Genomic DNA, 120,053 nt, shown 5'->3' with positions numbered 1-120,053 from the left:
CGGCTCTGTACTACAGCCACTCAAACGTTGCGGCTGACCCAGGATCAGTAGCTGCGCGCAGCCAAACATAACAGCACGCTACCCCATGCCGTGTTTTAAACTGCTAACGGTCACGTCTGTGTCGGGGGCATAGATAGCTCCCGACATCAACTGCCAGCCGCGGCAGTTGATGTCGGGAGCAACAGGAGGAGAAACATTGTTCGCTCTGTTCAGAGCCCGCGAGGACACAAACGTCTGCAGTTTTCAGAGGTGTGTGTGAGTAGACACAGATGAACAGTCCCCTAGGACGTGTTCGCGCGCGCGCGCTCACACACACACACACACACACACACACACACACACACACACACAGTAATCAAGTTGTATTCAAGAATGCACAACCTATAGATTCACCAAATAAATGCCATTATATAGCCTATATTTACCCAAAGACATAATAAAGAGACAGACCAATTGAATTATGGTGTGGTAGGTATATATTTTTGTTTGATTTAAATTTATTTTCAGTATTAAAACCATCATTTGGATTTTCAATTAATAAAAATTCTAATTTTAAACGTACATCCACCTTCTGTCCTTTATCTTTCCGTTCGTACAACAATATACAGAGAAAATTCGTATTTTTCGGGCATATTTCGAATGGTAAAATTAATCGTGATTAATCGTGATTAATCCACAGAATCCTGTGATTAATCTGATTAAAAATTTTAATCGTTTGACAGCCCTAGAATAAATATATCGGGGGGGGGGGGGAGACTAGTTGCGTAGCGTTGGGCGCGTTGAACAATTTTTTGACACAAAATGACCAAGCGCCAGATCAGGGGCCTCATTTATAAAGCTTGCGGCGCACAAAAACCTTGCGTAGACGGGAAGAAATTTGCGGGAAAATGTGCGGTGGCAAACGTTGGTATTTATAAAGACATTATTTGCGGAGAAGTGTGCGTATTCCTACGCCAACCTTCGACCATGCGTAGAGCTACCGCAAGGTTTTCCTGACTCGGGGAATCAGCGACACTCAATGGCAACACCACGAAATAAAGCTCAGTCATCAGAAAAACACAGACAAATTATGCTTGGCACCCAATATATTTAGTCAATAAAATATATAAGCTTACCTATAGTTGTGAATATATGGCTACTGTAGTCTATGGCATGCAGTTGTGATGTAGGTTGAATTACTTATCAAGTAGCCTAGGTCTACATGCTTTGGTTATATTTTATAAGTTGAATCTTATAGCGCTACTTTATAATAATATCCTATACGTCGGGAGGTGTTTCCGTGAGTGGCCAGCGGGAGAGCAAATTTTAAGAGGTGTGTAGAAAGTAGTTTTGTACAAAGTTAAGCCCAACAGATATTAATTAAAACTGTAATTTCGTTAGATAAAATCATGTTATGAATTTAGCAAATCATTACACACATCTCTTTCCCATAACAATTCACCCTGGAAGATATAGGCTAACTATAATCTGACGTTGTTGGAAATGTGTGGATCTCACGAGAGATAAACAATTCTCTCGAATTGACTATAGGCATTATTTCACTTGTCACACCATATTTTATATAGGCCTACATATAGGACTACAGGTAGGCCTACGCTAATACGTGATATTTCATACAGTACAAAGTTGGGCGAAACTGCTTTACAAAGACTACAACGACTGTGCCAATCATGATATGTGATAAGCGTGCGGGTGTGTATGTGTGTGTGCCAGTTTCTGCAGCACATGCACGACGTCACAGGCTTTCTTCCTTCACAGTCGCTTTCTTTGCGGCCGCGTTGCCTCCCTTTTTTCCTCATGTCAGTCAAAATTCCGTGCTTATTAAGTGCGTCATCATATTCAGGAGCTATTTAGCATTCGCCATGTATGGTAGATTGTGGGATGAAACTGGGAGGTGAAGTGGGAGGACACGGGGTGGAGATCGTCTGCGCACAATTCACCGCAGGTGGGTATTTATAAAGGGAAGATTGCGTGCAACTGTGCGCCGCACAGTTTTATAAATCTGATTTTTTTTTTTGCGCAGCACATTCTTGGCTTTCTGCGGACGCAATGTTTTAGGATGGTTTCTACGCACACCGTTATAAATGAGGCCCCAGGTGCGTTGGGCGCGATGGCCACCGCACCCAACGCGTTTGGTGTGTTCGCACCTTAAAGCTATTTTTTTAGCGCGTGCCGGCCGTGCGAGTGTCAAATGTTTAGGACGCAGTATAGTGCATGTCCGTGTGTTGAAAGTGTGAGGGCACAGACTCTTTTCGGCTCCGTGAGAGTGGTTAGTGACACTGCATCAACTAATGCCAGTCAGTGCCACACACACCTGATTGCAATGAGTTGATGCAGTATCACCTAACTACTCTCACGAGCTGAAAGATTCTGTGTCCCCACAGAAAGCGAATGAACGAGAGACGGCAGTATGGATAACGATGAGGTAACGTGTTTATGTTGTTGTAAATAATGACTATTTCAGATGAATAATGTTCATCTGATGATGATGAAGCAAAGTAAACTTTGTTTTAGTAGGCTACCCTTCATTCACTTAGGAGTAAACACTGCATGACTAGTTAACTCCTGTTAAATTGTGTACACGTTGCTTGGCAACGCCCTCCTTCCGCCCCTCTATCACTCTCCCTTTTAGCTTTTCTTTATTGAATTTTCTTTTTTTCTTTGATGGTTCAGCCCCGTTATCTGTCATTTTGACGACAAATAACTGTCTCAAACAAGGCTCCCGCTCCCCTTCCCTCACCTGGAGGGATAGGCTACTCAAATTGCTTTGCTGCGCTACACTGAAATCTGCGACCAATACGAATATGTAACCATAGAACCTGCATGCGCAAGCCGAAAATCGGACTGGGTGTGCGACCAGACCAAATGCATTTATTAAAAACAATATAAAAACGGCTTTCTTTGCACTGATGGTCTCGTTTGCTGTTAAAGGTAATTTATGATTATCAGAGGAAAAATTAGGCTGTTTAAAAGATATTTAAAAGTTACTCGTAGCCGCTTTAAGTAATTTCACGGTCTATCACTTAACAAGTGATTATGTGAAACTTACTGTGTAACTTTCCATTACTTACCTAGTAAGTAAGTGCAAGTACCACTAACTTACCAAGTCATTTCATAGAACTTACTACGGTACCATCCGTCACTTACCAAGTCATTTTCCAGAACTTATGGTGCAGCTCTCTCGTATAAATTGGTGGGCAACATATGTAGGCTATGAAGTGCAATAATTTATGCATGTGTGATCCAGACTTAAGGAATTCATGCTTATGTATTTTGCTTCATTTAATGCATTTATGAAAATGCTTCGTTGAAGATTAGCTCTTCACCACCACTTCGGCAGCTCACAGCAGGTCAATTTACCTCTCTCAGGTGCACAGCTATGGATGGCCAATAATTTCATCTGAGGGTGACAATATAACACTTGCATACATGTTTAGCAGTGTGACCTATATTTCTCCCATATAACTGTTTCAGCCATTCACCTTACATTTATCTGCTTTGTCACTGCCCAGTATGTCATTTCCTCACTAAGTATAGTCACTTTCCATATAAGGGAAACCCCAATTGTTAGTAATTTTAATTGCCAATTACAGCTACACTTTCAATTCTGAGCACGACATGAGCCAATACTACTGTTGCTTTACCTGCCGACACAAAACTAAATCCCTGGGATTCAGCTGACAGAGAGGAGTCAAAAACTGTTCAAGCCTGTTCAAGTTACTTTATTTGTACCCGTAGGAGAACTTGTTTTGCAGTTTAAAAGTTGGCTTCCGTTACACAGTTTCAGACATCACATACACACACAAATGGGACAGTCACATAGGTAAAACATTGGGAGTGTGCCTATGTTCCCACAGTCCTATATTCCCACAGCCCTATGTTCCCACATTTCTAAGATTTTTTTCAAAATTAGGACCTATGTTCCCACAGTAGCGTGTCTATCTTCCCACAGCCTGATGGTCCCACATTTCAAGTAATCTAACTATATAATAGAGAAAAGTATATCTGTGTCTATCAGTATCACTGCTATTCCAACCTCTCCCCTCACCCTAACCCTAACCACCCAGCTGTGATGCCTGAACCTAATCGCCATTTTCAGGACCATCGAGCTGTGGGAACATAGGGCCTGATTTTCAAAATGTTCAGTGGGAAAAAAAATCCTTAGAAATGTGGGCTGTAGGACAGAGAAATATGATTAGGGGGCCCCTCTCCAATGTTAGGCAAGGCAAGGCAAGGCAAGTTTATTTATATAGCACAATTCAGACACAAGGCCACTCAAAGTGCTTTACAAGGGCAAGATTAGAATACATAAAACACATTATAAAACATTTAAAAGCAAATAAAAGAAGCAAATAAAATGAAAATTGCAGGTTAAAATGGAAACAAAAAAGTCTTCAGACTCGATTTAAAAGAACTGAGAGTTGCAGCAGACCTCAGGTTCTCTGGGAGTTTGTTCCAGATTGTTGGTGCATAATAACTAAAAGCTGCTTCTCCTCATTTAGTCTTAACTCTAGGGACTGTAAGTAGACCTGTCCCAGACGACCTAAGGGCTCTGGACGGTTCATAACGTATCAGCATATCAGTAATGTATTTTGGCCCTAAACCATTTAGTGCTTTATAAACCAACATCAGTATTTTGAAATCAATTCTTTGAGTGACTGGAAGCCAGTTGTCAATGTGATCTACTTTTTTGGTCCTAGTGAGGACTCGAGCAGCAGCGTTCTGAATTAGCTGAAGCTGTCTGATAGATTTTTTTGGAAGGCCAGCAAGGACGCTGTTACAGTAGTCAAGTCTACTAAAGATAAATGCATGGACAAGTTTTTCTAAATCTTGCTGAGACATAAGCCCTTTAATTCTTGATATGTTTTTTTAGGTGGTAGTAGGCTGATTTATTAATTGATTTTATGTCTTTCTTGAAATTCAAGTCGGAGTCTACAACAACACCAAGATTTCTGGCTTGGGGTGTAGTTTCTAACATAATGGATGTAAGCTGTGCGCTGACTTTTAATTGTTCATCTTTGGCACCAAAGACAATTACTTCAGTTTTATCGTTGTTTAATTGAAGGAAATTTTGGCACATCCAATCATTGATTTGTTCAATGCACTTACTCAGTTCCTGTATCGGACTGTAGTCTCCTGGTGATATGGTTATGTAGATTTGTGTGTCGTCTGCATAATTATGGTAGCATAATTAGTTTTTATTCATAATCTGAGCTAGTGGGAGCATGTAGATGTTAAATAGAAGAGGGCCAAGAATGGAACCTTGGGTGACCCCGCATTCAATATTTGTCCGCTCAGATGTGAAATTGCCTATTGACACATAGTAGTCTCTATCCTTTAAGTAGGATTCAAACCAGTTTAGTACAGTTCCAGAGAGTCCAACCCAGTTTGTTAGTCGATCTAGTAATATGCTGTGGTCAACTGTGTCAAAAGCGGCACTGAGATCCATGTATGTATATGGATATACATACATGGATTTTCCATAAAAATATTAATATAAAATAAAATATTATGGAGGGTCCTCTGGGTTGTGCTTGGAGCTCTTTTTCTTTTACGGGACATATTTCTCTGTAATATAGTGAATGCATTTAAATGCAGTGTGAGGAACTAAGCAGAAGAACTCTGTTGTCCAGCATATGCTGTGGTCAACTGTGTCAAAAGCGGCACTGAGATCCAGTAAAACTAAGACAGAACTTTTGCCTCTGTCTGTGTTTAAATGGATGTCATTGAGGACCTTAACCAGAGCACTCTCAGTGCTGTGGTGTTGTCGAAATCCTGACTGGAAGACATCAAAGCAGTTATTCATTGCTAAGTAGTTATTTAGCTGTTGATAAACAGCTTTTTCAATTATTTTACTTAAAAATGGTAGGTTAGATATGGGCCTATAATTTTTCATGAGTGATGTATCTAGATTGTTCTTTTTTAGGAGTGGCTTGATGACTGCTGTTTTCAGGGCCTGTGGGAATACACCTGTCTGAAGGGACATGTTGACAATTTGTAGAACATCTGAGGCCATACAGCTAAAAACAGTTTTAAAGAAGCCTGTGGGCAGAATGTCAAGGCAACAGGATGAGGAGTTCAGGTGTTGTATAATGTCCTCCAGGTTTTTGTGGTTTATAAGATAAAATTCTGTCATTGCATTTGAATTGATTTTAAGAGGGAATACATATGTTGAACTTGGTATTGATGCAGTGACAGCTTGTCTAATTTTGTGAATTTTCTCAGTAAAGAAGGAGGCAAATTCATTGCAGACCCTCGTGGAAAGATGCTCAGATGCTACTGGCACAGGAGGGTTTGTTAATCTGTCGACAGTAGCAAACAGGGCACGTGCATTGTTGTTGTTTTTGGTGATGATGTCAGAAAAGAAAGAATGCCTTGCATTTCTCAGTTCTGAGTTAAACGTGCACAGTTTCTCTTTGAAGATGTCATAATGAACCTGGAGATTTGTTTTTCGCCACCTGCATTCTGCTTTACGGCACTCTCTTCTTTCTATTCTGACCTGCGGAGCATTTCTCCAAGGAGATCTTTTCTTACTAGAGACAACCTTCATCTTAGTGGGCGCAATAGCATCTATAACACTTGTAAGTTTGCCGTTAAAGTTGTCTAAAAGCTCCATAACTGAGTTACAGGGGTGGTATTAAAGAAAATGCTTGAATAAATGTTTCACTGGTATTTTCTGTGATATACCGCTTTTTTATTACTTTTGATTGATAAATTGTGTGCACAGACATTTTACTCTCAAAAAATAAACAGGAATGGTCCGTGAGGGGACCCATATCTGCCACTGTTATGTCTGAAATGTTCATTCCTCTGGAAATGATAAGGTCCAGCGTGTGCCCTTTGTTATGAGTTGGTTTGTCAACATGCTGATTTAGTCCAAAGTTGTCAAGGACACAGCACAGTTCTTTCGCACATCTATCCTCAGGTTTGTCAGTATGAATATTGAAATCTCCGACGATTAATACACGGTCAAACTCAGTACAGATTTCAGACAGCAGTTCAGCAAAGTCATCAAAAAAGCTTGCATTGTATTGTGGTGGCCTGTAAATACTAATGAAAATAGCTCTAGAGGCTGAATTTAACTTGAGAGACACATATTCAAATTAATCAAAATTTCCATAAGATTGTAGAGATTCTTTAAACAGAATAGCAACCCCCCCTCCTTTTTTATGCACTCTGGATTCACTCACAAAATTGTAATTTGCGGGGGCGGACTCTATGAGAACAGCTGAGCTGTTATCTTGGTCTAACCAAGTTTCAGTTAAAAACATGAAATCAAGATTGTGCCTAGTAATAAGATCATTAATTAAAAATGTTTTACCTGCCAAGGATCTGATGTTTAATAAAGCTAAATTTAGTGTGTTCGAAACATGGTCACCCCGATTTATTTCAGCACACTGTGGCTGAAGAGGAATGCTTATCAGATTTGATACATTTGCAGGATTTAAGAGTTTCGTGTTTCTTGAGATAAACCTTGAGAAACAGGGCCCCGGCTTATCCTGTGAGTCAAAGGCGGTAACTGTGTAGCCGCGGCCCGGTTCGGTAACTAACAAGTGCTTTTATTCCGTAAACAAGCAGGCTCATCAGGCTGGGACGGCTGCCGATGACGTCGCAGTGGGATCAGAGGGGGTGTGCGTGGAGGGGTGACGAGCCGGGCACTTAGCCCTGTTAGCGCTGCTGAAACTATAGAACTTTGTTAAATATCATTCACACACCCAGTGTTTTCCGCTAGTGCCTCCACTGTGCAGCTGTGCGAAAATATTAGACAGCCGAGATTCAGACCCTCCTATGGGGGTCTGGGGGTATGCCCCCCCGGGAGATTTTTTTAACCTTTTTAAAGTGAAATGCATGAATCTGGTGCACTTTGAGAGGAAAATTAAGAGGCTAAATCTGAGAAATTTTGTGTGAACAAATAATTTGGAGACACTGGGTCAGATGAATTAGAAGCTATTGAAGAATATGGATATACATACATGGATTTTCCATAAAAATATTAATATAAAATAAAATATTATGGAGGGTCCTCTGGGTTGTGCTTGGAGCTCTTTTTCTTTTACGGGACATATTTCTCTGTAATATAGTGAATGCATTTAAATGCAGTGTGAGGAACTAAGCAGAAGAACTCTGTTGTCCAGCTACTGTATCTATTTTTCCACAGACAAGGCTGACATAGGCTATAAACTATACACAGTGCATGGGCAACTGAGGGCAGCCCCATTTCCAATTGTTTTTAAATAAACTCAATACACACTGTGCATGGATGTGAACGTGACATGATCAGATAATTTCGGATCTCCTCCCAGATGAACTGATTACATTTTTAGGCTATTAATTATCTAGACCAAAACATTTTATTCCTTTTTTTGTATGATAACTCACATTTGCATAATATGATGTTAATCAATTTTTTTTGGGAGGGGGCCCCCCAGGCAGTCGGGGGCCCTAAGCGGCCGCTTAGTTCGCTTATGCCTCGGGCCGGCTCTGTAGGAACATATGGCCCCAAAACAATTAAAGTGCTCCAGTGCTAATACGAATTAGGACACTTTAAACTGACCAGCATAATTTAGATATAGTAAAAAGTGTCCCACCACTTTGAAACCATATAAAACATGAATGTGTTGAAGAAAAACAGTTTTAATGATATATTATTTAGTGTTGCTTTTGAATTTTTAATAGGTTTTATTGCATATGAAATATTGAAACCTTCTTTGAGGACACACTGTTTTGGACGTCGTGAGAAGATAACAAGTGTCATATATTTTACATAATAATGAAAAAATGTAATTTAAGGGAATAATTGTGCTCCAGACATTCTATTCTTAATCCCTAATCCCATCAACAATTTTAAATATTTTTATTTTTAAAGATAACAGCAGTTACATATGAAAGACGGCCTTTTGTCCCGGTTCTCAAGAATCACTGTTAGATATGTTTAATTGAAGATGTGACTCTTCACACCACTTCACAAAATCCTCTATTATCGGGCCATGACTAGTCTCATTTTTCTGGAGGAGATTTACAAGAGAGTCATCCACATACTTAATTATGGTCCTGTTTTCATATTTACTTTGACACATGTTGGTGTACACTAGTCTGTGAGGGGATTTTGGGTCTTTAGTTGTAATATTAATGGGAAAGATTAATAGGCCGTATATGCCTATCTTGTGTGTCTGTCTCACAGACTCTAGGTCAGCCTTGGAGCCTGTTAGGAGACACTTAGGTCAGTTGTATAGATAAAGTCTCATCTCCTTAAGGTGCCAACACACTGCACACCGCGGCGCGGCGGCTGGCCGCGCGAATCGCAGGTTCCGCGCCGCGTGATCATTTTGGCTCATTTGTGTCCGCCGCCGCCCGATGACTCATTGAATGTGCACGCCCAGTTTCTTCCCGCTATTTACATCACTACCTCCACCTCCCCCAGAGGTGAGACCTACCTATTACAATAACGCATAGGGAGGCCATTGTGAAACAGAATCAGACCATACAAAGTTAATTCAAGCAGCTACAATTAAACTTTCTTCTTCCCCTGTTGAAGACCCACTAATGCCAGTAGAAATAAATGGGTCCACAGTGTCTATTTTGGTTGATAGTGGAGCTACGATTTTTATTGTAAAAGATAGTGAAAATGTTTGCCTACCTAGAAACAGTCATATCACCACCGTAGGAGTTTCAGGTGTTCCTATGAGGGAGCCAGTGTCGCGCAAAACAAACATTTCCTTTAAAAGGGTCAGAGGTACAACATTCTTTCCTAATATCAGAGAACAGTCCTGTAAGATGGGCCGAGATTTGTTTTGTAAACTTAACGCCACTATCCATTGCACTCCTGAGGGTTTGTTCCTCACATTGCCAGATCATAAAGCTATACAAGCTGCCCAGTTTTTGGAGTCAGTAAATGAAAGTTTGTATGGTTAGGTATGGCTGGTTTTACCAAATTTTAATGTTACACGTTTGATGTGCGAAGCATTCAGAATGTTGCTAAAGAATCCCCACCATGTGCAATTGTTATTGTACAGCTAACCATGCTGTTTGATGTTGAAATTGAACACTCTTATTTGCAGTGATAATATAAGACAGCTGTGAGATATGACTAGCAAGATGTTACCACCAGAGTCAGAATTGATTATCTTTGTTGAATGTTGACTATAGTTTTAGTTTTTGTAAATCCAAAAGTTAAAAAGTAAAGTGCCGAAAGAAATTGTTGTGCAAATTAGCTGTAATGTTGAGATCTATTACATTTTCTTGTTCCTGCTGCCTATGCAGTGGCTCATAGACAGAGATTCTGTAAAGAGAGCTGTTGCTGAGGAACAAATTATGAGATACAGAGAAGCATTTACATACATTACAGTGCCTAATATTATGAGAGGAGATTGACCCTTGGACTCCTTCTGGAATGTATCCTAAAACTATTTACGTTGCTAAGTAAGTTGCAGATCTTGAGATATTATCAATGTTGGTTTCCTTCATTTCAACTTGGTTGTAATCAGTGGTGGGCCGTCAGGGCCAGCAGGGCCTTCTCTGCTGGCCCTGTCAAAATCCAAATAATTTTTTTTATTTTTTTGTTTAAAATTATATTAATTTGTGTTTAAATGTGTATGAATTTAATAAAAAAAACAGTACGTTACAATAATAATTAAATTTTTTTTGGAACATAGTTATTTTTTGTGAGGCTGAGCTGGATTTCCCAGGCATATCCTCATCTAAACGCATCACAGCTATGTGGAGCAGCGGGACCTGCACTAGAAATATTGCTAGCCTTTCATTGAAGCTGCCGTCTCCTATTGGATGATAACTTTGACTGGCATGTCTCATCAGCCAATCAGATTCTGATGTGTAGTGACAGCCCGCCCCCAGGTCCCAGCGATATCTCAGCCGCTAGTCCCCCGTGATGTCATCAGCGAAGTTTGAAACTTCGGCGGGGCTATTAGCATTGTGATGTGAGTGAACTACTATGGCCATCGCTTTCACACAACCTACTCATCCCGTTGCCGATCTAGCGTGGCTATTTAAAGGTGATCGTTTAACATAGTTTAGATATAGTTTCGACAGGAATGCTACACATAAGCTGGATGGGCTGACAACGTTTTTTTGCGGCACTTCACTGACTGTACCTACGACACTATGACTGGCTAACAGTTAGCACCGAGCGGAACAAGTTACCGGTATGTTGCTGGCCGTGTCTGCTTTTTAAACCTGTGAAGGAACATGGCACATCACAGATTTTAACAGCCTTGATGGCTTATACGATCTGAGGATGGATTTCCTCTACAAGTGATGGGTGCGTGTTACTTTTGGCTGTCTATCTGTGAAGAGATAACGTTTTTTGTGGGGTTTTAAAACCATTTTGTTTGTTTGTTATGGTCGTTGTAGCCTATATTGCTGGGACTTGGGCAGTAGGTGATGCGGTTTTTCATTGTTGATGCCGCTTTCTAAGCATAATATGGGAACCAACTCTCAACTACACTTCTTCTTAATATGCTGGTTGGATTGGCTGTTGTAAAATATTTGGCATTTAAGACCCTTCTTGCATGTTTCATTTTTGTTATTGAAGCGAATGCGGCGCACTGGTAATATTGTCGCTATACTAAATTGAATCCGTTGAAGTTGCGCTAGCATCCGACCCTATTACAATAACTGGATGCTTGTTTTGTAACGTGTTATGCGTTTGCAAACAGTTGTCGAGTGACATGAAATATCTGATGGTGATGGTGAAGTAGTCTATCTGGTGTGGGATAAACAACAGTGGTGTGCGCTGCTCTGTGGTTATTGAAGATCAACAAGCGCTTCATGTTATGCATTAGTGTGTAGGCTATACTGTGATTTTAGCCTATATTTTATATGTGGCTGTGTTGGCTGTATCGGCACCTGACGTGTGCGTTTCTCAGTGGGGGGGGGGGGGAGGCGGGGGGGTTGGAGTTCGCTACTGAAGGCCCTGACTGAAACCCCACGGTACGCTACTGGTTGTAATAAACGTTTCCTTTTGACTCAGATAATTAGCCTATTGACTATTACACATTTAAATGCACATGATTAGTGAAAGAAGCAAGGAACTTTTACTTTATGATTCTACAATGTGTGCTTTATCAATTAAATAGTCTCACACACAGGAGAGAGTAACTAATTCTAAGGTTTTTTTTCTACATGCAGTCACAGACGGCAGTGATTAAAGACAATAGATAAGGTGGCAGACCTTGAGAGCTGCCATAGAAGCCACTCAAACAGACAAGCACACAAGCTACATCTGAGTAAACAAATTTTGCCACATAATATATTTATATCAAAGAAGCTACCTTTTCAAGTTCACTTTGGATTATTTTCAGAAATTTCTTAAGTCCAGCCATTTAATGGACTTAGCAAATATCTGTTCGATTTTGTTAAATTCTCCCCTGCGTCACAGAATGAAGCTAATGCTCGTTTCATAAATAGATTCCTTGCACCACAAAGTCATGGTTTAGGTTCACAGTGTTGTCTTTTTCATTTACATCCAGACAGCCTGTATCTGTTTGCATTTACAGCTAAATGTAAACAAAATAAGCATAGACATGCCTGGTTCAAAGTTTTTGGTGAGAGTTGTGCAGTGTGCATGGCAGCGGTGATCGATCATCTTGAATATCTGAATCCTCCTTCAGAAAGCTTATGAACTTATAAGATCATCTATATTAACAAAAGCTTGTCATTCTGTCTTCCAAAGACTGGCTGTGTGCAGTCACAGAACTTCTAGTGGCTAAGCTGCAGTTATGTCTGCCTAAAGGGACAGACTTGGGACATGTTCTGTGAACTGGACAACATCGTGTGACATGCCTGAAGGTGAAATTCCTGACCAGCTTGCTCAAATTGACTGAGAGAGAGACACACGCTCTTTGGTGAATGATACAGAGACTGGATCTATATGCAATGAATGGATGCTATGCACAATGTCTTAAATGTGCGCACTCAATTATGACCTAGCCGTGGGTCTGTTGGACTATCATCAGCGTTTCAATCTCCATGTTCATGATAAAGATGGATTTGACTACTCATCCTGATGCAGAGACAGTGAAAATGTGGCCGACATGGTGTATTATTGTCTTGACTCTCACCATTAGTCCTTGATATGCTAGGCTGTCTAAGAACAGGGGCCGTAGTTGCCATTTTTATTGGATAATCTTCTTTTATCAGACTGGCTCATGACTTTGTTGTGTATGTTCCTAATTCGGTGCTACACATATTGACCACATCTAATTAACATCATATAGTTGCTCGTCACTCAAGCTACGAGGCCATTATACTTTTCTGTTTCCTAATATATGTGTGCCAAGCTCACCCTACCTGAATCTAGTTACTCTCCTTCCTTTGAGTGACACCGTAAATGGTTAAAAAGGCTAGTTCAAGTATCGTTTTGAATTACTTAGACTTGCTGCAGATACCAACACAAAATTCATTCAATTTTATCTACACTGATGGTCCTGCCTGGGGATCATCCCAAAACATACATCTATTGATAATGTTATAGGCTAACGAATTATTAGAATGCAGTACAAGGTGTTTATTGTAAGACTACTGATGGTAGAGAGAACAGGTAGTCAGGAAGAGAGCAATTCTAGGTTACCTGGCCTTTTAGCTCAAAGCTGGTCAGAAAAATAAAATAAAAATAATAAAAAGATTATCTCCATGTCTTAGCCCAGGTAGCGAATAGCCCAAACAGGTAGAAAAAGGAGGGATGAATGAGATAATCAGGTCACAAATGTTGAATGCAGGTATTACACACCCTTGTTGAGAGGCAAGGCAAGTGTATTTATATAAGCACAATTCAGACACAAGGCCATTCAAAGTGCTCTACAGGGGCAAGATTAAAATACATAACACACATTAGAAAAGCGAATAAATAGAAATAAAACATTTAAAAGTGAATGAATAGAAATAGAATGTGTATATAAAAATAAGACTAAGATTTAACCAAGACTTGAGTTAAAAGAGCTGAGAGTTGTAGCAGACCTAAAGGTTTCTGTGAGTTTGTTCCAGATATGTAGAGCATAAAAAAAAGAAAAAAAAAAGCTGCTTCTCCATGTTTAGTCCTGGGGACTGTAAGTAAACCTGTTCCAGACGACCAAAGGGCTCTGGACAGTTCATAATGTGTCAGCAGATCAGTAATGGCCCTAACCTGGCCCTAAACTATTTAGGGTTTTATAAACCAGTATCAATATTTTAAAATCAATTATTTGAATAACAGGAAGCCAGTCGAAAGACCTCAGAATTGGGGTGATGTGACCCTTTAGTTTGGTCCTAGTGAGGACTCGAGCAGCAGCGTTCTGAATTAGCTGAAACAGTCTAATAGACTTTTTGGAAGGCCTTCAAGGACACTGTTACAGTATTCAAGTCTACTAAAGATTAATGCGTGACAAGTTTTTTCTAAATCTTGCTGAGACATAAGCCCTTTAATTCTTGATATGTTTTTAAGATGGTAGTAGGCAGACTTGTTAATTGATTTAATGTGTTTCTTGAGTTCAGGTCTGGGTCTATGACAACGCCAGGGTTTCCGGCTTGGTGTGTAGTTTCTAACATAACAGATTTAAGCTGTGCACTGACTTTTAATTGTTTATCTTTGGCACCAAAGACAATTACTTCAGTTTTGTCGTTGTTTAATTGAAGAATATTTTGGCACATCCAATCATTGATATGGTCATGTAAATTTGTGTGTCGTCTGTAAAATTATAGTAGCATAATTTGTTCTTATTCATAGTCTGAGATAGTGGGAGCATGTCGATGTTAAACAGAAGAGGCCCAAGAATGGAACCTTGGGGGACCCCGCATTCAATATGTGTCCACTCAGATGTGAAATTGCCTATTGACACATGGTAGTCTCTGTCCTTTAAGTGGGATTCAAGCCAGTTTAGTACAGTTCCAGAAAGTCCAACAAGATCAAATTGTGTCATTGCATTTGAATTGATTTATTGATGATGATAGATGAATGACATGCCGGGAAACCAGGTACAGACCAGTTATAACATGACCACCTAGTGCCCTTATAGGGCTGTTTGTAAAACGTACAAATTGGCTTTGTGTATGTTCCCTTGTTAGGGTTTAAAATATTAACTTGTGATGACCAGTCACCAAGTGGGTGGAGGCATACGCTACATGAAAGAAGATGCTAGGACGGTTGTTAAGTGTTTATTAAAAGGAGTTGATGCCCAGGTTTGGGGTATTTCAAGGGATAAACAGTGAGTGAGGTCCAGCGTTTGTGGCTGAAGTCACTCTTAGCAAATCATCCATAGTAGGTTTTGGGAGGCAGTTGCATGTACCGATCCACCCACAGAGCTCAGGTCAGGTTTAGAGAATTAACTACTTAAATCATAGAGAAACTGACCAAACAATGATGATAACTGGGCTACAATGGCCAGTTGCATTACATATTGAGTTATACACAACTTGTGGAACACCAAGTGCTACATTAGGACTAAGTCCTCATGAAGTTCTTATGGGGAGCCCCTTGCCCACAGGGATAAGCCCACATTTTACTCCTCATAACACTCCTCTGCTCTGGACTGATGGGTTTATGATGTGATTTGTTAAAATGCCTAACAGTTTTATTTGCAGGTGTCTCAAGTAATTGTTCTGTTTAATGAAATCTCTGTGGAGGTCTCTTTGTCTTTGTGGTTTTTCCTTTTTCTAGCTGGAGTGGAGGTGCAAAACATCTGAGAGGATGAAACTGACAAGCACAATCATGCTTTGCATCTGTGTAAGATCAACAAGCACACACATACAGGTTGAAGGGGCACCCCCCTAAACTGTTCTTAAAGGAACCAACAGGAGGCCTAATATGGTGATATGCATTCTCCACATGAGAGAGTCTGCAAAGGTTACTTTTCCTAGATACAGGGTTTTTCCTGCATTCAAAAAATTTTGGCGCCCGCCAAAGGAATTTTAGCGCCCGCCAAAGGAAAATCCTCAGCGCCAAAGTGTTTTTTTTTATATATATATAGATAAATAAATAAAAATCTACTTAAAACGGCTCCAAATGTGTTTCCATTTCCGCGCCATTCCAGTCATATTACTTGCAATCTCAGTTGTAAAAAAATAAATCAGGTCGGGGATAATCGTTATTAAACTATCATTGTTCCGCTCGCCGGGGCATGCAGGCTTATAAATGCAGCGCACCCTTTCAGCCGTGAGCTCCGCTCGGCCCCTCCCTTACCTGAGTTTAGCTATCGGCTCGTCCAGAGTAGGAGGGAGATGTTGCGCATTGCCGGGTGTTTTGAAAAACTTCTAGATGACGAGAATAAAGGTAAAACTAATTGTGTTGTCTGAAAACACTTCAGACTCACAACAGACTAAAATAATGTGCAAGATTTGTCACACGCGAGTAACGTGACATACGCGACCGAGAGAGAGAGACAGAGAGAGAGAAAGAAAAGTGATATAGACCTGATCTGCACCTCTAAACATACCGACCAATTTGTTTATTCACTTTAAGTCGAATCATAGTGGTCTATGACCAAGCAATCAATGAATAAAAACACAGGCAGTTTAAAGCTCCTTGACTCCTGCCACCACAACTGTCAACACTACAATGCAACTGCCTATCCAGCCAGCTCCATGACATAAATAAATCATGCCCTTACATTCAATGCTAGCAAAAGACGTGCCCTATCAACACCATTTACAACTGGTTATTTTTATTTTGACATATTTTTTTTTAATTATTAAAAATATGTTTCACTTATTTAGCCTATTTCTATTCTCCCTGTTTTCAGTTCAATTAGGCCTTTGTTTAAAGTCCAAAGTCATGGTGTTATTAGAAAAAAACCTTGTTAAAAGTAAAATAAATGCATAATGTTCTTAAATCAATGATTAACTGTCTTTAATAATCGTGATAACACAATGTGATTACTCAAAATAATCATGATTATGATTTTTTCATAATCGAGCAGCCCTACCTTCTTCCATGGTTTAGATCAATTAGAAACAATTAAAGTATTAGGCCTAAATAGGTAGGCCTAGTCATTATTAGTATTTTGACTTCATATATAGGTTGTTTATTGTGATTTCATAAGCGTCAGTGAGCTCCATGGTAACACAGTGATTGACAGGTTGACTGAAATGCTCTTGAGCTGGACAGAAACTCCCCTCTCCCAACCCAACACCCCTCTTAAAATACACAAACCGTTTGCCTTTACTGTCGCGACCCCAAAAAAAGTCGGTCGCGTACTGACCCCCCAAAGGCCCATTCTGAGCCAGGAAAAACCCTGAGATATGTTAACCTACTGATAATTCTCAACTACTTTTGATTTTAGGTTGATTCCTACAATGTGTTCACTTTATGGTTTCATGGGTTTGCAATGGTACAATAACATGATCATTTTAGTAGGTTTAATCATTTAATTTTCATTTTATGGTGTTCTTCTTTTGGTCATGGAGTGTGGTATTCTCATTACGGTTTTATGTTTTCATGATGAAATTAGTCTCAATAAAGGTAGCGTGGTCAAACTGTGTCAAATTATTTCTCTTGTCCCTGGTATGAATTTTAACATGTGAAGGTCCATACTTATATGATGCATTTTTGAAGGTTTGATTTTCGTGTTTTTGGAAGGGGATTATGTGGAGGGTATGATGTTTTGACTGCACCCTGTACGGATTGTAGAATAACATTTCTTTGTTTTGTTTAACATGTGCTATGTGTATTAAAACATTGATTTGATATGACTGTTTAAAATGTTGCAAGGCAATATAGCCTCAAATACCTTGTGCTCATGATCATGTCAAGCCTGACGCTGGATGGATTACAAACGAAAACAACTCGCGGCCTGCAGTCAGTCGTTTTTATACTGGCTCAGGTGAAGACTTGCGTTTTTGGATTACAAAGACAATAACGGCATCGGCCTATAAAAAAATAACTTTCATTCTTTAATGTGTTATTCTGTTGTATTAGTTTTATTGTTTGTATTGTTTTTACATATTAGTTTTATTGTTTACCTGTCAATGATTGATTATTGATTAATGTGTGGTTGCAATCTCTTTTCTGACAGATGTCCTGGAGCTTCTAAATTGGAGTAATCACTAGGGGTGGGTAATTTGTGTTGATCTCTTGATCAAAAAGGAGGGATCTGTGAGGGAATTTTGGGTCTTTAGTTGTAATATTAATGGGAAAGATTAATAGGCCATATATGCCTGTCTTGTGTGTCTGTCTCACAGACTCTAGGTCAGCCTTGGAGCCTGTTAGGAGACACTTAGGTCAGTTGTATAGATAAAGTCTCATCTCCTTAGACTCCAGAATGTTATGGTTCACTGTGTTCAGCTCTGAACCAAAACATTGGTACGCTTGGTGCCCGAGCCGGGGAGGTGGTAGAGATAGCGCGAGGTTAAAACACAGCTCTAAGCATGAGTTTGGCAGAATTGAAGTGCAAGTCACGAGAGTTGCAGTCCGGTTCTCCTTGGCCAAGTCTGTAATAAATATTGCATCATAATTCATCCAAGTCTCCTGAAATATTCTTCCATCTGAGTTGACCTCCAACCTTAACAGAACTTCCATCACATAGTCTATGTGATATGCAGGTATAGGCCGTATACCCACTCAGAAAAGCTCCAGCATTTCTGTATGACCACTTAGAAATGCGCAACAACACGTAACAATTCAGATAGTGACAGTTGAACTCAACTGTCATACTTTCATTCATAAATTCAACCTGTGCACTGTGTCCCTGTGGAAGTCGCAATGGACTTATAATAGCCATACACACGCCCTAAAAATGGGCCCAGTGTGGGGATGGGGTGTGAAGTAGCAGCAGGTAATACGTCCATAGTACAGAGATGAGCGGGACCTGGCATTACCCCACGGCCCGTTTGACTGCAGACTGTTCGGGTTCGGTTAAAGAAAGTGTGATGTCCAGCCCGAAAATACTGGCAGCGCGACGCAATATTCAGCTCAGTAATCCCCTCACAAGACGGGCACAGTGCTGTCTGTCTGTTTGATAGCAGCACAGGGATCTAGTGAAGATGAAAAGTCAGTCAAAATACCTACAGATTTTAGTCTTATATTAGTAGTTAGTTTTGTTTGTTCAATTGTAGCAGCCCATCTGCTGTATTGTATCCTTGCTTGGTCAACAGCGCCATTGACATCACGGACAGTCAATAAAGAAAGCAAAATCCACAGTGTGGCCAAGTAAAGGACATCCATCTTAAATGAGCAGCATATGGGGCAGACAAATTACATTTAAAAACAAGTTTAAAACACAAAACACGGACGCCGCACTCACTGCCGGTCGCTCCGTTCCATCTCCTGGACTCCGAATGGTCTGTTCTTGCTCCATTAGGGGAACAGACCAAAGGTCTCCTCTGATTGGATCTGTTTCTTTCAGGGAGAACACGTCTTTTTCAGGGAGCATGTACAATATTTTTCAGGGAGAGCAGGCCTTATGCTTATTTTATGTGAGATTATCTTTTGTGAAAAACCACGGTCATGTTATTGACATTAATAAAATATATACATGTTTTGTATTACAGTCGACTAAATCCATTGTAGATTTTAAAAAAAGACGCGCCCATATGTGGCGCTACAGCAAAGAAAAGGAGTTAGGGGCTATAACTCCCGCACTGAACATCCAACATTCAAAAACATGATATCCACGGATTCACTGTGAAGTCTGTTGCAACTGTTGGGAATTCATAAGGGGTAGATTTGGTCAAAGTCAAGAATATTATTAATTTCATGGAAATTATAATATTAAGAAAAATTGTTAATTAATGATCAATTAAATTAGTCCAGCTAATCAAATTACTTATTAATACCTACGGAGCACCACCCTTTGTAAAAGGGAACTTTGTATCAAATCAGAAAACAGTCTCATAATGTTAAAGGGATTTATCTTGAAAATGTCAAAGTTGGTTACAATGTACATTTAAGATAATGAAGGAGTGAATATTCGAGCATAAACCTTATTTACCAGCCATTAGTGAAATACAAGACAAATATCACAGACACTGCTTCTTAAAATCAAAATGTAAGGGTTTATTTACTTAGGCAAGTTGATTAAAACGATACACATAAGTCAATAACCATGAACTAATCTAATTTAAGAAAGCAGACATAGCACAAGCAATAATAAGAACAGTTTAGATTATAAAGCCATGTATTTCTATCTATGTGTGGGTGAGTGCACACGTGTAGTGTGTGTGTGTGTGTGTGTGTGTGTGTGTATGTGTGTGTGTGTGTGTGTGGTGTGTGTGTGTGACAGAGGAACGTCACTCTAGGAATTAGATGAATTCAGATGGCAGACGCGAGACCTTGACGTCACGCGAGAGTTTGAAGTGGCTTTTAAGCCACGGGTAGATCAATTGCTAATAGCAATGTGTACAACTTCTAAAAGTTGAATATTCTACCTTTAATCAGTAGGGGAAGTAGCATGCAAAGCATGTATGTAACCTACTGCTTCAATCAAACACATAAGAATTATAAAGGATGATGCTGGGAGACTTTGGGTTTGTCTTCACGCAATCTTAACTTTAAAATTACAGAAACTCAACACTCATGTATTCATGAAGAATACTTGAGGGGGAAATCACGAGTGTCAGTGTGTGTGTGTGTGTGTGTGTGTGTGATGTACGTAGTTAGAAATGAGAAGGAGAGGAAACAAAAGACAGTAGCCGCAGCTCCAGCGCGTAGTGAACTGTTTCCTCCAATCACACAGTGGCTGCAAATGCGCATTTGCGTATACTGAGTTGAATTGATAAAGAGGAAATAACTCACTGGCTTTAAGAGTGACAGCAACAACACATCAATACATTCCCGGTTAACGGGAGAAAAACACTGTGAGCGAAAAACACTTATGTAACATAAGTGAGTCAGAATTACTTTAAATCAGGAAATAGTGAGCTCGTCAGCTCTTACGTTTACTTCAAGTTAATGAACAACATAAAATAACTATCTTAGCCCAGACAATAGCCTCACGTGAATCGCTTGGTCCAGCGATGATTGGTTGAAGGCAGCTGGCGGAGATAGGAGGAGAAAAAGGCCGCTTGCCGGGCCTTGTGCGCTGATGGAGCGCGTCTTGTGGAAGACAGTGGTGTGGAACCAGCTCAGCTGATAAGGGCAGCGTGCCTCACCATGCCAAGGGAAGGAAAGCAGGGGATCAGCAGCTCTTCTTGGCAATAGCGGGCTGTCTGCGGTCCGATGGGCAGCATAGGCAAGGAGGAGAGGAGGAAGCGGAGAACTCCCTCGGCGTCGGGCCTTGCTCTCTGCTGGCGCTGCGTTTGGGGCAGCGTAGGAACGGCCCAGATGATAGCCTAAGTGATAGGCGGCTTCACTTCTCGGCGGGTCCGCTGGCTGGCTCCGGTCCGTAGAACGGGCAGTGCAGGCGTCTTGATGAAGGGATCCTGCGTCTTTGCTCACGCTTTACGCGTGTGGGGGTCCTGTTTTGAGGAGAGGTTGAGGTGTGCTTCAGCTCTGGTGAAGCGGTTTTCTGTAGGAAAACTCTCTCGAATCCGGGAAAACAGAAGAAGATGTTCCAAGCAGTCCATCAACTCGTCCAGCGAGTATAAAGACTGGGACTTGGAGTTGCTTAATCCTAGGCCTCAGGGTTAAGCATGTCGTACCTTCTATCACGGCTAGAAGCCGGAGGCGAATGGCAAAGATGAGAGTCTTGCATCCTGTATTAAAACAGTCCAAATGCATTCTCATCCAATCAGAAGTTAGTTGTCTAATCAGCAAGCAGTGTTTACATTCGAACCAGCCAATACAATGCTCTTCCTTCCTTAGGAAAAGAAAGCTTTGAAGCTTGTGTCTCACAGTTGAGATAAGGTAAACACAGCAGGGTGCCTGGGCCCTGCCATGTCTGGTTTGAACTTTATGGTAGCTTCCAAATAGAGTTTCATCCTGTGGTTTGGGGACCGGAGTCAGCTCAGAAGCTGGAGAGTTCTGAGGAGACGGATGGCACTCCAAACTCCACACCCCAACTCTAATAGTCCGCGAGGCAGGAGGAGGCTGGTAGCTGGAATGCTGGGGCTCTTGTGGTTGGTTGGGCGCCTTCTGGAGCTGGTAGCTAGCATGCTGGGGCTGGTAGCTAACATGCTGGGGCTGGTAGCTAACATGCTGGGGCACCTTCTGGGGCAGGTAGCTAGCATGCTGGGGCACCTGCGGTTGGTTGGACGCCTTCTGAAGCTGGTAGCTAGCGTGCTGGGGCTGGTGGCTAGCGTGCTGGTTGCTGGGGCCCGGGACCTGAAGCTTGTTGCTGGAAGCCTGGGGCTGGAGCTTGTTGCTGGAAGCCTGGGGCTGGAGCTTGCTGCTGGAAGCCTGGGACTGGAGCTTGCTGCTGGAAGCCTGGGACTGGAGCTTGCTGCTGGAAGCCTGGGGCTGGAGCTTGCTGCTGGAAGCCGGTGACTGGAACTTGCTGCTGGAAGCCGGAGACTGGAACTTGCTGCTGGAAGCCGGAGACTGGAACTTGCTGCTGGAGGCTGGAGGCTGGAGCTTGTTGCTGGAAGCTGGAGCTTGTTGCTGGAAGCAGGACACCGGAGCTTGTTGCAGGGGCCCGATGACTGGAGCTTGTTGCTGGAAGCAGGACACCGGAGCTTGTTACTGGGGGCCGGTGACTGGAGCTTGTTGCTGGAAGCAGGACACTGGAGCTTGTTGCTGGAAGCAGGACACCGGAGCTTGTTACTGGGGGCCGGTGACTGGAGCTTGTTGCTGGAAGCAGGACACTGGAGCTTGTTGCTGGAAGCAGGACACCGGAGCTTGTTGCTGGAGGCCGGTGGCTGGAGCTTGCTGCTGGAGGCCGGAGACTGGAACTGGAGCTTGTTGCTGGAGGTTTGGGATGGTGTGCTAATAAATTCCTCTAGCAGCAATTTACGCAGCCAAGGTCTAGAACCAACCTCCTTGCGGGCTGACGAAAGGACCTCCGCTCTCTCCACACAGTCCACCGCATACTTAAAGTCATTTTTCAGGCAGGTGAGAATATACGTCACCTCCCTCAACTCCAGTGCAAAGTGTGTGTCTGCTGGGTTCATTTTTGGCCCGATTGTACTGTCAAGGTTTCAGGGAAAGACAGACAAGAACCCAATTGCAGGACACAGGAAACAGTTCAGATTCAAAAATAGATAGACAGCGTGGCAAACAAGTCCAGTTGGGGCAGGCAAAAGGGAAAGTCCAAAGACAGGTCGAAACACGAACAGGCAAGCAGGATCGGAACACAGGATGAAATCCGAATGCTGGAAAGCTGGGTGAACACACTAGGACTTCAGACAATCTGGCAACTGACTGAGGGAACTGAACAAAGATATGTACTGGGGCTGATTAACTGATGAGGAGCAGGTGAGTGTGGGGCAGACCAGGTGAATGTAATTAACAGGGAGTGCAGAGCAGGAGGGAGTGGTGGAGGCAGAGCTGTTCGTTGGATTTGACAATTGTTTGTTTCACTTTGTTTTGAAGTGGAATTTGGGAGCGACTTCGGGAAATTTGGTGGTTGGCATAAACTGGTTTGTGACTGGTGTGAATGGCAACCCAGGGGGGAGTTGAGGACGAGGAAGAGCAGGATGAGGACATGGAGTTTGCTGACTGGACTCCAGGGTCTAGAGCAGCAAGGAAGGGAGGTACAAGCCGAGCCGGGCTAAGTCAGAGTAGTAAAAGGGATTTGGAAGGGAACAGTTCAGAAGACGACAGAGTTGTAAGGAAGAAGGTTGTGAGGGAGGAATTTAAGGTTATTCTTAAATTCAGAAAGGAAGACGAGGAGGTAAATCTAAGCCCGATAGCAATATCAAGGGAGATAAAAGAGAGGTTAGGGGAGGTGGAAAATGCGAAAATATTGAGAGGGGGAGACCTGTTAATAATTTGTAGAACAGAGGATCAGAAAAATAAGGCGTTAAAAATCAAAAGTATCTGCAGGAAAATTGTCATGGAAAGAAGGATTATTGGTGAGAATAGTGTGACAAAGGGAGTCATAACAGGTATACCAGTGGAGGAAGATCTGGATAAACTAAAACGTGGAATTATCGGGGGAACGGTGAGTGGAGCTAAGAGGCTGATGAGGACAGTGGATGGGAGGAGGGAGGAGAGTTTGTCTGTGCTCCTGGAATTTCAGGGTGCTGCAATCCCAGACAAAATAAGAATTGGATGCATGAGCTTTCCTGTAAGGGCTTATGTCCCTCCACCGCTCCGTTGTTATAAATGCCAGCGGTATGGACATATAGCAGCCGTGTGTAAAGGGAAACAGAAATGCCCAAATTGTGGAGGAGACCACCGTTTTGAGGAGTGCAGAGAGAGTAATCAGGACAAATGTTGCAATTGTGGAGGGCAGCACAGGGTAACATATGGGGGGTGTGAAGTAAGGAAGAGGGCGGTGGAGATCCAGCAGGTAAAAACAACAAGTAACTTAAGCTATTCTGAGGCAGTAAGGAAGGTGCAGGGGCAAAGGGAAAGAGAGGTGAGTAATGGCAAAGAGCGGCAGCAGGGGGCAAGAGGAGAGGAAAGGCAAGCAGCTAAAAATCAAACAGAACAACTGACAGCTGAACAGGTTATTGTTTTTATTGCATATGTAATCAACTGCACGGATCAGGTCAAACAAAAAACCGAAAAAATTAAAATCATTGTGAAGGGAGCCGAGAAGTTTTTGGGACTAAGAGATGTGTCATGGGAGAGTATCAGCAGGAAGCTTGAGGCAGAGGGAAGGCAGGGAGGGTCGGGTGACAACAAGACAACTTGATTGTCTTGCAATGGAACGCGAGAAGCTTGATAGCGAATGGGCAGGAGTTTAAAGGATTTTTAAGAGATTGGAAGAACAAACCAGAAGTGATTTGCATTCAGGAAACATGGCATAAATCAAACTTAGATTTTGTTATTAAAGAGTATGTGAGTATACGTAGAGATAGGGGGGAGGGTAGTGGAGGGGGGTGTGTGATATTTATAAAGCAAGGGTTACAGTATAGGCTGTTGGGGAAAGGTAAAGATTTAGAAGTCTTAGTAGTTGAAGTGTGGACAAAAGAAGGTAAGGTTAAAATAGTTAACTATTATAATCCGTGTAAAAAACTTTCTATAGAGGGTATGAATGAACTTGTAGGGTATTTAGGAGGGAAAGTTATATGTTGTGGAGATTTTAATGCGCATAGCACATTGTGGGATGAGTATAATGATGCTAATGGGCTGGTGATAGAAGAGTTAATGGAGAGTTGTAACCTTGTGTGTCTTAATGATGGAAGTGGGACAAGATTTAACATCAGGACGGGGTCGGAATCAGCCATTGACCTGTCACTAGTGTCAGATTCATTGGCAGGTGTATGTGAATGGGAAGTAATTAAAGATACAACGGTAGGAAGTGACCATTATCCGGTAGTAATAAAAGTAGGAGTAAGTATAGAGGACAATAACACAGAGGGAGTGCAGAGATGGTCGTTTAGTGGAGCTAATTGGGGGAAATTTAAAATGGTTAGTGATCAAAGTATGGGGAAAATTATAGGGGATGAAGATATAGATAAATTTAATCGTTCTGTTTGTGACTCTATTTTAGAGGCAGCAAAGGAATCCATTAAGAAGAAGGGAGGTAAGCACAACAAGAGAAGTGTTCCATGGTGGACTAAGGATTGTGATAAAGTAATTAAGACTCGAAATAAAGCATTTAAAATGTTGAAAAGAAATCACAGTTTTCAGAATCTTATTGAATACAAAAAGATGCAAGCAAGTGTAAGAAGAGTAATTAAAAATGCAAAAAGGGAATATTGGAGGTCATTTTGTAACTCGGTGGGAAGGGAGACCAAAATAGGTAAAGTTTGGGGAATGATTAGGAAAATGAATGGCATTAAAAGAGAATATGGATATCCAATCTTATCGAATGGGGAAATAACAGCAGTCAAAGATGAAGAGAAAGCAGAAATGTTAGCAAAAACTTTTGTTAAAATTCACAGTTCAGATAATATTAGTGAAAAAGGAAGGACAGGAAGGGAAAATACAATTGCAGAGAATGAAGAGTTATTAGAACAGGAGGAAGAAATTAATGATTTACTTAATAAACCATTTACAAAGATAGAATTGAACCGAGCTCTTAATAAAACCAAGTTGTCAGCGCCAGGTAAAGATCAAATATGTTACATAATGTTAAAGCATTTAAGCGAAGCAGCTAAAGAGATTGTTTTGAAATTATTTAATAAAGTATGGGAGGGTGGAAAACTACCGCTAAGCTGGAAGGAGGCAGTAGTAATTCCAATAGGGAAACCAGGGAAGGACTTGACAAATCCAGGGAATTATAGACCCATTGCTCTAACATCCAACATGTGTAAAGTAATGGAAAAAATGGTTAATGAAAGGTTAACGTATTATGTAGAAAGCAAAGGATATTTATGTAAGTACCAGAGTGGTTTTAGGAAGGGTAGAAACACAATGGATCCAGCAGTATGTTTAGAACATGATATAAGGAAGGCACAAATAAACAGAGAAAGTGTAGTGGCGGTGTTTTTCGATATTGAGAAAGCGTATGACATGATGTGGGGAGAAGGACTGTTAGTAAAGCTTGGTAAATTGGGTATTAAAGGTCGAATGTATAAATGGATTAAGGATTTTTTATGTGGGAGTGTAATACAGATACGAGTCGGGAATCAATTCTCAGGAAAATTTGGTATTGAAAATGGAACACCTCAAGGGAGTATTATAAGTCCTCTATTATTCTCTTTAATGATAAATGATGTATATGAAGAGATAGTGAATGAGATGGGAGTTTCACTTTTTGCAGATGATGGGGCAATATGGAAAAGTGGAAGGAATGTGAGCTTCATAGTGCAGAGATTGCAGAGGGCTATAACAAAGGTAGAAGAGTGGTCATATAAATGGGGTTTCAAATTTTCTGTGGAAAAGACAAAGATAATGTTTTTTACTAGGAAGAAAATTGGGAGCGAGGTTACATTAAAAATATATAAACAGGAGTTGGAGAGAGTAAAGCAATTTAAATTCTTAGGTATATGGTTTGACGAGAGGATTACATGGGCTGTACATATTAAGAAGGTTGTGGACAGATGCAAAAAAATACTTAATGTAATGAGGTGTTTAGTTGGGTATGAGTGGGGGGCAGACAGAGTAGCGTTAAAGGCTATATACACTGGGTTAGTCAGATCGGTGTTAGACTATGGGTGTGTAGTGTATGGGTCAGCTGCAAATACATCTCTTAAAAAAATAGATAACATACAGTATCAGGCTTTGAGGGTATGTACAGGTGCAATTAAAACAACACCAATAGCAGCACTACAGGTAGAAATGGGGGAGATGCCTCTAGAGTTGAGAAGAGAACAGCTGGCCTTGAACTACTGGGTTAACCTTCGGGGCCATAGTCAGGATCATCCAGCACAAAGCACTTTAAAACCGTGTTGGGAAAAGGAGAAAAGGGAAACAAAAAGTTTTGGTTGGACAGCGAACCAGAGAGCTGTACAATTTAGAATAGATAAATTAAATATAGTTCATACAGTACCAATGCCTGTAATTCCGTCGTGGATTATGCCGGATGCTACAGTTGATGTGTCATTATTAGAAAACAAAAGCAGAAATAAACAAATAATACAGGAGTACATAGACAAATTTTATAACTATGTTCAAATTTATACAGATGCGTCGAAGGACTCAGGTAGTAAAGTAGGGGTAGCTTTTAGTGTACCGGAATTTCAAGTGAAAATAGGGAAGAGGGTTAATAATGAGGTTTCAGTATATACAGGGGAACTGCTGGCAGTACTGTTGGCAGTACAGTGGGTGGAGGACAACAGGCCATTAAGGTCAGTGATTTGCTCAGACTCCAGTTCAGCATTAAAAAGCCTACAATACAACTGCTCCGAAAGCAGACCAGATATTCTGATTGAGGTTCAACAAACGTTATACAGAATACAAATGATGGGGCTTATAGTGGTTTTTTTATGGGTTCCAGCGCACATTGGGATAAGAGGAAATGAAATGGCAGATAAGCTGGCAAAAGATGCTACCAGAAAAAGCACAATTGATATAAGTATTAATTAGAGGTGGGCATAGATTAATTTTTTTAATCTAGATTAATCTAGATTAATTTTGAAATTAATCTAGATTAATCTAGATTAAAATGGCTAATTTGAATTCATTCATAATATGCGTGTGCTCCTAAATAATGACTCAAAGTAAGTCTTTGAGAACGTGTTTCTCAAGCCAGGTGGCGCATCAGACCAGGGGCTCATCTCCTGTTTCCAACATGCATCACAAACTGCTTGAGGAAGCTGTTCTACTATGATAATTGGTGATGAAAATAAATAATGTTCAACAAGATGTACTTGTGTTTACAAACTGTTTATTCAGTTAAACATGAACTTTGAACTGTAGGCCATAAGAGGTAACGATGAATTGTTTAGGGCTGCAACTAACGATTATTTCAATAATCGATTAATCGGTCGATTATTTTTTCGATTAATCGATGAATCGGATAAAAAAAATAAACATTTGTAAATGCTGCATCTTTATTCAAAAACTGAACATTACTTCAAATTCACAGTGCACACTGAAGTGTCAAAACACCAGGTTATTGCTCCAACGTCCCGGAACTATTAAAAGTAATATTAAATGATAAAAAATTAATAATAAACTTAACTGGGATAACACAAAAAAAAACATACAATGTATGATATACATTTATACAGTATAAGGGATGTCCATGGTAAACCAGTCAACCGATAATATTTTTAACCGGTAAATACTAACGGTTAAAAAAATTAAATCATCTTAATTTCTCTCAGATGACAGGAGAGTTAATTTGTATTGATATTGATACCATTTGAGACTCCTTAACGATCCAAGTCTTTATTGATATCACAATTGATAATTTTCTATTATTTTGTTGAAATAGAACTTGTATTATTGCTTTAATTGCTGATATGATCATAGCTCTAGATAGGACATTAAACAGGTCATAATTCCATTCCATCTTTACTATCTATTTTATCTTGCTGGGAAAACAAGTTTCGCCAAAATCTCAAATTTCTTTTTTTTTGTGTTGCATTTGAACACATCAATCATATTACTGAGCCGGCCTGAACACATCACAGTTGACATGTTTGCTACTTTTTTTAAGCTAACTAGCTTTATATCCTTCCGATTTTAACATGGATTTAAAATCTGGATCACTATTAACTGACGGGACTTTCTACACCGTTCGGTTGTATGATTACTGCCGCTGCATTGAATGACTGTTGATGCGCCGATGCCGATTCTCCGAGCACGTCTGCACACCGTCTGCAGCAGCAGCTGACAGAGTTTTTTTGGACTAGACGGATACTGAGTTGATGGAGTTTTTTTTAACCCAAAGAAAGCAAAGGTACAACACTTTTATATAGGCCTGCAGTCCAGTGTTAGATATGACCAAAATACAAGCTGTGGCCGCTCACACTATAGCTTTCCCGCACGTGAAGCGAGCCTTCACGTGCGGAAGGGGGTTCACCCCGACGGCGAACAGCATCTCCCCTGAGCCGAACAGGAGGTGGAATTAAGAGATTAACGGCGATATTTTTTTTATGGCCCGATAAGAGTTTGGCGTTAACGCAGCCGTTAACGCCGTTATCGGCCCACCACTAGTATTAATATAGGTAAAACTGAAATTAAAGGCATTATTAAGCAAGTACTGATTAGGAAATGGCAAAAGCAGTGGGAGGAAGAGCGGAAAGGAAGATGGTTTTATAGAATCCAAAGGCAAGTGGGAGAAATGAGTTGTGGAGGGAAGAACAGAAGAGAGGAGTCGGTCCTATCACGACTGAGGTTTGGGCACACTGGTCTGAACAGTACACTGTTTTTAATAGGAAAGCACGAGACAGGCAGGTGTGAATGTGGGCAAGAAGAGACAGTAGAGCATGTAGTAATGCAGTGTGTGAGGTATGAGGAAGACAGAAGGCAGATGAGGGAAAAATTCAGAAAAGAAAAAGTAAGTTTTGATTTAATAGATATTTTACAAAAGAAGTCCAAAAAATGTCATCAAGTTCTATTTCATTTTCTTAGGGTTACCAATTTGTTTGTGAAAATATAGCTTCTTATTTGAAGTAGTATTATTATTTTTTATTTTATTTTTTATTTTATTTTATTTTATTTTTTTGAAGCGAGGTTGTCAATTATACCACACTCCTTACCAGTAGATGGCGGTAATGCATCTAAAAGTTGTTTGCCAACCGCCAAAAAACATTATACAAGAAGAAGAAGAAGAGGAGGGAGTGGCCGGGTCTGAAATGACATGAGAGTTAGAAAGGAAACCAGGGAAACAGACATATGAAAACAAACTAAATACTGGCTGAAGTTGTGACAATTATAGTTTTTTCGCTAAATCGCAAAACACTGCAAAACTGACTTTAATTTGGGCTCCCACATTTTTTGCACAATAGACAACAAACTTTAACCCAAACATCTACAGATGCGCACAACAAACAATTATTTTTAATAATTTAGCTAGGACCATCGATGACAAAACGGTAGCGCTTTGAATATTTGCATATTAGCTACGTTTTACGTAAATGCGCATAAATCCGAAACTATAAATCATATCCAAACTTTAGAGATATGTTTGTGCTATCCTTAGTAGCGTTCTCCAAAAGTTTCGATAAATGTATCCATAAAGGGGCGCCAAAACCACAAAGTTTATATCTCGTAATTGGCTGCATGACATTTCTTCAAACTCACGTATACCATACCTGAGTCTCCATATAAAATACATCACTCTTTACAAAGAGTCTCTTTACAGTGGAAAGGCTGACGATCTGTTTGAAAAAACTAGAAATACACTTGTTCTGTAAATTGAGCCAAAAATGACACATATGTTCATCCTATGGTTCTTAGGTTGGTACTACAGGTTTGTTAAATTCTCTGTGATTTTTTGCCTTTTGGTCTATAACTTCCAAACTGAACATCCCACATTCAGCCCAAAGGGGCAGGATTGCAACTTGATAATGTAGGGGAATTCATAAGGGTTAGATTTGGTCAAAGTCAAGAATATTATTAATTTCAATAAAATAATAATAGGGGAGAGTGGCCTAAGTTGTGGAACTTTTCACTCAAAGTGACTTTAAAGTAAGGCCTTGACAGTAAAGTCTCCAACTCAAATATGTACATATATTTCAGGGTGTTGTGCATCCCTGGCAATAAAAACTTTGGATCTGGAATAAACTGTTGAAGAAATATAGCTTTCGGAAAAAAAGTTATCTTGATGCACAACTTGCCCCCGGTGTGGTGTAAGTTGTGCGGTTGGAGAGAATACCATGGGGTGAATTGTGCCATTGATATATATCTCATAAACTGTAATGCAAGACAAATCCATTAGACAATCACTTATTTAAGGTGTATTTAAAGTAAATAGTTGACAAAGATTGAAGGACAATTTTCTTAAACAAGGCCTAGCAGATCTAATGGTTTTACCTGCAAAGCTCACAATGACAAAGTCACCATCATCATCTTTCTGGCCATCTGAACTCTCATCAGTGGTGTCGTTAAGTGGAATTGAGATCTTCTGAGCTACTGTAGACAATCACTTTCTTTTGGTGACCAGCGTATACAGCCATGCCACTGGCACAACTCTCAGAAATGTACTTTGCACTAGTTGCTCCGTGCTTGTGGAACCAACTGCCACCTGACATGTGATTCCCCTACATTTCTGCCTTTAAATCAAGGCTCAAAATCAGCATCTCCATAAAGCTTGTCAGCAGACGGAAGCATGAAGTGCACTGAAATCTCCTGATAGTTGGCTGTGTCGACTTGATAACACAGTGGACCAACACCAGCAGATGACATGGTGCCCCAAATCATCACTGACTGTTGAAATTTGACAGTGGTCTTCAAGCTACTTGGATTTTGTGCCTCTCCAGTCTTCCTCTAGTCTAGACAGTGGGACCTTTATTTCCAAATGAAACACAACATTTCATTAGGATCATTGATGATTTGGGGTGCCATGTCATCTGCTAGTGTTGGTTCAATGTGTTAACAAGTCGAAAGTCACCACAGCCATCTACCAGAATATTTTAGAGCACTTCATGCTTCTGTCTGTTGACAAGCTTTATGGAGATGACAATTTTCTTTTCCAGCAATACTTGACACCTGCCCACAGTGCCAGAAACCACTAGTAACTGGTTAGCTGACCATGGTATGACTGTGCTGGATTGGCCTAACAACTCTGCTGACCGTAACTCCATAGATAATCTATGGATTGTCAAGAGGCAGATGAGACACACCAGACCCAACAATACAGACGAGCTGAAGGCCACTATCAAAGCAACCTGGGCTTTCATAACACCTCAGCAGTGCCACAGAATGATCGTCAACATGCCATGCCGCATTAATGCAATAATTCATGCTAAATAAGATCCCAGACCAAGTATATAGTAGATGAATGAAAATACTCATAAAAAGTGCGACATTTCTGTATTATAATTTTTTTTGATTGGCCTTATGGAATATTCACATATTTTTAGATGGATTTTGGATTTTCATGAGCTGTAAGCCGAAATCCTGAAAAGTTAAACAAAAGAAATGCCTGAAATATCTCACTGTATGTCTAATACACCTAGAATATATGGAACTTTCACTTTTTTAATTAAAGCTCACATATTATACATTTTTCTGTCAATATCATATGGTCTTAGAGGTCCCTAATACGTTTTTCTTTAGTTGTTTGCTGAAAAAACCGTTCAGATCATTTATTGTAGTATGCCTCTATACCCTGATGTTCAGCTAATCTCACGATGGCCTATTTTTGAAACAGAGCTGCAGCTCCCCTCGTAAATATACAATCTATGAGCTTCCCCCGCCCCTCTCTGGAAGCGACGGGTCCATAGCCTGAAGTAGTAGCCTGTCCACAGTGCCTGTACTGGATGTTAACACGGATGCTAACGGCTAAAAATATCACGAAAATCAGTGAAAAAATTAGCTTCAAAGTTAGACTTAAGCTCTATTACCTTCCTATGCTTTGTCTGGCTAAAAACGAGGCATTTTTAGACTGCTGTGGAGAATATAAAGAGCTTTTTATGGGCAATATATCAATGCTTTTCCCGAAGCTAGCTCGGAAGCTAATGGCTAAAAATATCACGAAAATCAGTGAAAAAATGTGCTTCAAAGCTAGACTTCGACTCTATTACCTTCCTATGCTTTGTCTTGCTAAAAACGAGGCTTTGTCAGACTGCTGTGGGGAATATAAACAGCGTGTTATGAGCAAAAGCTGGTTGCTTGTCCCAAAGCTAATAGCTATACACCAGGCAGGCAAAAATACCAATAAAAACAATTATTTTAGTTTCACCGTTTAAAAAAAGCACAAGTAGCTTCCTATCCATTGTGTTATTAAAAACGAGGCATTAATAGACTGCTGTGGTTTTTCCATCGGATCTCGGGGCCGTGGACCAATAAGAAATGGGGGGGTGGGGGAGGGGGTGGGGTTATCATAGAATACTGCACAGTGGAAGTTTCTGGTTACTAATGTGGGGGGGAAGCATGGACATATAAAGAAAATATGGGGATGTGGCTGTGCCGACTGTGACGTAATAGTCGGCGAGAATTCTGACTCAAGTATATTGGGGGGAGGGGTGGGGGTTTCAGAAAGGGGGAGAGTGAGAAAAGGAGAGATTGTTATTTTTTTAATATTTTGGCAGTCTCTAGGCACACCGTGGACCCATGGATATGTTAGAACACATTTAAAAAGTGCATTTAGCATAATATGTGACCTTTAAATTAGATTTAAAAAAAGAGCTTTTCCATGATATTCTAATTTATTGAGCAGCACCTGTATACTGTAGCGACAATCACAACAATCAAACAATTCTCCAGGAAAGCAGGAGGAAAAACACAGTGAGCAGTTTGGCAAAATATGAAATGAATGCTGTCAGAATCACATTTAAAACAAGGAAAATCGACTCGTCAGTCGGTACCTTAACCTTAAGTTAATGTATGCCTAAAATAGATATCTATAACCTACTATATAGCCCAGACAAATGCCTACTTGAACCGTCTCCAACGATGATGAGCGAGGGAGGGGGAAAGTGCGATCGTGCTCCAAACGGCAGGTTAGAGGGAGGTCCTGCTTTTTGTGCCGGGGGAGCGATCTTGCTTCTTGGGAAAGACGGGGTTTGTCGCGGTCCGCTGGCTTGCTCCGGTGGTGGCACGGGCATCTTGGCGGAGGCTTCCGTGAAGGGAAGGCAGTTTACTGTCTGTTGCGCGCTGGAGCGCTCGGCTACTTCTCCGGCTGGGAAGGAGGCTGAGTTTCTGCAACCGTCAGGATAAAGTTGCAAACTTCCTTCGGATCCGGGAAGATAAAGACTGCACGCAAGCAATCTGTGACTCGTCCAGCGAGTGTGAAAGAAACCGGTAAAGCTCAGTTTTAAGTTTGCAAACACCCCCTTCGTGGATGGCTCCACTGCAAAAGGCAAGGATGTTGGGGTGTCAACTGGTTTTATCAGAGCAGGGTCACATGGTTGACTCGAAGATTTCAGCCAATGGTAGTTCCAAACCTTATCAGAATTGATGAAACAAGGCCTGGTTTCCTTTGTTGTATGACCTTTTGTTCTGGGGGGTTTGGCTCCAGAAAAACTCAAATCAAGGACTTAACAAGGGGACGTAGGCTTCTATTTTACTTTGTTGCATAGCGGTAGGCACAACAATAACGACCCAAAACACACCTTCAAACTGCCACTGCCTTGCTAAAGAAGTTGAGGGGAGAAAGGTGATGGACTGGCAAAGCATGTCTCCAGACCTAAACCCTATTGAGCATCTTTGTGGCATCCTCAAACGGAAGGGGGAGGAGCGCAAGGTCTCTAATATCCACCAGCTCCTTGATGTCATCATGAATGAGTGGAAGAAGATCCCAGTGGCAACCTGTGAAGCTCTGGTGAACTCCATGCCCAAGAGGGTTAAGGCAGTGCTGGAAAATAATGGTGGCAACACAAAATATTGACACTTTGGGCCCAATTTGGACATTTTCACTCAGGGGTTTTCTCACTTTTGTTGCCAGCAGTTTAGACATTAATGGCTGTGTGTTGAGTTATTTTGAGGGAACAGTAAATTTACACTGTTATACAAGCTGTACACTGACTACTTTACATTGTATCAAAGTGTCATTTATTCAGTGTTGTCCCATGAAAAGATATAATGAAATATTTTAAGAAATTTGAGGGGTGTAGGTGAGACCGACGCTAGTAGGCACACATTTTACTCTAGTGAGAATTGCTCATCACCTAAACATCTTTCAATAGTCATTCCTACATTAAATTGAAGCTTAATGTGTTGGCTTGAAATGTGTACCCCTCACTTTTTCTAACTTATTGTAATAAAGAATAAATTAATCATCAAAGACACCCTTACACATTGTGACAACCAACCCCATCAAGGGGTCGGTTGTCACAATGTTATCTTAATGGGAATACTCTTAAAAAGAAGGCGAGAAAGCAGAACTAAATTTGAAAGTGTAGTGTATAACATCATAACACATTGTAATGTTTATTGTTTAGCTAAGAAATGCCATTGAAATTAAATGCCAAAACTTCTGCTTTAACATAACTAAGACCGCCTGGCTCTTTCCCAAGCAAGACTGGTGTAAGCGTGTGTGTTGGGCTGCTGACAGGATGTAGGCCCTGTCGATCCTTGCATGTTCCATAGGATGTGCTGTGCATAACAGGATGAGCTGTATAGGCGCACAGGACATGCCAAAGATAGTGTGAAGCACAAAACAATAGCTTACACAAATAGTGTACACGTTTTAGATTCCTTATGTGTGTTATTCTACACGTGAGACAAGGTCCAGGGAAAGTACGTGGACCAATCAGACCAGCTCATTTTTGAGGTACAAGACACCCATTTTGGGGGAAAGAGTCAGTGGTTCTTGGGAGCATCGTTTAGACTTCAGCATTCCTCTCTGTTCTTTTAATTAGACTCTAAGTTCATTTTTAAAGTGATTGGCACGGTTTTTAGCTACAACCCATTCTCTGACTGCAGACTTGAGACTTGTTTTCAATAAAGAAAGTGTTTCCCTACCCTCCTCAATTTCTGCCTCGAGCTGATTTTTTCCATCACCTTAAACTACAACTTTTGATCAACCCCGAAATAAACCACAAAAGTTTAATTGACAAATAACTTAGGCCTACATAACTTAGGTTGCGTTCCGAATCGCATACTTTCTACTATATAGTATGTAGGAAATAGATTTAGGATTTTCCGATTCTTGTGGCCAGATTTAGGATGGTTAAAAGTACCCGGATGTCCTACTTCATGCGGCCAAGATTGTTAGTGTTGAAAACTGCATCCTATTTGGTCGATTCTGACCCACAATCCATTGCGCACGTGAAGTGACGTCACATCGACGAAGCCTCCTTATGAAAACAAACGGGGATGAGACGGATATAAGAGCAAGAGGCAAGATCAAGGCGCAATATTATGATGAAATAAGAGAGTAAAAGTATGTCCCAATAGTATGCCTACTGCATCCTAACTAGATTATTTTTATCATCGGATGTAGTATGTAGAATAGAAAAAAGAAAGAGTATGCGATTCGGAACGCAACCTTACTGTTTCTTCTTCTCCAGGGGTGGAGTGGACTGGGGTGCAGTAGCCTTGGCAGCTGGTCTAGTTCAGGATGCACTGGGTTGTTGTGATTTTGTTGCCCTTTTTTCTTTTGCATGCTAGCTGCCTTGTCCTGCTCTATTCTTTCCTTCTCTGGGGTGTCAGTGAGGATACAGCTTGACAATTTATTTCGTTATTGGTTTCCTTTTCTGGCTGCAGCCTTTGGCTAACATGTGACAACCAACCCCCCAAAAAATGTGACGACCAACCTCAACTTGAATTTCTTGCTAGCATCAAGGCCAACAACCATCTGACAATTAATTAGCTTGCTAACAACAATCTAAACATAGCTTGACCTTCACACTTTTTTAGGGTAACAAGTGTTTTGTTATAAACCCATTGTGTAAAAGCCTAGAAGAAAAATACTGAGGAGCTAAATATTTTCAATTTGACAGGAAAAACACAAACAGTCCTCCCACCTCAAATTCAGCAGTCTAACTCCAAGGGAGACTATGTAGGTGACCTCTGATCCCAATTCTGGATTTTTACATACCAAAATTTCACAGACAGCGCCTTCTGGTTTCCGAGATATGATTGCGACAACCAACCCGTATGACATATAACCCCGTTCTCCCCTACTCACTTTTGTGAGATACTGTATATATTATAATTCTCTTGAGGAAATTAAGGGCAGGGGCTTATACCCCCGTCTGTGTGCCGGTGCCAGATGTCAGCGATCTTATGACTGCTGAAAGTGCACCCTCCTCTGCTGCAGCTACTGTATACATTATTGAAGAATATTTTGGTTCAAACCTCAAAGGGGTCTGGGTTTAACTTGCTAGAATGACAAGGGTTTAAATTTCTTACTGTGAATGCAGTAATTGATGTTGATTTGTCTCATAATATGTTAAAGGCATAATATTGCAGGTGATTCCTAAAAAAATCACAATAAAAAACTATCACACCAAAATTATCCGTCCCAATTATCACTTATGCCCTACTAAAATAGTTTTGGTTTATCTGCTGACTGTATTTTGCATCACTAGCATTAGTTGGTTGTGTTTTGCTCCACCTAGTGGAGGTCCTGGGAAAGTTTTGTATTCGCTTCATTTAGCGGAAAATATCTCAACTGTTATAGACTAATATGACCCCATTGAACAACATGGGATGTGTGACAAAATCTGTATCCGGGGCGAAAGTCCTGAAAATGACCACAACAGGTTACACTAGTATCACATTATGTGGTTAATGGGACTTTTTCCCCCCTTTATAGACATCCTCATACTTTTTTACCAGATTAATCTTCATATTATGAGAAATATTTTTTGTATTAGGCTTAGTCTAAAACATTTAATAAAATATGCAAATTAGGCAATATCTCATTCAATATGGGTATACAGTACGTAATAGGTTGACAGTTTTTTTTTGCCATTTTCATTACATATCAAATCAGAATGTTTACACTCATCATCAATCATTGTCTCTGTGAACATTGTGATCCCCTCAGAAAATCTGTAACTTCAAGGGTTTATATGTACGCATATTTAATGAGATATTGGCTAATTGCAGATTTTATTACATTTTCTAAGACAAAGTGTAATACAAAAAGTATTTCTCTTAATATGAAGATTAATCTTGTAGAGATGTATGAGGATATCTATAAAGGAAAAGTCCCATTCACCACGTAGTGTGACACTAGTGTAACCTGTTGTGGTCATTTTCAGGACTTTCGTCCCGGGTAGAGATTTTGGCACACATCACGTTATTCAATGGGGTCATATTAGTCTATACCAGTTGAGATATTCTCCGCTTAATGAAGCGCATACAAATCGTATCCAGGACATCTACTAAAGGGTTATAGGCTACGCATATTTAATGAGATATTGCCTCATTTGCATATTGTATTTAATTTTTTAGACAAAGTGTAATTATAAAAGTATTTCTCTTAATAACAGGATTCATCTTGTAAAAAAGTATGAGGATATCTATATAGGAAGAACAAAAAGTCCCATTCACCACGTAGTGTGATACTAGTGTAACCTGTTGTGGCCATTTTCAGGACTTTCGTCCCGGTTAGAGATTTTGGCACACATCACATGTTGTTCAAGGGGGTCATATTAGTCGAGATATTCTTTGCTCAAAGAAGTGCATACAAATTGTATCTAGGACCTCTACTAAAGGGTTTATATAGGCTATGCATATTTAATGAGATATTGCCTCATTTGCATATTTTATTACATTTTTTAGACAAATTGTAATACAAAAAGTATCCCTCTTAATATGAAGATTAATCTGGTAAAAAAGTATGAGGATATCTATAAAGAAATAAAAAAAAGTCCCATTCAACACATAGTGTGATACTAGTGTAACCTGTTGTGGTCATTTTCAGGATTTTCGCCCCGGACAGAGATTTTGTCACACATCCCATGTTGTTTAATGGGGTCATATTAGTCTATAACAGTTGAGATATTCTCCACTAAATGAAGCGCATACAAATCTTACCCAGGACCGAGACTAACCTCCCCTGCTCCTCCCGATACCACTTTTTTTGTGTGACCCTATACTTTGTTCTTTTTAAGGAATATCCTGCATATTATGCCTGGAAGAAAACAACAGCAACAGGCTTAATTTTGTCAGAGACTGTGAAAGAAATGCTGAATAAGATATTTTATTGAATCACAGAAGCCAGTGGAACAGAAGCTAGCATTGGATGTGACTTCAGGACTTCAACAAGTCTACTGAAGTCATTAATTTAAATGGAACAGCTTTGAAGAATATGTAATAATCTTGGTGACAAAAAGGAACATATGCATTGCTGGAGCAGCTTTTATTCAGGGAGAGGTACAGAAAAACACAATTAGGCAAAGAAAAATATTTAGAGGTGTTCAAATGAACAGATGTGGATCTAATACTTCAATTCACACTTTTAATTATGTTTTGACATAGTGGTGTACTATAACACAACCAACAGGCTCTCACTCCAAAGAGCCAGGACCAGACTCAGCTTGTCCTCCTGTGTGGGCAACTGGAGCTGCTCCACAGCCAGCTGCTCCACCTGATGGAGCTGCCGCAGGGCATGGAGGTGGGATAGTGGGAACTGCAATCCCTGCAGGGAAAAATACACATGGCAATGGGTTTTGACAACATAACAGTCAATACACGGGCTGTAGATACATCAAGGACTGTGCAATGCTAGTACACTACCTTGGTGCAAAAACAGTGCTTCAGGGGATAATGTTGTCCCTTTCACACAGACACAAAATCGGAGCTAGTTCGGAGCTAGAGCCAGTTTTTTGGTTTCACATCGCCAGAGCCGGCTCCGGGCTGGAAAAACTGGTGCCAGCCCAGCTCCAAAAATGTGGACCGCCTACGTCAGGGGCCGGGGAATGAATTATCCTGACCAACCAGACCAACTCAAACCTCATGCCCGCCATATTTAAAAACACAGCTACTACGAAATGTAAACACAACATAATTACCGAACGTAGCGATCAAATCGACCGGCGAAAATACGCTGTATGGCTCCTGTTAGGTTAACAAAGCAAAGCAAGAGGCAACACGTGTAAAATAAGACGTATCCGCCGCTGTTGTTGTGCTTAAAGCTAGCCACGAGAGCAGCGACGTACACAGACGACGTATACAGTAACGTCATGATGTTGCTCTCTTGCCGGCTCCATGGCTGGCTCTGGTCGGTGTGAAACCAACTGGTTCATAACTGGTATTAGGCTGTAACCAGTTTTGAACTGGCCCCAGCACTAGCCCGGAGCTTGCTGTTGGTTCCTGTTGGTGTGAAAGGGGTGTGTGTGTCCACTGCAATTATTTAGCAAAAGTAAAATCAATATTTCTTATTAGTTAATTATAAAACTGGTCATTGTAGTTTTTATAAAGTCACTCAAACAATAGTTAAGTTGTTGGGGACTATTAGAACTAGTTCCAGGAACTAGGAACCTTTACTCGAAGTAAGCGTGTTTCCACCGCAGTACCGAGGGTCTAAACTGTAGTTCCTGGAACCTTTCTTACCCCAGAAAAAGATCCTGCTCGGGGGGTAGGACTTTAAAAAGGTTCAGGAACCTTTGGGGCGGGGCTGCAATGCTTAAGATGTTTGTTCGGTCGAGTTGCCTACTCGCAGTTTTTTACCTACGATGTTTAAATCTCCTGGTTTGAATTTAATCAATTTGCTATCATTTGCAATGTAATAAGAAGCGATTAACAACAGCACAACATGAGTGTCCTCCGTACTATCGCCCGGGCCACACATCATACATCTGCTGCGATCTGTTTGCCTTTTTTACGGCGAACGTGTTACCAATATAGCAGCCGTTTGTACAGTCTATGGTGCAGCCGCACAGCAACACTTCAGCTCAGTAGTCTCGCCTTTTAAAATAAACTGACTATTTCCCATTTCACCCCACTATTGTAAATGAAATTGAATGTGTCTTGTTCTTGTGTTTTTTATTATTGTTGATTTTGTTTTTAACTCTGCCTGTAAGGTGACCTTGGGTGCTATGAAAGGGACCCTCAAATAAAACGAATTATTATTATTATTATTATTATTAATAAACTACAGTGCATGAATGTTTATGGTAATGAAGTAAACTGTCAACCAGTTCAAAGGTGGGGCTCAGTTAATGTTTTTTTTGTTGCAGTAACAATCTCAGGCTTTGATAACACACACTACTTGTTAATAGGACACTTATATTGTTGTTTAGGTTTCTTTCATGTGAATTATTGACATAAGAAAAAAGATAAAAAATTACCAGTCCTATGTATGTCCATGTACAAACACACATCACGATTACGAGTAGATTAATTGTACAGCACAAAAAAACGGTCAGTCTGTACTCTGTAGACAAGGTGGGGGACTGGCATTGTATAGGCGGCCACCTAAGCCATAAACCCTGGAGTGATATTAATATAGCCTATCGCTTTCTACATATCCACGTTTATGCAGGTTGAACAGGTGTATAGAAAGAGTTTGGGCATTTACTTTTGAAGATTTAAGGTAAGGTTTAAATTTGTTCATGAAATATGGTCTGGATGTTGAGTATATGTCAGTTAGGGACTTAATGAGTAAAAGTCAATAATAAAGCTGTATAAAGAAAATTGTACGTAGGGATGGGAATTGATAAGAATTTAACGATTCTGATTCTGCTTATCGATCCGATTCCTTATCGATTCTCTTATCGATTCTCATTGTGTGAGAAAATACAGTCATATGAAAAAGTTTGGGAACCCCTCTCAGCCGGCATTATAATTGACTCTGCTTTCACACAAAAAATATAAAAGTGGTATGTCTTTAATTTACCAGGAACAGCTAAGTACTGGGATGTTTTCCAAACAAAGATTTTTTGAAAAGCAGTATTTGGTTGTATGAAATAAAATAAAATGTGAAAAACTGGCTGTGCAAAAATATAGGAACCCTTGTGGTTTTGTTGATTTTAATGCCTGTAACAGCATGTAAAACTGATGACTTTAAACACAAAGTTGGTTGGATTATGTTGTTAAGCCTTGAACCTCATAGAAATGTATGTTTAATCATGAGAAAATGTATTTTAGGTGCCTAAATGCAAGTTGCACTTCTCTTTGACTCTCTGCTGAAGTGAGACAGAATGGGATCATCAAAACAGCTCCCAAAAGATCTGAAAAACAAAGATTGTTCATTGTCATGGTTTAGGGGAAGGCTGCAAGAAGCTTTCCCAAAGGTTTCAATTGTCAATTTCGACTGTAGGGAACGTTGTCAGGAAATGGAAGGACACAGGCATAGTGGCAGTTAAACCCAGGCATGGCAGACCAAGAAAAAAACAGGAGCGGCATAGGTGGAGGATTGTGAGAATGGTTGCACACAACCCACAGATCACCTCCAAAGACCTGCAAGAACATCTGGCTGCAGATTGTGTATCTGTACATCGTTCAACAATTCAGCGCAATTTGCACCAAAACATTTGCTTTTTATAAAGACCAAATAACTTAATTTTTGTCTCATCAGTCCAAAGCATTTTCTTCCAATATGAAGCTGGCTTGTCTAAATGAGCTTTTGCATACTCCATGCAACTGTATCTGTGGCGTGGGCGCAGAAAGGGCTTCCTTCTCATCACCCGGCCATACAGATGTTTTGGTGCAAATTGCACTGAATTGTAGAACCATGCACAGATACACAATCTGCAGCCAGATGTTCTTGCAGGTCTTTGGAGGTGATCTTTGGGTTGTGTGCAACCATTCTCACAATCCGCCGCATATGCCGCTCTTGTACTTTTCTTGGTCTGCTAGACCTGGGTTTAACTGCAACTGTGCCTGTGTCCTTCCATTCCCTGACAACGTTCCTTACAGTAGAAATTGACAATTGAAACCTTTGGGAAAGCTTCTTGTAGCCTTCCCCTAAACCATGACAATGAATAATCTTTGTTTTTAAGATCTTTTGGGAGCTGTTTTGATGATCGCATTCTGTCTCACTTCTGCAGAGAATCAAAGAGAAGTAGAACTTGCATTTAGGCACCTAAAATACCTTTTATCATGATTAAACAGACCTTTATATGAGGTTCAAGGCTTAACAACATAATCCAACCAATTTTGTGTTTAAAGTCCTCAGTTTTACATGCTGTTACATGCATTAAAATCAGCAAGACCACAAAGGTTCCCATATTTTTGCACAGCCAGTTTTTCACATTTTATTTAATTTCATAAAACTAAATACTGCTTTTCAAAAAATCTTTGTTTGGAAAACATCCCAGTACTTAGCTGTTCCTGGTAAATGAAAGACATACCACTTTTATCTTTTTTGTGTGAAAGCAGAGTCAATTATAATGCCGGCTGAGAGGGGTTCCCAAACTTTTTCATATGACTGTAAGTACAAATTTGTTTATTTGTATTAACCTGCTTAAATATCTGATCAGAAGTGTGTCTAGTGTGTGCAAAGATTATCAAGAGTAGCCTACTTTAGGATTAGGAAATTGTCAATTTTCACATTAATTGGTCCGGACAAAAAAAAAAGTTTGCCTTTTTAAGCCCAAATGCCATTATGTTCCCTAAAAACACAGACTGAAAACAGTCAAGGAAGAGCTTGTGCCTTTTGGAATATTAACTGTGCTCATTTGCATTCAACTTGAAACAAAATTCAACTGACATAAAAAAAAAATACAAAGAAGTATTCTGTAAAGATAAGACCAACTATCAACTTTGGCAAATTAACCATTTGTTTGCATAAAAAATATCATGTATGCCCTCTCAGGAAGGATACAAGATCTTTTATGTAGGCCTACATGCTGTTCTAATGTGCAGCACGCTGTTTATTATTAATATAACGGCCCGTCATCAGACACATTTGCACATCAAGTTAACCAAGTCTTTTTTTTTGTATGGGCAGAGATCATTATTTTAAGAGTGTAGTTACAAAGTTTCTTGTTTAACTTTAGTGTAGGCTACCGTTTTCTTTATCACCGGACCGCCGTGTTCCGCTGTGTGTTGTTTTGGGTTCGTCTCAACCACCGTGCGTGAAGGGTGCATTAGCTGACGGTAGGAAAAAGAAAAAGGCTCTCGCCTTTTAATCTCTCTTCCTTTTTTTATAAGCCCGCCCGCTGTTTATTATTAATATAACGGTCCGTCATCAGACACATGTGCCGGATGGTTTTTGCACATCGATTGCTCCATCAAGTTATCCAAGTCAGTGCTTTTTGTATGGGCAGAGATCGTTATTTCAAGTGTGTCTTTATGAAGTTTATTGTTAAACTTAAGTGTAGACTATTATTTCCTTATCACCGGACCGCCGAGTTCCGCTGTTTGTTGTTTTGGGTTCGTCTCCACCCGCCGTGCGTAAAGGCAGCATTATAACAGCTGACGGGAGGAAAAAGAAACAAACCAGCTGACGAACGTGGGTAGCCTAAACACTGCGGGGCTTAAGGCAGCGGTCAAGGTATGTCACTTTCCCAACCCCTTTCTTTAAAAAGAGTGAATAAGAATAAACACTCCATGGAAAACAGCAAACAGCTTACCCTGGAGATCATCTCTTCTTCTTCTTCATCGCAACTTTCACCCATCATGTGACTGCTCCGCTTGTTCTTTAGAGAATGTAAGACAAAGACTACAAGCTCTGTGGCTGTATCCTGCAACACACACACATGCACACGTTTGACTCGCTGTGTCAGGATGCTAGGAAACCAAACACTGAGCTTCCTACAGAATTAAAGCCTTAATAGACTTACGGTTCTCTCTTGGCTGGGCTCCACTGTTATGACCATGTGGTCCTTAAACCTCAAACACACCTTATCCGTCAAGGCAGGAATTTTCCCAGCTGTGAGACACAGCCACACATACACAAGTTTACTATGCATTGCATATATAGGCAAAACAGAGAATAAATTATATTAATATGTAGTATAAAGTCCCCTGTACATATTAGAACATATACAAATACAAATAACCATAAACAAACTCACATGGTAAACACAGCTGCTGCTGGCTGTACGGTGGCAGCCTGTTCATGATGAAATCTCTCTTCATGTGAGTGGATCGAACTTCCTGCATCCCTGTTTCCATTTCATTAGCTAGGGATCTGAGTCCAGCGGCCAGCCGCATTCTGGTGTCCACACCTTCACTGCTACCCTAAACAGAAAAATAAGACCAAAAAACTCAGACAGAATCAGTGTGAAAACTAAAACAATTTCCAAGTTTAAAACATTTTTTTGAGTTCCTAGTCTTAAAATAGTTATGAGCATTTGATTAATATCCTGAATATTTTTCTGGAGAGAGAGACTCCTCTTTCTCGCTTGAATTGGAGTGAAAGGGAAATATATTTCTGGTTCCAGGACTTGCATTTCCAAACTTGGCTGCTAAACCCTTGTTGCATGCAACAGCTTGCTCTGATCTTGGGGGCCTGTTATATACAGAAAAAAATACAGACAACCCAAAAACATACATTCAATTTCAAATTCAAACATTGCATTGAGGTAAATGTTTTTTACATTGTGATGCCCCCGATGGGTTGGGCTCATAGATAGTATATAATATGGATGTATCATCCGCGCTGACCTCAGTTATTCACACAGCATCCAATAATCCTGGTTTATGCGCGTCGCCATCTTATGAGATTTTTACTCCGCCTCACGTCGGGGGGAGGGAGATACGCCCATCTAGCTTACGTATACCTCCGAGGCAAAGTGAGGGACAACGGGCGGCGAGCTGTCACTCAAGAGATTGCGCCAATACATTTTAACCTCCAAAAGAATAAAAACTAGCCTGCTAGAAAAAAATTCACCCCCCTCAGTGTTGTCATTGAGATATGACCTAAACATACAGACTAGAATGGTTTTGTGGACCGCGTCCGTTTAATAACGTGCATAAATTATAGCTTATTACAGCGATCCGGAAACTCCATGCACTTACTCACAAGGGCGATGCAAACAAACTCAGGGAAAGCACGTCTCAACCGTGAAATGATACTGCGGCAACTTGCACGCTCACACAACAGAGAGAGAAAGAAAAGGAAACTTCACTTAACAGACGCTCCGGCTGACTGACGTCATCCACACTGAATAAAACATCTTAAAACACTATAAGAAATAACAAACACTGTAACCTATAAAAACGAAACCCACCCGGTCTCCTCACTAGCAGTTTGGGTATGGAGCCAGGGGTGCCTTCGGATTACACAGTTTATTCAATCAATTCATAGTAATGCACCGCATTTAACGTTCAGTAACGATAACGGCGTTGTAACGACGGAAAAAGTAATTCGTTAGATTACCCCGTTACTGGAAAAATAACTGCATTACCTAACGCCGTTATTTTAAACGGCGTTATTCCCAACACTGCTAACAAGTGAGTCAAATAAAAATTGCTCAGTCTTGGTTCCACCCCCAGTGGCCACCGGTTCCACCCCCAGTGGCCACCGGAAGGTACTACAATTTTGGTCACTTCCTTATTGGATGCTGGTAAAAATCGCTGAGGTTGGGGCTTGGTTGGGCTCAAAGTCTTTGGTCAATGAGTAATGGGGACTAGCTACTTAGCCCCGCCCCTGCAAATACATTTTTGTTGGTGTTTTTCAACTGATCCTGGTCATTTATAATAGAAATACATATCTCAGTCTACCAAATTTAGTGTTAATAGATTTAAAATCCAAAAAGTAGTATTTATCAGATTATACAAATTAGCAGAATATCCTTCATGGCACATGTTAACAGAATTTTATTTCCCTAATGATTGTATAATATTTTAATGCTTCAACATCCATGCTATTTGCTGTAAACCCTATCCCAGTAACTGTATCCTTGAGCGTCAAGGTTTTGGCCTTGCACAGCTATGCAACGTGCTCATTTTCACAAGGACATTGTATGAAGGATTAACACCTGCTTTGATAACGCACAAACCAGATGTAACGCATACACATCTTGGGGATATAAAGCTTCTGATATTTTGTTCATTCTTTGTCTCAATCATGTAGTCCCAACCATGTAACACTTGATGCATGTTGATTCCCTTGCTTTGCTCGCAAGTAAAAATCTACCAGACTTTGAAGATGCCTGACTCAGATTCCTTATTGAAACACTTGGGTTTTAATACATGAGCTATCAGAATTCTACTGACAGCACACTTTTATGGTCCAAGAGGCTTTAATGTAAGGCACATTAAGTTGGACTTGTGTGATAAGTCTCATTGTAAGAGCCATTGACCCTCTTTCTTGTTTGTTTGTATTGTTTGTAAATGCACTACTTGATCGCCAGGTGGCGGGACTGTACCGGATGCATAGGTTACTAATTAGGCGTAGCAGACGCCAGCCGTGCTTGCATGCCGGGAGGCAAAATTGTAATGACTTGGCGTGGGGGGAGGGGGGTTTGGGGCACAGGTGCGGACCCAGGGGTGTCTTAAAGTTATCCCCGGAGGGATAACCACAAAATCGCACAAGCGACTACAGGGGAGGGGGGAGAAAACAAAAAGCACAAGGCTACCTTTTAATAACCAAACTAAAGTCAGAACCAAACCACTGCTGCCAAGCAGCTGAACGAAAGACAAAAACTTGAACAATTCCTTTTTCTAACTCAGAGGGCACTCAGAGTGAACCTCTCACCATCGCATAGAGCAAACAATGAGCAGCACAGAGCACTGGGGTCTCAGGGCAGATATAACCTCTTCACACCTGGGCTCAATCAGCCAATCAGTGCACACACACCTGATTGCAGTCAGTGAATCAGTCACCGTTCTCACGGAGGCGAAACACTCCGTCTCCTCACAGGATCCCCCCTCTAAGGAACGGCACCTGACGTTCCCACAGGATCCCCAGGCTGGAGGCGGCGAAAGTCCCGGATCAGAGTTGGGTCCAAAATGTCCCTAGCTGGGACCCAGGCACGCTCCTCAGGCCCATATCCCTCCCAGTCCACCAGGTACTGAATCCCACGTCCCACACGACGACTGTTCAATATCCGCCGAACCGTGTACGCTGGTTGACCCCCAACCAGCCTGGGTGGAGGCGGAGGCCTCTCTGGAGGTGCCAGTGGACTGGAGCCGACCGGCTTAAGGCGGGAAACATGAAACGAGGGGTGGATTCTCATTGACCGGGGAAGCAGAAGGCGAAAAGTGACAGGGTTAATCCTTCGAATGATCTTGAAGGGACCAACGAAACGTGGCGCCAATTTGCGAGACTCAACCCGCAGTGGGAGGTCCTTTGTGGAGAGCCACACCCTTTGACCAACCCGATAGTTCGGGGCTGGGCGGCGATGCTGGTCAGCATAGTGCTTCTGCCGTGCCACAGCCTGTTGAAGAGAAGCACGAACACGCCTCCAGGTAGCACGACACCGCTGGACAAACTGAGCCGCCGAAGGCACCCCTACCTCCCTCTCCTGTTCTAGGAACAACGGTGGCTGATATCCATACTGACACTCAAAAGGAGAGAGACCAGTGGATGCATTCTTTAAAGTGTTATAAGAATACTCAGCCCACACCAGTTGTTCGCTCCACGTGGTAGGATTGGAGGACACCAGGCAACGAAGTGTTCTCTCGAGTGTCTGATTGGTGCGCTCAGTCTGACCGTTGGTCTCGGGGTGAAACCCTGACGAGAGACTAGCCGAAGCACCCACAAGGGAACAAAATGCCTTCCAGAAACGGGAAGCAAACTGGGGACCTCGGTCAGACACAATGTCCTGGGGGAGGCCGTGGTAGCAAAAGACATGCTTGACTACAAGTCGGGCGGTCTCTAGGGCAGAAGGAAGCTTAGGGAGCGGGATGAAATGGGCTGCCTTAGAGAACCGATCTACTACGACCATAATGACAGTGAACCCTTTCGATGAGAGTAGTCCTGTAATAAAATGCAGGGCCACATGAGACCAAGGGCGTTTCGGGATAGGTAAGGACTGGAGCAGACCGGCAGGCGGCTGTTGTGACGTCTTGTTTTGGGCGCAAATGGTGCAAGCCGCCACAAACTCGCTCACATCTACCGCCATCCGGGGCCACCAGAATCTCTGTTTGAGAAAAGCAATAGTGCGACGAACACCAGGGTGATTGGTGAGGCGTGAAGAGTGACCCCACTGAAGAACCTGTGGTCGCACTCCTGCTGGAACATACTGACAGCCTGGGGGCCCCCCACCTGGGTCGGGCTCCTGCTGTTGAGCCCCCTGAACCACTGTGTCAATCTCCCAGGTGATTGGGGCAAGGATGCGAGTGAGGGGCACAATGGGCTCTGGAGAACTGTCACGACCTGAACACTCATATCGTCGAGATAGGGCATCCGGCTTCAGATTCTTCGAACCTGGACGGTATGAAAGATTGAAATCAAACCTGTTGAAAAACAGGGCCCAGCGAGCTTGGCGAGGATTTAAGCGTTTGGCCTGCTGGATATATGCCAGATTCTTATGGTCTGTCCAGACCTGAAACGGATGCTTGGAACCTTCAAGCCAATGGCGCCACTCCTCCAGGGCCAACTGCACGGCCAGCAGCTCCTTGTTACCCACATCGTAATTTCTCTCGGCTGGTAGAAGACGCCGAGAGAAGAATGCGCAAGGGTGGAGCTTTTTGTCCTTTGGAGAACTTTGGGACAAAACCGCCCCCACTCCCACATCTGAGGCATCCACCTCGACGACAAATGGTATGGAGGGGTCTGGGTGAATCAGGACCGGTGCGGTGGTAAACTTTCTCTTAAGTTCCGTAAATGCCTTCTCCGCCCCTGGGGACCAATGAAATCGTGAAGGCGGGCCCTTTACCAGTGCTGAAATAGGGGCAGCAATCGAGCTAAAGCCCCTAATGAAGCGTCGATAAAAATTAGCGAACCCCAAAAAGCGCTGAACGTGTCTGACAGAGTCAGGTTGAGGCCACTCTTGCACCGCTTTGACCTTGCTTGGGTCCATTCTGACACTGCCCTGCTCCACAATGTACCCCAGAAACTTGACTGTGGGGGCATGGAAGACACATTTCTCCGCCTTGACAAAGAGTTGGTGCGCCAACAACCTCTGGAGAACCCTCTTAACATGAGACACATGCTCCAGATAGGACTTTGAAAAAATCAAAATGTCATCCAAATACACATAGACAAAATGTTCAAGCATCTCCCTGAGGACATCATTGACCAACGCCTGGAAAACTGCGGGAGCATTCGAAAGTCCAAAGGGCATGACCAGATATTCATAGTGCCCCCGTGAAGTGTTGAACGCCGTTTTCCACTCATCTCCCTCTCGTATGCGCACCAGATTATAGGCGTTCCTAAGGTCCAACTTGGTAAAAAACAATACACTCTGAAGTTGTTCAAATGCCGTGGACATGAGAGGGAGTGGGTAGCGATTTTTAACGGTGATGCTATTTAGGCCCCTGTAATCAATGCAGGGTCTAAGCCCCCCATCTTTCTTCCCCACAAAGAAAAACCCGGCTCCAGCTGGAGATGTAGAGGGGCGAATGAAACCTGCAGCTAAAGCCTCATCAATATTTATTTATTTATTATTCTTTCGGACAATTCCACACAATACACAATTTTCTCTTGCAAATATTCATACATCATACTTTGTGTTGTCCGAAGGGAGACGGAAGAAGCCAAAGGCTTATCAGGTCCCGCCCCCATTATAGCCCGCCATAGCTGATGTTTCAGGTTGTGATAACGAATACAGGCGGCCCCTGGGGGGCGTAGTGCCTGGGAGGAGATCGATGGAACAATCATACGGCCTATGCGGAGGAAGGGTGGAAGCCTTCTGTTTACTGAAGACCTCACTAAGTTCAACATACTCTGCCGGAACCCCACTGGGAAGATTAGACACAGAAGACGAAGAGTCGGAAGGAGTCACGGGCTCAAGAGCCCCAAGAGTCAGGGGAACACTGGGGGTAGCACAGGTGAGGCCTAATGAACTGGGAGTCTTTGAGGCAGAGGAGGTGGTAGCAGCAGGAGGCCCCAGGCCCAAAGGTTGGAGTCGCACCAAGTCTGAGTCCCTCATGTGAGAAGCACAGTCTGGGCCCCAGCTCAGCACCTGCCCCGCCCTCCAATTGATGTGGGGGTTGTGTTCCTTGAGCCATGGGTGTCCCAGAATGAGGGGTAACTGAGATGTATCAATAAGAAAAAACTTAATCGCTTCCGTGTGATTGTCAATGCGAATGCAAATCGGGCAGGTGACCTTCTCAACCCTACCCTTACCCAACGGTCGCCCATCCACTGCGGTGATTGCAAGTGGACAAGGAAGATCAAAAATTGGTAGTTTGAGATTACGGGCCAGGGTTGAGTCCATAAAACTACCTGCTGCTCCTGAATCAACAAATGCCGAAAAAGTGCGCCAGTCTCCATCCCAAAATAACTCAAAGGGCAAGTAAGTGTGATTATCCACACAAGGGGAAATATTAAGACTCGGCGAGGCCTCCCCACGGTCTGCAGAGTCTACTCGTTTCCCTGCATACCGGGTTTTTGCATTGAGGGGCACTGGCGAATGAAGTGACCTCCCCTGCCACAGTATAGACAAGCTCCACTGCTCATACGTTTCTGTCTCTCCGCAGAGGTAAGCCGTGTGCGTCCTATCTGCATGGGTTCATGATCATCATTTCTAAGGGGCCCCTTAGGCAAGTTAGTTGTTTCACAAGAGTTGCTGGACTCCTCAGACATAGGGCGGGGGTACCCCTGTTTTCTCTCCCTGTTGCGCTCACAAATTCTGTTGTCAATTCTAATGGCCAATGAGATTAAATCCTCAAGTGAATCCGGAACCTCACGGGATGCTAGCTCATCCTTAACCCTCTCAGATAAGGCATTACCAAAAGTGGTCACTAGAGCCTCCCTGTTCCAACCTAACTCCGTAGCTAAAGTTCGGAACGGAATTGAAAATTCTGCAACGCTTGAAGAGCCCTGACGTAACCTAAGGAGGCGTTTGGCAGCTTCGTGGCCACTTACATCATGGTCGAACACCTGCCTCATCTCTGCCATGAAGAGAGCAGAGTCAGCGCAGACCGGTGTCTGTTTATCCCACAAGGCTGTAGCCCATGCAAGGGCCTTGTCTGAAAGAAGGGATATTATATATGCGACCCGGGCTCGGTCTGTGCTAAACATAGAGGGTCGTAACTCAAACACTAAATTGCATTGGGTTATAAATCCCTTACACCTCCCTGGATGCCCGACATAGCGGGCTGGGGTTGCCAGCTTGGTCTCCTGGACTACAAAAGGGTCATGGGGTGGAACTGGAGGTGCTGGGGCGGGGGTTGGCCCAGGTGGCTGTAAACGGGCCAGTATCTCCCGCAGCATGCAGTCCTGCGAGGCCTGTTGCTCCACAATGGCACGTAGCGTTTGATCGTGTGAGCCCAATAGGGCTCCTTGAGCCGAAATTGCCTGTCTATGGACCTCTAAACTGTCCCCAGCAGCACTAGTGGGGCCCGCTGTGCCCTCCATTGGGCTGCTCATTCTGTAATGACTTGGCGTGGGGGGAGGGGGGTTTGGGGCACAGGTGCGGACCCAGGGGTGTCTTAAAGTTATCCCCGGAGGGATAACCACAAAATCGCACTAGCGACTACAGGGGAGGGGAGAGAAAACAAAAAGCACAAGGCTACCTTTTAATAACCAAACTAAAGTCAGAACCAAACCACTGCTGCCAAGCAGCTGAACGAAAGACAAAAACTTGAACAATTCCTTTTTCTAACTCAGAGGGCACTCAGAGTGAACCTCTCACCATCGCATAGAGCAAACAATGAGCAGCACAGAGCACTGGGGTCTCAGGGCGGATATAACCTCTTCACACCTGGGCTCAATCAGCCAATCAGTGCACACACACCTGATTGCAGTCAGTGAATCAGTCACCGTTCTCACGGAGGCGAAACACTCCGTCTCCTCACACAAAATAGTTTTCGACCGTGCTAAGGGAGCTAACAGGTCAACAGTGTATTAAGTCGAATGTTCAAGTTGTACTTTAAGTATATGTAAACCATGCATTATGAATTACTGGAACTAGTGGACATTTCGTACGTTAACCAAACTGTTAACTAGAGGCTATAGGCATGCGTCAGAACAACAACCGACATGCAAAGTAGTGGCTTACTGGAAAGCCGCTACACTCATGTTAATCGGACTTAGGGTGTGGCCTTTCACACATTTTCTCTTTGAGGCTTACAAGAGTAATAGCACACAATTCACACAATCAGTTAATGAGCTGCCTTTCATCAGAAACATGAAATAATGAATATTTCAAAACTGCAATAACGCTGAACAAAACAGACAGTTTTACCAGTAAGATTCTTCTGGGCATGCCCTCTCTCAAGCTGACTTCAGTGTTGCTGATGTCACACAGCAAGCTTGGAAATACGTCCAACATCAAATCTCCCCATGACCTGAGGTAAGGACAGGTAGAGAACAGGTGAGAGTATCAGAAAAAAATACACTCTGTATGAGCTCACTGTTCATTGTAGAAGGACAACTACTAATTAACACGACTACAATAACAATTTTTTTCACACCTATTGGTCACATGCCTGAAAAGTCCAAGCAGTTTCTTGTCATTTTATTGAGGGTCAGACAATAATATAAGAAAATTTAGATAGCACTCCTAGAGACATGAATACATTAAGACCATTTAAGACATCAACAAACAGACATTCCTAAATAAATAAGTGACTCGGTAATTAATAGTAAACTAAAAACAATGAATAAAAACTATTTAAGGCACATGTGTTAAAAAGTATTGCACGGGTCATACTTTTGCACAATGAAACAGTTCAGGTTTGAAGTTTTATGTAATATTATAATATTTGGAGATGCTGGAGTTGAAAGCCATAATCAATAAATGTTAAGAAAAAAAGGCCTGAAATAGTTCCCTTTATGAGTAATGAATCTAGAATTTATAAAAGTTTCACTTTTGAATTTTTTTTATTTTTCCATGATATTCTCATATGAGATACACCTGTATATTTGGCATGAGGTCAAAAAATATACAGGGGAGGGGACGCAAGGGGCCTGCAAACATAATATGCATGCACGGCTGTTTAAGTTGTGTTCTGCAGTAGGGATGTAACGATATCAAATTTTGAGTACGATACGATACGATATTGCGATTGATATCACAATATCACGGTACGATATTAAGTGCAAATTCATTTCTACCCCCTCAAATTAAATGGTGTAACGCTGATTTAAATAAAACATAAACACAAGAATAATTGTTTTTATATATCTTATTATGAAGAAGAGATTTCTGAGAGATTTAAACAACTTATCACCAAAACAAAGACACTGCTTCTCTATTGCTGTTTTTTAAAGAAGCTTTACACCTATATTTTTCAAACTGAAATAGGAATTTTAAATCTAAACTTAATTTAGTCACTTGTCTGTAACTGTAAAAGTATGTATAAAATAAAAATTATTTAAATAGTGTGATAATTTCCCCATTTATTTATGTTTTATTTGCTTATCAACTCTATTTTTACAAGCCATGTTTTTACCTTAATAGGCCTACATTATGACAGGCACAATGAACTCTGTAAAATATTAATTTATGATTTTTATTTGTTATTAACTTAAATTGCAGTCTCAAAATCAATGTTTTTGCAGTGCACTCCTCTCCCCCCTCCCTTCCTCACACTTTCGCAACGTCACCTACATTTTACCAAAGTAGTGTCACTTAAATTTGACATAGTAGGGATTCCATAGTATTGCGCAACATGCTGGTATAGCTTTTATATACTGTGTATGCTGAGTTCACGTGAAGTTGTGATGAACATATCAAGGATCTTTGGACTTATTTCCTTCATCTGCCTTTCACGGAAGTTCGCTGACTTTACCGGGGATTTAACGCGTGGTCGCGGTGGATTGTATTGTATTCTTTTTTTTTTTTTTATAATCTCATTTCCTCACGTTCGTCTGGATTCATAATGATATAATTGACCCGCGAGCAACTTTCTCTACAGTCCGGTAAGCTACTCTGTCGATCTTTTTCTCTATCTCTCCCTTTTCTCTTTCTCCCTCTTCTGCTTTGCTGCTGCGTGACTCAATGTGGCGAAGCTGCACGCGTTGCTCTGCATAGTGTAAACAACGCCCCACGTGAGACGTGACTGTTCAGTTTAAAGTTAGAAGTCATGTTTCAGTGATAAGATGTTGTGTCAATGTGTTATTGTTTGATTTCCAATGTTGGTGTGGCCCATACAGTGTTAGATTGAGTGCTACGTTGCTCACAAGACTCTCCAAAATTACGGAGCGCATTTACCATGCAAGCTCGCCTGTAATACCGTGACGCGGTATTACAAGAAAAAACATACGGTTGACATTCGTGGCCTTTTCATATCGTGAATGACCGTTTTGCGGTATATTGTTACATCCCTATTCTGCAGTGATGTATAATTTAGTGAAGATCTGACTGAATTCTTAAATTAGTTTTTCCATTAACAATGATCCAGTCATGTTCTATATTTTATGTGTCTGTATGCTTTGTGTATTGACAATGCTAGTCATGGAAGTCTTCTCTGTGTTTTTGAGCTGAGTTGTCGGATTCAAAGCAGACATCCCTTCATAGTAAACTTAAAGCAAAGGCTAGGAAGAGAGCTCTTGTACGTTTTCTGGTAGGTGCTGAGAGTCAAGTGGGTGGAGTGGTCCACCCCTGCTGGAGTGCTGGCTTGATGAATGGTTCCTCTGGGAAAGTACAGCAGATCTCCTGCCTATGGAGAGAGTAGATGACTCAGTCATACAGAACACACATTACTGACCAAAAAGTGATGTCCAACAAGATATTTAGTTCTATTTTGTTAACTTATAATTAATCAAAATTAAAAAGCAAAAGGTTCATATTTTTAAAGTCTGTTTTAAAACAGTAAAATCAGGGCTCTAGACTGACTTTTTCACTAGGAGCAATGGTGCGACCTACTTTCACAGACGGTCGCACCATCACATGATTCGGGACCCTTCCGTTGGGGTACCAAGCCGTCTGAAGGGGTCCCGTAAGGATGGAGCAACACACTGCAGTCCGTTGATGTTCGACAGAATCACCATTTCCGTGCAACGGGGATAAAAAACAAACCCAATAGCCGCAAAGTATATAGGATGAAGAGTTACGTTCAGGGTATCTGCAGGTTTCAGCATGTAAAATTTAAGACTTTTTAAGACCTTTTTAATACCACCTTGAATGAAATTTAAGACCTAAAACACAAAACATATTAGGCAATATTTCCAGCTGTATTACAACCCAAGCATAGCTTGTGTGTCACTCAATGAGACTCATTCAAGTTTACTTTTTGTCTGTTTATTGAACATAAAGTGATACTCATTTATATCAGAAGCTAGGAAGAAAGTAGCCTCTCTCAGGGTATCTGCACATGTTAAGACCTCTAATGAACATCAATATCTTGGCAACATAAATCTACAAACTACACTACAGTATATGCTCTGTAAAGAGTTTTATTAAGTTTTAATATCAAATATTCAATGCACTATAGCTAAACACCGCTGTCTAATTACAGAAAATAAAAAATGTTCAGCAGTCTGAATGAAGACAATGTCCCCCTGCATTTACCATCAAATAAATACACTCAACAAAAATATAAACGCAACACTTTTGTTTTTGCTCCCATTTTTCACGAGATGGACTTAAAGATCCAAAATTCATTCCAGATACACAATTGTACCATTTCTCTCAAACATTGTTCACAAATCTGTCTAAATGTGTGATAGTGAGCACTTCTGCTTTGCTGAGATAATCCATCCCACCTCACAGGTCTGCCACATCAAGATGCTGATCTGACATCATGATTAGTGCACAGGTGTGCCTTAGACTGTCCACAATAAAAGGCCACCCTGAAATGTGCAGTTTTGTCTCACAGCAAAATGCCACAGATGCCACAAGCATTGAGGGAGCGTGCAATTGGCATCCTGACAGCAGGAATGTCAGCCAGATCTGTTGCTCGTGCATTGAATGTTTATTTCTCCACCATAAGCCGTCTCCAGCAACTTCGCACAGCCATTGAAGAGGAGTGGACCAACATTCCACAGGCCACAATTGACAATCTGATAAACTCTATGCGAAGAAGATGTGTTGCACTGCATGAGGCAAATGGTGGTCACACCAGATACTGACTGGTTCTGAGTCCCCAGACCCCGAAGGGTCTCACCCTCTCCCTCTCTCTCAGAATACTAATTTCACTTGTATTCTGGATGTAGCATAAGAGATTGGAGTCTTCTCCCATTCTGTGACCTACATTATCCTATGATGTCACAGCCAGGTGCAGAGGTCTCCATAGTTACTGACAGCTAATCAGTGTCAATTGTAAACAGCTGGTACTGTACACACGTACAGACACTTCTCTTCCGAACAGGATCACACAGACAGAGGTTTTAAATGAACGCATAAGCCCAAACTGCTGCTCTTATCTCGCAAACCGTTTGTCTGACAGAAAAAAGTGATCATACCGTGAGAACCAGAAGATTCCAATTAATATTCAGTAAAAACTTTCGAGTTGAGAGCAATTTTCGTTTAGATTTTCTGTCGTGAAATGTAGAATCTCATTTAAACAGAGAGTGGGTGAGGCAGGAGGCATCGTTCGGTTAGACTTTTTTCCGCTTAGAAGCTCACAGCTCCCAATATGTATGTCCATTTGGCTCCAAAGAAACATTTCTGCGACCGTAACAATAATATCTACAGTTAGAGACCAAAATCATCCACGAGGAGTTAGATTTTTGTGAGTTGTCGCAATCTTAAAAATGTCTGGTGTTCTTTTTTATTCCCTCTTCTCCACTCTGGCAGTTGATGTGCACACTCAAATTGATGTTTCATGCGTCAAACATGGCTGATTAATTTGAAAACTATGCATTTCTTTTAAAAGGTTGAATTTTAACAATGAAAGAAGAAAGATAGCTGAACAGTTTGTCGAAGGAATGAACTTTGTAGGATGAATTATCAGTGAGCTTGAAGTGTTTGAAATCAGTGCAAAACGCTTTGCGTTTTGCCTATTTCCTCATTCATTCTGGATGAGGATTTTTGGTGTAATAAACCTTTAATTATCTCTGAAGTTGTGCATTTTATGAAAAAATAATGAATTAAGGAAATGTGCTCCTGTGCAAGACGAACATGAAAAACTTTGAACAAGTAGGAGGAATCATAACTTTGTATGAAATATTAATTTCATAAAAAGTTGATTTTCTTTGAAGTTATGGATTTTATGAAAAAACTGTTCGCGAATAATTGTTGTCTGGAATGAGCTGAACATTTAGACGTTAGAATGGAGTTTCTAGGATTTTCAGGGAGAAGATGAGATTTTAAACATTTAATAATTTTGGTTTAATTAATTATTAATTATGAAGTTATGAATTTTTTTGAAAATTTTGAATGAAAGCAAGAATGTGAAAAATGGGATGAATATGAGGATAGTTGAAGGAAGTTTGTGGAATGAAGCATGTTAAAGATATGGCCCAGCGTGAAACGCGGCGGAATAATAATAATAACTAGAAATGCAATTCCTGAAGAAATTGCGGTGTGAATGCCACACACACACCACAGTGAGACACACTCACACACACACACGCACGCACGCACACACACACACACACACCCTACACATATCACAGAGACACACACACAACAGACACACAGACACAGACACACACACACACACACAAAATTCAAGTTGCGTTTACTCAGTCAGTTTTCATCCGATAAACTTCATACCACATTCTACATGTTCAGCTCCTTCAGGACATTACATGGTAGTATCCTGATTGAGCTGAACACAGGGTTGGGGGTTCAATTCCCCGTTCCAACACCAAATTTTAGACTTCACCGGATTTTCTTAAAATTTTGCACAGATGTTGATTATGACTCAGAGATGACATCACAAGAGTTTAGAGGTCAAAGGTTAAATTTCAAGGTCACTGTGACATTGCCTTTTGTGACTGCATTATCTCATGAACGCTTCGACGGTTTTTCTTCAAATTTTGTACAAATGTTGATTCTGACTCAAAGATGAACTGATTACATTTTGGATGTCATAGTTCAAGGTCATAATTCATTCCTCAATTCAGCTAGAAAGTCCATTCAAACTTCCAAATATTCCACATTTCTCAAACATTCTATTTTTCAACCATTCTGTTCATTCAGATATATTCATTCTTCGTTCTTCATCAACATTCAGCAGTGAAGTTTATTCAGCATCAACTTCAGTTCAGCAGCGCAGCATTCACACCGCAATATCTTCAGGAATTGGATTTCTAGTTTTAAATAGTCCTCTAATTGGCAGCCATCGGTGTTATAGCAGCAATGTGTAAACTGCAATACATTGACTGGATTGTTCATATGGAAATAGGATAGCCTAATTGAGGTGTTTTGGAATATATTTATATATATATATATATATATTTGTCCTGCGGGTGGCTGCGATGTCCATAAAAGCATACAGTCTACCGGAAAATAAAAGGAGAAGAAGAAGAAGACGAACTGCAATGCACTGTGGGTGATATCCACCTCGGAGTGACCATGGATGTTCACTTGATCACTCAGCCCTCCGAGGATCTATATCACAAAGTTCACTTCAGTTTCCAGACAATTGGAACGACACTTAAGATGGCGGCGGGGATTCCCTGGGGCAAGTGAACGAGGGCATGTTGAACGGGTATTGGAACGCAGGGAGAGAGAAGTAGAGACTCGCGTCTCACTCAACTCAGCTCACGGCAACATGACCCGAATGACCGTCTAATGAGAAGCTATTAATTAATAAATATAGATAAATAAAATGTTGTTTCTGTGTGATTTGCGTTTGGGTCAGAAGCCTACCTACATCGGCTGCGGGCGGGTGGTTGCGCACCTACAAGTAGTGGCAGTGTGTGGTCGCGGGGTGAATAAAGCCAGCCATGATATTTATCGTCCACCCTCCACCTCTCACTGAATTTATAATAGCTGGGCATGCATTTCGCTGGGTCGTGCTCCCCTTGCTTGCTTTCCCGCGACCGACTTCAAATTTGGAGGCAGGGGACACACATTCTTCATCTACGTTTAAATGCCGATCACAGCCACACACGGCCGTACTGCCTCTAGCGTAGTGTCGGACTTTTATATGAGCAGTTAGTTAGAAAGTAGCCTCTCTACATCTCCTTCTCGGAAAGTCGCGGAAGAAAAAAAGATATAACATTGAATAGTCCTGCCCCGACAAATTTAAGACCTTTGAGTAATGGATTTAAGACCAGCATATCACATTTTTAATGAATTTAAGACTTTTTAAGGCCTTAATTTTAGATACATGAATTTAAGACTTTTTAAGGATCCGCGGACACCCTGACTTTCTTTTTTTTTGCAATCATATTTTTATTTTAAAAATACAAATTAACAGGCAAAAATGCAACATATTTTGTTGTTAAATAATAATATACAGAAAAATACACTATCTAGTACATACATTCTTAAAAAAACAGATACAGAGAAGTGTATAGAAGGAAAAAAAAGACAAGAAATAAAAAAAACTGAATATAATAAAATAGAAATTAGAATATTGGACAGCTAGGGAAATTTTCCAAAAGGTACAAGCACCCAGCCAGCGCAAACAACATCATAATACATCCCTAACATCAAAACAAACACCCAAACACATAGACCCCCACACACACAGGAGATTCTGTGAGTTTACTTTAGCAAAATTACGGGAAAGGGGTCACTTTAAAAATTATTTCAGAGAATTAGCTGCAGAGCGCCAGTTGTTTAAATTGGTCTCAGTAGCCTTATTAATCCGAGCAGTCAAAAGTTCAAGATAAATAACATCCAAAAAGGTGAGGACCCAGTGTCTGATGATAAGGGAGTGGGGAGGCTTCCATCGCACCGCAACCATCTGGCAGCTGTCAAGCCTGCCAGTGCTATGCGTATTTTGAGCTTGGTGATATTGAGCTTCGCCAAATCTTTTAACAACAGGACAGACACAGACATTATGGATGCCACTTTAGCCCAGAATCGTGACACTGGTGGACAATCCTACATCATGTGAAGGAAAGTGCCAGGAGTTTTCATGTGCATCAACTACACGAGGGATCACTTATCGCCTTCCTACAGTGGAGCTTGCGCGGCGTTAGATATGTTCTATGAACATAATTCAAGTGAATTTGTTGATGGTCAGGATTACGAGAAGCCTCCTTTATGTTTTACCACACCTCTCTCCAATCAAAATCTGGGTCCATATCTGGGCAGTCACTTCTCCACACTGTCTAGAGCAGGGGTCACCAACCTTTTTGAACCTGAGGGCTACTTCATGGGTACTGAGTCATACGAAGGGCACCCAGTTTGATACACTCTTCTGAAATAACAAATGTGCTCAGTTTGCCTTTAGTTATATATTATTATTAATGATTAATGATATTCATCTATGTGAAGACACTGATCATGTTAATGATTTCTCACAATAATTATCAACAATGACTTAAAAAAGGTGGGAAACAGATTATTATGCTATTTTTAGAACAGGCCTGCGGGCGCCTCATATGGTCTTTGAAGGCTACCTGGTGCCCGCGGGCACTGTGTTGGTGACCCCTGGTCTAGAGGTAGATCAACATATGAGGCCTCCAAAAAAAATGTATACAGTGTGGACACCATACCCCTGTTTTTACTTTAAGAGCTGATCTGAGGAACCAGGCAGGTTAAATGCGTCACAAATATCTTGAAAGGAGCATAAACCCATGTCATCATAAATGTCATTTAAATGGCGAATGTTAGTGCCACTCCAATAAGATGGTGCGATAGGTCCCCCTCCAATTAACAGGCCCTTGTTATTATATACAGGTGTCAGTGAATGCCACTTACAGGAGATCTTACATCCCCGTTTAGCTGTGCGCCAAGTCCGGATGAGATGGTAAACAATTGGGCCAAAGCGTAACTGACATTGCTTGTCTAAAATATTGGCAAAGAGGACATCCTGCAAATTCCATGGTCTTACAATATTTTCTTCAATATTACGCCAGGAGACAAAGGCATTAGGGTCACACCAAACCATTCTCGGTCGTGTAAATTACCAAAATAAGAATTTAAAATTTGGCACGCAAGACCGCCATCTTCCCTGAGAGGGGGATCAGAGCTCACAAAATTAATTCTTGGGAGAATATTAATTTTCACTATTGAGATACGGGCATTAAGAGAATTGGGGAGGCAAATCCACCTGTTCAGGTCTGCTTTAATTCTGTTCCATGCTTCTGAGTAATTGTGTGTCACCATGCGGTTTATAGATGGAAAAATATCTATCCCAAGATACTTAAAGTGCTATACAACAGGAACATTAGCTGGAACTGGCAGTGTTTTAGCTGGTTCATTACATGGTAAAAGGGCAGATTTGGACCAATTTATTTTTAATCCTGAAAGACCACCAAACTCCTCACAAATGGACAGCAGATAAGGTAAAGAAAGTGTTGGGTTTTTCACGAAAGCTAAAACATCATCAGCATAATGCTACATGGTGTTGAGTGTCATAGACAGAGATTGGCTGTAGGATAGAAGATTGACGAATCATTTGAGCTAAAGGTTCAAGGGAAAGTGCAAAGAGTGCAGACTTAAAGGCTAACCCTGGCGGGAAGATCTAGTAATGGGAAACAGCGTTGAAGATAATTGCCCAGTGAGCACAAGAGCCGAGGGGTTAGAATCAGGGCTGGACTGGGACCAAAAATTGGCCCTGGCATTTTGGACCCAGAACGGCCCACCACAATTGATTGACCACCCACCAGAACACATTTATCACGGTCCCTTAAAGATGACTGTTCCATTGAATTAAATTAAAATGTTGGTTTATTTTGAACAAGTGTACAGACATATAATACAATAATATTTACAAAGTTTTATAGTAGCTATAGTATTCTGTTGTAGCCTGGCTCCGCCCGCCTACCTACTTCCCCCCAAATTTCATTTTCCCTTCAGTAGTCAGTCTGGGGCTGCGGTGAATTCACGTGTTTGAGCTCAGGAAAATGTTCGGCCGTCCAATCAGCGAACAGAGCGAGTGGCTGAGAACGATGACGTCGAAGTCGCGCTCCAGTTTCAGTTGAATGCTGCGACCAAACGTTATGCGATTGGTGGCTGATCCAGAGTGGCACTGGGCAGATCCAATAGTTTTAAACTTCAACAGACACCAGCCTCTAAGTGAGTGAACATTTGCCAAATAGAGCAGTTCCAGACCTTCTGTACAAATGAAATTAGGTATGATGGTCTGGTAGGACCAGGCTAATTCTGTTGTGGGTGGTGCTCAAAAAATGCCTCTAACATGGTAGGCTCAGGAAGGACAAAGTAATCAAGCTCCTGCTCCTTGCTCTCTCTCTCGACAGACTCCTCCTCTGTGGATGGTGGCTCAACCTGTTTCATAAATGAGGAGAGACACACAATTGATTGAGGTTTTAAGGATGTATCAGTTAAAGAGGTGGAAAGATGCATTACAATAGATTTATATAGGCAAAATGCACAAATTGTTGTTTTACTAAGTAAACCAATGTGAAAAAAGTGTACGAAAATAATGGTCTAATGTGTATTATTCTAAAGTACATGATGGACTAAAAAGCAGGTCTAGTAAAATAAACTCAACAGCTTGTAAAAAGTAAGTAGGCTACAATTCTGTGGTGGTCTAATTTTCTGAATGTTTCTCTGAATGTATTTTTAAATTGCATTTAAATTATATATAAAATAAATAAAATTCAAGTATGTTTAACCATGTCAACAATCAGTACAGAAAAGTATATTTAAGTAAAACATTAAATCCACTATACTGAATAAGTAGGCTACAGCAAGAAGCAAAAACTGACAGCTTCCTCACTTTAATGACATGTTGATCAGCTAGCAAAGTAATGATACTCTTTCCAACAACAGAGCTATTTAACTCCTCCTAAAAACCCCAAGAGAGCTAGCAAATGTTTAGTAGGTTAATAGCTAAAATAGCCACTTTGACCTGGCTCTATAAATGGCTCTATCCATGATGTTAACGCAAGCAGCTAGCTGTTGGCAAACTGTACACATGCTGTGTTGGTTAAAATTCAGCAAGCTACACAAATAATTGTTCTCAACATAACTTTATTTTCAACTTCTTACCACTAGTCCAGCAACTGTCTCCTTTCCGTTTCTTCTCCGTTTTTCTCGAGTTGTTTTTCTGTCTGTTAGTGATGTGACTTGATTGAGTGATTGACAGCCGAGGCCCAAGGGGCGGGACCTCGGCCCTCCGCTGTGTGTGTGATTGGTCCAGGCCCGGTCCAGAACCAATCATAATGAATGGGCCAATATTTCATTGGCCTTTCAGGTTAAGTTGACAGTCTGCGCGGCCAAGAGGGAAGGGACCTCGGCCCACGGCTGTGTGACATGGGCCGGGCTGGCCATGGATGGGATGGGCCAGGCCCAGATTTTTTAATTGAACCTCGTCGGCCCGGGTCGGCCCAAAAGGCCGCCGGCCCACCGGGCATTTTCCCGGTATGCCAGATGGTCAGTCCAGCCATGGTTAGAATACAGTACGACCATGTATAAAACCTTTACCAAAACCCATTTTTTCCAGGACAGACCACACAAAGGCCCATTCAAGTCTGGCAAATGCTTTTATAGCATCAAGGTACAGCACTGCTGCAGGTTTTGTTTTGACACTTGCAGCCTCTATTACATTGAGAAGACGTCTTACATTATCTGTGGCTAGCATTGATTTTATAAATCCTGTCTGATCAGTTAACTAGTTCTGGTAAATAGTCCTGAATGAGTCGGGCAAGCACCTTAGCGTACATTTTAAGGTCGGAATTTAACAAACTGAGACGCCTATAATTTTGACATTCGGTTTGATCCTTGTCTTTCTTTAATAGAAATGAAATCAGAGCTGTATTTACATCTCTTGAGAAGCTACCTTTATCTTTAGAGGCTTTAATCATGTCTAAGAGTAATGGACCTCGTTTGTTCCAGAATGTAACAGAACACAGGTGATATCCCATCCAGACCAGGGGCCTCATTTATAACAGTGTGCGTAGAAACCATCCTAAAACATTGCGTCCGCAGAAAGCCAAAAATTTGCTGCGCAAAAAAAAAAAATCAGATTTATAAAACTGTGCGGCGCACAGTTGCACACAATCTTCTCTTTATAAATACCCACCTGCGGTGAATTGTGCGCAGACGATCTCCACCCCGTGTCCTCCCACTTCACCTCCCAATTTCATCCCACAATCTACCATACATGGCGAATGCTAAATAGCTCCTGATGACGCACTTAATAAGCACGGAATTTTGACTGACATGAGGAAAAAAGGGAGGCAACCGGCCGCAAAGAAAGCGACACTGGCACACACACACACACACACAAACACACCCGCGCGCTTATCACATATCATGATTGGCACAGTCGTTGTAGTCTTTGTAAAGCAGTTTCGCCCAACTTTGTACTGTATGCAATATCACGTATTAGCGTAGGCCTACCTGTAGTACTATATGTAGGCCTATATAAAATATGGTGTGACAAGTGAAATAATGCCTATAGTCTATTCGAGAGAATTGTTTATCTCCCGTGAGATCCACACATATCCAACAACGTCAGATTATAATTTAATCTTCCAGGGTGAATTGTTATGGGAAAGAGATGCGTGTAATGATTTGCTAAATTCATAACATGATTTTATCTAACGAAATATACAATTTAATTAATATCTGTTGGGCTTAACTTTGTACCAAACTACTTTTAACTCACCTCTTAAAATTTGCTCTCCCGCTGGCCACTCACAGAAACACCTCCCGACGTATAAGATATTATTATAGAGTAGCGCTATAAGATTCAATTTATAAAATAACCAAAACATGTAGACCTAGGCTACTTGATAAGTAATTCAACCTATACATCACAACTGCATGCCATAGACTAGGCCTACAGTAGCCATATATTCGCAACTATAGGTATAGTCCAGGCAAAATAGCGTTTTTCGATAGACAAATTGCAAAAAAAAAATTTTCAGCTCAGATAATTTCTATGAGGTGTCCAGAACAACATACTAAAAGTCCTAAGAAATCCTAGTTGAGGAAATATGTTTAATTCTCATCAATCCGAGATGTGTGCCAATAAGGCGAAACACCAATAAATCCCAATAGGGCTATTTTTTTCCTTTAGTCCTATCAAAATGAAACTTTACACAATGAAAGTATCCATGATAATTAAATTGTTTTGTATTGCAAGTTTCTTTGAAAATTAATTGTAATATGCAAATGAGCTATACACTAATCGTACACGCCCAAAATAAACCCAAATAGGCTTAATTTTTTCCTTTACTCCTACCACAATAAAACTTTACATAGTAAAAGTATACTAGAAAAGTCACTTTTTTTGTATTACAAGTTGCTTTTTAAATGCATTTGAATATGCACATGAGCTCCACACTTATTGAATATCCAATCATCCTACTGCCAATGGGTGATGGCGATGCTGTTTTTAGACTGGCCTCTAACCTGAAAAACTGCCTGGCTTACCTGCCAGGGGTATAACAGGTGCCTCTCATGAATTAGATTAACCCCTCCCTTAGCTAGTGTAATTTTTTACTTTTTTCAGTGCCATTCCCTTTCCTATGCCAAATAGACGAGACTGAAATGGCATGGATAGAGGAGATTGTCACACACCTTGGGACCAAGTAACTCCTTTGTCTACTTTATGCACCATACAGTGCTGCTTGAAAGTATGTGAACCCCTTGAGCTTTATGAATTTTATTTATCAATACCAGTACTTTTTATATGAAATAACAGATTTTTGTTTATCAATTAAACATTTTTCTTTTCCAGAAATCAATTGTTAAAACAGATTTAAAAAAATGATTTGCCAACTTTTGTATGTGAAAAAGTTTGTGAACCCTGAGCTGCATTGGTAATCAGGTGGGCCAAATTTGTGATGAAATGGACCAATGTTATAAAGAAATTGGGTGGCACTAGATAAAACAGAGATCAAACCAGGTCAGTGTAGGCCCACCAAAGTGAACCCATACAGATCAGACTTGCCAAAAGGGAAAGACAATCTCAGAGGATCTCAGGAAGAGAGATGTGATGTTGCACATTTGTCTGGGGACAGCTATCAATTAATTTATTTGGTTCTTGTGCCATAAACAGCTTGTGTGCATTAAGATCAGCATGATGAAACAAGAGTACTAGCAAGTCTGTGTCATCACCTACTGAGACTGTGTCTTTTGTTCTGGCAGAGGCAATGGCAGTTTGGACAATGAGCACATCTGCATCATGCTTTGTATGGTTTGTGATACACCATTTTTTGTCTTACAAGTTTCTTTGAAAATGAATTTTAATATGCAAATGAGCTATACACTTATCAAATATAGGCTACCCAAATTATATCCGCATAGGCTTAATTTGAACCTTTACTCCTACCACATTAAAACTTTACACAATGAAAGTCTACATGAAAAGTAAAACATTTGTATTAGAAGTTAACTTATAATGGTCAAGGCTTTCCAGAAGGGGTTGGTCGAACGTCAGAACAGGGGTCACATCATACTGCAGAGCTTGAGTTGCCACAAACCTCAATGTTGAGTATATGCAGGATTCATCACTGGGATCAAGATCAATCATTGGAAGGAATGTTACTGAAGCTTTCCCAGGGTGTTCATCTAGAAGATGCAGGATCTGCATCATACCAGACCATGATGGCCTTTGAGAGTGAAGGAGGAGGGTTGTCTTCCACAAAACATCCAGCTGTGATGTTTTGTTATCTGCTGGCAACAGAGCCAGTGGCTGATACACAATAGGCTCACGTATAGGAGGAATCATAAAGTACTGAATGTGTATGCGACCAACTGCAGCAATATCTGCAGCAGTCACTTGGATCTTTAAAAGAAAAAATGAAGCCTATGCGAATATATTTTGGGTAGCCTATATTTGATTAGAGTATAGCTAATTTGCATATTAAAATCAATTTTCAAAGATAAAAATGGAATATCACAAACCATGCAAAGCACGATGCAGATGTGCTCATTGTCCAAACTGCTATTGCCTCTGCCAGAACAAAAGACACAGTCTCAGTAGGTGATGACACAGACTTGTCAGAACTCTTGTTGCATCATGCTGATCTGAATGCACAGGAGCCGTTTATGGCACAAGAACCAAAGAAAGCAACAAAAACAAGACGGATATGGTGCATAAAGTAGACAAAGGAGTTACTTGGTCCCAAGGTGTGTGACAATCTCTTCTTTCTCCATGCCATTTCAGGCTGTGATTCTACGTCTCGTCTATTTGGCATAGGAAAGGGAATGGCACTAGCCTGGAAATCCAGACCTGCCACTAGGCGCTGGCAAGTTAAATGTGCTGCGCCTGTTGGTCTGGGCACTCTCCATTGAAGCTCATTAAATATGTCAAGAAATCCTGAGCTACATTTCAATTGGTTCTATCTGATATGGGCGGGCCAGAGCCCTATGTATGGTGCTCTGGGGCGGACGTAAACGGATGACGACAGTGCGCCGTCGAAGCCGTGATAGTAAACATCAAAGATAGCTGCGGATATGTTGTTTGAGTTTGAGACGGCTTTGGCCTCGACCCTTTACAATTTGGAAGACGGCACTCAATCTTTCATTAGCAAGTAAGAGGAATATTCTGTTTTGCAGACGACCACGGCAAAAGTTAAATTTAACAGTTAATCCCGCTGTTCGCTAAATGAACGGGGCTTAATACGGCACATTGTTCATTGCTCTGATTGGTTGTAGTGCTATCAAATTGCGTGCAGTGGCATTTGAAGAGACAAATCTAATTCATGAGAGGCACCCCTGGCAGGTAAGCCAGGCAGTTTTTCAGGTTTGAGGCCAGTCTAAAAGCAGCATTGCCATCACCCATTGGCAGTAGGATGATTGGATATTCAATAAGTGTGGAGCTCATGTGCATATTCAAATTCATTTAAAAAGAAACTTGTAATACAAAAAAAGTGACTTTTCAAGTATACTTTTACTATGTAAAGTTTTATTGTGGTAGGAGTAAAGGAAAAAATTAAGCCTATTTGGGTTTATTTTGGGCATGTACGATTAGTGTATAGCTCATTTGCATATTCAAATTCATTTTCAAAGAAACTTGTAATACAATTTTTTTTTATTTTCATGGATACTTTCATTGTGTAAAGTTTCATTTTGATAGGACTAAGGGAAAAAAATAGCCCTATTGGGATTTATTGGTGTTTCGCCTTATTGGCACACATCTCGGATTGATGAGAATTAAACATATTTCCTCAACTAGGATTTCTTAGGACTTTTAGTATGTTGTTCTGGACACCTCATAGAAATTATCTGAGCTGAAAAAAATTCTTTTACAATTTGTCTGTTTTTTGGCCCAAAAATGGGTTACTTTGCCTGGCCTAGTAAGCTTATATATTTTATTGACTAAATATATTGGGTGCCAAGCATTTCAGTCATTTGTCTGTGTTTTTCTGATGACTGAGCTTTATTTCGTGGTGTTGCCATTGAGTGTCGCTGATTCCCCGAGTCAGGAAAACCTTGCGGTAGCTCTACGCATGGTCGAAAGTTGGCGTAGGAATACGCACATTTCTCCACAAAGAATGTTTTTATAAATACCAACGTTTGCCACTGCACATTTTACCGCACATTTCTTTCCTTCTACGCAAGGTTTTTGTGCGCCGCAAACTTTATAAATGAGGCCCCATGGGCCTCATTTATCAACGCTGCGTACGCACATTAGAGGGCGTACGCCACCCAGTACGAAACCTTTGTGATCTATCAAATGCAAACTTGACGGGAAGATTTGCGGTCCTCCACGCAAACTCTGACCCATGCAGAAATGTGAACATTAACGTCTCTCAAGTTATTTTAATAGAGCACTTTACTAATGTTTAATGCTAAATTTAATTGTGTTTTAATCTGAAATGTATAACTACAGCTGTGTGTATTGACTCATGGTACCTATTTATTGTATTATTCACTGTATCTCTATCACTGCATTTATTGTATTTAGTATCTTTGATTGTATTTTAAAGCCTGACCCAGGGACAAAGACTGCAAATTAGCTGAAGCTAGACGTCTTATATGCATCACATCTTCCCATTTTTTTGTGGCAATGTTGTATGTATTGTACCTGTCAAATAAACATTAAAAAAATGTGCTTGTGTAAAAAGAATCCAGATAAGCCTATTATAAGCCATTGGGAGTTCCTTTGCAAAACGGATTAAGCAATTCTTACAACTGATAAACAAATGCCTCCACATATTTTTCAATGGAGTGATACCAAAAAAAAAAAAAAATTATTAGGATCTCAAATAGCCTACAAATGGAGATATGAGTGCAAAAAAAAACAAAAAAACAACAACGTTCGAATATGCTCTGCATGAATAACCTATCTGCATGTTATTGAATTCATTCTGATTATATTGAGGTGGAATACATAGCCTATTACTTTAACACTGACACTGTTCTCGATGCCTCAGTCAGGCAGACAGGAGCGCACAGTTTCATACATTAATCATCTACATTTATCTGTGTTTTTATCTGTGCCCATTTCTGCTTTAAAGCAGCTACGAGTAACATTTAAATATCTTTAAAACAGCCTCATGTTTCCTCTGATAGTCATAAATTACCTTTAACAGCAAACGAGACCATCAGTGCAAAGAAAGAAATAAGTTTTTACAGTCATATGAAAAAGTTTGGGACCCCCTTCTAATTTTGGGGATTTTTGTTCTGGCCGGGATTTCAAAGAAGCAAATTCCTTTTCATATATGACATACTTTAGGGAAACAGAAGCAATTCAGCAGTGTCATTTTGTTTATTGGAACAATAGAAACTATGCAATAGGCGTCATTACAAAATTTGACTGGTGCATAAATTTGGGCACCCCAAAAGAAAAATTACATCAGTACTTAGTTGAGCCACCTTTTGCAAAAATAACAGCCTCTAGACGCCTTCGGTAGCCTGTGATGAGTGTCTGGATCCTGGATGTAGGTATTTTGAACATTCTTCCATACTAAAGCGATCCAGTTCAGTTAAATGTGATGGCTGCCGAGCATGGAAAGCCCGCTTCAAATCATCCCATAGATTTTCGATGATATTCAAGTCATTGGACTGCGACGGCCATATCAGAACATTGTACTTTTCCCTCTGCAGGAATTTGAACTGTGTTAAGGGTCATTGTCTTGTTGGAATATCCAACCCCTGGGCAACTTCAACTTCGTGATTGATGCTTGAACATTATCCTGAATAATCTGTTGAAACTGGGTTGAATTCATCCGATTATCGACTTTAACCAGGGCCCCAGTCCCTGAAGTGGCCACAGCATGATGGAACCTCCACCAAATTTGACAGTAGGTAGCAGGTGTTTTTCTTGGAATGCAGTTTTCTTCTTTCGCCATGCAAAGCACTTTTTATAAAGACCAAATAACTTCATTTTTGTCATCAGCCCAAAGCATTTTCTTCCAATATGAATCTGGCTTGTATAAATGAGCTTTTGCATACTCCATGCCACTGTATCTGTGGCGTGGGCGCAGAAAGGGCTTCCTTCTCATCACCCGGCCATACAGATGTTTTGGTGCAAAATGCGCTGAATTGTTGAACGATGTACAGATAGACAATCTGCAGCCAGATGTTCTTGCAGGTCTTTGGAGGTGATCTGTGGGTTGTGTTAGGGCTGGGCGATTAATTGAATTTCGATTTCGGTTACAATTTTGGCTTCCCTCGATCATGAAAACAAGATAATCGCAATAAAACGGTTATTGTGCGGCACGCCGGGTCATGTGTAGTAAATGCAGCGCACCCTTCTGTCTCCACCTGCGCTCCGCCCCGCCCCCGCCCGAACACTGTCAGCGATTCCAGTGCAAATGTTTATTCAGCATGAAGTTAAAACGCTCGTCCAGGATGTTACACCGAAACACAAAAGCCTTGCGTGATTGAAGCAGCGTTTCACTCGGTGAAACATGGTGTGAGTGAGACACTGTGATGGCGGTGGGTAACGGTGTCATTCACTGTGAGAACTTGTCGGTGTGAGCCGCTGCGCAGAAAAGCTCTGTGGCTTTACGGGTAAAATGATAGTCGGGGATTCCTGCACGTTAACGTTGTTGAGGGGAAAGGCTTCCGCTTTCTGATTGCATTTCTCGAGCCTGAATATATAGTGCCATGTCGGCAAACGATCTGCGCGACAAGAGCAAATATACAGTGAGCCGCACCCCCTCAGTTAGTTTCAGTCTACAGACGAAAAGTTACAACCAGCACCTAAGCATGGTCTTCGTTTAAATAAAGCGTCTAATTTTTATGATCAGCGCTCTGATGCAAATTCTGAAGTCTGAACATTACGGTGTCAGCTGTGGTGTAGTTCTTTTTACAGCAACTCAACGTGCACTGCAAAAAAAAAGGCAATAAGTACTGATTATTTATTTTGTGTGGCTTTTTAGTTGTAGGCTATGTTTGAGGAGCAGAATTGGGAGTTTTGTTTATGTAATGTTGAAAGAATTGGCTGAATTTTCATTTTGGGGCATCCCTACAATGAATAATCGTCTTTAATAACCGTGATTACAATATCAATCAAAATAATCGTGATTATAATTTTTGCCATAATCGAGCAGCCCTAGGTTGTGTGCAACCATTCTCACAATCCTCCACCGATGCTGCTCCTGTTTTTCTTGGTCTGCCATGCCTGGGTTTAACTGCCACTGTGCCTGTGTCCTTCCATTTCCTGACAACGTTCCCTACAGTCGAAATTGACAATTGAAACCTTTGGGAAAGTTTCTTGTAGCCTTCCCCTAAACCATGACAATGAATAATCTTTGTTTTTCAGATCTTTTGGGAGCTGTTTTGATGATCCCATTCTGTCTCACTTCAGCAGAGTCAAAGAGAAGAGCAACTTGCATTTAGGCACCTAAAATACCTTTTATCATGATTAAAACATCATGAGGTTCAAGGCTTAACAACATAATCCAACCAATTTTGTGTTTAAAGTCTTAAAGGTTTACATGCATTAAAATCAACAAAACCACAAGGGTTCCTATATTTTTGCACAGCCAGTTTTTAACATTTAATTTTATTTCATACAACTAAATACTGCTTTTCAAAAAATCTTTGTTTGGAAAACATCCCAGTACTTAGCTGTTCCTGGTAAATGAAAGACATACCACTTTTATATTTTTTTTTGTGAAAGCAGAGTCAATTATAATGCCGGCTGAGAGGGGTTCCCAAACTTTTTCATATGACTGTATATAGTTTTTATTACTGGATTTGATCTGGTCGCACACCCAGTCCGATTTTCGGTTCGCGCATGCAGGCTCTATGGCCACATATTCTTATTGGTCGCAGATTTCAGTGTGGCGCAGCAACGCGATTTGAGAAGATTTGAGGGAAGGGAAGCGGGAGCCTTGTTTGAGACAGTTATTTGTCGTCATAATGACTGATAACGGGGCTGAACCATCAAAGAAAAAAAAAGAGAATGCAATGAAGAAAAGCTAAACGGGAGAGTGATATACGTGCGGGAGGAGGACGTTGCCAACGTATACACAATTTTACGGGAGCGAAATAGACTGCAGTGTTTAGGCTACTCCTAAATGAATGAGCGGTACTAACACAAAGTTTACTTTGCTTCACCATCATCAGATTACCATTATTCATCTGAAATAGTCATTATTTACAACAACACATTACCTCATCGTGATCCATACTAACTGCCGTATCTCGTTCATTCGCTTTCTGTGAGGACAGAGTCTTTCGGCTCTGTGAGAGTGGTTAGGTGACACTGCATCAACTCATTGCAATCAGGTGTGTGTGGCAGTTACTGGCGTTAGTTGATGCAGTCACTAACCACTCTCACGGAGCCGAAAAGAGTCCGTGCCCTCACACTTTCAACACACATGCACTATATTGCGACCTAACCATTTGATACTCGCACGCCCGGCACAAGCTAGAAATCAGCTTTACGACAGCGGGCGTCGTAAAAATACTAAACGCTTTTGTCCAAAGGGGCCGCCAAGGGACAAAGCTTTAACTGAGCCAATACTCCTAGTTAGTGCTACCAAGTCTGTTTGGATAGCTTTTAATTTTTCCTCTGTGCCCTTTCCCATAGATTGAAGTTGGTCAAAGCGTGACTCAAGGTAGACACGTTGCTTCTCTAGCACCTCGTGCGCCAGGTCCTCCATTTCAGATTTCCCTCTCGTTAATGGGGCTTCTTTAATTTAAATCGGCTATTGCTTCTTTCAGACAGCTTAACAACGTTAAATTACCAATAAAAAAAGTTGTCTCAACGGTATAAAATAAAGAAATTGCCAATACTGGGTTGCGCTAAGGAATCTATGCTGCCATCTTGTCCAGCTGGTCATCAACTTCAAGAGTTACGTTTCTTGAGGAAAATGTCAGCACGCAAAAGTTTGCCTTGGACAAATCAGGAGGTGCAGACGTTCCTCTGCATCATTGGTGAGGAAGAAGTGAAGAGAGAGCTGGATGGAGCAGTAAGGAACGAGAAGGCCTACCAGCTGGTCTCCCAGAAAATGGTGGCTGCGGGATTTGACAACATTACCGAAAATTGGCGAACTAAATGACACTAAGGAAATATGTTTTTAAAAGAGCTGCGCGCTTGTAAACCAGCAAATGGCAGTAAAGAGAGACGTAACCGTGTAGGCCTATGCGAGTCCACGTCTCTTTGTGAGCGCGCAGCAGGAGCAGTTTGGTGCGTGCATGAAAATGTCAGAGTCCAGTGTGGGAGCATTTTTTCAAACTGGATGAAACACGGCGCAGACAGTGCAATGCTTTATGCAGCATAAAGTTAAAACACTCGTCCAAGACTGATGTTTAATCACCTTAGAAACACAAAAGCCTTGCGTAAGCGAAGCAGCGATTCACCCGGTGAAACTCTGTGACAGTGTGACAGTTGGTAACGGTGTCATTCACAGCGACACCTCGCCGGTGAGGGCCGCCGCGCAAAAAAACCTTTAGTTTGACAGCTAAAATGATAACCGGAGATATCCTGTCCGTTAGCGCTGTTGGGGGAAAAGGCTCCTACGATCTGATTGCATTTCTCGAACCTGAATACACAGAGCCATGTTGGCAAACTGACAGCGTGACTAAATATATGTCCAGCGAGCCGCCTCACCCCGTTAGTTTCAGTCTACTGACGAAAAAGTTACTATCAACTCCTAAGCATGGACACCGTTTAATGCCTCTCATTGTTATGATCAGGGCTTAGAAGCAAATTCTGAAGTCTGAACATTACGGTGGGAGCTGTGGTGCAGTTTTTTTTAGAGCAACTCAACCTGCACTGCACCGCAAAAAATTAAAAAAGGCAATAAATCTATCTTTTTGTAGATTCATCCTCATATAAGTCAAGGTAAAAATCAGTGAGTGGTTCACAAATTAATTCCTAGTAAAATGTTAATTTTACTCTTAGATTTGAAGGTTTTACTGTTTATTTATTTATTTAGGGTTGCTTTTTAGTTGTAGGTTATGTTTGAGGAGAACATTTGGGAGTTCATGTATGCAATGTTGAAATAATTGACTAAATAATAAACAAAACTGCAAAAGCCTCTTTCGGTATTCGGTTTCGGCCAACTGTTTAATTTTATTCGGTTTCGGCCAAGAATTTGCATTTCGGTGCATCCCTAACCAAAATAGTTCCGGTTATGATTTTTGCCAAAGTCGAGCAGCCCTAGCCTCCATTCAGCCCCGTTATCAGTCATTATGACGACAAACAACTGTCTCAAACAAGGCTCCCGCTCCCCTTCCCTCACCAGGAGGGATAGGCTTCTCAATTCACGTTCCTGCGCCACACTGAAATCTGTGACCAATACGGATATGTGACCATAGAGCATGCACGCGTGAACCGAAAATCGGACTGGGTGTACGACCAGATCAAATGCAGCAATAAAAACTATATAAAAACGTCTTTCTTTGCACTGATGGTCTCGTTTGCTGTTAAAGGTCATTTATGATTATGAGAGGAAACATGAGGCTGTTTAAAAGATATTTAAATGTTACTCGTAGCCGCTTTAAGTCAAAGTGCTATACCTTCAGTATAATATCATGGGTTGGACTGCCGATCCTCTCTTCTGACTCCACGCTGTACTCTGTTGCCAGTGGAACAGTAGGATTATAGAGAAGCCAATGTTTCTGTCCCTCTAGTTGCAGAATAAACACCTGGACAAAGACATGGGGAAAAACGGATGATCTTAGAAAAAAAAAATTTAGTCAAAGTACACACCAGACTTTTGTTCATTGACCTTTAATAAAATACTGGTATACTTTTAATTATACTTCTTTTTAAACTTGTAATACAGTCATTTACACTGTGGTATTGCTTGTTTTACACAAGTAAATTCATGTAATACTAATTTGCTGACCAAATTAGAAGGTAGACTGCCATTAGTGAATCATTTTAAGAAAGCTTGTGATTTGCTGATAGTGAATCATAAATATTTTGTGGAATATGCGGGTGCATAAATATGAAGTGGATTTGACTGTTGAATGATTCCAGTCATGGATTCATTGTTTTACCTCAACATCATCGTAGTGAGCTGGAAGGCCCTGGGACTCTGTTGGTGTGATGTAGATGTTAGAGCCCACCAATGCTCCAAAGAAACACTCCAGCTTCTCCTGGATCTTCCATAACTCATCCTAACAACAAGCACAAGACAAACTACATGAAAGCTGCTCCCGACTTCACTTAACTCTCAAAGCAGAAATGTATGAAGAAAAAAGCTTTGGAAAAAAGCCTCTCATACGTTATGCTTTTCAGCACTTTATCTATTACATTTATGAGTGTAATGTAATGTGATTTTAAATAGGATACCAGCAGTGGGAGATATTGTATATACCAATTCATATTTAATTTATTTCATAAAGTCTGGATCCAAAACTACAACAATTCTCTCATATTATTAGTAGACTACTATCATGGCCTACCTATTGACATTATTGCCAAATTAATCATGACTTCTTTAGAAGACCACATAACTTTTCTATCAGGGCTCTAGACTGCGGCCAAAACAGTTGCAAATGCAACTTTTTTTTGGGAGTGTGCAAGTATTTTTTTTTTACCCAGTCCCATTGGTGCGATTGCATGATCAATACCGTTTTGGTATGTAACACGGGAATAGAATGGGGTAAAGGTAGCCTAGTCCTTGTTTTTTCACTGGCACTCCAATTGTCAACAATCCCAGTAAACCACTGAGTAAGCGACATGTGCATCTACAGTGCTGCTTGAAAGTATGTGAACCCCTTGAGCCTATTCGAATTTTATTGAGTTTAACCATTATTAATTCATTTGATCAATACCAGTATTTTTTATATTTAAAAACAGAGGTTTCTTTATCAATTCCACATTTTTCTTTTCCGGAAATCAATTGTTAAAAATAATAAAACAAATTATTTGCCAACTTTTGTATGTGCAAAAGTGTGTTTAGCCTGAGCTGCATTGCTTAAATCATGCAGGTATACATAATCAAGTGGGCCAAATTGAGTGATGAAATGGACCAATGTAATGAGAGTTCTTTAGGGAAGAAATTGGGCGGCACTAGATAAAACAGAGATAAAACCAGGTCAGTTTAGGCCCACCAAAGTGAACCCATACAGGTCAGACATGCCAAGAGGAAAGGAAAGTTTGAGCTCCATCGGTCCACCGTGAGGCAAATCATCTACAAATGGAGAGCTCTAATTTGCAGACCATTTGCCACCACCATTCTGCACTTGGGAGAAGGTTCTTTTGGTGGTAGGGAGTAGGGATGTGAATTGACTCATTATTTGAGTGTCGACGTGTCGGAGGCATGAATCGACAAATCGATCGATTTACTGTTCCATTCCAAAAAATTAAAATAAAATCAGGGTGCCTTTTTTTTGCGGCAGCAGCACACAGTTGTGGTACTTATAAAAATGAGCAACTGCGCTTTCCTTTAAACAACACTGCTGCAGCCCGCTGTGTGCGTTTAGACTTCAGAGTTTGCACGCCACGCCTGTAGCGTGAACAGACTCTTGTACCCTAGGCCCAGGATGCCTTATTTCAAATCTGACATAACATAAAAATACTAATGCAATCAAACCAATTGTTGCTAATCTTTGACAAATACAAGACCCTAATCACCACCAAAGCTGAACCCCCTACTATTAATTATACGTAAAATAATAAATTTGTGTTTTCTTGTAATAAATATATTGAAATAATATTTCAAATAATTAAACTGGCATTTAAAGGGTTAAACTCCTGAAAATGATTGAATGTTTGGCAGTTTTGGGCCCGTCATCTGTCGGCTTGTTTGTTTATTTTACATCTTTTATTTTTTATAAAAGTAGTAGTTGAATTTTGTTTCTTTCTTTTTTAGTAAACCAAGCAAATTAGTCTTAAATAGTAATAATAAATTAGCCTGTTGCCTTTCAACGGTTTAACTTGTAGCAGTGTTTTTTGTTACTTTTTATTTTGTTCCATAGGCCTTGTGTTTTGCTTAGCCTATTTAATTGTAGCCCATTCGTTTGTTATTCATTTGGTTACATAGTGTTTGATTTTGTTATCTTGTTTTACCCTGTGTGTTTTTTTTTTTTTAATAGTTGTGGCAATTGGGCTTGTGGCACAAGACGAGCATACAAGTCGCCGTCATCATTTGTTTAAAAAAAAAGGTTCTGCAGTTTGTCTTTGCACTGTTTTATTGTTGATGTGTTTTTTCATTAAAAAAAAAATATACAAACCTTCAAAGCATTCGTTTTGTTCAAAAAGTAAGGCGGATCTACAGAAACATTAAAGAGGAAAGCCGTACTACAGAGCCTACGCGTGTCTTTTCTTGAAATGTGCGGTGTCGCCTTTTACGTTTTTTTTCCGTTGCAATGTAGCCTACAGTTGGTGTACTCGAAACATTGTCCGCTCTGTTCAGAGCCCGCGAAGACACAAACGTCTGCAGTTTTCAGAGGTGTGTGTGCAGGGTTTTTCCTGCATTCAAAAAATTTTGGCGCCCGCCAAAGGAATTTTAGCGCCCGCCAAAGGAAAATCCTCAGCGCCAAAGTGTTTTTTTTTTATATATATAGATAAATAAATAAAAATCTACTTAAAACGGCTCCAAATGTGTTTCCATTTCCGCGCCATTCCAGTCATATTACTTGCAATCTCAGTTGTAAAAAAATAAATCAGATCGGGGATAATCGTTATTAAACTATCATTGTTCCGCTCGCCGGGGCATGCAGGCTTATAAATGCAGCGCACCCTTTCAGCCGTGAGCTCCGCTCGGCCCCTCCCTCACCTGAGTTTAGCTATCGGCTCGTCCAGAGTAGGAGGGAGATGTTGCGCATTGCCGGGTGTTTTGAAAAACTTCTAGATGACGAGAATAAAGGTAAAACTAATTGTGTTGTCTGAAAACACTTCAGACTCACAACAGACTAAAAAAATGTGCAAGATTTGTCACACGCGAGTAACGTGACATACGCGACCGAGAGAGAGAGACAGAGAGAGAGAGAGAAAGAAAAGTGATATAGCCTACGACCTGATCTGCACCTCTAAACATCCCGACCAATTTGTTTATTCACTTTAAGTCGAGTCATAGTGGTCTATGACCAAGCAATCAATGAACAAATGCACAAATGAACAGTCCCCTAGGACGTGTTTGCGCATAATCAAGTTGTATTCAAGAATGCACAACCAATAGATTCACCAAATAAATGCCATTATATAGCCTATATTTGCCCAAAGACATAGTAAAGAGACAGACCAATTGAATTATGGTGTGGTAGGTATATATTTTAGTTTGATTTAAATTTATTTTCAGTATTAAGACCATCATTTGGATTTTCAATTAATAAAAATTCAAATTTTAAATGTACATCCACCTTCTGTCCTTTATCTTTCCGTTCGTACAACAATATACAGAGAAAATTCGAATTTTTCGGGCATATTTCGAATGGTAAAATTAATCGTGATTAATCGTGATTAATCCACAGAATCCTGTGATTAATCTAATTAAAAATTTTAATCGTTTGACAGCCCTAATTTGAACACATCAATCATATTACTGAGCCGGCCTGAACACATCACATTTGACATTTTTGCTACTTTTTAAACTAACTAGCTCTATATCCTTCCGATTTTAACATGGATTTAAAATCTGGATTACTATTTTTAACTGACTTTCTACACCGTTCGGTTGTGTGATTACTACCGCTGCTTTGAATGACTGTTGATGCGCCGATGCCGACTCTCCAAGCCCGTCTGCACACCGTCTTCAGCAGCAGCTGACAGAGTTTTTTTGGACTAGACGGATACTGAATTGAAGGAGTTTTTATAACCCAAAGACAGCAAAGGTACAACACTTTTATATAGGCCTACAGTCCAGTGTTAGATATAGGGTTGCAAAATTCCGGGAATTTTCAAAGTTGGAAACTTTTCATGGGAATTAACGGGAATGTTGGGAATTATCGGGAATAAACGGGAATTTACTAAATTTAAAGCAACCCAAATGCACTAATAATAATAATAATAATTGATTGGATTTATATAGCGCTTTTCAAGGTACTCAAAGCGCTTTACAGGGTTCCAGGTTCAATTCGTTCACACACAGTCATACCGGTGGTGGTAAACTACGATAGTAGCCACAGTTGCCCTGGGGCAGACTGACAGAAGCGAGGCTGCCATTCCGCGCCATCGGCCCCTCCGACCACCACCTCAAACATGCAGCAGTCATACACATTCACACGAGGCAAGGTGGGTGAAGCGTCTTGCCCAGGGACACAACGACCATGACACAAGTGGCCGGGCGGGGATCGAACTGCCAACCCTAGGATCATTGGCCAACCAGCTTAACCACCTGAGCCACAGTCGCCCCAAACTAAATCCTTCCAACTATGTTATTTCAGTCCTGGCAAACGTTCTAGACAGTAAAAAGCAGTTTTTTCAACTAAGTATTACAATATTTATGAACCCTTAATTTCAAATCTGATTTTTTTTAAAGCCTATTGTTGGAGCCAAATTGCTGTTTATGTTTGTTTAGTTTTGTTTTAGTTAATTAATTATTGAGAGGTGTGGCCTTGGTGTCTGCAGAGGGTGGATATCATAAATACCTGGAAAACTGGGATTAGATTCAGGTGTGTATTGGGGAAGGCCACACAGTTTTTGATCGTGCTCGTGCTAAATGTTTGTATTGGAAAGAGCCTATTTTGTGTTTATACGAAAGAGCAATAACCTTTGGAACATGTATGTTTTTTTTGTAGTCAATAAAAGGATTGACATATCCAACTATACGCATCTTTTGGACATTGCATTCATTCACACACGCGTCAGACTTCCGTCTAACCCTTACCCCTCGGTAATGCTACAGGAAAAGCCATTACATAAGTCAAAAACTAGGTTTTCCGTTGGAAACTGACTTTTAAATTGACACGGTTTGTTAATTGGAAGACGAGGATCATCGCGCTCAAGATTCAACAGCTGATCAGTGGGACAACATTGGATTTCCGGGTTCGCTGAAACACCGATTCTGTGGATTGTTTGAACAATATCGAGACGATCAGTTTCGTGTGGACGGCTGATCGAGCCGAACAAAGGACACGGCCCCGCATCGTATGAGCTGGACCGCCAAGACGGACGAGAGGACGGCGGATCAAGCTGAACGGGACCCGGTTCCAGATCGCGGCGTTCGGGAAAGTTCCCCGGTACGCGCACTGCTTTAAATTGGACAAGAGACATTGTTTGTTGGGACAAAGACGATACCGAGCAGCGCACAGAGAGCAGTGCATGGACAAACACAGCTGAAGGACCAAAGGTATGTAGCGCGCTACCACCTTAAATGGCCATACAATAAAAACAATTGTGTGTACACGAAGAAAAAAGGAAAAAAAAAGACTAATGGGAAATAAATCCAATGCATCGGTTCTGTGGGGTGTAGCATACTGTTGAGTATTTCAAACTGTCAAATGATTAACTGTGAGTTTTGTGTGTACTGTGATTGAACTTAAGGTACTCTTTATAGATTTGATCTGATTGTATTATTGAAAATGGATTCTGTTAAAGGTGTTCAGAGTCAAATACATGGTCAAGCGTTATTGGTTGAAGCCACCATGGCTGAAACACATCTTGTTGGTGATGGTGACACAAATCAGAAAAAAATGTTTGAACCTAAAACACAGTCTGATGTGGACGCATCTCATATAATTGACAAGGTTGAAAATAAATCACAGGTCGTTACAAAACGCAAGGTCAAATTAACACCAAAGGCCTTAATGGAAAAACTTGACACCCAATACAGCCAAATATGCAAGGTGCCAATATTACCTAAAGAGGAAAAGGAAAGGTTTGACATTTGGTACAAAGCCAAGATGATCAATGCTGAAAACTTTATCACTGATGTTAATACATGGATGGGAATGACAGATATTTCAAAACCTGTGGAAAAGGTTAATGAGGATGACATTGATAATGAAATAAATCCAAATGACAGCATTTCCAATGTGGAAAGTAAGAAATCAACCCATAAAGGCCATACAAAATCAGGAACTAGCATGTCCAGCAGATCTTTTACCTCCTCAGCTTACAGGCAGGCAGAGGCAGAGAGAGCTGCACTCGTCATTCATGCTGCAGCATTAAAGGAGAGGCATGCACTGGAGGAGAAGGAACGAGTGCTGCAAAAGAAAAGGGAACTGTTGGAGCTGAACACACAACTGGCAGCTGCTGAGGCAAAAATTGCCGTATTAAAATCTCCCAGTCAACATGGTCGTTCACATACCCAATCCGATGGTATGGTATCATACTTTGATAAAGGAACAAGGTATGACAATGAAAGGCCATTAGAACATGAAAAGCCCTTGAACAAACCTCTAACAAATCCAACTGGCATTTGTCCTCAAAGCAGTGATGAATTAGCTATACGCAACCTACTGCAAAGACAAAATGAGATAACAGCCATGCTAGTAGAACAGCAAACATATCACTTGTTACCATCCAGAGAGGTCCCATGTTTTGATGGCGATCCTTTGCAGTACAGGACCTTTGTCAGAGCCTTTGTAAATTGTGTGGATAAGAACGCAAGCAACAGAGGTGATTGTTTGTACTTCCTGGAAAGGGTGAGCCCAAAGAGCTTGTGCGGAGCTGTCAACACATGCCTCCAGACAGAGGCTATGATATGGCAAGGTATCTGCTTGAAAAACACTTTGGGGATGAATTCAAAATCACAGCAGCATATATGGAAAAGGTGCTCGGCTTGCCATTAGTGAAGTCTGAGGACGTCAAAACCTATGCACTTTTCCTACGTGAGTGTTGCAACGTAATGGAGAATGTACAGTACATGAGGGAACTCAATATGTCAGCAAACATGAAAGCATTGATTTCGAAGCTTCCATACAAGCTGAGAGAAAGATGGAGAGGCTCTGCATGTGAAATGGTGGAACGACACAACCGCAGGCCACAGTTTTCTGACATTGTAACATTCATTGAACGACAGGTCAAAATAATCTCAGATCCAGTCTTTGGAGACATTCAAAATACACCACCGGACACAGGAAGCAAAACTGTGAACAAGATGAAATCACAAATCATCAAACCCAGATTCAAAGAGGACAGTTTTGCAACCACTGTGACTACCATCGAAACCCCTGACAAATTGGAAACCCAAACAAACTCCATACAGGTTCAAAAGGAAAGTGATCACAACACAGTCTGTTTATGCTGCTCTCAAAACCATACACTGGACCAATGCACTCAGTTGGAGAAGAAGACACACAGGGACAAGATTGCCTTCATAATGAAAGAAGGAATTTGTTTTGGTTGCCTTTGCATAGGGCACCTCAGCAAGTATTGCGATAAGCGCATGACTTGCAAGGTATGCAACCAGAGTCATCCCAGTGTTCTCCACATTGACCAGAGGGAGAGAGTAAACAACACAGACCCAAACCAGCCAAGGAAGCCATTAACGAGTAATGCAAGCATCTCTTTGCAAACATGTGGACAAACAGGGGCTGGTAGCAGTGATGGAGTTTTGTCAATTTTGCCGGTACAGGTGAAGTCCAGCAAAGGGGATAAAATCCTTCAAACCTATGCATTTCTAGACCCAGGCAGCACAGACACATTCTGCTCAGAAACCTTAATGAGAAAGTTGAACCTTACTGGAAGGAAAACCCAAATTAGCTTGTTAACCATGGGCCCCAAGGCATCTGTGTCCGGCTACATGCTTACAGACTTAGAAATTGCAAGCCTCACTGGGAAACGATCTACCCAAGGTTTACACCGCAAAGAAGATGCCTGTAAGCACAAGAGACATCATTAAAGAAGAGGAGTTGACTAAGTGGCCATACATGGATGGTGTTGTCCTTCCTCGTATTCAGGCTGATGTAGAGTTGCTGATAGGCACCAGCGCCTCAAAATTGCTTGAACCATGGGAAGTGGTTAACAGTCATGGCAATGGGCCATATGCCATTAGGACCCTATTGGGGTGGGTTATTAATGGTCCCCTTACAGGTTACAAGGAGGCGCGGAGCGAGAGTGGCTGCCTCGTTGCTTCTGTCAATAGGACCTCCATAGCACAGCTAGAGAAGAAGCAGAAGAAGTTTGACCAGATGCTTGCAGAGGAGAAGAACATATCTGCCCGCTATGCAGCGGAGCGAGACAAAGCTGAAGCCGAGGCCCTTGAGAAGGAAACCCGAGCCCTGGCTATAACTCACAAGCTGGAGTCTCTGATGGACAACAAGGATGAACTGGACCGCAACAACAAACTGCTGCGGGCCGAAATGGAAGACCTGGTCTCCTCTGAGGACGATGTTGGCAGGAAAGTCCACAACTTGGAGAAGTTCGAGGACCAGCTACAGGCCACGGAGGACGTCAAGCTGCACCTGGAGGTCTACATGAAGGCCATGAAGGCCCAGTATGAGAGAGACCTGGCAGGACGCAACAAGATGAAAGAGAAGAAGAAAATGTCACTGGTCAAACGGGAGCGGCAGAAGTGGAGTAAGGAGAACCAAAGACTTGTGTACTTATCGCAGACATAGCAGCTCCACGTGGTTAATTGGAAGAGTCCTGGGGACCCATCCTGACAGTAAAGGACTAGTGTGTTGCACACAAGTAAAAACTAAAACCAGAGCACTGGATAGACCAGTAACATAACTTTGCTGGCTTCAAGTAGCCGCAAATTAAAAGAATATATAATTCAGAGAATTTCTGGTTTTGTTTTGAGTTTTATATGAATTTGTGTATTTATTGGCTCCATTTTTTGAGTTTTACTTTGAATTGTTCATGGACATTGCATTAATTCACACACGCGTCAGACTTCCGTCTAACCCTTACCCCTCGGAGTAATGCTACAGGAAAAGCCATTACACCTATTGAGAAACAAAACTTGATATCATATATTGATTTTTACTAGACTAGGTTTACAGAGGCTTAAACAGTGATTTTAAATATAGTTTGGGAAATATATTTTAGCATAATCTTGATTTAAAACAACCAGATTTCATGCAAGTAAGCTTGGCAGGTTGCACACACTGCTTACTGCAGGGGTACTGAGGCCACGCCCCCTACATGCACTGTGCATTCCTCCATCACATGGGGGGCAATTTACTTAATTTATTGAATGGATGGGGTGAGACAGATGAGTAATATTTTACTCAACATTCATCTTTTTGTTTTCAGTGAAATTATTTATTGTTCATAAAATAATCAAATGCCGCAATCCTTATTCAAAAACTGAACATTACTTCAAATTCACAGTGCAGACTGAAGAGTCAAAACACCAGGTTATTGCTCCAACGTCCCGGAACTATTAAAAGTAATATTAAATGATAAAAAAATAATAATAAACTTAACTGGGATAACACAAAAAAAAAACATACAATGTATGATATACATTTATACAGTATATAAGGGATGTCCATGTCAACCGATAATATTTTTAACCGGTAAATACTAACGGTTAAAAAAATTAAATCATCTTAATTTCTCTCAGATGACAGGAGATCGTTAATTTGTATTGATATTGATACCATTTTCAAGACTCCTTAACGATCCAAGTCTTTATTGATATCACAATTGATAATTTTCTATTATTTTGTTGAAATAGAACTTGTATTATTGCTTTAATTGCTGATATGATCATAGCTCAAGATAGGACATTAAACAGGTCATAATTCCATCTTTACTATCTATTTTATATTGCTGGGAAAACAAGTTTCGCCAAAATATCAAATTTCTTTTTTTTGTGTTGCATTTGAACACATCAATCATATTACTGAGCCGGCCTGAACACATCACAGTTGACATGTTTGCTACTAGCTCAATATCCTTCCGATTTTAACATGGATTTAAAATCTGGAACACTATTTTTAACTGACGGGACTTTCTACACCGTTCGGTTGTGTGATTACTGCCACTGCTTTGAATGACTGTTGATGCGCCGATGCCGACTCTCCGAGCACGTCTGCACACCGTCTGCAGCAGCAGCAGCTGACAGAGTTTTTTTGGACTAGACGTAGGGCTGGGCTTATGGACCAAATCTTATATCACGATATAGGTAATGTTATATTAAAATATGGATATATATATCACGATATAGTATCTTTCCTTTAAATTCAATGGATTACAATAACCGTACTGAACTTTAATCACATTAGATTATTTTCATCTTTTGCTTGGAACTTAAATTTCCATACAAAAGAGAAACTGGTGCAAAATTATGGAAGATTTTATTGGACTTTATTATCTGTGAAAGCAAAACAGTTTTGTAAAAGCACAGAAGACAATTGACAAGTGTGTATCATGATTCACACGTATTTCACTATCCACAAACCTGTAATTTTTGACTTGCAAATATGTAGAACTTACTCTGAAAATACAAAGTCATATTTACGGATCTGTTTCTGCTTGTGAAAAGGGGTTTGCATGGATTGCCTCCTGTGAGTTTGTGAGCACCATTAAATTTTTACATAATTTTGTCCAATTTCTACCACCGAGATCTGTAGAACAAGCCTTACAAATGTGAAGTGCAATAATTTGTATGTGTGTAGTTGTGTTTTGTAAAGTTATATCCACACAAAGAAAAAGTGATTTGCAAATATGTAGAATTTAGGCTGTAAATGTGTATTTTAATTTTGCACAATTTTTTTTACATTTTTTTAATGCAAATAGTTTCACCACAAAAAAAGACATGTCAACTCTTATTTACACATTTACAGAACCATTTCTACATGTGAAACTGGCTCTGCGCATTTGTGGATCGCTTCCTGTGCGCTCACGGAATATTGTCCAATTCGTGCCGCAGGGATCTGCAAAATGACACCTGTAAAATGAGACCTGTAAAATGAGACCTGTATTTTGAATTCTGTACTTTAGGTGCAGTTAGACAGGTCCACCAGCAGATGGCGAACTCGCGGCGCATCCTTTATATACTATTTATGGGCGAACCACATGGTCCCCTTGACCAATCAAAGGAGCTTGTTTAGGGGCGGCCACCTCATTGGTTCATTTGGAGGCCTGTCACACGAACAGAGGAGGGAAAAAAAGCTCTCCACAGCTCAACCATGAGCTCAACGTCAGGCTCGAGTTTGTCGGACATTGTTCCTCGTGAATGAGCAGGAAAGCAGCTGGCTGCAGACTAGCGGAGCTGAGTATCGGTGATAAGAGAGGTATGTTGTTATGCTGACCCACCATTATACTATCATACAGTCAGAGCCGGCCCAAGCCTTCAGGGGGCCCTAAGCGAAATATAATTAGGGGGCCCCCCTCCAATGTTAGCGCTGCTGAAACTATAGATCTTTGTTAAATATCATCCACACACCCAGTGTTTTCCGCTAGTGCCTCCACTGTGCAGCTGTGTGAAAATGTTAGACAGCCGAGATTCAGACCCTCCTAGGAGGGTCCGGGGGTATGCCCCCCCGGGAGATTTTTTTAACCTTTTTAAAGTGAAATGCATGAATCTGGTGCACTTTAAGAGGAAAATTAAGAAGCTAAATCTGGGAAATTTTGTGTGAACAAATCATTTGGAGACACTGGGTCAGATGAATTAGAAGCTATTGAAGAAGGACACATGGATTTTCCATAAAATATTAATATAAAATAAAATATTATGCAGGGTCCTCTGGGATGGGCTTGGAGCTCTTTTTCTTTTACGGGACATATTTCTCTGTAATATAGTGAATGCATTTAAATGCAGAACTAAGCAGAACTCAGTTGTCCAGCTACTATATCTTTTTTCCACAGACGAGGCTGAAATAGGCTATAGACTATACACAGTACATGGGCAACTGAGGGCAGCCCCATTTCCAATTGTTAAAACTAAACTCACTGTGCATGGATGTGAACGTGACATGATCAGATAATTTCGGATTACCTCCCAGATGAACTGATTCAAATTTTAGGCTATTAATTATCTAAACCAAAACATTTTATTCCTTTTCTTGTATGACAACTCACATTTGCATAATATGATGTTAATATCAAACACACAAACTAAAAAAAAAAAAAAAAAAAAAAATTTTTTTTGAGGGGGCCCCCCTGGTGGTCGGGGGCCCTAAGCGCCCGCTTAGTTCGCTTATGCCTCGGGCCGGCTCTGCATACAGTAGTTTGTGCGCTGGTCACCTGCGAGGGTAATCAGCATTTCTTGCTAGGCTATTTAGCGAGCTACCTGACATGTTACACTAAGCATGATTATTTGAGTTTGTCGCCGTCATTTTTAGCACACAGACATGCCGCGACCCGCGACAGGCAAAGCTTCTCCCTTTCATATAATATTTCAATTATAATACAACAATATGCCAACTAATTAGATGGTCATTTAAATGCAGGCTATACATGTGTGGGGCATACCTCTAAAAAAAATTAACGTTTTACTCTTAGTAGCCTAATATGTGTGTTGGTCACCTCCTGTGTATCTAGTAAATGGTGTTACAGGGTTAAAGTGATAGTATTGTGAGCTTGGTGTAGTTAAAGAATTGCAGTAACATTGCCAAAGTATTGTGATCAGATGAGTTTCATAATTATGCACTTCAGGGGAGATTGCCATTATAAGAATTTAGCATGGTAAAACATGATTAGCATCACCTTGTTTATTTTTATATTATCCATAGTTTACAACGTAGCACATGCTGTCAAAGAAAGGTACTACAAGCCTCCCCGACTGTTATGGTGCTGTCAGCTGGACCTGCTTTTACATACAATAATGCTAAGAATACCAGGAGCCAGTACTGTAATGATATTTTAATTAAAACATGCATACTCATATGACAACCTAAAATGTTGTGGACATTATTGTAACAGAATGTATCTTTCCCCATTTAGGAAATGCTGCTGAATGGTTTTCTGGACTGGCTGCACTACAGACCATCAAGCTCTGGACCTGGACCATATCCAGTTCATACTGTCATGGGACCAAACCAACCTCAGATCCCTCAAGCACATGCAAAGCACTGGCTATGTTAAGGGTCATCTTTTTCATATCCCTGTTAAAAAGACCTTATAGAAATCACAAGCAAGGACTAATGACAGTGCACCAACCTAATGCTCATTGCAGAATGTTGCATGGTACAAAAACCATGGTTAGCATCACCTTCTTACTTTTTATATTATCCATAGTGTGAAATCTGAATCTGCAAAGTCACAAAAGCTGTCAAATAAACGTCCTACTAGCCTCCCCCCTGACCTCCGCGTTGCTTTCAGCTAGACCTGCTTTAAAATAAAATAATGCTAAGAATACCAAGAGCCAGTAGAAGTGTAATGAGATTGTTATTAAAACATGTATATTCATGTCACATGATTGTGTAAGCTGTGAGTTCACTTTGTCCATGGGCCAGACCAGAAATCGGTACAATCTGGGTGCTCAACCTTTTTTTTTTTTTTTTAAATGTTATCCTGTGCACCTCTCGAATATGTATTGATGCGATATACCTTTTATATTTTAAGCTTTATGGTGGTTTTCCCCTCTTACAGCAAAAGTAAGAGCTAGTCATTGAAGGTGAGACACTGCAGGGGAATAGGATATGTTATATTTGTAGATATCATCTTGAAACTTTTCCAGTTGATTACTAGCATTAAAACAATTCGTTTTTGTGTTACCATTTGTTCAGAAATGCTTAATAAATATTCTATTCTGACTGCAGAGATGCTAATTCACGGAAAGGGGTGCATAAAGGGCAACTAGTGAGCTCTTGTAAAGTTGTTGGGAAAGTCCTAAGCCCTTAATTAATTAACATGCTGAAAATTGCTTTTAATTTAAAGGCTGTATCCATCCTGGCTTTATCCAACAGGATTTATTTTTGGCATTGCTATGGACCTATTTGTGAATCTGAAATAAAGAATGATTGGTAGGGTGAGTTGCCCTAATGTGGGACAATATGCAAACCCCTTTTCACAAGCAGAAACAGATCCGTAAATGCGTAAATATGACTTTGTATTTTCAGAGTAAGTTCTACATATTTGCAAGTCAAAAATTACAGGTTTGTGGATAGTGAAATACGTGTGAATCATGATACACACTTGTCAATTGTCTTCTGTGCTTTTACAAAACTGTTTTGCTTTCACAGATAATAAAGTCCAATAAAATCTTCCATAGATATACCACACCAGTCTGGCTTTAGTCAGTCAGTGCAAAATAAAAATGACAGCATCAACCAAATAGCCCACATTTTCCAATTGATAGTAGCCTATATCAAAATAATGAAAGACTTGAATTTTCCTGCAGTATTGGCTCATCTTCATTTAAAAAAGCTGTCAAAATTAACTAGTGAGCAAATGTCTGGTAATACTTTCACTCCAGCTTCAACACAAATAGTATTTTCAAGTTTGACATGTTTTAAAGTTACATAAAACCAGCCTTGCTGGCTGTCTCCACCAACAAGATGTCATTGTTAGCCAGCTAGCTCACGAGAGCTAACCCATGTAGTTTGCGGCTTAAAGCAAGCCAGCTCTGCGTCACGGCAACAGCATACTGAAGCACCGCACACAGCAGTTTTCTTTGCCCGATTACATTTTTGACCGTTAATACCAGCTGCTCTGCCACCGTGAAACGGAGTTGGTTTGTTAACTGTAGTGACTGCGCACCGGAGCTAGAGCTAGAGCAAGAGCAGGGTTTCTCAACGGGGGCGTTCGTACAACCTAGGGGGGCGCTGGGACCAGGCTGGGACACAAGAGCTTTTTTTTTTTATAAATATATTTTAAACTTTCTTAAAAAATCTTATAAATCTTTTGACTGCAAAAATAGGTTACCTGAAATAAACAGCCTATTTTAACTTTTCATGTTTCTAACCCCTCGACCTCTTTTTAACTATTCTCTCCAATGTTCTGCGGGTCTGCAGACAGCCAATCAGAGGTCTTTGAGTCAGAACAACCAGCCAATCAAAGCCTTAGCGGCAGAGGAATCAGCCAATCACAGACTAGTATAATGACGTTTACTGATATTGCTAATGCTAGCGCAGCGAGATTCAAACTTAAACTAACTATTGTCTCTGAGGTGGAGAAAACACAGAGTAATCAGCCAAAGCATGGAGTTAACTAACACACAAGCAGAACCATGTTAAAGACACAACCCTCATATGTTGGAGAGGGACGATATACTAAACGCTGTGCACCGCGAGAGGCTCACTGAAGCCCTGTACAGCAGCCCTGGCAACACGCACATTCTCCATCCTACTCTGCAATGTTAAACTGAAAGCTAAACTATCAGGTGAGGGAGGGGCCGATCGCACGGTTGGATGATAGGTTTGCTACATTTAAAAGCCTTCACGTCTTCACGTGCGGTACAATGATAGTTTAACTAGGATTATTTTGTTTTAATGATAAAGGGAAGCAATGTTTGTTGTTATCATGTAGTGTTAACTCCTCCTGTCGATCATTAAGTACGGGTCCACTGTTTACAGGGGACCCGTAATTATTACTCTCCACCATACTTATTCTTACTTCTTACTTCTTCTTACTTCTTATTCTTCCGCCAGAATTTCTAGCTGCTTCTCCTCCCACACCGTTACACGCAGACATGCAAAAATTTCACACAACGTGCGTCCCCACCCCACGGGGTGTGCTATTATACAGTGTTTTGAATTTCCGCTAGGGGGCACTGTTATGAAGTCCCGACTGAAAGAACTTTGAGAGGCCACGCCCCGCACGCCGTAAGTCCGATTGACTTGAAATTTCTCACACAGGTGTATGTTAGGGTGCTCTACAAAAAAGCCTCTGGGACCATAAAAATTCTTCAGGGAATATTTACCGCTAATTAGCATAAAGTGAAAAACAGCGTGTTATCCACAACTTTCTGCAATTTGACTGTATCGACACCAAATTTCTCGTGAAACCCCGGGGGACTACAATAAACATACCCGTAAAAGATTAGTTGGACAACTTGAAAAACATGGCCGCCATTGCCCAAAAAGTTTACGCAGGGGCGGGGCTTAATAACACGTTGGCCATAACTCCTTAACCGTAGGTCCTATCATCATCAAACTTGCTGGGTATGTGCGGAAGTCATGTGGTAGCGTGTCCATAGAAGCTTCTCGAGGTTAACCCATAGGGGGCGCCACAAATGTCACCCGACTCCGATTGACTTGAAATTGATTACACTTGTACAGCTCATGGTGCTCTACAATATACCCTCTCGGACAATAGGGTTCAGCCATTATTATTTTTTTCGCCGCCATTGCCCAAAAAGTTTACGCAGGGACGGGGCTTAATAACACGTTGGCCATAACTCCTTAACCGTAGGTCCTATCATCATCAAACTTGCTGGGTATGTGCAGAAGTCATGTGGTAGCGTGTCCCTCGAAGCTTATCGCGATTAACCCATAGGGGGCGCCACAAAAGTCACCCGACTCCGATTGACTTGAAATTGATTACACATGTACAGCTCATGGTGCTCTACAATATAGCCTCTCAGAATTTTTTCGTATTTTCCACTAGGGGGCGCTATAATTAAACCCAGACTGAAGAAAGTTTGAGAGGCCACGCCCCGCACACCGTAAGTCCGATTGACTTGAAATTTCTCACACAGGTGTGTGTTAGGGTGCTCTACAAAAAAGCCTCTTGGACCATAAAAGTCAACCTGGAAATATTTTCGGCTAATTAGCATAAACTGAAAAACAGGGTTTTAACCACAACTTTTTCCAGTTTTACTCTATCGACACCAAATGTCTCACGAAGCCCCGGGGGACTATGACGCACGTTTCCGAAAAATATCAGTAGGATAGCTTGGAAAACATGGCCGCCATTGACTAAAATGTTTACGCAGGGGCGGGGCTTAATGACAAATTGGCCATAACTCGTTGACCGTAGGTCCTATCATCGCGCAACTTGCAGGATACGTGCAGAAGACATGTGCTAGCGTGGCCCTCTAAGCTTGTCGAGGTTAACCTATAGGGGGTGCCACAAATGCAAAACACGTCATTCGCCAATGCAATGTTTGACGGGCCACGCCCCTTTCCCCTGACTCCGATCGACTTATCGTTTGTCGGACGTGTACAGCTCGCGTCGCTCTACAGTAAAGTCTCTCGGACCGCGGGGGTCGGCCGTGATTTTTTTCCTACCCCGATTTGCGCGGGCGGCCCGTACTTTCAAAATCTCCGCGGGATTTCTAGTTCACTGTGTTAGTTTCCGGTATTGTGCCGTAAAAATAAAAGCCCCCGCGATATTTATTTTCTTTTCTCTCCTTTCCCTATCAATTTTTTTACTCAGTAACGCAGGTGATATAAAATGTAGCGAAGTACAATACTTCACAATAAACATACTCAAAGTAAAAGTAAAAGTATAGGTTTTAAAAATCACTTAAAAAATTACAAGTACATGAAAAAACTACTCAATTACAGGAACGCTAAATGTAATTCGCTACTTTACACCCCTGATTACAACCAATGCTGATAGTGTTTTTTCTTTTTATGCAACCAGCCACCTGACAGTGGGTTAAATCTGCCTATCATAGAACAGGCTCATATTGGGATTGAGTATTTCGGTAAGGTTAGGGGGGCGTTTGCTCAAAAAAGGTTGAGAACCACTGAGCTAGAGCAACAGATGAGGCTTCTTCTGTTGAGGGTAAAGAAGTTGTATTACAGCCCAGAACTCTGCTGCAGAGCCCCCGTGTGGCACGGTGGTGTAACTGCAGTGTAACTGTAGGGACTCGGGAAGCAGCTGCCTCCCGCCACATGAACTTTTTTTCTCCGCAATATAAATGGTATGGCCAAATCTCTCCCGGTAGACACTTTCATATTGTCCACGGTATGATACAGTCATACCGCCCAGCCCTAACTAGACGGATACTGAGTTGAAGGAGTTTTTTTTTAACCCAAAGAAAGCAAAGGTACAACACTTTTATATAGGCCTACAGTCCAGCGAGCCTTCATGTGCGGAAGGCTCGCTGTGGGCGTGCATGAACAGTGCCGCGTCTGCAAGTGACTTATTAATCGCGCGACTCAACGAATCGATGACCAAATTCGTTGCCAACGCTTTTAGTAATCGATTTTAATCGATTTTATCGATTCGTTGTTGCAGCCCTAGTTTAGATATATGTTTGGAATGAAAAAAAAATAATCATTTAAATGACCGCCATTTAGTTCATTCCTACAATTCCCAATTTTGGATATTCCCAAAATTCCAAAGTGAAAGTTCCTGTGGAAAGTTTCCGGAAATTTACCGGAAACTTTCCACCCCTTTGCAACCCTAGTTAGATATGACCAAAATACAAGCTGTGGCCACTCACACTATACCTTTCTCGCACCTCTTCACGAACCTGTCGGCAGCTGGACGTAAACAGTGCCGCGCCTACGAGTGACGTATTAATCGCGCGACTCAACGAATCGATGACCAAATTTGTTGCCACCGCTTTTAGTAATCGATTTTTATCGATTCGTTGTTGCAGCCCTAGAAAAGGGCCATGCTTAATCCTCAGCGTTCAGATTTTAGAATGTTAATTGCAGTGGGAATGAAACTGTTTTTGAACCGGGTTGTTTTGGAGGCAATTGTCCTGTAACGCCTCACAGAAGGAAGTAGCTGGAAGGCATAGTGTGTAGGGTGAGTGGGATCAGAGATGATCTTGCAGGCTCTGCGTAGTATCAGTTTGCGGGATAGTAATTCATGGGGTAGTAGGGGTGTGTCAATAATTTTGGATGCTCTGTTGATGCGCTGGAGTTTCTTCCGGGAGAGTGAGTCGAGGCTGCCGAATCAGACTGATGGATGAGGTGAGGATGCATAGAAGCGGAGCAGAAGATGGGACCTTACTCTGAATTTCTTGAGCTGTCGGAGATGGAAAAGTCTTTGCTGGGCTTTTTTTTTTTAAATAGATGTGTGATATGGAATCTCTTTAGCTACTCTACACCACCAATGTGCTGTAAAGCCCACTAGCAAATGGCTATTTGTGATATTGGACTATATACAAAAATGTTGTATTTGAGCAAAGTTACAACAGCTTGGCAAGGGCTCTAAAAATGGTACTATCATGAGCTATTTTGGTCCCCTCTTCCACCCAAAGCATCAATCATTTAATTCCACTGTTGCACCTGAACATACAAACCTGCTCTAAATATTTTATATTATATATGTAGTAATATTAAAAATTATAGGCTATTAAATTAGTGTTCTCATCTGTTTATAGATTGAATTTGTCCTCACTTGTCATGTTTAACTGTTAATAACATTTTCAGTCTGTATATGTAAAATAAAATTAATATTATTGCAAATACATAGAGATCAGCTTGTTTCAGCCCTTAGTCAACACTAGAAGGAGACATTTGTTTCAGCTATGAGCTTCTTAATGCCCTCTCTCAGTTGCTGGGAGGTGATATTGAGAAACTGTTCAGCTCTGTTGGTGTTGTTGGACCAAACTGGAGGCAGCGAATTACGTGACTGAGCTTGTCTACCGGTAGGCTAACTAGTAGAGCGAGTGCTGTTAGCCTAGCTCCTGGCGGGCATGCTAATGTTGCTAATTCGGTTTACGTCACGGTACTTCATCTAGATGGGAGTATCTCCCTCCCCCCAACGTCACTACATGCCCTTTTTTGGTATGAGGAAGTGAGGCGGAGTCAAACTCTGACAAGATGGCGGCCCGCATAAGCCTCAGTGAACTGAGATCAGCCATGATGTGACATCCATTTTATATACTATTTATGGTTGAAACGGACTGTATCGAGTTATTATTGGGTTATAAATCCGACACACAAAAGACTCACAAGGGGATATATGTGATTTTACACACGCGGATATCTGCTCTGTGGGAAGCCAATATCGTCATCGTGATAAAATTCGATAAATTGTGAAGCCCTACTACTTCCATTAAGATAATGCACCACGTCACAAAGCTCAAATCATCTCAAACTGGTTTCTTGAACATGACAATGAGTTCACTGTTCTCCAATGGCCTGCAGAGTCAGCAGATCTGAACCCAATAGAGCCCTTTTGGGATGTGGTGGAACGAGAGATTTGCATCATGGATGTGCAGTTGCCAGATCTGCAGCTGCGTGATGCTATCATGTCAATATAGAGTAAAACCTTTGAGGTTTGTTTCCAACACCTTGTTGCCACGAAGAATTAAGGCAGTTCGGAACCAACCCGGTACTAGCAGGAAGTACCTAATAAAGTGGCCGGTGGGTGTACGTATATCTGGTTTAGTGATTGGTGGAGCTTTAACAGGGATGCAAACAGGTGAAGGGTCAAAAAAGGGAGTACATACTGGCGACTCGTTGGGCACGCGCGTCGACACGATGTATGTTTATCGTAACGTCTACTTTTTTCACCGTAAAGACTAGTGCAGGGGTGTCAAACTCATTTTCACAAAGGGCCACTCTACTAAATGAAAATCGAACTAAGGGCCAGACATGTTGTTTACTGACATGCCTTCATCTTAACGCAAAAATAAAAACAACATATCTAGGTAAGTGGGTATATAACCTGCATACAGGGCAGGGGCATAGGCTAGGTTTCGTTTCAACATTTTGTGGGACAAATTATAGGCGGGGGGTATGGAGGTGCTCCCCCTGAAATTTTTGAGCGTCTAAAGGCCAGGACACACCGGTTCGATTACCGAACGTCGCCCGAAAATGGAGTCTGCCAAAAAAGTGCCAAGAACACACCGAGCCGACTACTGACTTTCCGTACGCTCTGCGCTTGCGCTGGATGTAATACTCCATAACAGCAGGCGGCGCTAATCTGTATTGTGGTCCAAAAAAATATGGAAGCCGGAAATTATGGGACAGCCGGTTGGAGTAATTTTTGTCAGCAACCGCAAACAGCGACGGTCTATCCTCTGCCATGCTGATAAGTTGTTCATCGATTTCTTCGGTTCTCATGATCCCAAGTATTAAATATCAAGCCAACGAAATGATGCCAAACAATGTGTTGAGAGTGTTACGACATTGCCTGCGTGTCACTGCTGTTTGTGCTACCCGCCTCACTTCCGGGCTTCACTGATTCGCTAGCCCTCCACCAATCAAATTGCTCCGACTGAAAGACTGCCCGACGCCGATTGAACATGTTGAATCGGCTGAAAAGAAGCCCGACGACATCTATGAAGGCCGACGTCACCGAACACACCAAACAGATTTGTGTCCCCGCCCCCTCCAGACTCTCAGACCATGTCCGATAGCCGATTATCGGTCCGGTGTGTCCTGGCCTTAACACTTAATTTCCTCCATTCTGGTGGATTTTTATCCACCAATCTTATGTTGGAAATGTCTATTTTTCTGTAAAGGAGAAGACAACATTCAGGTTCCTGGTGAAATAATTATAATGGAATATAATGCAGTAAGGCTCTCAGGCATTCTGGATAGAGTCACAATATCTATTCTCCTGGATTTTTTGAAAACTTTCTGGACATTCGAAACATATCACGTGTTTTGGGTATTTTCTTTTTAGTGTCTGTTGCTATGCAGTTACCGGTCTTCTCCGATTGGCCAGGTTCAAACAGAGTGCAGAGGGAGAGAGTGTTTATGCAGAGAGGCTAAACTGCAGTACCAAAGTTAGACTGAAAAATAGCACAATAGGTCCTCTTTAAGAAAGTGAGCTGTTTGCATTCCTGCTTTAAGCAATGGACTAGTAGCATACTTTTTCCCAAAGTCAACAAAGCCATGATTTCCTCTTTGCTGGTTTAACTCTTACCTTGAACCTCTGTGCCTGGTGGAACTGGATTGTGGCCTTATTCTGAAGCAAGTTCTTATTGAGAACACGGTTCTTAACTTGCCCCTCCTTGTTGAACACTTTTTTCTTGCCATTTATGCAGCGAACAACATTGATGTCCCTGTAGTATTCCAGACCTTGAGAACACAGGCTCTGCAAGTCGGACAGCTGGAACAAAGACTGGTAGTATTGGGCTGTGCTGGGATCAGACCTCTGCAGATGAAGAGGTTTTTTCTCCCAGTACTCCCTGAAGAACTCTTCTTTCCCCATGGGCTGAATGAGGCTGTCAAACAGGCTGACTGGGCTGTCCAAGCACAGAGGGAATGGAGGGTCGCTGCGCTTGATTTTGCTTGGTCTAGGAGGCAGCTGCTCGGAATCACTTCCCCAACTCTTTGCTTTGCTTTTCTTTGGCATTTTAATCTGAAGAAAAGAAATCAAAGAATGTAACCAGTAAATTGCAAAACTAAAACACGGTTAATCTCAGAGGTATTGGAATGGATGGATGTAGTATTTCAGTAAAGAAGTGCTGAGCAAAAAAGCCTTGAACAGAGTTAAAATAGCAATCGTAATTGCAACAAATTGGAAAAAGCTCAACCAGTAAATCCCTGACCATCAAAACTGTATGAGCGATGTTTGGGAACAAAGAGTAGGATAGACACAGAGGGTTTTGATAGTTCATTTCGGTCTGGACTAGATTCGTTGCCTGTCATTTCCCTCTTTCTCATTGTTTATCAAAGGCGACAACACAGCTTAGATTTAAAAAGACAATCAGATCATTAAGCAGCGATTGCTAATGATTGTTTTTTCCCAAGATGATAGGATCGCCTATGAAGTCACCTTTAATTAACCAACCATCATAACATCAAGATGAACAAAATAGCTCAAGCTTCAGATTCAGTGTCAGATTGGATGGAGAGAGTCTGTGAACAGCAAGTTTCAAGTCTTTCCAGATATTCTCAATCATATTTAGGTCTGGACTTTGACCAGGCCATTCTAACACATGATGACTATGCTTTGATCTAAACCAGTGGTGTCAAACATACGGCCCGCGGGATGATTTAGTCCGGCCCGCGACTTGTAGAGCTCACATTTCTGAGCATTTGAAAAAAAAGTAAGTCTCTAGCCCATTCCTGTGAGGAGTTATGATTTTTTAAAGAAATAACCAAAATGCGCACTCCAGCCGCTAGGGGGCAGCCAAAATTTTAAAAAAGCACATTTTAGCAACGTGGGAAATGGTAAATGGTAATCATGCTTCACAGCTGTTAATGTTTCCTCCAGTGCTTAATGGCAAAGTAAAAACAAAAAACAAAACAAAAACATATATATATTTTTTTATTTTTAGTGCTGAAGAGCAGGAGCATGCTAGTGTAGGCCTACCAGATTTTATTTCCTAATTTTCAATGATGCTTTATTTTTATGTTTTAAATTGGGAAAAACGTATTCCAAAACAACCAATAACCTCTGTATTTAAAAAGAAATCAAAACAGTAGAAGTTGCACTTTTATTTAATTGTATTTTGTACTTTCTGCATGTTTGCACAAAATGTGTCCCTGTATAGCAAACAAAATTGCACAACTGTAAGGTCAGTGTCTGCTGTATTTTTGCATTCAAATAAACAGCTGTTTATTTCATTAGTGCGTGTTGGCATCTTTGAGCAAAATACCCCCAAAACACCCCTCCATTCCCATGGCCAGCAGCGACCTTTACTAAGACATTTCCTGGGGGGTACAGAGATCCCTTGTGATCCGTGATAATGTAAGTTACAAATGTAGGCTGAGTGATAAAGCATACTGTATTTACTGAAAAACAAAGCTAAAGATTTGGAGTTGACATATGTGCGTTATTTTGCCATTATTTTACTGGTCGGGCCCACTTGAGATCAGAGTGGCTGTATGTGGCCCTCGAACCAAAATGAGTTTGACACCCCTGATCTAAACCATTCCATTGTAGATCTGACTGTATGTTTAGGGTAGTTGTGCTCCTTGAAGGTGAACCTCAACCCAGTCTCAAGTCGTTTGCAGACTCTAACAGGTTTTCTGCCCTATATTTGGCTCCATCCATCTTCCATCAACTCTGACCAGCTTCCCTGTCCCTGCTGAAGAAAAGCATCCCAGCAGCATGATGCTGCCACCACCATGTTTCACGGTGGGGATGGTGTGTATAGGGCAGGGTTTTTCCTGCATTCAAAAAATGTTGGCGCCCCCCAAAGGAATTTTAGCGCCCCCCAAAGGAAAATCCTCAGCGCCAAAGTGTGTGTTTTTTTTTATAGATAAATAAATAAAAATCTACTTAAAACGGCTCCAAATGTGTTTCCATTTCCGCGCCATTCCAGTCATATTACTTGCAATCTCAGTTGTAAAAATAAAAATAAAAATCACTTCATTTGACATGTTCAACAACAACATTTTGGCTTTATATCCATGAGTTATTTTTAATTTTGTCCAGCGAAGTTTCCCGCGAGTCCGTGATCGCCATAGTAACGTCGGTGTCGGACAGTGAGTGACAGGCTGACTACAGGGAACTCAGACCATGACTCAGACCCACAGAACTTTTGGATTCCGTCAGATTACCGGTAGGCCTACATCAGGTTTGAGGTAAATTTCCAATAAAAAACTTTCGGCGTGTATAAATGTAGCCTATGGTAGAAATCAGGTCGGGATAGGCCTAATCGTTATTAAACTATCATTGTTCCGCACGCCGGGGCATGCAGGCTTGTAAATGCAGCAAACCCTTCTGCTATGCGCTCCGCTCGGCCCCTCCCTCACCTGATTCTGGCTGTGTCTTGATTCAGGGGTTGCAGCCTACGTAGGACGCAGTCTCGCGGTCTATGAAGGCTATAGCCTATGAAGGCCGATTTTAAGGCCGATTCCAAGGCCAACGAGCCTTGTTAAACGGGACGGTCTCCGCATTTCCGGTTTACGTAACAAGCCGTTACCTTGCGTGACGACTCGCCGCTCCTGTGCTGCCTAGCAACCCTGATTGCTGCCAACAGAGACAGCCCTGTCAACGGAGGAAAAAATAAAAAGAAGTTGCCTACCAGACAAAAAGAAAAAAAAGTACAAGAAAAAAAGAAAGGAAGATAAAAGTTAAGAAGATGGAGCAACACGTTGCTGTTTTGTTATTTTTTATTTTATTTTATGCAATCTCTGAAAAAAACGCAATGAATCTTGGGATATGTTGGGCCACGAAGGATACATCTGATGCAGCCTTCAAAACCGTGAAACGAAGGCTGCATTTCTCGGCCGCATATGAGGAGCCTTGCAAGGAGCCTTGCAAATGAGACAGCCTTTGCGCGCCGCTATGACGCAATCGGTCTTCAAATGCAGCCTTCGTAGACCGCAACCCCTGAATCAAGACACAGCCTTAGTTTAGCTATCGGCTGGTCCAGAGAGTAGGAGGGAAATGTTGCGCATTGCCGGGTGTTTTGAAAAACTTCTAGATGACGAGAATAAAAGGTCAAACTAATTGTGTTGTCTGAAAACACTTCAGACTCACAACAAACTAAAATAATGTGCAAGATTTGTCACGCGCGGACACGCGAGTAACGTGACATACGCGACCGCGAGAGAGAGAGAAAGAAAAGCCATATACGACCTCATCTGCACCTTTTAACATCCCGACCAATTTGTTTATTCACTTTAAGTCGAGTCATAATGGTCTATGACCAAGCAATCAATGAATAAAAAACACAGGAAGGCAACTGCCTATACAGCCAGCTCCATGAGACATAAATAAATCATGCCCTTACATTCAATGCTAGCAAAAGACGTGCCCTATCAACACCATTTACAACTGGTTATTTTTATTTTGACATATTTTTATTAAATTATTAAAAATATGTTTCACTTATTTAGCCTATTTCTATTCTCCCTGTTTTCAGTTCAATTAGGCCTTTGTTTAAAGTCCAAAGTCATGCTGTTATTAGAAAAAAACCTTGTTAAAAGTAAAATAAATGCATAATGTTCTTAAATCAATGATTAACTGTCTTTAATAATCGTGATAAAACAATGTGATTACTCAAAATAATCATGATTATGATTTTTTCATAATCGAGCAGCCCTACCTTCTTCCATGGTTTAGATCAATTAGAAACAATTAAAGTATTAAATAGGTAGGCCTAGTCATTATTAGTATTTTGACTTCATATCTACAGGTTGTTTATTGTGATTTCATAAGCGTCAGTGAGCTCCATGGTAACGCAGTGATTGACAGGCTGACTGAAATGCTCTTGAGCTGGACAGAAACTCCCCTCTCCCAACCCAACACCCCTCTTAAAATACACAAACCGTTTGCCTTTACTGTCGCGACCCCAAAAAAAGTCGGTCGCGTACTGACCCCCCAAAGGCCCATTCTGAGCCAGGAAAAACCCTGGTATAGGGTGATGTGTAGTGTTAGTTTCCACCACACATTGCAGGCCAAAAACTTCAAGTTTGGTCTCATCTGAATATGCTGTGTCCCCGAATGGCTTGTGGCAAGTGGGGGAAGGTGCTCTCACATGAGACCAAAATTGAAGTTTTTGGCCTTAAACCAAAATGCAATTTGTGGTGGAAAACTAACAGTGCACATTACCCTGAACATACCATCCCCATCGTGAAACATGGTGGTGGCAGCATCATGCAGTGGGGGTCCTGTTCTTCAGCAGGGACAGGGAAGCTGGTCAGCGTTGATGGATGGAGCCAAATACAGGGCAGAAAACCTATTAGAGTCTGCAACAGACAGATGGAAGTTCACCTTCCAGGAGCACAACTACCCAAAACATACAGCCATATCTCCAATGTAATGGTTTAGACTTTAGATCAAAGCATAGTCATGTGTTAGAATGGCCCAGTCAAAGTCCAGACCTAAATACAATTGGGAATATCTGGAAAGACTTGAAGATTGCTGTTCACAGACGCTCTCCATATAATATGGGGCGGAATCTGAAGCTCAAGCTATTTTGCAAAGAAGAATGGGCAAAAATGCCAGTATGTAAATGTGCAAAACTAGTAGAGACATACCCTAATAGACTTGCAGCTGTAATTGGAGTGATAGGTGGTTCTACAAGGCATTGACTCAGGGGGGCTGAATACTTTTGCACGCCACATTTTTCAGTTATAAAAAAAATGTAAAACCATGTTTCATTTTAATTTCACTTCACAATTATGTGCCACTTTGTGTTGGTTTATCACATGAAATCCCACTCAAATAAATGTAAGGTGTGTGGTTGTAACGTGACAAATTGTGGAAAAGTTCAAGGGGTATGGATACTTTTTCAAGCCACTGTTTCTATGAGGCTACTGTCCAGGGACATCGATCTGTTACAGTATAATCTGTTTCAGCTATCGTTAGATGTCACACTGAATCTTTTTGACAAGTTGGTTACTCCAGTTATGTTGTATGCATGTGAAGTGTGGGAGTTTGAAAAACTACATCTGTTAGAAAAACCACACCTCAAATTCTTTAAGTAGGCCTACATTGTAAAAGTGAAAATGACAACCTGCAGTAATATGGTTTATGGGGAACTTGGAAGATACCCGCTTTGTGTTATATATTTTTTTTTAAATTGGATATTGGGGGAGACTGTTAGAAAGTAAAGAAAGTAAACTTAGTAAAATAATGTACAAGCATTTGCACAGCTTGCATAGCAGCGGTGCATATCACCCTGGGTCTTACAGGTGAAGCAAATACTAGATGACTGTGGATTGGACATTTGGATCACATAAAAGTGCAACAACATTAACTGGTTGAAATTAACTGTTGAACAGAGGTTGAAAGATCAATTTATTCAGAGGTGGCAGAGCGAGCTCACAAAAAGTACTTCTTGTGACACATGTAGAATTTAAACAAGAGTTTAGATTAGAAAATTATCTGCTGTGTGAAAACCAAAAGTCCAGGCAGGCTATAGTCTGTAATTTTAGAACAAATTACACCAGAATTATAAAGGTCATTGGAACATAAAGAGGGCTGGAAAGAAGTAATAGAATATGCAACCTCTCTGATCACGATGAATATCATGTACTTTTTGAGTGTAATAATTTAAATATAATGTATTATAGAAAAAAATATCTGTCAAAATATTATCTTATTTCTAAAACAGGTGTCTTTCTAAAAAAATGTCCTGCCATTGTTTAAGTAGGATAGTGTTTTTGTTTTTGCCTTTGCCATGGCACCATTGTTTTGTTTTGTTTTGATTGTTGTGCTCCATGCCATGTGATATGGCCGAGACTGAGAGCCGTGAATAAATAAATGAAATGAGAAATCTAGCTGCTATTTATTTAACAAAAATGTCCTTTTTTCCGTCAGAGAAAGTTAAGCGCGTATCCCAACGCTTGACAGCCTCGAGAACAGCGAGTTCTCACCATAGAATGAAGTTTCACACTTGGAGTGAGTGATCGCACCGAATTGACGTCTATGTTACGTTACACAGTTTAGCGAGGCAACAATAATAGACAACCGTCTTACCTTTCTAACAGCGTCTGGTCTGAGTTGAGCGGAGCTGAGATACACTGCCACCATAGACTGCCACACGTGAGCCGAGTTGTGTTTCCCTGAAATATGTCCGACTGGGAACTCACTACCAACATGGTGCCATCATAAAGCATAAAATACGTGGCTCAGGGGCCTATTGCATAAAAGTGGTATTAAGATATCCAGGATGATTGATAAAGCCAGCCTTGACAAAGTCTAGCCTGGGCACTTTGGATTTGTCAGTTGCATAAACGCCAATCCAGGATGAAAAGGGGCTGCTTTGTCAAGCCAGGGGCCTATCCGAATAGTCCAATCTCCTAACCTATAAGCCTCCTTTCCTATACCCAGGGTTCTCAACCCTCACGCAATGAGAGTGAGACACACGCATTTCAGGCAATTCACACGCTCCACGCCACACCTTGCATTTCTCACGCAAATTATAACTCTGCCAAACTATTTTTTTTTATATATATAGCTTCGATAAATCCTGGCCGTCACCACCATCACCTAGTGTTGCCACCCGTCCCGTTTTCCCCGAAATTGTTCTCTTTTTTCACCAGCTGTCCCGGGGAAAGAAAAATCTCTCCCGGGACACAATTTGTCCTGTTTTTTGGGGAAAAACTAATTTGATTTCCTTCGTTCAGTAGTTAAGGCCGTTTCACACGGGCCGAGGAGTTTGTTGCGCCCACCACAAGCCACAATACACTCTCAATGGAGAGGCGAGCGGGCAGAGAGAAGGCGCAGCATTTCGTCAGGCGGCACGACAAGCGTGCAGGGGCGGTCTTAACGATCTCGGTGCCCGTTTCAAGACCCTGTGTGGGGCCCCCCACATTTTTTTTTCTATGAATAATGCTTGTGCATGCTCCCCGCAAAAATTAAAAAAATATTGTGGAAACTAGTTGGTTCATAGATGGATTATGAGATAATAGGCCTAGACTCTTAAACTCTGCAACTGTAAAAACATTTCAGAAGATTGGTCTGCAGACCCATGTTATATGGGTCTTGCTTTTCTATTTTTCACCTACTAGTTGAGGGGCCAAGTTGGTTTTAGTGCTCCCACATTCAAATGCGGACGCCGAAATAGTCTTCTCCATGGTTGTGTAACCAGGGTGAAACAGCGTTTTTTAGTTGTGTTGAAATGTCACCAATGCTGATTTAAATGTACCAGTATGTGTTTAGGTACATTTGGTAACCTGTGCTGTGTCTGAAATCGCGCACTCACGTAAGTGCACTTACATTGAGTGCACTTTATTATCCCTACAGTACACTTACTTATAGACGCAGTGCTCTCATTTCTACAGTGCACTGTCCAAACTGCCGTCGCGCACCTACCGGAAATGACTTTGTATTTTGAAGGTTCTTCTTCGGTGGTATTTTTTTTTAACGGTCGGATACAGTCTAAAACAGTGTAGTTGTACGGAAAAACTAAACAAATGTGTAATTTAACTTTTGTAGAGCGCGTCCGTCTCCACAGTTGCTTCAAGCTCCTCTATTTTGATTTTAATGTTCCGTCCTCTCCGCTACGTAGGCAAGATGGCGGCCGTTGAGTGTGGAAAGTGTCCATCGCTCCACACTCAAGTTTTAGACCGTTTTGAGTGCACGACCGAGGAACTTACAGTGCACTGCATTTTGGCACACTCTCCGTTTTTGCGCAAAGTGCACTCAAAAAAGTAAGTGTAAGTACAGAAGTGCGCGATTTCAGACACAGTTCCTGTTCATACGTTTATGTGTTGTTGTACCTGTACTGTAGCTTTAAGAGAGGTCCGTGTTTTGTGACGTGTGTGCGGCGCCAAAGCTCAGACTGCTGCTATCTGTCTGAGTGGAGGTATGTTGTTGTGTTTCTCGTCATATTTTAGCATATAGGTCGTTTTGTGTACAATAAAAATGTTTAATTTGCAGCTTTATGTGTCAAGGTGCGAACACACTAGGCACTTTACACGCGTACAGACGCGTATGAAATCCGCCCCTTTTCCATAGGGAACCATTGGTTTACGCGCGTACATGGCGCGTAAATGCGTCACTCGCGCTAAAGCAACATTTTCACTCGCGCTAAAGCAACATTTTTACGCGCGTATATATTACGTGCGTATAGCTACGCGAGGAGTTCAAAAAATTGAACTTTTGTTGCTCCTACGCGCGACGATTAGCCGCGTTGGCCAATCAGCGTTGGGCTTGACCCGACTTCACATACATTGGCAGGGTCGGAGAACAGTGTACTGTACACAGAGGCTGATGAGAGACACCGAGGAGGAAATGTATTGCGGGCGGCCGGTGCTGTATGAAGCCGCTCGGGAAGACGTGGGGAAAGTAAACCAGGAGAATGGACTTCCTGGTGTTATTCAGTGAATATGTGTAGCTGTGCTTTAGCCGATAAACAAAGTTAGCGCTATATAGCATTAGTTAACTCACCTTGTTGTGACGACTGTCCGCGGGACTTTCACAACAAGTACACGAAGCACCGGTGTTGATCTACGCCAGCCACGGTCCCCTGTCACGGTCCCCTGTCGCAGCCAGGTAGGGTAATTTTGGCTACTTGCCTTTATGTTGTGCCGCCGTGCACCGATGCTGCTGTAACTGTGTTTGTTATGTAGCTGCCGTGAATATGCAATGCTGTTTTAATGCTAGGCTATTTGTGCTGTTCAGTTTGTCTTTTGGCACAGTTGTTGGCCGTGTTGTTGTTGTTTTTGTGTGGACATGCACGCTGTTGTGTCGGGTCGGTTCTGATCGCAGCCATGGTTGATAAGGGAAATACAATATCGGGAGGGAGACTAGGCACATTACGCGCGTATAACCATTTTTGACACAACATGATCAAGCAACATTTTAGCTGCGTTACGCACGTAAATCTTACGCGTGTAAAATGCCTAGTGTGTTCGCACCTTTAAAGATTAAGTCTGTAAACATGCTACAGCGCTGTTTCATCAGCTAGCACTTAGTAAATGCACTTTTTGAGAGTTTTTGTTGTGTACATGTGGGTCCGGGTATTACAGTGTTTCCACGTGTATTTGTTTGCTAGGAGGGAATGTGGTACCGGCTACGACCGTTATATGCAGTAACACTTTTCTGTTTGGCTCATGCAGATGCAATAAATGTCAACAGCCAGCCCCCTTTGTGGTCCAGCCCCCAGTCCTTCCACCCACCCAACACACAGTTACCCAGAACACAACGCAGACGATCAGACCGTTAACGGATGTGCGCTTATATAGTATACGAACTATATACATTGGTGCCGTGACCTTTCAAGGATTGGTTTAAAGGACGACATCACCTCGTTCGCCGAGGAAGCTGCTGCCACTGGCCTTTTGTGGTACTGAGGTATTTCCGTGGAGAGTGCTCAGGGTTTTATTTTATTTTGAATGGACAATTTATTTTTTATATAGGCCTATCCACATGTGTCGATGCTGAATGAAGTAGGTGTTTGCACATTGTGGACTTTTTGTACCTTCTCAGTGAACTGATTGAGTGCTAAAGATAAAAAAAAATAAAAAAAAGGCATTTACAGCACGTTCGTCAATTGTAAAGTGTAAAGTACTGATTTAATGCTGTATATACAGTATGTTTGCCAATTGATATGCTCTTTTAGTACTGTCATTTCGTGCTCCCAATTTATCCATTGTGATTTCATTGAACAGTTATTTTATTTTATCATTGTGTTGATAAAGTGGCGTTTAATATGGCAGAGGGCAGAACATACTCACTGGGTAGTGGGGGTGATGATGCTGAGCGTGTTTCTTTTGAGTGCCAGTTTGGTGTGGGGAGGGGATTTTTGAATCAGCCCTCAGAGACCAGAACACCAGGGCCTGGAGTCACAGCGTTGGGCACCCCCCAGTTGACCTCAACTCGGTATGTAGACCGTGCCATGCCGAGCCCCTTCAATCAGAACCCAGACTTAGGTTCGCTCATTACACAGTTAGCTGAAAAGCTGGGTGAGTCCATTACAGCTCAGCTACAGGCTGATAGGAGCACAAACAGCACGGGTATTCCTCTGCCAACAGAGACAACACTGCCTAATGTCAGTGTAGTGCTGCAATCAGCCGCCAAGGAGCCTCCCTTATTCAGGGGCGACGGCTCAGATAAATTTAAAGTTCACGAGTGACCCTGTATTTAAAGAGACGTGCCATCCCAGTTCACGAGCAATCACAGGAGATTCTGGCAAAGCTTATGGGCAAAGCAGGAGATGTGGTGAGAGTAAAGCTGCGTAACACATCTATCAATCACGCTACAAATCCACATGTGATTTTCGATACTCTGAAACAACATTTCAGTGAACTGTCATACTCAAGCATGCCCCTGTCAGATTTCTATAACACGCTGCCCACACCAGGTGAAGATGCTATGGAGTACTGGGTTAGGCTAAATAAAACGGTGGATGTAGCTAACGAGTGTTTGAAAAGGCAGGGTCGTAGCATTGATGACCCGGGCCATGAGGTCAGCATGATGTTTATCAAACACTGCCCGGACCAGTCTCTTTACAGTGTTTTCAAGTTCAAGTCTGCTGACAAATGGTCGGCCTGTGAAATTCAAGATAGGCTCGATGAGCACATGCAGGATAAGAAATCAAGATCTGCAGCTGCAAGACCACTAAAGCCAAGTGTTGTAGAGCACAGAGCTCATTCGTGCCACGTACCTATGCTTGAAGAGGCACCTCTCTTGAACACTGCTGCTCCACCGAGACAGCCTCCAGCCCCTTTGACCACTGCTGGTGTCGACAATGATTGCATGAAGAGTTTGGTAAACCTGTTGGACCGGCTGGTCACAGTGCATACCCAAGTGCCTTCCAACCCCGGCACCCAAGCTGCCATGCCACGCTCTTTCCAGAGAGTGTGCAGGGTCTGTGGGGCTCCTAATCATTCCACATTGTCACACTGTAAGCAGGAGAACCTGTGTTTACAGTGCTTGTGTCCCGGTCACTGGAAGAGGGACTGTCCTCAACGGACGAACCAGCACCGCTTTCAGCACAATGGCCGTGCTGGTAACCACAACCAGCAGCCTAACCAGCGCCGCTCTCAGTCTGATGATAGCGCCGGTGGACAGTCTCAGCAGTTAAACTGTTAAACCCACACCTGGAGGGGCCCGGTGTGGGTAACGTAAATGCAGGGTTCTCAACTTTTGGAAATTGTTTAGAGTGAGACAGAAGCGGATTTCCCATGCGAGCGCGCGAAGCGCGCGAGTGAAATTTTATTGTGTGTTTTTAACACAAGTTCAGTTCAGTATAATTTATTTGTTTTAGGTAAAATATAGCCTATTGTTGTAATTTTATGATGAAAGTATAACTGGATTAATACCAAATGCCAGACTAGTGAGATGGGTGTTGGGCCTAGGGTAGTTGTTCGGGGTAGTTATTTCAGTAAAACTCTTAGTTCAGTTCAGCAAATATGGATACTGGATATTACTGATGCTTGCTGTTGTAGCTTCGAGTGGCAGATTTTGAGGCCTTCAGGATAGGGGTTTTCTGGCTCCCACTTGAAGCACTGTGGCTCCACACCAGCCATTTTGACCATCATAATGGACGACAATGTTGCTTCTAGGGCTAGTCTGTTTCTGGTGCTGGTCTTGTTAAGACCAACCATGGAGAAGACTATTTCGGCGTCCGCATTTGAATGTGGGAGCACTAAAACCAACTTGGCCCCTCAACTAGTAGGTGAAAAATAGAAAAGCAAGACCCATATAACATGGGTCTGCAGACCAATCTTCTGAAATGTTTTTACAGTTGCAGAGTTTAAGAGTCTGGGCCTATTATCTCATAATCCATCTATGAACCAACTAGTTTCCACAATCTTTTTTTTATTTTTGCGGGGAGCATGCACAAGCATTATTCATAGAAAAAAAAAATGTGGGGGGCCCCACACAGGGTCTTGAAACGGGCCCCGAGATCGTTAAGACCGCCCCTGCACGCTTGTCGTGCCGCCTGACGAAATGCTGCGGCTTCTCTCTGCCCGCTCGCCTCTCCATTGAGAGTGTATTAGTGGGCGCAACAAACTCCTCGGCCCGTGTGAAACGGCCTTAACTACTGAACGAAGGAAATCAAATTAGTTTTTCCCCAAAAAACAGGACAAATTGTGTCCCGGGAGAGATTTTTCTTTCCCCGGGACAGCTGGTGAAAAAAGAGAACAATTTCGGGAAAAACGGGACGGGTGGCAACACTAGGTGATGGTGGTGACGGCCAGGATTTATCGAAGCTATATATATATAAAAAAAATAGTTTGGCAGAGTTATAATTTGCGTGAGAAATGCAAGGTGTGGCGTGGAGCGTGTGAATTGCCTGAAATGCGTGTGTCTCACTCTCATTGCGTGAGGGTTGAGAACCCTGTAAATGGAACCCCTTCTGAAACCTGTGACCTAGCTCAGTTATATGAAGAGAGCTGTGCCAATGCACCTAAAGGTACAAAAATAGCCATTCAAGCTACCCAGAGAATCAAAGCTTTCGGAGAGCTGTTCTATGCTCCAGTCCTCGTCAACCACAGTGTGCAGCTTAAAGGCATGTGGGACTCTGGCTCTATGGTATGTAGCATCAGTGAGGAAGCAGTAGAGAAGCTCAGATGTGCTGATGTTTTGCCAGAGAAGCAGTACCCCGAAGAGAACATTGTCTTGATTGGTTGTGGTGGTCTGCAGACCCAGCCGGAGGGCTTTTATGACTTGGAGATGCAGCTGTATGGCGTTCCATGTATTGTATCCACTTTGGTTGTGTCTGGCCAGCAGGATGATCTTATATTGGGCTCGAATATCATCAAATATGTTACTCATGTCCTGAAAGGTGGTGGCGAGTACTGGAAGGGGAGCGCAGTCCCTGAAAAGATAGGAACGGTTAAGCTCACGCAGGCTGTGACCCTCCTACCCAGGCATGAACACTTGGTTTGGGGCAGACTCCCTGCCATGTCACCTGGCAGCACTGTTGTCGTGGAGCAGACCAACTCAAAAGCAATGCCACGAGGTGTCCTAGTGGGTCGTCTTGTCACACCTCTCTGGGGTGATAGATGGGTGCCAATGACTGTTGTGAACCCATCTGACAAAGCGATTACACTGAAGAGGAATTGCAAGTTGGCTGATGTGTTCCCGTGCTTAGCAGTCGAGGATCTTGATGTTTTCCAGGGCTCACAGGCAGCTTCGGAGAAAGAGCAACCTGACACCGAGAAACGACAGCATGATGCTTCTTCCGGTGCTAGTCTTTCATCCCAGTCCGGCAAAAGTCTGTCAGAGTTGGGTCTGAGCGACGTCGATGTAGCCTCATGTCAGGTTAGCGAAGCTTGTAGGTCCCAGCTCAAGCAACTGATAACTGACTATCAAGACATCTTCTCCAGACACTCGCTTGACTGCGGTGAGGTCAAGGGTTACGCACACCGCATCCATCTCACTGACGATCGCCCGTTTCACCTACCATACAGGAGAGTCCCTCCAGCCCACTATCAGAAGTTGAGGCAGGCTCTCACTGATATGGAGGAAAAGGGAATCATCAGAAAGTCCACAAGCGAATATGCGTCTCCTTTGGTGATGGTGTGGAAAAAGGATGGTGGGTTGCGGGTTTGCAATGACTTCAGGTGGTTGAATGTCAGAACCATAAAGGACGCACATCCCCTGCCTCACCAGTCAGACTGTCTCGCTGCACTTGGTGGCAACTGCTTCTTTAGCACGATGGACCTCACCTCTGGCTTCTTCAACATTCCGATGCATGAAGACGACAAGAAGTACACAGCTTTCACGACTCCTCTCGGGCTGCATGAATACAACCGCATGCCACAAGGTCTGTGTAATAGCCCTGCTTCCTTCATGAGGGTGATGACTGGTATCTTTTGGGACATGAACTTCACAAAGCTTCTGTGTTATCTCAATGACCTTCTTGTCTTTGCCCCAACGGAGGAAGAGGCTCTGTCCAGACTCGAAGCAGTCTTTCAGAGGTTGCGGGCGAACAACCTGAAACTGGCTCCTAAAAAGTGTCACCTTCTGCAGAAGCAAGTCCGGTTCCTTGGCCACATCATCAACGGTGGGGGTGTGTCCGTCGATCCAGCCAAGGTGGAAGTAATCAACAGCATGCAGGTACAAGACCTCATGGATGCAGATGGATGCACGCCTTCTGTTCGAAGACTCAGATCATTCCTCGGCATGGTGTTCTACTATCAACACTTTATCCCCAACCTGTCTTCCACTGCAAAGCCGTTGTTCGCACTTACAGCTGGTCAGAAGAGGCGAGGGAAGTCAGCTAAGGGTAGAAAGTCCCAATCGGCCTACCGTAAGCTCACTGCTGCGGATTGGACAGAGGAATGTGTGAGCGCTTTTGAGCACATGAAGGCCGGGCTGTTGGACTGCGTCATGCTGGCTCATCCGGACTTCGATGAACCATTTATCTTGTCAACAGATGCGTCTTTGGATGGACTTGGTGCGGTGCTCTCCCAAGTGCCCCGAGGAGAATCCAAGTCCAGACCGATTGCTTTTGCGAGCAAGACCCTCAGCGCATCACAGCGGAAATATCCAGCTCACAGGCTGGAGTTCATGGCCCTGAAATGGAGTGTGTGTGAAAAGTTCAGTCACTGGCTGAAGGGTCATAGCTTCACCATTTGGACGGATAATAATCCGCTTACTTACCTTCTGACAAAGCCGAAGCTGGACGCATGTGAGATCCGCTGGGTGTCTAAGCTGGCGTCATACACCTTTGATCTCAAACACTTACCTGGGAAGAAAAATGTGGTGGCAGATGCCTTGAGTCGCGATCCCTTTGCAAAAACCATTGGCTAGAGGCTGCTTAAGGAGCCATATTCCACTCTGACTCAGGAAGCCAATGAGGTGGAAGAGGATTCTGTGCAGGATGTTTTCAGGCTCAGCTGCCAGTCTCAAACCCTCAGACTGGAAAACCATCCACTACCCAGGACGGGGTATGACACAGCCGAGATCAGAGCTCTTTGTCAGGCCCACTGTGCCTGGAATGACACAGCAGAGTCCAGGGCACTCTACTTAACGCAAAAAGTCCAACATCTTTCGAGTGATCAGGATGCGCTGCCCATGTTCTCTGCCCAGGAGCTACAGCTGGCTCAAGAGCAAGATCCGGTCATCTCCAAGGTGTTACCCTTTGTTTCTGCCAGGAGACGACCGTCTAGGCGAGAAAGGCATGGTGCTGACTCAAAGGTCCTCAGATTGTTGAAGCAATGGGACAGGCTGGAAGTCCATGATGGAGTTCTGTATCGGGTCTCAAGAGATCCTGTTTCCAAGCAGCGACGATCCCAATATGTGTTGCCTCAGAGTCTAAAGGTCAAAGCATTGTCCGGCATCCATGATCTGGCAGGTCATCAGGGCCAGGACCGTACTCTTTCGCTTGCGAGACAGCGTTTCTATTGGCCTGATATGGAAAAGGGTGTGAGGGCACATGTAAAATGCTGTCAGAGATGTGTGTTTGGGAAGTCACCGGAACCAGCTGCTCGCGCTCCTCTGGAAAGTATCAAGAGCTCAGCTCCAATGGAGTTAGTGTGCATGGATTTCTGGACTGCCGAAGACAGCAAGCAGCGGTCTGTTGATGTTTTGGTGGTCACCGACCACTACACCAAACTCGCTCATGCCTTCCCTTGTGCCAATCAAACGGCAAAGCAAGTCGCAAGGAAGCTTTGGGATAATGTGTTCTGTGTTTATGGTTTCCCGGCGAGGATACATTCCGACCAGGGCGCCAATTTCGAGAGCAACCTGATTGCGGAGCTCCTCCGTTTGGCTGGTGTTGCAAAATCCCACACGACAGCTTACCATCCGATGGGCAATGGGGGAACCGAGCGATTCAACCGCACCTTGGGCAACATGCTCCGCGCCCTTCCCCTAAAGGAAAAACAGCAATGGCCACAACAAGTCCAGACCCTCACGTTCGCATACAACGCCACCGTCCACGAGACAACGGGTTACGCTCCATTCTTCCTCATGTTTGGGCGTGTCCCTAGACTGCCGGTGGACGTCATGTTCAGGCGGGTTCTGGACGACCCTGAAGTTGCTGACTACGACACATATGCAAAATCCCTGCTTTCTGGCCTGAAAAGTGCTATGGAGATCGCTCAGAAACATACTTCCTCTGAGCAGCAGCACCAGACCCGGCAATACAACAAACGAGCCAAGGGCACCTTCCTGTCAGTGGGAGATCGTGTGTTGGTATCAAATAAAGGGGAACGAGGAAAGAGGAAGTTAGCCGACAAATGGGGAGATGGAGTGTACACAGTGGTTGGAGTGAATCCAAGTATCCATGTCTACAAAATACAGGATGCTGTGGGACACACAAGAGTTGTGCACAGGAATCTCTTACTGGAAGTGAACTTCTTGCCTCTCCTTGGATTGGACCAAGCCGAGTCTAGTGATGCAACCGATCAGTCGTGGGCTGAAGAGGAGTCTGATGAGGAAGATTGCGTCTCTGATGATGATGTGATGGCTTCAGTGTCTGGAGAATTGACTCAGGGTGAACATGCCCAGGACGTGTCAGATTTCAGAGATGATGAGGAGCTCTCAATCTCATCACTTGACGACTCACCTGAGTCAGAGTTGGCTGTTGCAGAAGAGCATGCTCAGCCTAGTCCAGCACTCAGTCCTGCTGCTGTTATCAATGACTGTCCATCCATCTCAGTCGCAACGCACAGAGACACACCGCCAGCTCAGCATGCTGACACCTCAGGTCGCACTGACTCTCATGCATACGCTGAGGATGATGGCACTGTCAGAACACGTGCTGGAAGATTGGTCAAATCAGTGAACAGATTGATAAAATCTATGGTCCAGAAACCATTGTTTGAAAGGTCCAAGTTTTTTATTGACGGCCGTTCCCAGCTGTTTTAAAATGTGCCCGTGAATAAGCGTTGAAAGTGATACATTTTCAAAAGGGGCCAACTATGAGGTTTTATACACCTGCAAATGTCTATGGACTATGTATTTTAGGCCAAATGCTGTGTGACGTACGAGGCGTCACATTAAACTAAGGGGAACCTAGAGATTTGATCAACCTCTTTCTTTCCTAAACCTTGTATTTGTTGTGGTCACAGCAGCCCGCTGTGTTTTCCTCGTCTGTATCTGCCACTCCCCCTGTCTGTCTCACTTCGCACCTGGTCCTCATCTGCAATCACGCTCACCTGGTCTTCACCTCCAATCAACTCCCCTTCATAACCCGTGGATTCCTTGCTGTTGGCGCCAGATCGTCCTATGCGCTACCGTGGTAACTATTACGTACCTGGCTCCAGTTTACTGTTCCCTCGCTCTCGCTTACTCGTGTCTTGTTTCCTGTTGCCTGTAGCTGTTGACCACAACCTAACTTTTGTTTTTCCTCTGCCTGCAGTATCCGGATCACTCTCTCCAGCTTCCCGGCTTTGGTCTCCCCCTGGCTCCCTCACCCACTACCTGCTTCCCCACACCATATATAAATAAACCTTTTTATATAAAACCTACTTCGTCTCTGTCTGCTCTTGGGTCCAGCATCGTAACCATAACAGAACGATCTGGCCAAGATGGACCCAGCGGACATCGGAAACATTCGTGGAGCTCTCGCCGCCCAAGGCACTCAGGTGGCGGAGCACAGCCAAGCTCTCCGGGACGCTATGGAGGCTTTTAAGAATCTCGCTACCCGAGTCACTCAGATGGGTGACCAATTGGACTTACTGGTACCTCCCACCACAGCGCCTCCACTACCAGCGGCACCCCCGCCTGCTCTCACTTCCCCGTTACACCTGCCACGAGCTCGTGAGCCATTTATTCCGGCGCCAGAGCGCTATGCTGGGGACATGGGTACGTGCAGAGACTTTTTGATTCAGTGTTTTTTAGTGTTCAGTCAGCAGCCTCTCACCTATCCCACAGAAAAGGCTAAGATCGCTTACATTATGGGGTCACTTAAGGGTAATGCACTAGCGTGGGCTTCAGCATTATGGGACAGTGATTCCCCAGCTAATGACAAGTTTGACCTTTTTGTAGCAGAGATGAGGAAAGTGTTTGACCATCCAGTAGAGGGAGGGGACGCCGCCAAGCGGCTTATTTCCTTACGTCAGGGCTCCCGCAGTGTAGCTGAGTTCTCCGTTGAGTTCAGGACCTATGCAGCCAGGTCAGGCTGGAATGACAAGTCACTACGTGGGCTTTTTCTTTCCGGTCTCAGTGAGACGATCAAGGATGAGCTGGCTACTAGGGAGGAAGCTGACACTCTCGATGAAATAATTTCCCTCTCTATCCGGCTGGATAATCGCCTACGCGAGCGGCGTAGGGAGAAGGCGGGCAGCTCCGTGCCTCCGGGTTTCGCTGCTTCCTGTTCCCCACTCTTTCCTAAGCCTACCCTCTCTGCCCCCGTGACGCATGGTGTCACTGAAGAGGAGCCCATGCAGCTGGGCCGCACACGTCTCACCCAGGCAGAGCGGCTTCATCGGATTAAGACCGGAGTGTGTCTGTACTGTGCGCTGCCCGGGCATCTCATCTCCACCTGTCCATCACTGCCAAAAGACAGGGCTCGGCAGTGAGGCTCAGGGCCCTGCTGAGCCACGCCCCCTCCGTCCCCGATTCTCACTGTTCTCGCTCACTGCTGGATGCCACTCTCCTGTCCCTCGGGCATTCCTTTCCTGTGTCAGCTCTGGTGGATTCTGGAGCGGATGAGAACTTCATTGATGCGGGCTTCGCGTCTCAGGTTGGCATTAAATTGGAACAATTACCCTCTCCCTTAAATGCTAACGCCTTAGACGGCCGTCACCTGGCCCTTATTACCCACCGTACTAAGCCCCTTGAGTTAATTGTTTCTGGTAATCACCACGAGATACTGCAGTTTCATGTCATCCTGTCTCCCCTCACTCCCCTGGTGCTGGGGTACCCCTGGCTCAAGCTTCACAATCCCCAATTTGACTGGTCTTCTGGCAAGGTGGTGAGTTGGAGCACGTTTTGTCATTCCACCTGCTTACAGTCTGCCCTGTCTCCGGCAGTGGGAGATGTTCCCTTGCCCAAGGAACCTCCCGACCTCTCCTTGGTTCCCCAAATTTATCATGACGTGGGAGAGGTATTTAGTAAGTGTCGTGCGCTCACCCTGCCTCCTCATCGCCCCTATGACTGTGCCATTGATCTCCTCCCCGGCGCTCCTTTGCCCAGTAGTCGCCTTTTCAACTTGTCCCGTCCTGAGAGGGAGGCCATGGAGAAGTACATTAAAGATTCTCTTTCGGCTGGTCTCATGAGACCCTCCTCTTCTCCTGTTGGTGCAGGTTTCTTTTTTGTGGCCAAAAAGGACAAGTCACTTCGCCCATGCATTGATTTCAGGGGTCTTAATAACATTACAGTGAAGAACAAGTATGCGTTGCCCCTCATCAGTTCCGCATTCGAGCCACTGCAGGGCGCCACAGTCTTCTCCAAATTGGACCTACGTAATGCCTATCATCTGGTGCACATCCGTGAAGGCGATGAGTGGAAGACGGCCTTTAACACCCCCCTCGGCCATTTTGAGTATCTCGTCATGCCTTTCGGCCTAACTAATGCCCCTGCTGTGTTCCAGAACCTGGTTAACGACGTCCTCCGGGACTTTCTCAACCGCTCAGTTTTTGTCTATTTAGACGACATCCTGATTTTTTCCCGCAATCAGAAGGAACACGTCCAGGATGTCCGACAAGTTCTTCAACGGCTGTTGGAGAACAAGCTATATGTGAAGGCCGAGAAGTGTGAGTTCAGCGTTGCCTCTGTTTCCTTCCTGGGGTTCATCATTGAGAGCGGGCAAGTGAGGACCTGCCCCGAGAAAGTCATTGCAGTGACTGACTGGCCCATCCCCGATTCCCGCAAGAAACTGCAGCAGTTTCTGGGGTTTGCCAATTTTTACCGGAGGTTCATCCGTGACTACAGCAGGGTGGCAGCCCCTCTCACTCATCTCACCTCCCCTGCCCGCCCTTTTGCCTGGACGCCTGAAGCGGAGGCTGCCTTCTCTAGGCTTAAGGAGCTTTTTTCGTCTGCCCCCATTCTCATCCAACCGGATCCCTCCAGGCAGTTCATTGTGGAGGTTGATGCATCTGACACTGGGGTGGGGGCGGTCCTGTCCCAGCGCTCGGCCTCTGATGAGAAGATTCACCCCTGCGCTTTTTTCTCTCGCCGGCTGGTTCCTGCTGAGCGGAATTATGATGTGGGTAACAGAGAGCTGCTGGCGGTGAAACTGGCATTGGAGGAATGGAGGCACTGGCTTGAGGGGTCAGAACAGCCGTTCGTGGTATGGACTGACCACAAGAATTTGTCTTACATCCAGACAGCCAAGCGATTGAATTCCCGCCAAGCCCGGTGGTCCCTATTTTTTGGGCGTTCCAATTTCTCCCTCACCTACCGGCCCGGTTCCCGTAACGTCAAACCAGACGCCCTCTCCCGCCAGTTTGGCACTGTGGACACACCGGGCCCCCCTGACACCATCCTCTCTCCTTCCTGTCTCAGGGTGGCTGCTGTTACCTGGGAGATAGAGTCCCTCATCCGGGAGGCCCAAATCACTGAACCAGACCCGGGCAACGGCCCTCCTAACCGCCTCTTTGTCCCCAGTTCGGTGCGCTCCCAGGTTCTGGTGTGGGGTCACACATCGCGTTTTGCATGTCACCCTGGCGTGGGTCGCACCCTGTCACTCCTCAAGAGGTACTTTTGGTGGCCAGCGATGGACGCTGACACCCGGGCTTTCGTGCTGGCCTGCACGGTGTGTGCTCGGGCCAAGTCCTCCCATCAACCCCCTGCTGGCCTGCTTCGCCCGCTTCCTGTTCCTGGTCGGCCCTGGTCTCACATTGGCCTGGATTTCGTCACTGGTCTTCCCCCCTCTAATGGCCATACAGTCATCCTCACAGTTGTGGATAGGTTCTCTAAGGCGGTTCATTTCATTGCCCTCCCAAAGCTCCCCTCTGCCTCCGACACTGCCCAGCTGCTCGTACAGCATGTGTTCCGCCTCCACGGGATTCCCGCGGACCTCGTCTCCGACCGCGGACCCCAATTCATCTCCCAGGTGTGGAAAGCCTTCTGCCGTGCGCTGGGGGCCTCTGTCAGCCTGTCATCAGGGTACCAGCCGCAGACTAATGGGCAGGCGGAGAGAGCGAATCAGGACCTTGGAACCGCGCTGCGTTGTGTGGCTGCCCGCAACCCCTCTGCCTGGAGCGACCATCTCTCTTGGATCGAGTATGCCCACAACTCCATGTCCTGTGCAGCCACCGGCATGTCCCCGTTTGAATGTTCCCTGGGGTACCAACCGCCCTTGTTTCCTGCTCAGGAGGACGACATCTCCGTTCCCTCAGTACAGCACCATCTCCGCCGCTGCCGCAGGGTGTGGAAGGGCGCGCGCACCGCTCTGCTGCACTCCGCTGAGCAGAACCGGCGCACGGCGGATCGCCACCGGGCTCCCGCTCCTGCCTATCGGGTGGGTCAGCAGGTGTGGTTGTCCTCCAAAGACCTGCCCTTACAGACGGGCTCTAAGAAGTTAACCCCTCGTTTTGTGGGGCCCTTCCCTATTGTCTCTGTCATCAACCCCTCTGCGGTCACACTCAAGCTGCCCTCAGCCATGCACGTCCACCCAACCTTCCATGTCTCTCGTTTAAAGCCAGTCTCCACCAGCCCTCTCTCCCCCCCGGCCGTTGCCCCCCCTCCTCCCCGGGTGATTGACAACCACCCAGCTTACACCGTCCGGCGGTTGATGGACATTCGGCGTCGGGGCAGAGGGCATCAGTACCTCGTGGATTGGGAGGGTTACGGTCCTGAGGAAAGGAGCTGGGTTTCGCGGGGTCTCATTCTCGACCCCTCCCTCATCCGGGATTTCCATCTGGCTCATCCAGAGAAGCCTAGGCCGCCTGGAGGCGTCCATTGAGGGGAGGGTACTGTTGTGGTCACAGCAGCCCGCTGT

The 120,053-nt window shown here is 42.4% G+C and overlaps 1 protein-coding gene across 1 annotated transcript; it reads right to left on the bottom strand.

The window, feature by feature from the left end:
- Positions 1-39,249: 39,249 nt before the first annotated feature.
- On the bottom strand, positions 39,250-104,335 carry riox2 (ribosomal oxygenase 2). Its single transcript, XM_080040584.1, has 10 exons — positions 104,240-104,335; positions 97,781-98,218; positions 76,267-76,386; positions 75,781-75,909; positions 55,428-55,531; positions 53,113-53,215; positions 44,887-45,052; positions 44,653-44,741; positions 44,443-44,553; positions 39,250-39,563 (listed from the first exon to the last, which is right to left on the bottom strand). Exons 1-10 carry the CDS (start codon positions 104,291-104,293, stop codon positions 39,411-39,413), a joined length of 1,467 nt encoding a protein of 488 aa, XP_079896710.1. The 5' UTR covers positions 104,294-104,335; the 3' UTR covers positions 39,250-39,410.
- Between the last annotated feature and the right edge of the window lie 15,718 nt (positions 104,336-120,053).

The sequence above is a fragment of the Ammodytes marinus genome (assembly GCF_949987685.1).
Source record: "Ammodytes marinus genome assembly, chromosome: 14".
NCBI classification, from domain to species: Eukaryota; Metazoa; Chordata; class Actinopteri; order Uranoscopiformes; family Ammodytidae; genus Ammodytes; species Ammodytes marinus.
The sequence above is the reverse complement of the archived record's forward strand: the minus strand, read 5'-3'. Positions and strand labels throughout refer to the sequence as shown.

Coding starts and splice junctions, on each gene's coding strand:
- riox2 (XM_080040584.1), bottom strand. CDS start 104,293: ATGGTGGCAGTGTATCTCAGCTCCGCTCAACTCAGACCAGACGCTGTT. Junction 53,216..55,427: donor CTCAGCACCTACCAGAAAAC/GTACAAGAGCTC, acceptor TCCTTACCTCAG/GTCATGGGGAGATTTGATGT. Junction 45,053..53,112: donor TGCCCAGAAGAATCTTACTG/GTAAAACTGTCT, acceptor TTTTCTGTTTAG/GGTAGCAGTGAAGGTGTGGA.